Raw genomic sequence first — 144,179 nt, 5'->3', positions numbered from 1 at the left:
TTTGGAATACAGGCTGAAGAGCTCGGCACCGTGTTGTCCAGATTGGAACCTACTGTTTGTTGCTCTAAAACCTGTATATACCTTTCAAAATCGATGGTGCCAAATGTACAAGCTTTCAGTTCCACAGGCACTAATGCATCCTCACTAATGGTCCCTCTCTTCTTTAGTCTGAAGTTTTCCAAGAAGTATTTAAAATTTCGGTTATTTTGTCCACAGAACAGTTTTCGACTTTGTTCATTTTAAACTAACTTTGGCCCAGAGAAGATGGCACTGTTTCTAGATCACATGCACATATGGCTTCTTTGCATGATAAAGCTTTAACCTCCTTTTGAGGATGGCATGGTCAACTAACACAGGCAGTGATTTGTGGCTGTGTTCCTGAAACCATGCAATGATTTCCAAGGTAAAATCATACCTGTTTTTACTGAACTACCACCTGAAGGCCCAAAGATCACTGGCATCCAATACTAATTCTCTGAATCTTTTGATATTATGTAATACAGATGACGAGATATTCAGTCTTCATGGTTTTACATTGAGGAACATTATAATTTTTACCAATTAATGGCCCTCTGCCCATCTTTACTTCTTAGAAACTCTGCCTCGCTACGATGCTCTTTTTGTACTTGGTTATAACGCTGACTTCCTGCCAATTAACCTAATTAACAAGAGGTGAAGTGTTCCTTCAGGGCTTTGTTTTTGCTACTACTTTATTTTACAGTCTTTTTTGCCCTCCACCATCATTTTGAGACAAACTGCTGCCATCAAATGAAAAATGACTTAATATTTTTCATGAAAAAGTAAAATTTCACAATTTAAATATTTGACATGTTTTCTGTGTTTATGAGATTTGCAGATCATTACATTCAGTTTTAATTTACAGAACTTCTTTGGTCGTATACAAACACAGGGCTTCTGTTTAATGTGGTCTTCTATATGTTTCATTACTCCAGTTTGTAAATGATGTGACCTAATCCACTGTTCTTGTCAAGGTGACATATACAAAAAAATACCAATTTTCTTTTGTCCTTCCTAACTATGAAGGGTTTTGTATCAAAAAATTGTTGCTGTTAAAGTACAATTAAAGCTATTCTAAATTTGTATTTAATTTTTTTTCCATACAGAAATAACAAACAAACCTTACAGAGAGCTCCAGACGACCGCAGAGAAGAGACGTCTACCTGGTGGTAATCGTGAGCATAATACTACCGAGCATCCCAAAGGTCAGTTTGATTCTCTCAACTAACAGCCTGTCTGTTAACTCCCAGTGCTGTTATCAGCCAAGTGAGGTGCACTGCATACAGATGCTTCCATTGCCACAAATTAGCTTGCACACTTTATGAAGCTATGAAAGAAAGAAGTAGCAATAACAAAGAAAACTATTTTATGTTAAGTTTTACAATTGTGACATCTCTTATGGTTGTGGTCTTCAGTAGGGCTGAACTCAACTTACAGTAGATATAAAACACAATAGACCATAATTCACAATTATTGATGTGCCATTTGGGCTTGGTGACACCCTCAACAGTAATGCTGAATAAAAGTAATATAAAAGGCTATTGTTTTTTTTTTTTTAAACAGGAACAACACAGATTCTAATTACTTTTAATTACTTTTCCTCTTCCTATATGATATACAAAGAGAAGAGCAATCTTCCTTTTATTTTTAGATTAGCTCTTCTTGAGGTTTGTTTTTTTTTTTTTTTTGGAGAATTCTGTATTACATTGCAAATTTAATGTTAGAACAGTGTAATTAAAGAAGTGCACCAGGATGGTAAACTTCTTGTGCAGCTGAATGAAGACATCACTTGTGTTTCCCTGTATTTCACACAGAATGTCCCAGACAAAAAGCACTCTTGTCCACTGCAGAGGAGAGACATCTACCTCTGGTGTTAATCATAAGTATTTCCACCATCATCCTGCTGTTCATCATAATCTTAATCCTACTGATGATCCAGAAGGTGAGTTCAGTTCTTTCTACTTAAAGCTTTCTATGTAAGGTGCTGTTATGTAATCCAGCCCTGCAGCTATGGTGTGCAGCAGTGGTTATCTTGCGTCTGCAGACATGTAAATGTACACATTTATTAGCCTCACCGCAACCAAGTATGACTGCTGTAAACACTGTAAACGCTCTTGCGCTGACTTGCTGATAATATCAGAAACCACTGAATTATCTGTTTGGATCTTGAAGTGCAGCTGTGAAAGGGCTGCAGCTTCTTGGAAAGTGCATCACACTGTTCACGTCTTTTGCTCTGTTAGCTCAAGATGAAAATCATTTTTCTTTGTTACAAAACCCAACGTTAATGATACGCTAACACACCTGTCCTCTGTAAACTCCACTTCTTAAGAGCTCCACTTGGCTTTGTACCCACTGTGAGCACTGTTTTATTGTTTTACCATGTGTCAAATCATTTGTCAAACTGATTTGACACATGAAAAATGAAAACTTTTTTACTTACTTTTTTGAAATCTGCTTAAATCATCATACTATTTATACAGAAAACTGATACAATGGTATTTTACTATTGACAGGCGAGAAAAATGAAAAGCCACGAAAGAAAAGCAAGACCTTCCCTGCAAGGATCCAATGATTATGTGTATGAAGTTATGATGAAGACCAACGGGTGCCCAGCAGCAGCTCCAGAGCAGCCAGCACAAAACCCCTATGAGCTTGTTTAGATATGTAGTCGAATATTATTCACTTTTGAAGCTGTTGATGGGGTGTTTTTTCTTCTTCTTTTGTTTCACTGTTTTGGTTGATTTTTGTTTTTGAAGTGATTTAAATCACAATGATGCACTCAAAGTGACCATTCATAGTGTTGCATTGCCTCTGTTCCCTGATTATTCGAGAATTGAGCGGGCCTTTGAAAAAAGCATAAATACATATTGTGATATCATAGGGATAGGGTTTGGGTTGTTGCTTGTGAGGACCTAGACCTCAGACACCATAATAAACATCAGCAGCCTGATTATTCATCTGTTACTTTAGCACAAATGAACACAAGTGGTGAGTGTTTCTTGTTTCTTGTATTATAACTTGGAGAGTGCATGCGAGGACATTATGACCAAAAACCACCGAAGATGGGTGGGAGGGTGGGGAGGGGGATGAGTGGTTTATATTTCTACATGCAGATATCTCACATGGTTTATTAATGCTGATTTGATAACAGTCGCATATAAATAACGGACGTAATTAGAGTTCTGAAAGTGGAGATGAGACTGGATGATAATGGTTAGACTGTTTATTAGAATGGAAATGACACATGTTTTGAAACAGTTGTAGTTTTGTTTGTTTATTGGCTTGTATGCTTTATTATTGTTAATTCCAAACCTTTGTGCTCTGGAATATAACAACAGTAATCTGAGGTATATAATAAAAAAACATTCAATGAAAAATATTCAATGAAACACACTCACACACACACACACACACACACACACACAGTATAACTGGTTTAAGTAAATGCTGCAAGATCTTTATTGTTCAAAGGGGAGAGTGTACAGTATGTTCTGAATTAAACTCATTTGTCATTGCTGTCAATAAAAACTTGCATTATGTGGTGTTTGCATGTGCCATTCAAAACAACGGTCAGTGTACAAAGAGATGAAGAAAATAATGCAGGCAGGTTGGAGTGTGTGAAGACCAGTTTGAAGGGTGATTTGTGACAGAGGGATAGCAACAGGAGTAAATGTGAGACCTGCTATGGTTTGGTTTTACCAACACAAATTTGGCAAACAGTGTAATTTGTGAATGTACATTTTAATGGCAGTCCCAGAGTGAAAAAAGAATATGACCAATAAAGGCCACGATCTATTTGAACTCTTAGATTATTCATTCATTCATCAGTTAGTTTTGTTTTATTTATTTAGTCAGAGTAAAAGCCAGTGACATGGCTACTGATAGTCTCACTTTTAACCACAAGAGAGCAGCACTTGACAGTTTTTCCATTGTAAAACTCTTCCAGTAGGATCAGCAGGACCAGCACCACAAATGCAGGAAGCCTGGATCAGCTCTGTGGTTAAAAGGTTGCAATCTCTGATCCTATGGGTCTTACCCAGAAGGAAATGCACAATTCAGATGGAGCTGATGTGGGTGGGGGGACTTGCGCAGCTCTAACTACGCTGAAGTCGGCATGTCCTCCCTGCTTCCCCTGATAAGATAAGCAAAACCTGAGTAGCCTTGCAGGTCAAATCCTACCAGTCCCACCTGTTATGACAGCTCCCCTCTAGATTGGTGCACTTAGGGTCAATTTTAGGGGCCTGGACAGTATTTAAAGGGCTAGAGTAACCTGTAAAAGCTATTTGCACTAATAAGGATAAATACTCAGCTTTTTACCTGCACTGCTTAACAAAAGTTTAAAAAGTGAATGTCCACCATTTGGACCTATTACAGGATATTTTATTAAAGCAGTTTGGCAGGGGAAAAAAAGCTAAATCAAATGCAAATAAAACTAAATAATAATCAGTTAAATCACTTGAACTATGCTGATCCAATCAACCTACTCTGAGCTAATGCTGATTTTGTTTTGATCATTTGAAGGAGAAAGGCACATCCAGGCCTAGAGATCCACTTATTTCTGTGTTAACTGGGAATCCAAATGTTCTTGATTCTATAATCCAACATGACAAAAAATGAGTAGAGAGAAAGCCAAAAAAAACCATACAAAACCAATTTGCAGGTTCACCGGTTGGGTTGCAGTTGATCCCTCTGGCATCTCTGCTGGAATTTACGACTGTGGACACCTTAGGTCGAATCTGCAGAACTGCTCATGTTTTAGAATACAAAAGGGAAGAACCCCATATCTCTTCTTCACTTAACTGTAAAGATAAGCACATAAAGGCATTTTTAACTTTAACCTATTGGGGGCACCACAGAGCTCAAAGTTCAGATAGAAATTCTGCCAGGGCCTCCAGTTTGTGAACAAAATGTAAAAACTTTATACAGTTATTTTTTATTATCAGTTTTAACTGTGGTTTTTATGCTATTTCTAAGTAAAAGATCTGATGATGAACATTTGTTTGTACAATGTCAATATTAGATAGAAAGGAATAGATCTAAAAGCTTTGTTCAGAAGGGAGTATCTTCTCTTCTGCTACAATTTTCCAGCCTTCTCACTCAGTGATTCCTGGGTGCCGATGAGCCCATCATGAAGAAGCAGTCCTGAGTCTTCCTCTTGGAGGCAGCCGCGGCCTGTAGTGTTTCTTCGTCTAAGTACACAAATGATTTATTTTACAGCTTCTGGTTGGGATAAACCCAGATGCACTTGTTGACCGTGACAGGGTCCTTGACTTACTTAATGTACCCCAGGACATTTGTTTTGTCATCTTTCAGGTCATGTTGTTCAAAATATAAAAACTTAGTGTCTCAAAGCAGTCCTGCAGCTAATGAAATGCCCGTTTAGGCCATATTTTTATCTTTGATGTGGTAAGAGCACTTTTCCTTAGGAACTGCATGCTGGAATTAAGTGTAGGAACACGGCTGTGGTAATCTTACATATTATTGTGTGTTATAAAGTACAACCAAATACAATGAACATATTTTACTTTAAAACTATTGTTGGTCCGCTTTTCTTTTTAACATGTGACATATTTGAGTCTTCTCAGAGTTATTTACACTTTTGCACTGCCTTTTTTACGTCTTTACATTTCATTTTATAAGCCAATCCAAATCAGTAAAGATTGTTACAACACATGCAATGATAGGTCACAAGGAGCACATATCACCAATCCATATCAAACCATACAGAAAACAGTGCTTACCATCTCTCCTATCTGTGTGTACATACAGTGTTTGAAAAACTGTGATAAAAGTCCGTGTATGCTGTCATTTCTGCAGAGATGCTGCTGCTGTTTTGAACCATAGAGATGATTTTTTCTGTATTCCAGCTCAGGTATGTCCATTTAATTTAAAAAATATATATATTTTAATATGTTAATATTGTTTAAATTTGCCTGCATCGAGATCAACTGAGAGCAGATCATTTTCTTAGTTTCATTATCTACAGATACTGTACAGATACTGTGGATATGTGGCTCTCTGAGTGCTTCCAAAATAAATAAAAATGTTGTCACTGTTAATGCAAATGTATGTGTCTTATATTACACACACTCTTTTTTTTAACAGAGGGCACTATAATTGTCAAAGAGCCTGGTGAGAGCGTCACTTTAAAGTGTTCAACAGAATGAAGTCCCCTGAGCAATGATGGATATGCTGGGATGTATCTGTATCATAATTTTACTGAACAGAATGAGGTGTACTTCAATAACAAAATTGTGGAGTGACCAAGACTCAAAGTCAGAATTTGGGTAAATGAAGCTTTCATGAATTACAAGATCACCATCATTAATCTGACCGTGGATGATTCTGGTGTTTACACTTGTGTCTACAAAGAATTGCTTGACAGGAGCGTTGACTCCAACGTCTACAGAGTTTTTGTGAGAGGTGTGTGTTTTGTTCTTCTATTTGTTAAAAACTCCACAATCTTGTTGAGTAATTCACAATGCTTCTCAGTTGTCTAATTGCAGTGTACTGTATGCATGCATACAGTCCCATTTCCATCTTCAAGACATGATGCTTATCTTTTTCCTCAGCTAAGAAAGTGAAAAGTGCAGAAATGTCTAAGAATAGGAAGGAAACTTCCTTTACGCTTACCTACGCAGTGATGATATTACACCCGAATGTGGTCATTTGATCTACAAGAAAGTCATCTTCTCATAGCCCTAAACCTAAATCTCACAACATAGTCAATAATTATCCACCTTGGAGTGGGTTGAGGTCTATAAACCCCATTGCTGATTAAAAAGCATATAAAAAGTTACTGTAAGTTTGGCACACCTACCCCTGTAGGTGTAGGACTTTTCATGTTAACATAATCTTTTATTATTTTATTACTTTTTACAGTTTGTAAAATGATGTAAAAAGAGATTTTCACAGGTGGCATAGATAGAGGTTGATGATATACACCCTTCTAGCTATCTGTATGACACATACAACGACAATAGAAACCAAACAGCCTTTGGCTCTCGGAGGAGGCGGAAGCACTTTTTCTCTTCTCCTCCTCTCCCTTATCTTCCCTGCTTAGTTGTCCTTGTCTTGTCTCGTGTTTTTTTGTATTACTTTCCCTGGAACACTCTCTCACAGTCTTTTTTCTAAAAACTAAAGAGAATTGTGGATTTGATCAACTGGTCTCTGAATGCTAACTCACTGACGCATCACCCTCCCTACCCCGGATCCAACGCCACCTCCAACGCTTACCTCCCCTCTGATGTGGACATCGGGTCAGTTGGAGGCGCAGTCGAAGATTGCAGTGGTCCCAGATCAGATGTACACACTGGAACACTTTCCCATGTTGCTTGTCTGTGTTTATTGTGCTATGGTGTGTTGATATCTGTGCATTCTTGTATTATCCTTTTGTGTTACACATTTCAATGTTTTTTTCCTCGCTACCTAGCCTGACCTGTCTCCCCAATGTGATGTTTGTGTATTGTATGTACAGTCGGCAAAGTCTGTCATCTCGGTTGTGGGCAAAAGACCTGCAACTGACAAATAAAGGCTATCTCATCATCTCATCATCTCATATTTTTTTTAGCATGTCCTTTGTCGTCAGTTTTGTGTAGTCATGTTTGCGTTTCATTATATTTCCTGTTTTATTTTGAAGAGGTCCTGTGTTCAGTGTGTTTAGCTTTATGTTTCCCCTGTGATGTCGTTATTTTCATGTGTGTAAGCTGCTTCCCCATGTGTACCCACTTCCCTCATTAGCCTCCTGTGTGTATTTAGTCTGTGTTTTCTCATTCAGTCTTTGTCAGGTCATCTGTTGTTTTCCATGCTATCCTTGTAGGTTTGCATTTTCCACGTCTCAGGTATTCATGTCCAAGATTATCTGTGTTCATATTAGGGTCTTTCATGTTGTGCTTTATTTCACCCAGTTTAGGTTTAGGTTTCAGTTTTGCCCTTTTGTTTGTAGTTTTTTGCCAGCCCTCAATAAACAGCTCACTTCTATTACGTCAAGTTTTCTCTCTTTGCGTGTCTGCATGTGGGCCCACCTGATTAATCTTACAGTCTGTCACAGCGAGACTGTGACAATTTTCTTTGTCCCCTGATTGCCAAAACTTGATACAACATTTAAAAAAAACAACAAACAAACAAAAAACATTCTAATATTAGATGTTAGGGTCATTACTGATGATTTCATAGATCTCAGACCACAACAAACCTGAAGACTCAGATGTTTGGCTTATTAGAGTTTAATTAAATTTAATTAAATTTAAATTTTATTTATAAAGCACCAAATCACAACAACAAAACCCAACAATCATATGACCCCCTATGAGCAAGCACTTTGGCCACAGTGGGAAGGAAAAACTCCCTTTTAACAAGAAGAAACCTCCAGCAGAACCAGGCTCAGGGAGGGGCGGCCATCTGCTGCGACTGGTTGGGGTGAAGGACGACAGGATGAAAGACATGCTGTGGAAGAGAGCCAGAGATTAATAACAAGTGTGATTCAGCAGAGAGGTCTATTAACACATAGTGAGTGAGAAAGGTGACTGAAAAGTAAATACTCAATGCATCATGGGAATTCCCCAGCAGTCTACACTGCAGCATTACTAAGGGAGGATTCAGGGTCACCTGACCCAGCCCTAACTATATGGTTTGGCAAAAAGGAAAGTTGTATGCCTAATCTTAAAAGTAGAGATAGTGTCTGTCTCCCAAATCCAAACTGGAAGCTGGTTCCACAGAAGAGGGGCCTGACCTGAAAATGCATGTAAAACGATATCTTCACTTTTTTCTCCACTTTGCCCACAAGAGGGCAGAGTTGTCATGGCAGCAAATATACAACATCACAAGTACTCATATAAATGAGCGTAGAAACAGAGATAGTGATAGATAAATATGAACATAAATAGATAAATATAGAGATATAGGTATAAATATACATATAAATATAAAAGGTGCGTGTTTATGTTTCCTTTTTTCGTTTATGCCTGTTAAACATAAAAGAGAAATGTTCGCTTTTAAAATGTCTCTGTTTAGATTTGGTTTAACTCCATCTCAGATCAGCTCTGTGAGAAGGATGTTGCTGTTTTTCACTAATGTATCAATTAATGTACTTAATATACCAAATATTTGGCACTAGTATTAACCATGTGTTTCCTGCTTTTATAAGTCTTTAATCCAGGAATAAAATCCCAGGGATTCATGTGGCTAAAATGACCATTTAATCCACATGAATCATTCTGCTAGAGAGGCTTTCTCACTAGCAGACTATACTGGAAAGCAATATTTATGAGTTGGTGTTCGAGTTAGACAAGGAGGATGAATTCAGTACTTTGTATCAATCCTGGAACTAAACTTAAATGTATCTTCTGCCTCCATTATGGCAGAATTCATGGTTTATACATGAAAATAATTCCTACATGAATGAGTAACTATATGAATAGTTTTATTACTTTTTGGGATTCGTAGTAATAGCATGAATTAAAACTATTGTTGATGAACTGAGTTCCCCCTCTTTTGCTTTTTAATGCTTGGCACATTTATGTGTCTTATTTGTTTTATTGAGTTCTTTATACATTTGTAAACCTTTGTTCTATTCGTACACATTTTCAGAGTGTTACATAAAGCTACACGCTGTCTAAATGAGTGAATGTAATGAATGATTTAATCTCACAGGATGCACACATCATTGATCTACATCAAAAACCATACAGGAAACACTGCTTGTTGTCTGAACTGGTGCGTAAGTATGCGCATTGTGTGTGAAACAGAGACTTTATGCTGTTAGTGCTGCAGAGATGATACGACTCTGTTGGGCCATATTATTGATTTGTTATTATTGCTATTCAGGTATGTCCATTTACTTGTCTTATAATATTTTCTTGTGTTGGTATAGTTCAAGACTGCTTGGAACAATATTTACAAAATCATCAGACAAAGATATTTTTATCCATACTGATTTATTAATGTTGATGTTTATATATTATATTATATTATATTATATTATATTATATATTTTTGCACCAACTAATCAGATATTTTGTCTTTTTTTTAATAACAGAAGGCACTATAATCATCACAGAGCCTGGTGAGAGCATCACTTTGAAGTGTTCCTCAGAAGAATGCCCCCAAAACAATGGTCGATATACTGGGATGTATCTGTATCATAGGTTTACTGAACAGAATGAGGTGTATTTCTATAGCAATCATGTAAACAGCAAAGTTTCTGTGCGATCGAGATACAAAGGCAGGATTGAGTCAAACGGAGCTCCCATGAACCACAGCATCACCATGACTAATCTGAAAGTGGATGATTCTGGTGTCTACACTTGTGTCTACACAGAATCAGTAGACAAAAGTGCTGAGTGCAAAGTCTACACAGTTTTTGTAAGAGGTGAGTGTTTTCTTCTATTTAACGCCACAATCTTGTCCAGTAACTAAAAGACTGAAGAGGGGCTAATCACAGTGTACTGTAAATGTACAGTACACAGTTACATATTCAAGAGGTGATTTTTACATTAAGAAATAGCAACAGTATAGAAAGTTGGTTCATATTTACCTACACAGTGGTGACGTTACACATGGATGTGGTTATTTGGGCTCCAGACAAACCCTAAGTGATCAAAATACAAAGACAGAGTTAAGACAGAAGGAGATCCATTGAGCCACGACATCATCATGACCAACCTGACTGTGGATGTTTCTGGTGCCTACACTAGCGTCTACAAAAAATCAGTTGAAGAGAATGTCAAGTGCAAAGTCTACACAGTTTTTATAAGAGATGTGCTTTTTTTTACCCTTCTTCTTAAAAACTCTTTATTTTTATCCTGTAACTCGCATCTCTGTAGAGCTGGCCAAATGCAGGACATTGCATAGATTTGCATATTCAACAGACAATGTTTTGTAATCTTGAATTTTGTGAAGGTGAGAAATTGCAGAAATATCCAAGAAAAAGCAATATCATAACATGTGCAGTGGTGACATTACACTTGAATGTGATCTCAACTTCTTTACAACCAAAATTTAACTCCAATGGGCCAAATTATATAAATAAAAGACTCTTACTTTTATTATTGTCTTTCATATTGTTTTAATATTTCTTTCAGTTTTTAAAATGATGTGAAAAAGAAAATATCACCAGTCTAGCAGTATTTTTATAATTTTTAATGTTCTTCTCTTTCTGGTTTTTTTATGGTTTCTGAGAATTATTTAACAAGCAGAAAATTTATTGATGGAAAAGTACAAAAGATTGTCGTGTACAAAATTTTAGGGCAGCTGCAAGATTTGAGACATTTGGTGTAACCTGCATTTTTTTTTTCATTTTGCACAGGGGTACAAGTAGTGGAGAACTGTTCCTGTGAAAATACAACCACGATACCCACGAGTGAGTTCAGTACACCGTTATTGGTTTTAAATAGCCAAATTTCTATGATTTTTCGCAGTTGGCTGCAAAATAAACAGGAGTTGTGGTTCTAATTTGACATAAAATAGTCCACCCTTACTTTTATTTTACTGCTTGTCTATATGATACATACAGTTTAGTTTTAGATGACCTCTCTTCAGGGTTTCAGAGAATTCTGTATTGCATTGCAAAGAGTTAAAACAGTACATTTAAAGACGTGCGACCAGAAAAAAAAAATTACAGCAAATTTCTTGTGTAGCTGCACTAAAATACCACAGCTTGTATAAGCAAATAACCAATTTTCCTATATTTTTCACAGCACATCCTGGACAAGATGACCAGCACATCTTGGTGTTGATCATCAGCATTGGTGTCCTCGGCATGCTGTTAATCGTAGTCTTCATCCTATTGATCATTCAAAAGGTGAGTTCAGTTGTGTCTGCTTAAAGGTTTTAAAGTAAGGTCATGCTCTGCAAGCTATCATGTGCAGCAGTGGTTATTTTGTATATCTGCAGATACAGTAAGTTTTCACATTTATCAGAATCACCGCAAATGCGTAGAAGTGCTGTAATCATTATAAATCTTCTTGCCCTGAGTTCATGATAACATCTAAAACCGCTGACTGCTCTGTTTGCATCTTAAAGTGCAGCTGCAGATGTTTGCACACACACACACACACACACACACACACACACACACATATATATATATATATATATATATGTACGAATGTATATATACAAACTTTTCTGTGGTGTTTTACTACCAACAGGTGAAACAAAAGCGTAGCGTCAACATAAGACCAAGACGTTTGATGCAAGAATCCAATGACGTGTACGAAGTCATGACCAAGAGTGAACTCTCCCCTGTCTCAGAGCACTAATCAAACTCAAGTCCCTATGAGTTTGATTAGCAATGCAGTCAAATGTTATTGGCTCACTGAAGTCTCATGAAGTCATTTCAATCACAGGTCAAAATGTCAAACATTAATTTGTTTTTGGGTTGTTTTGTTTTTTGTTTTTTTTTACATTTTTTAAACACTGGTTAATTGAAACCACTTGAATTACTTCAAATCATTCTTAGTATTGATCAGCATTATTTTCACTGTCATATTTCATTGTATAGTATTGGTCTATATTTGAATAATGAAGCACAAGTACTGCAAATAGATAAAGGCGTTGGTACACACAATCTTTTTTCTTTTTCTTTTGCTTATTTAATGGAAAATAGACTATTGTACTCAAAACTATACACTGATTAGTGTGTAAATACATCTTCCGTCAAATTAATGGATTCTCATGATTAATTAGAATTAATCCATTAAAAAAAGATAGGAATGGGTATAGTTTTGCAGCTGAGATGGACATTGTTGCTCTGCTTTTATATATGTGGCCAAAGACCAACCATATACGTAGTACACCAAAACCAGAGGAGAAAGGGATGCGTAGACAGTTGCATGCCATGGAGGTAAGTTTTTAGTCTTGTCTGCACTTTCAGAAGATATACATAGGCTTGCAAAAGTATTCGGTCCCCTTGAACTTTTCCACATTTTGTCACATTACAGCCACAAACATGAATCAATTTTATTGGAATTCCACATGAAAGACAAATACAAAGTGGTGTACACGTGAGAAGTGGAGCAAAAATCATACATGATTCCAAACATTTTTTTACAAATAAATAACTGCAAGGTGGGGTGTGCGTAATTATTCAGCCCCCTTTGATCTGAGTGCAGTCAGTTGCCCATAGACATTGCCTGATGAGTGCTAATGACTAAATAGAGTGCACCTGTATGTAATCTAATGTCAGTACAAATACAGCTGCTCTGTGACGGCCTCAGAGGTTGTCTAACAGAATATTGGGAGCAACAACACCATGAAGTCCAAAGGACACACCAGACAGGTCAGGGATAAAGTTATTGAGAAATTTAAAGCAGAGATTTCCCAAGCCTTGAACATCCCACGGAGCACTGTTCAAGCGATCATTCAGAAATGGAAGGAGTATGGCACAACTGTAAACCTACCAAGACAAGGCCGCCCACCTAAACTCACAGGCTGAACAAGGAGAGCGCTGATCAGAAATGCAGCTGAGAGGCCCATGGTGACTCTGGACGAGCTGCAGAGATCTACAGCTCAGGTGGGGGAATCCGTCCATAGGACAACTATTAGTCGTGCACTGCACAAAGTTGGCCTTCATGGAAGAGTGGCAGGAAGAAAGCCATTGTTAACAGAAAACCATAAGAAGTCCCGTTTGCAGTTTGCCACAGGCCATGTGGGGGACACAGCAAACATGTGGAAGAAGGTGCTCTGGTCAGATGAGACCAAAATGGAACTTTTTGGCCAAAATGCAAAACGCAATGTGTGGCAGAAAACTAACACTGCACATCACTCTGAACACACCATCCCCACTGTCAAATATGGTGGTGGCAGCATCATGCTCTGGGGGTGCTTCTCTTCAGCAGGGACAGGGAAGCTGGTCAGAGTTGATGGGAAGATGGATGGAGCCAAATACAGGGCAATCTTGGAAGAAAACCTCTTGGGGTAGGTAAAAGACTTGAGACTGGGGCGGAGGTTCACCTTCCAGCAGGACAATGACCCTAAACATAAAGCCTGGGCAACAATGGAATGGTTTAAAACAAAACACATCCATGTGTTAGAATGGCTCAGTCAAAGTCCAGATCTAAATCCAATCGAGAATCTGTGGCAAGATCTGAAAACTGCTGTTCACAAACGCTGTCCATCTAATCTGACTGAGCTGGAGCTGTTTTGAACAGAAGAATGGGCAAGGATTTCAGTCTCTAGATGTGCAAAGCTGGTAGAGACATAACCTAAAAGACTGGCAGCTGTAATTGCAGCAAAAGGTGGTTCTACAAAGTATTGACTCAGGGGCTGAATAATTACGCACACCCCACTTTTCAGTTATTTATTTGTAAAAAAATGTTTGGAATCATGTATGATTTTCGTTCCACTTCTCACGTGTACACCACTTTGTATTGGTCTTTCACGTGAAATTCCAATAAAATTGATTCATGTTTGTGGCTGTAATGTGACAAAATGTGGAAAAAGTTCAAGGGGGCCAAATACTTTTGCAAGCCACTGTACCTATGTTTCACCATGAAAAGGCTAAGGAAAGACATAGCCAAAGTTAGCTTCACTGACTCCTCCAGAGAAAATAGATATAGATGTTTCTTACCTGGCATATTAACAGCTGAGGTGAAACGTGACTGACAGCCTACCCAGAGTGCAAAGGTCTTTGAGGAGACTCAAGAGTAAAAACATAAAATATTGCAAAATATTTAATTGACACATTTTTTTTTATTCTGAGTATTGATATTATTCAGAGTTAAAATATAGTTTGTGCTATTTGTTTTATTGATTTATTTTTTTGCAGACATTTTTACAGACCATTTTGGGGTACAGTCTATATTTACTCCCATCTAGCTTGGAAGCTTTTACACGCAGTGACTTTAAACCCTATAGAAAATACTATGCTACAGTATCTTCTACCTACACTGCTACAGCATCAAGGTTATCAAACTATTTGTAACTGATTATGAGGCAAATACTTCAGAAGGCTGTGTAATAAAGCATCATTCTGATTATTTCATCTGTACAATGTAACAAAGGAATGTAAATTCTATCTAATCTATTTCTTTCACATCTTTTCTAAAAGTGTTATTTAATTCAAATATTTCATATGCCACTTTTTTATCTCTATTTGTTGTCTTTGTTGCCACAAATAAATTAAATGTGTGATGCTCTTTCTAGTGTCCTTGAGCCTTCCTGTCCAACTTCAACGTGCATTCTTCTAACATGGGAGTTTCCTCAGTTAACATAGTTCACCTCAGCCTGTCAGGCTATGAAAACTCTGCTCATGCTGTCTTTTCTAGTTCTAGTTTTGATTAGCTGACAGCCTAAATACTTTTTACAGCATGCAACACTCACACGCACACTCTCTCTCACACATTCACACATTCCTGAGCTCCACACCGATTTATAATTTTGTGTTAACCTAGATTTGAATAAAGTACATTTGTTTTAGGGAAATTTCTTGCTAGATTCTTACAAGTTTCATGGTAGAACATTATACTGCAGGATTTTATATAAATAAAATGCTTTTATTACTTAAAATTGTATTCAGAATATTATTCAGGCCGCATTGCTTTTACTTGTAATAGACGCTTAATTATTTTTAGGCTTACTAGGTTTGACTATGTGGTTCAACCAAAACTCCCAATGTGGTCCTAACACCAGCTGTGACACAACCAACCACAAGAGAGCAGCATTTCACAGCACTTCAACATACTTCTCATATTCATGGCTGATGTTAATGTCTGTCGTGTCTTCCTGAGTGATCGTTTAAACACGACTGCATTTAGACTGGTTTAACTCTGCATAAAAATGAGAAAATGTGAGTTTTGGTATGTCAGAAAGATATGTGTTCATTTTCTTCTTTCTAATGGGAAGTATGTGGGAAATATTTCCTTAGCATCACATAAGCCTGTAACGGATACAGCCTACTAGCTTCCTTGGTGCTAAACTTCCACCCTGACAATAACCACTGAAGCAAAGCCGGTTGCGCTATTTGTTTTTTGCCAAAGAAAAATGGCTTCTGGATGAACTCCCTTATATCTCTGATGCGTTTGTCACATAGATTTTATATCAGTGTGACTAAGTAAACAAATTTCCCTTGGGGTAAGCTGCCCAACACTGGATAGATCCTGTTATCTCCTCTTTGGATACGTGCGTAAAAGCGCGTCAGTGGACCTCTCCACCCGCCCCCTCGTGCGCTCACATTTCTTTTAACATGGTCTTGCGGTCTCGAGATTCTCAACATCCCACTAAAGTGCACATCATTGAGGCATATCTGCATCAGCGCTGCCTGCAGTCACACAGTGTCGTCACGCACTCAGCTTTCTGCACAAGAACAAGTGCGGGGAAACTGAGGCAACAAAGTCAACTCCAGTTTCTTTGGTCGACGTGGTGAGAAGGACGACCGACAGTTGCAGCTTCTCTGCTTTTACTGACGAATACCTGAAGTGCACCAGCAGGAAACGCAGAGCATGAAGAAAGCTCAAAATTCGGGTACAGGTGAGTCACGAAAAAGCATCCTTTGAAATATCACGTGCACTAAACTCTTCAAAAAGTAATTACGAGAGTGATTTTTGTGTGTAATTAATGGCACAGACTAGGGGGAAAAAAAGATTTATTATATACTTTTAAAGTTTTGCATATTGTAATACTGCAGACAAGGACTTAAACGTACATTTCTGATATATCTTAGATAATTGTAGCTTTTTTTGTAGGTCTTACATCTTAAATTCTATAGATCCAGGTTATCTTTTTTATAGTTCTTCAACTTCTGAAACTCTGACTTGGGATTTACCACATCTGTTGTTCTGGGCCAATCTGTTTTGTGGCTGAGGTAGCAGCACTCAGGGGAGCACCTCAGGGTCTCCTGGCCTTTACAGTCTGATGTGCATCATCTGTCCTTCCCAGTCTGACCTTCTGAATGGATGGAATGGACCCTTCAGGCTGAGCTGCCTTCCTGGACTCGCTGCTGTCTGTGTGTCTGCGTCTGCGTTAACAATCATTTCTGACGTTTGCTTGCACATGATGTCAGACTACATGGTTTTGTGTAGCCTATATGTGGGACCCTGCCTTGTAAGTGCATGGCACAACATAGTCTGTGCGTGTTATACAACATGTCTCTGGCCTTGCTCAAGCCCCATCTGTGTGTTCATCCTCCTTTAACATTGGGAACTCAGGATGGGCTCTGGGGGGGAAAATAACATGCTCTAGATTAAACACGAAAATATGTGGCACAAGCTGATGCTGTTGGGGCTTGTGTTGAAAATAGGAGACAAGGTCCACACTGTAAGTGCTTGGATACTTAACGCTTCAGGCTCTGAAAATAAGCAAATTGAAATAAAACAATAGCCAGAACTTTATTTCTGTTTGATGTATTTACATTGATAAGGACAGAAATGCATTGAGGAGTCTTCCAACTTCATAGGGCTCAATAATAAATGGACACCTAACAGCTTTAATTATTTTTAAATTAGTGCTTGACTGTTTAGGGAATAAAGTTGTGGGAAAAGTGCATATGGATCTATTCATGGCTACACCTGCACTGACACAGTATTACTATACGATCACATTCAGCGATTACTGTGACTGTGTTATATTTAACAGCTTGTGGTTCCACTAGCTTAGTATATGGTGAGACTACTGAAGAGGCGGGCAGAAATAAACAGTATCCAGTGTTTTTTCAAACACTTACCAGAGAAAACAGCCCAGGATTATTACTGCTGAGTGAATAAAACAAACATTTTATCTCAAAGGTCTCCATACACTTTGATCAGTAGAGTGTCTAGTCTGCTCTCACTCCAGAAGAAAGAAAACCCATAAGACCTGGCAGCCACACTCACCCCTTTTTAGCTCAAAGCTTGTAACTCCAGCAGTTTTTTTTCACGCAGCATCATGACCTTAAGGTGTCAAATTTTCTCCCAGGCTAGAGCATTTCATGGCTGACCTGAGAGAGAACCCAATTAGTAGTATTGAAAATACATTTCCCCTAATAAATATGCTTTAACAGGAAGTTTTTTGGTCTTGCTCCTTTTGCATATCTTTTTTGCAAAGTTTTAGTTGAAGTGTAACCTTACTGGGCAGATGTGTGAAGTTGTGCGGATGTATTCGGGAGTGTAGCTATGATCCGGTGCACTAGTTCAAACAGCCTAAGATAACAGACCATTGATGTGTAAAATCTTTCATTTTTCGTAACTACTTTATACATACCTTCAAAGCTAAGGTTAAAAAGTCCCACTGAATATGCCTGAAAAATGCTAGTGCTTTCAGAAAAAGCAACTTTTGGGAAGTGTCGGAAGGTTCTTTAATTTTCCCGGTACCTGATGCTGAATTTTATACTCTTAAGTGGGACTGTTGTGTTGTTCCTGGTCAGGTCACATATAAGATTATGTTACGTTGTTCTGATTTATTAAAGTCCGGTAAGACTAACAGTCTGTTGGGCTTGTTAAACTGGATGTGCACATGTTGTTCTGTAGTTTCATGTAATGTAAACCTCAATGAACAGTGAGATCCAGCGGAGTCAAAGAAGCACTGTTGTCTTTTTTCTCTTGCTCTTCCTACGCATGAGAGATCCCAGTCAGCTGTGATATATATTGTCATGCTTTTTGAAAACAGCCTAAGCTTGAGTGGACTTTTTTTTTTTAATGGTGGATTTTTGCTGAGGGCTGGTTGTGTGTATTTGCTCGACTTAGAATAGAAGATTTCACAGAAAAATGCAATGAAGCAGGAGATGTCGACTTGTGGACGAAATACAGGACACTGAAAAATGTGCAGCTGATAATTAATTTCACATTGCACACATGTTTTTATAGAAATTTTGTTTTGTCTCTCAAAATCTCTGCTGCAGTGCTTTGAAGTTGATACATCAAAGGACACTGCAATGGGCACAGCTTTATTTTGAGTACACAGTCCTACCTTTTCTTATATTATAAGGAAATGGGAAATTATTAATGAGTCAACTTCTCTGCAGTGCACCAGCCCGATGATGGCCAGGATTTAGCCTGCTGGATTACATGTAGTGGGAGGCATGGCCCACTCACTACAATATACAGTAGAGTGAGCTGATTTTTGTTAGTACATGCTAGACTTCTCATGTGAGTATTTGTATACCAGCAGTCAGACTTTTAGCAAATGTTTATTAAATATAACTGTCATGTTAAAATGTTATTTTCCTTAAAAATTTTGTACATAATACAATTTAAGACAGAAGTACTGTCGTTGATCAGAATACCTTTCTGTAAATATAATTGTCCTCTATTAAGTCAGTACAGACAAACAGTTATTAATATAACATTTTGTTTTTTATTTGTCAGCAACCTAAAACTATTGATAAAGAATGGGGAACTTCCATCTATCCATGAGAACAGGTTGGATTTTGGACATTAAGACTGGATCTAAAGATTAATGAGCTTTAACAGCACCGTTAACATAAAAATAATAATGCGAAAGCATTTTAAACAGACATTATTAACACATTTACATTTAAATACACATTAACTGCGCAGCCTACTCGTTTCTGGCGATGAAGGACCCTGGAATGTACTTCTTACCTTTTTTGTTCACTAGCGATTTCTTGGTGTTAAATATATTATCTCTCCCTGCTGGTAATGCAGCTTCTGCATGTGTGTCCATTTCACGCTTTGGAAAAGCAAAGCGTGAAATGGACACGGTGGACCAGCATGTGTATTACATGGTTTCATGTCAGGTTGAAGAGGGAGCAAACAAACAATTTGGAGAGTCTCCAAACAATCGCAGTGGGACTCATAGTGGCAAAATTTTCAATGGCTGTCACCTAAACATGTCACTTGCGCATGGTAACAATAGATTTTCAACATCACGGTCTTTACCCACTGTTAGTGTGATTGTACCACTAGCTAGCTGCTCTCTCCCTTTAGCTTATTGATATTGCTCAGAAGAGAAAATAGCTCCTACGTTAACAGTGCTCTAAGGTTTGCAATTTTTTAAAAGTAACTGGGTAAAAAAAAGTAACAACAATAATAAATTGGATGGATGGACAGATGATTTTTGAAGGAATGCTTCTGCATCTTTCAGATGTTTTTATTTTTTGGCTTGAACAATGCATGACAAATGTCATCTGATTTCATATTATTAAAGGAAATACAGACACTTAATCTCTCCAAAACCTTGGATATTTGATCATAGGGTGATGCGGCCCTACTGATCTAACAGGGCACTGTAAAAATCAGCAAAGATGAATTTTGTGACGGTTGGCTGTAGCACTATTGAGTCTAACTGATTTCTTTAAAAATCCATCACACTTTAAATTCCACATCATGCAGCCTCCCACTAAACCACACCAGTAGGTCCCCTAGAGAAAGAGCAGATGAGGGAAGTCAATGCAGCTCTTTATTTCTTCCTAACAATGGCTCTTTAGTGACAGCTAAGCTAGATTCCCTTCAGTCTGAGTCACATATTGGCCTGAACCGCATTCACTACTTCTCCCTGTGATAATAAGGCCGCCTTTGGAGACTTTGGTATTCATCGGTATGCGTCTGTTTAATTCACTACCTTAGAGTCAGGCTGCCAAGTTTTCCAGTTCATATAATCCTTATCACTTTAAAACCCCTGCTTGAGCGTTTGACTGCTTTTATCAGTCTTCTTTCATGACTGCCATGTACAAAAGCTCAGTTTTATCCCATAGTGGCGCTCTGAGATAGAAGTTACTCAGCCAAGGCTTTACTCACTGAAAGGTCTGGACTTTTTCCTTCAGATATTAGCCTAAAGCGTTCCCACCTACTGCAGAAAGTGTCATTTGATTTTGCTCCGTCTCTTAAGGTTTTACATCTCACTTTGTCTCTCTTAATATCTGTAAGTCACATCTGAATAAAGTTAGCTCTCAGCTCAGGAAACCTGAGCCATTCCTAAACAATGCATAGCCTACGTGTTAAAAGCAGATCTCGCTCTTTGTTGCTGATGAATAACCTGATATAACCTTGCATATACCCTTGTGCTTAAGTGTACACGCATGGACACAGACGCACACATGCAAGTATGACATCATTTGCCACTGTGTCAGAGTTTAGCTATAAATAGAGAAGGCGGACGATGACGTTTCAGCTTAACAAAGCCCCCCGTGAATAACATAAGGATGAAAACAGGCCATGTCGCTGCTGCTTATCATGATGAGCAGCCAGCCAGTCGTGAAAAATGTTGCTGCATGTTCATTAAAGAAACACCTGATGTTACAAGCAGATGTCATTAGTTAAAGCATGGGATGATCATAATGAGGGCATCCACTGTCCTGTTACATGGTTATTATTCGAGTATTACAAGGACATTTTTTTACAGTGAGAAAATGTTTCCTCTGAGGTATCAGACAAAATTCCAATGATATAAGGTATCCATGTCAAAATATTAGCCTGACCTCTTTCACAAAGTAAAAAGACAGAAAGGCGTGAATGATGAGTTGTGGAGGATGATCAGTGACCACTTACAATCATCCATTTTTGGCCAGTATCTTTATTTACATCAAACGGAGATGCAGTTTCCATGAACATAAAGTTGAAATCATGTCAGCTCAGAATAACAGAATGCAGTTGCAGTTGGCCAACAAGCTGCTGCTCACAGTCCAGTCCGGTGCTGAGGGTGCTTTTATTTATTGTGGTCCTGGTCTTTGGAACAAGCTGCCTACAGACCTGAGATCGATTATAACTGTGGATATATATTTAAAAACAGACTCAAAACCTTTTTATTCACCCAGGCTTACACAATAGGTCCCATTCTTTTGTTTTATTTTGTTGCGTGTTTTTATGTTTTTAATCTTCTTGAGTTTATTTGATTTGAGGCTTTTCTGTGTGATGTTTGTATTTTCTTCGCTTCTCTGCATGGCTTCTATTGAGTTACTTCAGCTTCCTTCCATTGTCTAAATGCATCCATTGGATTAAACTAATTGGTGTGGCCGATTAATGGTATGCCATAGGTGTGAATGACTGTCTGCCTAATGTTGTATTGCCCTGCAACACGCTGACAACCTGTCCAGAGTGTACCCCACTTCTTTCCCTATGACAGCTACAATGGGCTCCAGCTAGCCTTTGACCCTCAATTGGGTAAGCTGAGGAAAATGGATGGACAATAAATTCTACCTTTATTATGTGAAAATGATAACTGTGGCGTGGGTGTGGTCTCTGGCCGGCTGCAGAGGAGGGGTGACACAGTGAGCTCCCGGGGCGGCGCAGGGGCGGAGTCGACAGGTGTGCTGGGTTCCGACAATGATTGTGTGTCTTCTTATGTTGACAGTGACAGTCGGAGGAGAGCGGACGTGACAGCTGCAGAGAGCGGGAGTGGCTGCGACTAAACCCACGTCTCTAAATAAAACGTTGTGCTGTCAGAATAATCGCCCCAGCGTGTATTTATCGGGTCAAACGCTACAATAACATAATAATTTTCTCATGAAGATCTTGTATCACTTCTTGCTACTGTAGCTGCCATTACTACAATTATAGGTATTAGTTGTGACTGTTGTGATTATGTACTTAAATAAAATGAAATTCCAGCACAGATTGTTAAATGTGTTTAAAAACAGCAACTCCATTACGTCTTTCTCCCACTGCAGACCACTTGTGAATTTTTTTTGGCCCACTCATATCTGGGTCACAGTAATTTAATAATAACTGAAGTCACTCTTATCCAAAAGTCATACTGTAACAGTACCTGCCTCTAAAATCCAGCATGACTTGGGGTCTGTTAAAAATCTCACTAACCTTTTTTTTTTTCTCATCTCTTTAGAAAAGTCAGAAAAATGTTAATGAATTCTCTTTAACCTCGGCTCTGTGCAACACACAGCTTATGTAATTGAAACTCTGTCTTCTTGCATTTATTTGGGACGTACTTCTTTGCCAATCTCCACATGAACACCGCAGAGCTCATGTGTCAGGCACTCGCTCTGTGTGCATCTGTGTGCATGTGCCTATGTGTATCTTTGCCTGTGTGTGATGAGTATGTGCGTGTGCTGTCTGGGTCCGAGTTGTGGATTTAGACATCAGGAGCTTGGCATGCTGATTACAGAGGTCTGAAGCCACAGGGAACCACAGGAACTCTCCTCTCTTTCTCCCTCCTTTTTCTTTCCAGCATTATCCCTCCATCAGTTCAGGCTAATTTGTAGAGATGGAGGTGAAAGCAGGAGGCCTGGGGCTTATGTGGCAGGATTCTGTGCCTTATGATAATCAGCCAAATCACATAGCTTTGCTCCTCTCATCCGTGCTGTCTAAGCTTACCTTAGTCATTTACCTAATGCGCAGTTAACCACTGTGGACTGTAAGTTTATAATGCACAATGAGGTATATTACACACTGTAGCAAATGTAGCATTGCTGACAGACTGTTATTGTTAGAGCCTAACAAATCTCATATGGATTTGGGACGTCAGTATTTCAGGCTGTTTTTATTCTGGCTTCTGTGATAATCAGAACTCAAAATGAGCTTTTTTAAAAAAAGAAGTCCTGCACGGTTAATAACGATGCACAGCGGCTTCGGCTACTGTCTGCAGCATCTACTTAGTGTCCAAATATTTATCAGTTGCTGCAACAGACGCCTTATTTCCTGCAAGGGATCAAGAACTTTTAGGATATCCCATTTTATGCAAACTGCTGCCAGCCCACTATCACATCTAATGATTACCTTATGGTGAATAGGAAATAGCCAGCAGTGTTACCACAACCATGCTGGGATGGACAGACATGCAGACTGCACTACTAGCACTTTTACAGCCTCCGACAGTCCAAATGACCTGAGAATGGGATTTAAATTGTCAGAGAACTGGGAGAGAGGAGCCTGTGTGAGTTATAGCTTAAAGGAATGGGCTTTCCTGTGAACTGGATTAGGCTGGATGGACTGTGTGAGCGTGTTTCGCTGTGCGTAAGTGTGTGTCATGGATTGGTTCACTTCATGACTTTTTCTGGTTCTCGCAGAGGATTGCTTGAGTACATCTCAACAAGGATGTACCAGCTGCTGAGTCAACATCAGTAATTACTTCAGCTATGCGTTTTGTACTGCTAATATTATGAGCTGTGAAACATCTTCTCAGGCGGAGCCTTAACTGTCTTGAGATATTGGATGGCTTGCTTCGAAATTATTTACAGACCTCGGAGATACTCAAGGGAGGAATCCCACTAAATCTTGGAACCCCCGTGAACTTGTATTTAGCGTCACCTCAAGTTCTGTTCAGGTCTGGTTCATAAACACACTAACATGCTTCAGTAAGCTGGTGATCATAGTAGACATTACACTTGCAGCACTGCTATATTTAATCACAGCCTCACCGTGCCGCTGGTGTGACTGCAAGCTGCTCTTACTTCCAGGCGGTGAGTGGTTTATGCCACGGCTGTTCCACTTTGTTGCCTTCAGTGGCCTCTAATGCATCTACAAACACTTTTCAGGTCAATCTGTTGCCTTTTCCTTCGTATAATCTCACCAATACAGAAGGTTGCGGTTTAAATAGCAGGAAATACTTAGCAATACGACATGATTAATAGCGACTTTGCTGACTTACGGCATCGTCATTAGATCGGGAACTGCTCCGTTTCTCTTCTGTTTGTTTTTGTGTTGTTTCTATAGTTTCCATTGCTGTTCATTCTGTGATTGTGTCGGTCGCACAATGAGCAGTGGGAGCTTTTTGAAAAAGCGGAACCATCTTAAACTCCCAATTTAACACACAGAGCTGTGCACACTCACAAGAGTGCAGGCCATGTAGCTAGCCATAGTGGTTCTCATATCAGTAACACATCTGAGATTTATTTGTTTTTATCACTTTAGGTCATATTTGTTGTGTTAAATTAATTTACATCCAAGTCAATTATGACCTGTTTATTCTTCTTGCATTTTTTTAATATGATGAAAACAGCAAGAAGCATGCATAAAAAATTGTAACGACTCCATCATGATTGGATTATTACCACAAAATAAACTCAAATTTTGTTTTGGTTTGAGACCTCTAGTTGCTGCTATATTTTTTCTCATGTTTTCAGTCTTTCGCACTAACATTTTGTAAATCTTTCTTTTGAACAACCCCAAATGTCAAAGTGGCTACATGGAAATCTCAAAGGGATTTGAGTGGACATGCAAATCCCCACAGAGATTTATAAGGTTCGTATAAATGAAATGTTTACAATACTTAGACAGTCGTTTATTCTTTTTATTGAATCCAGCCTGACTTGAGTCACTTAAGCCAACAGATCAGCAGTTCAAAATCTGCATGATGATGAATGGGTTGGCTGGGTTGTTCAGCTTCCATACATACCTGACATGTATTATTTCAAACATATCTGATGCATTGAATAGAAAAAAACTTCGCCCAGTAGATTGTCTGCAGGGCCGTGCAGCTGGGCCGAGAGTCTACGATCTAAAAACCTGGGATAAGATCTTCTCCCGTTCTTTCTTTTTCTAATTCCCAGATTGCTGTAACGATGAGCTCTCGCGGTCTAAAAGTGTCTGAATAGCTCCTGGGCTTTTTGTGATTTGGTGACTTGGAAGGTGGATTGTTATTTTTAGTTCGGTACTGTAGCGTCTGAGTTCTTTTCTGTTTACAAAAATGCATTTCCCGTGGTTTGTGTGAGCACATGGGCCCAGTTCTAAATTTGGCTTGTGTAGATGAGTGATGTGAAGTGTTGTGTCTTCCCTGTACATGCCCCAGGTTGTGTGTGTAGGCTGGAGCAGCAGAAGCAGCAGGGGACGTAAATGAGGAGGACAGTGCCTTTCTCTCTCTCTGTGTGTGTCTCACTGTGTGTGTGTGTGTGGTGGAGATGCAGCAGGGGGAAGATGAGTGCTGCGTGGCTCTGTGGTGAGGTCATCAGACTGTGGCTAACAGCACCACATCACTTTTTGTTATTATTGTTTTTTTTAGCTCTCCACCATCTCCTGAGTGCAGATGGGATTCTTGAATACTGAACATTTGGAGAAAAGAGAGGATTTGAGCGAGCTGTGCACGTGCGTGTGTGTATGTGCGTGCAGTTAGGCATGTCACTGTCTGTGTTATTACATATGAATATATGTGTTTGCACTGCAGCGTGAATGTGCAGCTTAAACTGCAATGTATTTCTGTATGTCTGCCTGTGTTATGACAGGTGCTTGTCTGTTTACTTGAAGCCAGATTTATTCTTACGTGTAAATGAGGTGTAACAGCAGAGATTTATTTCTTTAATCTGGAATCCATACTTATAAAGTTTGCTCTGGCTAAAGTGCACTTTCTCTTAAATGTAACAGAATTCATGGTCACAACGGCTACACGTGACGATCACAAACATGATGACTGGTTATTGTGGGCTGAGTTTGTTTTCTCCTACATGACTCTAAAGACACCAAACAAGTTCAAGACAGACTCAGTTACTCTTCGTCTGAAGCCAATCTCCCCTGGAAGGCTCGTCCGTGCGAACATCATCACTCTCACAAGTAAATTAACAATGTAAATAGGATAATTTGGCCTTTTAATAATCATCACATGTAAAGTAAATATGTGACATCTAAAGGTAATAATTCACTTTCGTTTGTAGCACAAGTGTTAGCAGGAACATTCATAATGGCTTTCTTGTTCTGTTCCTGTTAACCATGCCATTGTTACACTGACCAACCGCGCGCAATGCCAAGACCCCGAAACTCAAGCAGCCAAATTAAATCCAACCATCATTCATTTCAATTTAAACGGTTCTCCCCCATCTCCCAGTAAAAATATCTTCCCATGAAAGCACAATGTTTGTAGATTTTCTTTTTACAACTCTTGCATTGCAGTGGCTGTATAACTAGCTGAAAATAAACACTCAACTATAAATCAGTTTTAATTTGCCAAGTTTAGTTTTGTCTGTAGAGTGTGCAGTCTGAGTGTAGATCCATCTAAAAGGTGTTTTTCACTCCTGAAGACACAAGAAGCTTTCAAGCTCTCACCTTTTCGCCTCTCTTTCCCCTCAATTTGCCTCTTTCACCGCTTCCCCTGCTCGCTCCTCCTCTTCTCATTTCATCTTTTATCTTCTACTCACTGTTTCTTTCTCCTTCATTGTGCATCGCTGCCCTGCAGGCATCCCGTTAGTGTTGGCTTACATGCTGGTGAGCTTTTTTGCCCGACCGTTATATAACTAAATTTAGCATGTTTGAGTCACGTTTTGCCCATAGGTCGGGCTATGCAGTGACGGCTTACATTAATGTGCACCCCAAGGCTCTCCATCCACTCTTAGTCAATGTGTGATAACCTTGCGTTCATCTGGGCAGGGTGTGTGGGGGTTGAGCTTGTCGCACATGAGTGAACGAGCGCACGTGCCTTTCTGTGTCTCATGACCATCTGCCTTATTGGGTGAAATTGTAGGCTACATGCTGAATATAGTATTTGTGTATTTATGTCAATGAAATGACTTAAATTCATAACAGAGGCACATACAGATAATAGAGGCTGAGTGTGTGTGTGTGTGTGTGTGTGTGTGTGATAGGAGGGTATCTCTCCAGCAGGTGATGGAGAGGTGTTGAAAGGTATGAATGAGGGAGGCCTCTGTCTGTCTCTGTCTGTCCCCCAAAACTGTCTGATTTATGTCTTTTACAAGTTCAGAGAAACAAATTTCCCATAAACTACTCACAAATTTTGTTTTGCAGCACCCAAAATAAAGTCTTTTAGTCTGTCACATACATCTAAAATGTTTGGGTTTTGCTATACAAAAGAGATTCTTTCTAGGACCAAGGCCAGTTTACTATGTGTAGTTAAACAGAAGGCATATGCAAGAGAAACGAGGCCATAAATGTCATGTTTATTCACTGGGAACATGAATTCTCTCAAAACTAACACAGTTAAGCCTATTTTTATGAGCTGTTTGAAGCTAATAATGTCCCTCTTTTAACTTGTAATTTACATTCAAGCAGAAAAAGAACATTTAAATAAATAAAGCTGAAAGGTCAGTGTCACTTTAAATAAAGATCCAAAGCACTGCTGTGAGTAATCTTCCAGCAACACTTCCCCAAACTAGGTTATGTGAGATAATTAGGATAAGAAATGGTAATTAAACTCATAAATAAAATGATAAAATATCTGAAATGTTATTTTGGGGTTTTTTATCTTTGTTTTCACTTTCATATTAAATAAGTAAACTAAGTCATGCAATGTCAATTTATCCTTAAGTTATAATAATTTTATCTTTCCTAACCCTAGCTCCTGCATCCACATCATTGGCGCCATTTAAAGGATGTTTCCATGTAAATGTGCACATTACTGTGTACTAATAGATACCTGCACACACAAATCAGAGAAGAAGAGTGAGACATATACAACGAGGAGAGAGTGCAAGAGAGATGATTCTGGAGCATAACTTGTCTCCATCCAAAAACACAAGAAAACAAAAGTAGCTCTTAATGTCAAACGCGGCATTTTAACACATTTACAGCATCAAAAACTACATTTCTGTTGTGTTATATGTGAGTGAGTCAACAAATGCATAAGCACATGTTGTGTGTTTGGTGGTGGTGGTGGTGGGGGTGGTGGGGGGGGGGGGGGGTTCTGACCTTGTGATTAACTGCAGCTTTGTAAGTCTGGAAAATCATCGTGGGGCAGAAAGAGCCAGTGGCCAAAACAGACATATCTCTATTTTTAAACGCACGCTTTTGTCACAACATCGACTTCCTGCTTGCCATATGGATTCAACGCCAGGACGCTCACTCACAATTTGTCTGTGTTTTTATTCCGATTTGGGGTTTAAAAGGTCTCCTCCATGAGAATTTTATCATCATCCAAACTCACCAGACGGGTGGAATTCAGAGCTGCGGTAATTGTTCTCAGCCCTTGAAAAAATGATCTGAGGCTTTCCAAGGTAAAAACATTGCCATTTATAAATGCATATGGATGTTTAGAAATATAAATGGAAATCTTAATTACAACCAACTTATGAGACATAAGATTTTACCTGAATCTTTGGCCAGGTGTTTGTATTTAAAGCCCTTTGTGCGCTTAGGATATTTTGTGTAAACTTCTATAATCCATGTGTTTTTATTTTTAAAATAGTTATTTTGTTTTATTAACCTTGTTAATGATATATAAAATGATTGTTTTTATTTTAGGTATTATTAAAATTAATTATTGCAATTAGCCACAGAGCCTCCCTGGAGCTAAAGCTACTTAAATTCTCACATCGCACCTACACTTGAATATCCCTAATCTGTTTCTTCTGCTCTGCTTCTCCTCACTTCCCTTTTGCAGATGTCAAATGATGGCCCCCGGGGACTACAGAAGAGTGGAAGCTGTGTATTTTTTTGTATGTTAGTGGCGCTTCCTGTTTTAGTCAGGATGATCCACCCCTCTACCATTTGTGTGAAATAAAAAAAATGTGAAATAATGTGAATAATCTTTCCCTTACAAGCCCTGAAATTTGAAACACAGACAAAACAAAACAAACATTTGGTCACAAAAGACTGAAGATGAAAGTGCTCTGGTAAAAGTGCACTCCAAATAGAGAAAATCTTCTCATCATTACAGGAAATACAGTACTGTGCAACGGCGCCAGACAAATGGAGCCAGACCTGGCTGTAATTTTTTTTAAAGTTGTCTTCTGCAATAATTCTCAAGGTTTTATAAATGTTTTTCTTTGGACATTGGCTGCTTTTTCACTCACTTTCAGTCCATTCTTTGACCATTTTAATGTGTTTTGTTAGTTCAGCCACTTAACGCTCACCTAAAAATCATCTAAGCATAAAAAGGCATCTAACTCAAGAGATGAACCGGTGTTATATTTATTCATAACCCATTTTAATTACATCTTTAAGCACTTTCTTACTATACTGATTGTCACTGTACTTCTTTTGTTACTTGCTATATTGTTATTTGTTATATTTGTTGTAATGACCTGGCGGGACCTGAGAAATATATCTGACATATCAGAAATGAGGGTGACTGTCCCGAAGTAAACATGGTGAAGGCTCTGTCATGGTTTGGGTTCTGCGTTGAGATCTTGTCAAAATTGATGGACTGAAAACATTTTGATCTACCATGCAGTACCATCAGGAAAGCTTGGGACTGAAAGCAGCTTCATTTGTCAGCATTACAGTGATCCCAAACTCACTGCCAATGCAGTGAACACATACCTGGATAGAAAAACACACAATGGAACTCTTTCAGTCGTGAACTTGTGTTCCAAGAGCCAAGAGCTCAACATCGTTGCGGCAGTGTACGATCATCTTGACAAAGTACAGAGCAAAAGGCAGCCAACATCCAAAGAAGAGCTCCGAATGCCCTTCAAGAAGCCCGAAGAACTATTCCTGAAGACTGTTTAAAGAAATTACAACAAAGCCTGTCTAAGAGAGTTCAGGCTGTGTTTGAAGAATGGAGGTGGTCATACCAAATATTGAATTTCAAGCTCATTACAATTGTATAAACTCTCTCTTTGCCTTGCATACTTTCCATTATGTTTGCACATGTTTCAGTAAATCGCTGCACGTATTTCCCATTTTCCTAACAAAATATAAAGAGAAGAAGATTGGCTCAAGACTTTTGGACAGTAATCCTTACAGGTTATTTGACCACCTTGTCCAAGGTCTGAATAAAGAGAGATGTTGTCTATCCGCTTGTTTTCATGTATTTTTTTTGTGGGTGATACAAAGACTGTTTTAGGTTTATGCTTTCTGCTGACGTTAGCTTTGCAATTTAAAGAAGGGATGTTCCTTCTCAGAAAGAGGAAGTGAGTCGTTGCATGTTAGTCTATTACTCCTCATTCTTTCCCAGACACAAAAACAAAGATGGATGCGTATGAGTTTGTTTTGCCAAGAGAGCAGCTCCCTAAGTGGCCCTTGACCTTGTTGAGCAGCAAGCAGAGGGTCAGGCATGATGTGTGAAGTATGTGTGCATGCTGCTCTGGAGCACCAGTGATTTCTGCTGCTAAATCTGGTTTTGGTTTCACAGAACAATTATGCTTTCAGACTGTGAAAAATGTTGTCATTTCCTAAATGCTGAGCTAAAAGACAGACACAGAGGTCAACAAGCTTGTTGGTGGAGGTCTTGTAATGACGATTATTAGCAAGTTGCAAAGAAGCCTCATTGAGAGGCTCTTCATTCATGAGTGCCAGGACTGAAGTGTTTTTAGATTAGGTTGGATGAGAAATCTCTTTAATCCACTTAGAGACTCATCTGTGGTTTGAAATGTTGGCCTTGGTGAATGTAGGGTTTGTATATCCTGATAGCATAATTAGTATAGCAATGATGACATGGAAACATGTAGTGTGTGTTCTTGGAGTAGTTCAGGGAGTCCTTGTGGACTGTTAAGAGTATTTCTCTTGAAATAAGCGAGTTTATTTTCACATGAGGACCTATGGCCAAGTGGGCTGAAGTTCTATTTCAAAGAGATAATACAGCCTCAGTGTCACGGGAGCAGGCGAGATAAAGAGAAAGGAGGACTCGTTTCGGTATCGTGGGGATAATATAAAACACTGGAAAAAGAAAAGTGGAGGGAGAAAAAAGGCGACAGTGAAAAAGTGTCCGCTTATGATAAAAGTCTGTGAAATATGTGTGTAGGAGAGAAAATCAAGAGAGAGAGAGAAAGAAAAGAAAGCAGGAAAGAGGGACTCCATATGACTCGCACATGGCTGTGGTTGTCTGTTCTGTTCACTTGTTATTCTGACAGACTGAAGACATTAAAACTTGGAGGAAGTAAGAGCAAGGGAGACGGAGGGAGGAAGAGGAGGGAGGAGGAGAGGGAGGGTTGGAAGAGGGGGACAGGGTGACTAAGTCAGGAGAAAGGGGAAGTCTTCAAGCAGAAAAAAGAGAGGGAAGGAAAGAGAGGAGAGAAAAGCGAGAGGGTTGCATGTGGCTATCTGAGGTAGCCATTGAGTTATGGAGCGAGACAGAATAGCTGGTAAGTTCAAACATTTTGTTCAGCGTAGCTTCTTTTCTTTTTGTTAGACTTCAGATGGAAGCAGCTTCTTAGCAGTACGGCAGCATTCAGCTATAGCCACCCCACTTGCGTTTGCCTTGCTTGATCTGTTGCGGTGGGAGCCGCTGCTTAGAGACCTGTATCTGTGTGTGTTTGTGTGTGCGCGTCCGTCTACAGGTCAACTTTAACCTTCTGATCTATGTCTCATAGATGTTGCATGAGCTACAAACCTTCAACTTTTCTTCTTTGTTTATCATTGATTGAACGCACAGCCACAGGTACAGTAGGCTGTAAAGTGCTCAGACTATTTCTATCAGCTCTCACACACAAAGAGCCAGTGAGTAAACCTCATGTGATGAGCTGTCAAATATGACTTCCCAGAAAGAGAAATCTTCCAGTTGCTGCTGAACTGAAGCTACCAGCTTTGGGTATAGTTGATCACCATAAACAGTCCATCAGTAGATAGACAGAGCTGAGTCTTCTTGCTGTCATCACAGCATTTTAAGCTGCACAGCCTAGTTGTCAGATTAGTTCTAGCTGGCACATGCAGTTTATTTTAAGTTGAGGGGGATAGGAAGCAGAGCTAATATTCCTGCTAATATGATTTAGCTCTGGAAAGAAAACTCTTTAAACTTTCTTGCATCTGCTGCTACTTAGTTCTCTTCTATTCAGGAACTCTTTCCCAAAAATGATCAATTCCTAATAACTCTTTTTAAATGTATAGATTTGCTAAATCTCTAATCTGACTTATTGAGCTTTTTTTTAATAATTAAATCCTGGCATCAAGATGAGCAACAGTCTCTTTAATTCATTTTTTATTAAGATGTTTGAGCTCAGTGAGTCGCATTATGCATAGACACACATGGCATACCTATCTTTGTTTCCACTTGATGGCACTGTTGCAGTGTCATTTTATCTCCTGCACTGTAGTCACCATTTCTCTCAGTTTTGTGAAATTTCCCTTGTGGATGATTCATATTTTACAGATGAAGTGATTCTTATGGGAGGTTGATGAATTTAGTAAAGACTGTCACAATAACTGGGAGGCGGTCACGGGTGGTGTATTCGAGATATGAGGTGACAGAACATTGTTTTGCCAACAAGAAAGCATTGTAGTTAGATATGACTTCACCCTGGTCCATGCAAGACTTCCTCTTATTTAAGGAAGTCTTGCATGGCTGTTTCCTGTATGGTTTAGTTTGGACCTGTTGTCTTGACAGCTGCCTCAGCCCTTACACCACCCATCGCTGATCCTCTCAGCCTCTGTTTTGTAAATGGTAAGAGCTAAGACTGTGATTGCTTAAAAGTGCAAAAATAATTCTTGTGTGCATCTGTAACACAACCATCTTGTTCCTTTTCTTCATCTGTTTGGGATTGAAGTAATATGTTCAATATGAGATGTCATCTACCATGGCTGTCCTGCATGGTGAACACATTGACTTGTTAGAATTACTTTGAAAATACAACTAAAGGAAAGTAAAACAAAGCCTACGAGTTGCTTTATGTGTTAGCATTTAAACTGGAAGGAAATAGCCATCATGACTGTTGCGATTGCAGTATTGCAGTATTTTGTGGCCTGTTTAGAATCAAATGACAATAATTCAGTAGATGTAAAAAGGATATTAAATAGGACAGTTAAAGCCCTCTTTGATAGTTTTAAAAAGACAAGTTGATACACTTCCTTTGGGAAATAAGGCAAATAAACATCTCCTGACATTTGTTAAGATCAAGAAGTTTCATCAGGTTTTTGTCTCGACACGTCTTAGTGTGATGCATTATATAAACTCTAAACATAAAGTTAGTCTGGTCAGGTTTTGGTTCAGGTCTTTGTTAACACAGTGATGACCCAGCAAGTTCATCCAAAGCTCAGACTGTGCAATGCTCAGTAGAGTCCAAGCTGCATCTCAGACTGTGCAGGCCTCAGTTAGCATGTTAAATGTTAAAGTTCATGACAGTACAGTTAGAAAAAGACTGAACAAGTATGACTTGTTTGGAAGGGTTCCCAGGAGAAAGCCTATTCTCACTAAGAAGATCAGGAAAGCAAAGCTTAGGGTTTGGAAAGTTGCTACTGAACAAACCACACTACTTGTGTTCTTCTGAGAAGTGGAGATGTCTGGCCACAGTGCACAGCCCCATGTTTGGTAAAAACCAAACATAGCATATCAGCACAAACACCTCATACCAATTGTCAAGCACAGTGGTGGAAGAGCGATGATTTGAGCTTGTTTTGCAGTCACGGGATCAGGGTACCTTACAGTCAGTGAGTCGACCATTAGACCACATCAGTCCGACAGATAAAGCTTAGGTCATACAACAGGCCAATGATCCCAAGCACAAATCTACAACAGAATGGCTGAAAAAGTATTGAAAAATTGAGGTGTTGCTATGGCCCTGTCAAATTCCAGACATCAGCATGATAGAAATGCTGTGGTGGGACCTTAAGAGAGCTGTGCATAAATAAATACTTGAAACTTCAATGAACTGAAGGAACACTGTAAAGAAGAGCGGGCCAGAGTTCTTCCACAATGATGTAAGAGACTGATAAAGTTGTACAGAAAAGGATTACTTAACTTATATCAGCTAAACGAGCTTCTACAGGCTACTGAATCATGGGATGTGCTTTTGCCCTCTGTTTTCACAAGACTGTATCTATCATTAAAAATGCAGTCCACTTTGTTTGCAACCTTGTGGTTTGTGTGAATACGACGTTTGCTTTTCTCCTTGAAGTTATTATATTCTAAAAATGCGTCTTAGGTGTCTAATTATGTTTGTGGCTATTTCTATTCGTAAACATCAGCACGCAACATTTAGCATTATTTTTTAATTTTAGCCTTCAGGTGAATCTGAGCAAACAGTCTGCAACTTCTGTCTTTAATTAACTGTTCACTCTTTTAGCACATGAATATGGGGTTGTAGAAGTGCTGTTGTGGTGTATCCACTCTGAGCCCTGTGTACCCTCACCCTAAAAGACACGTGCACATAAACTCACCCACATCCACAAATACACATGAACCCAGAGTTGAAGGAAATCAAGGAAATCACTCAGCTCACCATGTTCCATAAAAAAGGTGTACAGGACATCCTCTATGAGTGAACGCCTCGCAGTTCTCCTCCCGCTGCTCTCCCAGTATCTCACCTCATATTGTTTCTTTTATTATTACTTGTTAATGATAAATGAGGGAGCCGTGAAAACAGTGCATAGAGTAAAGGAAACTGATAGGGAAGCCCCACCTTCACTCCTCCTGAGAGAGGATTTCTGACAGGTGATGTTATTCAACATGATGGAAACACGGGTTATTATAGGGGTGAGAAAACAGAGATAAACAAACTCCTGTGAAAAGTTCATTCGGGTGCGAACAACTGTACAATAGTGGTAAAGTGTCAAAATATGAACAAAGAGATAGCTGTAAATGGGGAACTTGTGGGAACATTTCATGGACAAAATACTCAGGCTTGCTTTTCATCCCTCATCATGTATGTCTCACCCAAAAACTGTGTATATGAACTCTTTAAAGAGACTTTTAAAGAAAGGAGAATAATATTTTTCCCAATTTTTATCCATTATTAATGTTGAAGTAGTTTGGTAACTTCCATGTGACTCTTTGGTCAGACTATATATCTGTGTCAAAATGCCATTCAGGCTTAGGAGGCCAATTACTTACACAGGGACTAGCATCCAAGTCTGCAGACCACGACAGCCTCCTGCCACTATAAATTGTCCACGCAAATTTTAAGCCAATTTATCTTACTACGATGGAGAGAACATGAATCATTTTATGTTCTCAATAGTTTTTCCAGTGAACAGTCATAGTTAAAGCAAGGCTTTATGTGCCAGTGCTACCCTAGGTGACTGCAAAATGTGTAACTTTGATCCAGGCCTAATGTCAAATCTATATAGAAAACAAAGTGATTAAATTACTTTTTTTTCCTAATTTTGCTATGTTAGAAATGCTCTACATCTCCAACACTTCAAAGTAAAAATTGTATTTGTATTCTTTGATGCATTGATTATAATATAAATGTGCAATTAAATGCAATGTCTCTGGAAAATCCCATCAAGGTGATCTCAGCGTGAATCATTAAATCCCATTCAAACCCCGCTCATGAAAACATTAAACTGCTCTGGGAATAACGCATTGCTTAATGGGTTAAACACTCGCGCACAGGTAAAAGACACAAAGCAAACAGTTCTGGTGTCTTTCACTGCCAAAGAGACAGGACGCTGAATGATTCGGGCTCGGTTTATTGCGGAGCTCTTTCAGGGGCACGGACCCACAGACACTCACAAACAAACCTGCGCCTGCAGTTACAGTCAGTTTACACAAAGGCACATTTTCATGTAATGTTACTCACAGATTTGTCACTCCAGATGTCACTCTGGATTTTTGAGCTCATGCTGTTGCCCTGCCTGGATTGTGTATCCGTGTTTGGATAAATACACACAAGCTTAAATGAGGTGTGTGTTTCACAAGCCGTGTGTCCTTTAGTGCAACTGCTACAGAATCATGTTGCATATGGTCCACAGTGCAGCACAAAATCTACAGTCAGCATACAGAGAGAGCCCACACACACACACTAATATACACTATAAAGACCTGAACACACAGCTTAATCATTACTTTGCTCTGTCCTTTATTAAGGTGGACTTAAAGCTCAACACGTGAAAATAAATGTTAATATTTTACTATTGGATTTGGAGTACACTGCATGTGCTGTGCTCTGTTTTTTGTCCTGAGACACCTTCACAGCAGTTGTATGAAGTAATGACACTGCACCACAAACACACAGTGTTATTCTGTGTTACTGTTGACCTCTCGGGTGTTAGGGTTAGGGGCCACTGGGTGGGCTTGGCACCCAGTGCACCTTAAAATGAAGCTTTTCATTCAGATAGGATTCTGCGAATGCTTCTTAAAAGCTGTAAATGTGCCACGCAACACTTAAGCCACTTTGTCCATTCTTGTGGTGAAAGACGCCATTTAATTTGTGATATCTAATGTGTGACACTGAAGTGGGAAATACCAGCTTCCTGTGGTTTATTCTCTAGTTTTGGGTTTCCTTTGAATGCCAGTTGGGAATCATCTGCTACATTAATGCTTATGACCTCTACCATTAGTGTGGAAACTGTAAAACTAACCCAGGATCAGAGTGTATTTGCCACAATTCTCATTTGCAGTCATTCCTGTCTCCAAACAGGAAGTTGTGATAAGCTGCTCACTCATGACCAATCATCAATTATCGTGATAGCATCACTGCTGCATTGACTCCGCAGTAGATTCCCGCATAAGAAATCCGGTAGGACGTCCCACAGGGAGACAGTGGAAGTGGTTAAGTAAACGCATGTCTAACTTTGATATTTCACCACTTTGGGTTGTTTTGTCAGCACCTTTTCAACAAGATTTCTCTATCGCTACAAAGATCAGTCACCAAATTGGTTAGAGCAGCCTCAAGGACGAGCAATGTAACCATATCTACCACATCAAAAAGCAGGCTTTTCATCAGTGTCACTGCCAGCAGAAGTGCAGTAGTGCTATATTACCTGTGTCCACGGAGCTTGAATTCCCATGTTTCTCCTGATAACACAGTCACACAAGGCGGGCTGGTGCACAAATCACTTGCTGATTGCCCAGAGGCGCCATTGTATATCCCTAATGTCAACTTTCTCCAGGAAGTCTCTCAGGTTTTCGTGTCACAGGAAAGCAGCTACTCCTGAAGTGACTGCACTCTAATTAACATGTCAGCCAGTTTTAGAGGTTGTTTACCCAAAACTGAAACCTCAAAGGCTCACTTTAACTGTAGTCCCGCTCTAGCTGTGCCAGAATGAAGGTATTCTTTATGAAGGCGATCATAACAGCCACAGTTGTAACAAAGATGTCTGATCTGAGTTTAATTTGGTTTTTGACATGCTGTCCACTTTGGCTCTCAGAGCTGTTCAGAGGCTGACTGAGGAAATCAGACCTCAGGTTGGTTGGTTGGAAAGGGTCTCAGAGTGTGACGTCTGTTGTCTACATGAGTGTGCATGTATGAGTGTGTGGGGGGCAGGGGAAACACACGTACACAGGACATTTGGGAGAAGGGTGGGTGTGTAACTACAGGGAGGAGGAGAAGGGAGGAGGCTTGCCTTTTCTCTCTCTCTCTGAAGTCTGAATGCAGCAACATAGAGAAGTTGGTGGGAAGTCAGAGAGAAACAGCTGATACTTTAAGAGAAACTCGTGGGCTCCGACTTGTTTCACACTGATTCTATTTTTGAGTTTGTTCAAAAGCAACAAACTTTCTTTAGAAGCTGAAAGAAAAGGTTTCTGCCTGAAAAAATGTCTGATTCTGGAGTCAACCCACACTTGGAGGGAATTATTTCAGATTTTGAAGGTTTGTTATGTATTTTTCTGCATTTCTTTCACTCCATCTGTAAGACATTTTCATTGGCTAAAGGCTAATATTGATCAATAGGTGGTGTTAATGTACATTGTGCTTTTCTTAGTTTCAAATATGTTTCTGTGGGCGGGGGCACTTGTGCATGTATTTAAAAAAAAACAAAACAAAAAAACATAGTGCTGGACGGATGCTAGCTTCCTGTACCTTTTGTCTGTTATTGATTATACTGAGGTTACGGCAATAACAGAAAGAAACGCAGTATTGAGACGACACAATACCATCACCGGAAAGCCTTCAACTGTAAACACTGAAAGGGAGACAGTGAAAACCTCAGCAGTAAGAACTAACATCTGTCTAACCCCTCATAAAAAAAACTCACAACTCTGTCTCTGTTTGTCAAGCCAGTGTGGAACTAGCACTGATTGCCTTTGTCCTCTTTTTCCTCTGCTATTCTGTCTTTCTTCCTTCCTCCTTGCTTGTTTCTTTCCTGTTGCTCCTCCTGTCAGTTCCTACAGCTGCTGTTTGGCCTGATGCTTACAGTCAGACGTCATGGGCTGATGCTGACTTCTGTATCCTTGAGATTGACCAGATTATTCAAATTACACTTGTGTTTGGATTGTTTAAGTAAAGCAACTTCTACCCAGTAATCTGGTTTACAGTGATTTGATACAGCTTTGCACGATTGTGTTCTAAAGCTGTAGACGAGGATAATATCCATAGATTCAAAAAATAAAAGGCGGTATAACTGTTTCATGCTTATTGTGTGTTGTGTCCCGGCACTCTTTCAGAGGTATTTACATATGAGCTTGTTTTGGTCACATTCAGCTAAAACACTTTTTCAATTATATAAGGAAAGTCTCATCCACTGAATTGAATTCACCGATGCAGAAATTAGACAGACATTGGCAGCAGATGCTTTGCATTGGGGCCTCTGTGGATTAGGCTTGTTAGGACGCATCCCATGGATGCTTGATCAGATTGGGAGCTGTGGAGTTTGGAGGATGGGTCAAGCCTGGGTGTTTCTCGTTTCCCTTCTTGAGCCTTTTTTGCTGTTTCACAAGCTGCATTATCTTGCTGATGGAGACCACTGCCTCTGGCGAGTGTCATTACCATGGCAGGGTGTGCTAGGTCTGCAACAGCTTTTAGATTGATGAAACGCCTCAAAGTAACATCCAGATGAATGCGTACTTTGCATTGGTGGTTTTAAGGTTGTGGCCATTCAATGTGTTATTACACTGACTACATTTTCCATTCAGGGTAGAGAAAGCTGCACAGCAAACACTTGACTGAGTAAATCCCCATTTTACCCCACATCATTATGCTTTCCAGTGCATTGCACTCCACTATATTTCACAGTGAGGAGGAAATGGGTACCGAAAGGAAAAGGCGATTTAATTGGTGAACACACTGAAGATGTAATAATTCCTCTTCGGATAGACCCAATAATTGAATATGGGTGATTGAAACCTCCATAGAAACTACACACTGAAATAATATTATGACTTTCTGAAAGGAAGAGAACGTATCTGTCTAACTTTAGGAACAAGTCCATATTTATATATTCACAGAGACGTTTGAACAGTGGGCCTCTCATGTTTCTTCCAGCCTAAACAGAGCCAAGACATTTAGGCACATTATCTGCTTACAGGTGCAACATTTTTGTCCCGCGTGACATGCATAGACAGAGAGGAAATTAACATTGAAATGAACAGAGTGTCTGTGTGTGGCACATTTTCCAAACTTGGCAGAGAGGCAAGTGTGTTATTAAGTTGGCATGAGTGGATTATGTGCATATATGCAACACATTCTTTACTGTTCTCTGTGGTCCTGTTCATTCTGAGGCAGACATATTACAGTGCAGGTGGTAAGTTATTGCTAATATGCCAGTTAGATAGAGCAGAGATTTCTTTAAGTATTGTATGCATGTATTCTCTGACCTGCAAGGAATTAGATTCCAGCCCCTTGTTAGTGAGTCTGTGTTTGCTGCTTGTGACATCATCACACCCAGAGGCTAGAGATACAGCTGACAGCGCTGGATCGTCACATCCTTTATCTGTTAGTTTACTGGCAGATTCAGTGCACCTCCTTCGTTTAAAGAATTCTTTTTTTTTTTTTGCTGAGGCATCTTGTAATGTGTGTTGTGTGATTCATCTTGCAAAAAGTTCTTCATTTGAACATCATCATTTCTACTTTGAGGTCACTAAGCTCCAGTGAATCACATGTTTAATCTGCTTTTTGTCAACCACTTTCTCTCCCCCTCACTCCCTTTATATCAGGACTTTAAGCCCAATCAGTTTGTTATCTGTCGGTAAGTGGAATGCAACAACTTTCTTTATACCTTCACTGATCACTGATGTCAATGTTTATTCATGTGGAATACAGTTAACCAGTGGATGATCAAAGTACAAGAATAAGCATTTATCTCTCAGGTTACAGCCTTAACAACCTAAAGCCAAGAACTGGGGTAGCCTTTCAACATCAGACTCCAATCAGTTTGGAAATTGCAGGTGAAATTGCCTCTTGGTTCTGATTAGAGCTCAGATCTTGGTTTTAAGCATCTGCTTCATCAACATTATGGCAAAAAATAAAAACTAAAAATGCAAATTTTGATCATTTCTCCACTCTCGCTTCTCCTCTCATGTCTTTCCACTTCACCACAACACCTATAACATTCCCAGAATTTCATTTTCCTCAGCCAGACCAGTGCAGACCAGTGCAGTAAATCTGACACACTGAGATGTACTGCTCCCGGGCACCATTAGCTAACCCAACACCATCAGTGGGCAGCTGAAGGAAGTGTGTGTTTGACAGTTTAGCATTAAGGTTTTGTCTTACCCAGCAGAATAGCATAGTGTGAAATTCTATCGTTTATTGTTTGGCCTTGTCCTGTCAGTTAAAGCCTTGGTCATGTTTTTCCTTTCCTGACCACATCGATTTATATTCAGTGGCTACTGACATCAGATAAACTGCACTGTGCATAAAATGGTCTTAAATAACCAGTGTGTGACAGACAGCAACTGTCTTAATCACTTGACGTATGACTCTGAGGCTAGAATTACTCGACCCAATTGTGAGTTCAAGGCTATGTAAAATGAAGTACGCCCTTTTATTAATCAAAATACTGATGTACTGTTTTGTTGCTGTTGTTGTTTGCACTGCAATATATGCAGTATATATGCAATATACTTTTATATACATTTACCATCTAAAAGGACGTTACCACAATACTCAAACGAATGAAATGTTTGCAAGTGTGCTGTAAAACTACGCCTTTTATCCGACAGTCCTTTATTTGTAATTTTCCCAGTTTTGTCATCTTAGTTTAAAAAAAAAACATAATTTTCTAATCTGCTCCTGTTTATGGTGTTAATTTGCTGTTAAAGCAGTTTGCTGTTAATGCAAACTAAGCGCTTTACCCATCTGTTCCACATTAAATGCCTTACAGCAGTTCAGATGCATAATCCCTTCCCTTTCCCAGCGGACTTTTATTGGGCTACATACATAACAAGTGGTGAAGTTCATTAACAGGAACTGAACATCAATCAATTTAAAAATAAAAAAATAAAAATCAGTGTTTTTAATCACTGAAATAAGAACCAGTCATCTCTAAAACTTGCCAGCACCATATGCAATATATTTCATGTTGTAAGATTTTTGTCAATTATATTATTATATTTCCAGTCTTACGACCTTTGCAATCTTATTGCAGCAATGTAATAATGTGTCAGTTCATCCCTTAACAAATGATGTGCACCTTTGACTTACCAAATCAGTGTGGAAAGCCCTCACTCCCAGCTCATGCCAGTAATAGAAGCGCTTACAGTTTTGTTTTGGCTTCTCCCACTTTGTAGTGTTCTGCCTTTCCCTCCTTTCTTTTGTGTTTGTTTTCCGCCCCCAAAGCCCTGACTATCTCTTATTAGTCCATCTGCACTGAGATGATACCGAATGTTTGTGTTCATTTGTCGGGATGTCCTTGAGAGTAAGTGATGACACTGATGATAAAGAGACAGTGTGGCTAGGCACCTGGGCTGCATATAAGATAAATGACTATGAACAGCTGCTTCTGTTTGTGTGTGTGTGTGTGTGTGTGTGTGTGTGTGTGTGTGTGTGTGTGTGTGTGTGTGTGTGTGTGTGTGTGTGTGTGTGTGTGTGTGTGTGTTTTGTTTTGGGGGTTTTTATAGTGGTAATCCTGAGATACATTGTCTGAGCTGCATTATCTTCCCACAGGAGATAGTGTGAGATACTGGAACACTGGGCAGTGATAGGTAGTGGAGGGACGTGGGGAGATGAGGCCTCTGGCTCCTGTTAATGAGTTTCCTCTGGGGTAGACTGGACCTCTCATTTCTTGCTCATAGTCTGGGAATGCTCTTTCATAGGGAACTATGCTCTTTCATCCATCTGTCAGTCTTGCAGAAATACTATTTCTATTGCTATATGATCCTGTACTTAGGATATTCTTTCTTCCTCTTTTTTCTTTGGCTAAACAAGAAAACAGAACAAGGTACGACAGACTTTATGAATAAGAATATAAGAGTTGACTGATGAGTGAATGAAAAATGCCCCCGAATGCCCTTTTCCACTCTCTTTATTCCTAGAAGAAGAAAAAAAGCACAGAAAGATTAAAATACACTTGTGCTCTTAAATTATGTACACTTGGCTGCACGGCCTCTAAATACAAACAACCTGAGAGCAAAGCACTCAAACCCTTTGCTCCAGTCACGTGCCTGAAGGCGTATAATCACAAAGCAGCCAAGACCAGAAATACTAATCTGCAATCACTTAACAGGTCACTGGAAAACATTTTGGTTCAGCTCTCTGATTTTGGTCAGACTTGTGAATATATCCCCCAGGTTTCGCTTCTCACACTTGCAACTTCTCCAAAGTTAAACAAAAGTCTACAGCAAGTGTCAAGAAAAGTTAAGCGTGTGCACGGGTGTCTGCAGTCCTGACTGCAGAGGAGGTTAAAAAGAATGCCTCACTGATTAGACTCATGCATGTATCACAGTCTTTTCACTTCCTGTGAAATGTGCAGATTGATTTTGGCACACCGACTCATTTTCTGGTCAGAGTTGAAAGTAGCCATAACCTTGGACTCCCTCTTAGGAATCATCGAAAACAAGACAGCAGGCGTAAGAAGGGCATAGTTCGGTTGCAGTGTGGGTTTGGACACCATTTACAGATTGCATATTCAAGTAATAGACTGTAAAGTTGGATACTGAACTTCAGGCAATAAGAAACAGAAATGTGAAAAATAATATTGTTAAAGTGTTTATTAGTAGTTGTTAATGATCTTTTGTCAACGTTTCAACTTTTCTTAGTAAAACAGATGTTTTCCACACATAGCACAGCTACATTACATGCAGTGACTTCAGGTTTTATCTGCCTAATGGCTAAGACAACATTTATAAAACCAGTCTTCTACACAGTAATAGTGCCAAGGATGAAAGGTAACTGTACCTCAAGGTCCAGATGAGTGGTGTACAGGGAGGTGCGGGGAGTTAAAGGGATTTGTAAGACAAATCACCACGAACTCCAAGATGTGAGATCAGATTTATTTATTCCCGCGGTGCATGGGAATTTCCTTGGTGTGTCCAACTAACACAAAAAGGAGAACAAGACATCGGCTTTGGCCTGAATTTTTCTTAGACAGCAAATTGTATCAAATGTCCACCATGCTGCTAGGAGGCATCTCATGGCAGTAAATCAGATTAGGGATGCCGGCTGATGTGCAGCTTTGATGTGATTGTGTTGAGTTCCACAGAGTTTTGAGAGCAGTGAAGCTGCAGCTCTGTGTCCTCCCTGTGTAGTTGCTTAAAAATAAACATGTATACATTCCCTCAACACATACTTACATGCCTTTACAAGCATTTTGAACAAAACTCCAAATAGTTGCATAAAGACATAGGCACACTTGGGAACACCGCAAGCCACAAACAGATCAAATAATCAGCACTGTGCTTTGGATTGTAAGAAACTAGAGATGCTCTTAAAGGGTGTGCGTGAGTGGACTAGTCTTACTAGTATATCATTATGATGCCAGCTCCTGGCCACTGGCTTGGCACAGCAACTCTGAGAGTCAAATTCAAGTTGACTCTCAGCCAGCACAGTCTTACCAGGGGGTGATTCCATCCTTCAGTGTCTTCTTGGACAGTGCTGTTATTTTCTCACATCACAACTAACCTTGGGGAACTATGTGCCTTTATCTGTGTGTTGACTTTGCTCAAAAACAGGGAGTCTTGGGACTTTTTTCGCCCAGATGCTTGGCAGTCGATGTTTGACTGATTGCGTGCGCTATAACATGCCGTGAAACGCTTCGAGTGACTCTGTGTGAAAGCCTAGAATTTTATATTGTAGCGTACCACACACGTAGCAAGCAAGGTCGTGACAAAGAAAGGCATGGACTGGCTTAAACATGTCAGTCCATACGGCAGCGAAAAACTTGCTGCTGGTGATTGAGAATGAAATTAGATACAGTATACGGCCTAATTACTGGCGCATGCTGTTTCTCTCGAGTTCCACCAAAACTGTTCCTACAGCTTCTCCACCCTCAAACCCCAGGCGCTTTACTACTTGGGTGCTGTTCATAATGCCTTTAGAAAAAACAGTTAACTCTTTATATTTCTCACTTAATTGGTTTGACCATTTTGATGACTTTTTTATGACTTTGTTCCTGCTACTTGTAAATGTCACCGTTTACAAGCGAAAGATGTACTTGATTTATTTAAGAAATTGTACCAGCAAATTAACGAGCTTTCAACCAGTTGTGTTCTGTTTTATGTGAAAAGTAACCAAGTAGGTTTAGTACAAGTTAGAGATACTGCTTGCATGCATTTGTGAAGCAGAAGAGTGCTTTTCCTCTTTTTTACTTCATTAACAATTCCACACTTGTTACAATGACCTGTGATATGAATATAAATATGATTTAAACTATTTTGATGCCAGACAGCAGTAAAAGAGCAAGCTGCTACTTGTGAATTGAAGCATTTCTATAGGAATAACAATAGCTTAGTTATGTTGTCCATACATTTCTGAAGATTGTTTTTGTACTTATAATAATAATAATAATAATAATAATAATAATAATAATAATAATAATAATAATAATAATAATAATGGATTGCATTTATATAGCGCTTTTCGGGGCCCTCAAAGCGCTTTACAATTCCACTATTCATTCACTCTCACATTCATACACTGGTGGAGGCAAGCAAATAGTAGTACTTATGTACTACTATTTGCTTACTTTAATTACATATGTAGTGGGTAACACTTTTACCAATATAGACCAATACTTTTGTGTTATTTAATCTGTTTTAACTAGATTTTGTGTTGTTATTATTCAGTGCTTTAATTTTCTATAATATTTCATTGTGAATCCACCAACTTTTTGCTTTTTTTCTAAATCACTTGTAAAGCCGTTTGTAACTGCTTGCATGCACTTGAATGACTGTATGAATAAAACGCTATCTTGGTCTCCTTCATGCAGCCCTGAAGAGGTCCTTTGAGGTAGAGGATGTTGACACTTCATCTCACTCTTCACCCGGCTCCCGCCGGACAACCAACTCACCTCTCCGTAACGCCATGTCTCCCACCAGCATCTACTATCGTGACCTCGGTTCTGCCACCCCGGCCACTAACAACAACAACCTCAACTATACCCAGCCCCGCTCTATCATGGGTGGAGGAGGTTCCAAGACTCCGGAGCCTGTGTCCCGCCGTTCTGAACTCTCCATCGATATCTCTTCCTCCAGCAAGCAGGTCGATAATGTCACCAGCCCTGCTTCCGCACGCTTTGTGAGCAACAGCGCCCTGAAACGCCCAGAAGTCCTGGGGCACTCCAAGACGCCCGAGACAAGCCACAAGAGGGAGGTGACTTTTGCCAAGACGCCAATTGACTCCCCGGTCACACGCCGCAATGAGAGCAGCATGAACAACAACGGGACCAGCCGAGCCCCTGAGCAAAATCACACCCGCAAGTTTGAGCCCCCTAGTCCAGGGGATATCCGTAAACCTGATATCAGCATCACTAAAGCACCTCCCGAGAACAATGGCCACCATCCAGCAGTGCACCACCCACACCACCCCAACCCTCACCACAACACCATCGTCACCACTTTCCGCTGCTCCTCGCCTAACCATGGACGCAAATCCCCCAACCCTGACAGTAAGTCTGCTTTCACCATATATCAGTCCAACCCACGCTTATTCCACTCATATTTTTCCTTCTAGTCGTGCCCTGAAATTATGTCTGCTGAACTCTTTTTGAAAAAACACGTCTGAAACACAGTAACTTTACGGTATCTCCATGAGATTTGTTAGGTTATTTGTTAGTCTCTCATCTGCTGCTTGTATCACACACCCTTAAGGCTGTTGTTTCAGATAGATGCTGTTGGTTGTTGTTGATTTGGAAAATTCTCTTTGACAAACTGCTCAGATGTGTTAACATGCTGTCTACTCATGCATTCTAACGTCTTTAGTAAAGTGGTGCTTTGGTGCATTGATATAGTTCACCAGCTTGTGTAATTGCTTTAGCATTGACTTACCATATTGATGTGGGAATATCATCAGTGGAAAAGAGATTAAAAGGATTATAAAAGACTGTCTTAAAGTCAAATAAAACCAATTACATTTTCTCATGTGATGAGAAAGCAGCAACTTTAAACTTCTGGCTGCAAGTTTACATTTGAAAATCCCCCGGTGAGAAATGTTGTCACATTTTCCAGATTGCATTTTATTTGATCTCTGGTGTTATTGGACTTCCATTTGGACTTTATTTTTTCCTGCTCCCTTCTGCACTCACACTGCACACTGCTCCATTCTGCACAAAGTGACCCAAGTATCAGATCTCTAACCAAGGAAAAAGCAGCAGTAAGAGCAGCTGGTTTGATTAATCTGATGTCTACGTATCTGTCAGCAATACAAGGAAACTTATCTTTAGAGGCCTGTTTCTGGGTAGAAACTGGGCTGTCTGTGTTTGTGGTTATCCATGTCTCTCCTGAATAGCGCATTAGAACCGGGGCAGTTTTGTGATATGATGAAAGCCTGACCTTTATAGTAATTATGGCAGCTAAATAGTATTTGTCTTAAATACAAGGTAAGAAAGATGAAGTAAGACCATGAAATGATTTTATCCCACAGGACTGTGTTGTATTTCGAGCCGCTTGAAGTTCAAATGACTGATCATGATACAGAATATAATTTTTGGTTATGTTTATGTTCAGGTAAATGTGGTATTTGACAAACTTCTTTATGTATTGGGTCTCTCTATGGTAGACCATCACTTCCTCTTCATGTTACAACTCGCAGTTGTGTTTTTTGCGAAGCCAATTTAATTAAAAACCTATAGATAGTGTCTCAAAACATTTATTCTGTTCATCTAGACATAGTGTCTTCTGAAAACTCTACATCCAGCTACATGCCTTGTGCTATGCTATGTGCCTTGCACCAACTCAGTGTAGAGCAGCTACCTGAACGCTGCTCCCACAGAGCTCGATTGTCTTTTTAATATTTTTACTTCTTCAATGAGTTGAATTCTAGATACAGTAGTTCCTCTGAAAAAGAAAGCCTTAAGTCATACTTCCCTGGTATAACTCTTAAATGCACACCTTAAAGCAGGTAACTCATAAACTGGAGAGGAAATGGTGCCTCGCTAATTTAAAAGATCATAATTTGGCTTGGAAAGCCCTCTTTAAAGCTAGAACATCTTCACTGATTGAAGGAAATACAAACAACCCTAGCTTTCTCTTCAGCACTGTAGCTGGGCTGGCAAAGGTCAGCTGGCAGTAGTTAAACCGTTACTAAAAAAGTCATCATTTGACCCAGCTGTCTTAGGTAATAATAGGCCAATCTCCAACATTCCTTTTATCTCAAAAATTCTTAAAAGAGTAGATATTAATCATCTGCGGAGGAACGGTTTTAATTGAAGAGTTTCCTTCAGGTTTCAGAGCATACATTTTATTGATATACAGATGACACCCAACTTTATCTTTCCATAAAGTAAGATAACACACACCAATTAGTAAAACTGGAGGAAGCTGTTAAAGACATAAAGACCTGGACAACCTCTAACTTTCTGCTTCTAAATTCAGATAAAAATGAGGTTTTTGTACTCATCCTTAAAAATCTTCTTAGTCTGGATGGCATTACACTGGACTCCAGTAACACTGTGAGGAACCTTGGAGTCATTTTTAACCAGGATGTGTCCTTCAATACACATATTAGACAAATATGTAAGACTGCTTTCTTCCATTTGCGCAATATCTCTAAAATTAGGAACATCCTGTCTCAGAGTGACACTGAAAAACTAGTTCATGCTTTTATTACTTCTAGGCTGGACTACAGTAATTCATTATTATCACGATCTCCTAAAAAACTTCCTGAAAAGCCTCAAGTTGATACAAAATGCTGCAGCAAGAGTACTGACAGGGACTAGAAAGAGAGAGCATATTTCTCCTGTATTGGCTTCCCTTCATTGGCTCTTTGTTAAATTCAGAATTGAATTCAAAATCCTGCTCCTCACATACAAGATCTTAAATAATCAGGCCCCATCTTATCTTAATGACCTTGTAGTACCATATCACCCTATTAGAGCACTTCACTCTCAGACTGCAGGCTTACTTCTTGTTCCTAAAGTATTTAAGAAGCAGAATGGTAGGCAGAGCCTTCAGCTTTCATGCCCCTCTTCTTTTGTACCAACTTCTAGTTTGGATTCGGGAGACAGACACTATCTCTACTTATAAGATTAGGCTTACAACAGTTTCTTCCTGTTAAAAGGGAGTTTTTCCTTCCCACTGTCACCAAAGTGCTTGCTCATAGGAGGTCATATGATTCTTGGGGTTTTCTCTTTTTTTCTTTGTATTATTGTAGGTTCATTTCCTTACTATATAAAGTGTTTTGAGGCAACTGTTGTTATGATTTGACTGAATTGAATTGAATTAAATACCTTTGAGCTCTTTCAGCATAAGTGGCAGAAGTAAACATAAAGAATAAACCTTGTCTTCTGTACCTACGAGTAACTGATGATACTAAATTGGGCATTAGTGTGAAGGTCTGTTTCTCTGTATTAACACTGGGAGAGCCCAGCAACCTGTTCAGTGATGGATAGAAATATGGATGAGGAATGTATGAATGGGTAGCTTTGTGTAGTTTTTGGTATAAAACTTAAACGTGACATTTTCTTTTTATTTCCTTGGAGTGTAGATTATTTGGATCTGCAAATTAATTTGCAAATGGCTTTTAAAGATCATCATTAGCATTAATTTGCAAAATGACTATAAATCTCTTTCACAGCTTCAGGTGATGATTAAGTATTTTAATCACTGGGAGTGACCACTGTCACGTCACACTGTTTTCACAGTGTCATTTATTAAATTGTTATTATAGAAAAATTGGATTATGGCCACAGACTCTACAGCCATCTGCTTTATTTGTTAAGTTTTTGGCTGCACCTTTAGCCACGAATGCCAATTAAATGGCCATTAGCTTCCATCATTCCAAAGCTAGTATAAAAATGCAAAACTATGCTGTACTGGATATATCAGCTTATCACTTTTATCAACATTGCCAAGTATTTTGCAATTATCACTTGATGAAACATAATGTGTGTGTTTTCCTGCTGATTTTAGACATTTAATTTTATATTTACCTGGTTTGAAATATTACACTCGTTTTACCATGAAAACTGCACTTTATCATCTGGCAGATTTTTTGTTGTTCAAAAGTGTCCCAGTGCGCCCGTACGCCTGTGCTGTAAGTATGTCACGTTGTACTTATAGTCTTTTTTTATTGCATATTACTATAAATCTCTTGACGGTGTGCTGAGAGTTTTAAACGGTTCTCTTCGAGATTATGTGAGTTGTAGCCACTTATTTGTCCACAGGGAGAGGCCCAAATAGGGGTCTTAATGAGGGGTGACCTGCCTGGAGGACCCTGTGGCTGTGAATGGGCCCGCCCTCTTCGGCAGAAACGCAAAAGAGAACTGTGGCAAAAACACATCTGCAAAGTTATGCTTATAAATGCACTACTGTCACAGATTTGAAATTTCTGAAGTTATTTGCAACACTACAACTAATGATTATGATTTGATTATTTTTTCCATATGACTTTTTTAAAGTGTTTTGCCCTGATTTCCGGCCTATTCAGTTTTTCCAGAAAAATGACATTACACATCATATGAGTGCACATGCACACACGCACATGCGCGCACACACGCACACACATAGTGTACGCTGTGCTTGCTTCCTTCCGTGTTCTCTCAGTGTGATTGTTTCCCCTGCAGCTGACCTCACAGCAGAGCGCTTCCTCTCACAGGGGTCATGTGATCTAAGTTAGTCAGCTTCCTCGACAATATCCCTCCGTACTTTGATGTGAGCATTAAGGGGAATGAAATACTCCAGGATGTTTAGGTAAAAGGTCAGCATGAAAAGAAATGTGCACGCACATCCACTGCTGTGTGACCTACAATCACTGGTAGATCAATGAATAGCACATACGTCATCTGAGGAGGGTTAAGTCAACAGAGGCCGCACAATTCTGTCAAATTTTATTATACTGCACCAAATCATAGCAACAGATGTCATCTCAGGCAACTGTACATACTAAGTTCATTATGGTGTTTTAGCTAGGGACGTGGACGGCTGTTCTACTCCCAACAGATGCACAAAGACTCAAATGCACATTTGGACTTGACATTAACACTTGTTGGAGTTTTCTTATATTTATCTGTAAGCCACTGTCTTCAGTTTATTCACCCTTTTAGTCTATTAGGTTATTGTTAAAAAAACTGTTTCATTACAGAATTCTAGTCAAAATTTTGCTGATAATAACCAAGGGGTTGAGCTGAACAGGGAGAGACGTGTTTAAATCTCAAACAAATTCAGAATTTTTTATCTTGTATAATGTGGTGAAATATTTAAAGACCTCAATATTGTGCTCGGTTCAGCTGTGATAGATGGCAGCTTAAGTACTTGAAGCAGAAAGAAGCAGCTTTTTTTAAGTAACAGCTTTAAACTGATCCAGCACATCTAAGAAATGTAACAACAAAGCTTCACTTCAGGCCAGAGGCATTCTGATGGGTATCTGGTCCACTCGTTATCTTGACAGTTAGGCCTGCTGTTCATCAGTTCATTGCAGAAGGAGCCGTAATATCTCTGGACAGAAATGCTTGAACCACCTGTAGTCAGAATTTTTTTTAGCACTTTTTTCTGATACATTTTTCAACTTTAATACAATTTCTTTAATACAAAGCCTTCATTTTAAGATCAAGCATGGACTTTTATAGTAACTCATTAGAGTGGCTGACCATAAATAGTGTCTTTATCTGTGGGATGATGGGACTGGTATAGGTTATCATTGGGAAAGGGTAACATCCAGTAACCTCATTTGCTCACTTCTTTAGTATTTTGTTGTGATAAGGGTGAAGAGGACATTCAGAACATCGGAAAGTGTAAACTGTAACACACTAAAAATACAATTGCAAAGGAAACCAAGGCTATGGCTTTGAGAGTAAATGTGTATTTAATGGGTGTTACTGAGGAGTCGCTTCATGTAGTGCCATTGTGTCCTGTCTTCCTGTTGTGATGGTATGGAACAAAAGAGATATCCTCATTTCGGCTGGACAGAATATGTCTGCCTATTGCCTTAATAGATTCCTATTATTATTGACATTTCTGTTCATAATTAAAATGTAGTCACTGTGAAAGAAAGACCAAGTGAGGCCATTTGTCTTTAGTTTGGACTGACCTTCTAAAAGTGAGGAGGAGGCGTCCACAGAGGGTGGAGGGCGATTTGTCTCTGCTTGTCCAAAGGTCAAAAAAGGCCACACACGCACATGCACACACAAACAAGCATGCTTTCTTAATCTCTCTTTTTGTCTGTATGCGTGTTTTTGTTGTCTCTCATCGACACACACACATGCAAACACGCAGCCTCCAGCAGAGGCACATGCGGGGTCAATCCTCTCCCAGTGTAATTACTCTGGACTGATCCCAGACCATTACTCAGTGTGACCCTTCGGCTAATTGCCAAGGAAAAAAAATGAGAGCGGGGGCAGGCTTTACCTATGCGCTTGTGAGGAGGAGCTGTTCCTTACTGGGAATAAAATCCTACTTAAGTTTGTTGTTCTTTCATTAACGCCGAGAATCATTTTGTTTGAATTGTTTTAAAATCTTCCCTTCTGTTTGATTATAATAATATGTTTTTAGATAGAAGTACATTTTTGCCAAATAATTCAAGATCCTTGATCATGATGATGAGAAATTTGTGGCTTAAAATGACGCTCTTGCGCTGAAGGGGAGACTTCATGTCTGTGTCTTTGGCTGTGCTGCAAATTAATGAGCACTTTTGCTCATGTGAAGTCAGCGAGCCTCGAGTTTACATCTATTTTTTCAGTTCAAAAATGCCCTGCAGTGACAGCAGTGACAAGCGTCAGTTCCTATTATCTTGCGCATGACTTTCACTGTTGCTGTGCTTCCCTAACAAGCCAGCAGGAGGCAGTGTGTGATTAGTAAATCTTGAGTCTGGGTGGCAGGTAAAATAAAGCTGTGTTTCATGCTTTTTCAGACAGTTTAATTTTGAACAAATGAAAAATGTTATCATACAACTGCGCTTTCTCTCATGGCTGGAGCTTAATGAAGAAAAAAGGGTCAGAAATTTGAACCATGCTGGTGCAGAAAAGAGATGTCAGGCTTTTCCATTCATATGTTATGAATGTTTTTAATACACCAATATATCAGTGGGATAGACGTTTTTTCAATAAACTGCTTTGCAGTTCTTTGAAGTGTGCAGACACTAAAAAGACTTGACATGAAATGTTTTCCTTATTTACAATGAACGTCTTACACTGGAAGGTGGAGCTGAATAATGGGAAAGGGACAGCCCTTCTGCCTCAGATAAATAGTCACACATACACACGCACACACACACAGACAGACACACACAGTTCCCCTCTCACCCAGAAAAGGCTTTCGGAAGTTAAAGTTTACACTGAGCATCTGGGGGAAGTCAAGGGTTAAAGAAGTTTCCCACCACTGCAGAAAGACCTCTGTCCTGTTAAGTCATTATGCCAAATCCCCAAACTGCTGTAAACACCCCCTTCTCCATCCAGTTACCCCTGCATGCTGTGAACCCGAACATGTTCACATAGTTCTCCTTCACTTATATTTTAAAGCATATGTATACCCAAGCATATACTACTTTGCATATACTAAACTCATCTGACTAGGAAATTAACTTTTGGCAAAACGTTAACAGCTCAGCTTTAGACTTTCATACACGCACACACATCACAAAGAAGCAGCGACCTTGCCGTAAGAGAAAAAGACAGATAGTAGGATATGGGCCATCAGAGCCTAATGAAGGAAGGCAAGATAGCATTTAGTCTGTTGACATTATCTTCATTTATCTGGCCTTCCGGCGTATGATTCTTCCTTGTTATTTATCTAGATGTGGGGCTAGTGATTCATTTGTCTCGGAAAAGCTGATGGGAAAATCATACCTCTTATCTTGGTCATGAAATTAAAGAGGAGGTTAAAATGGAATATGGCATGCTATTATCAGCCATTGTTTTGTTTTTTCAGTAAAACTTTGATAAATTTAAAGAACCCATCTTCAGATATGTTCAGATTGTGAAACTGAGCATTAAATCCATTATCATCATATCAAAAACATTTACAAACAAACCTAAAATGTGACCAGAATGACGATGAATTGCATAATTATGATTGTAAGCAGCATTACACGTACATAACTCCAATTCTAAAGTTGACAAAAACAGTTATTTCCCACTTTTAAATCTGGTGAGCTCGTTTGGTTAACGCCTCTTGCTCACTCAAGCCGTGTGTGAGTCGGGGTAAAATACATTTCAGATATTGATTGTTTAGAGTCGTTTCAGTGCAGGAGAAAAGTTCATGTGTTTGTCTCCACATTTTCTACTAATGATGTTTTATCCACTTGTTGGCTGATAGGGGGCTGTTTTGTGCATGGACAGACAGATGGCCTTTTGCATCACAGACTTACCATCTGCTGAAACGAGTAAAGCGGAGGGACTGGTCTGTTAGTATGTCTGAAGTAAATGTGCATGGAAAAGAACCCAAAAATAAAGATGAGATTGTGCAGTCTCGTCCCTCATTGTGCACCAACAACAGGTGATTATCTTAAACCACTTAAAGACAGCACAGTTATAAAAATGTGATCTTGCATTGCAAAGCACTTGGTACTAAAAGAAAGAAAAAATAATAAGTGTTTCCTCGCTACATCTGTGCACCACAATTTACTGTTTATCCATATAATCTCATAATTTCTCCATAAATAAGTATAAGTTCTGATATTACAGAGCCATTAGTTGTTGTGTCTGTGGGCCTGTAGACGATGCTGAACTGTGCAGACTCTGCACATGTAAAATTTAAAAGTATAAAATTTCAGTGTCAGTAAATGACATTTCATAACAGAGAATGAAGTTTAGAAAAAAAACTGAAGTGCTACATAACTTTTTATATTAATAATCTTCATCGCCTCTTTTGCGCTCTTACCTTCACCCTGCTGATTAATGTGTTAGATTAGCTTTGTAAGCCTGATTCGGACATGCTGCGCTGCTGACTGATTGGTTTCTCAGTTCAGAAAGGGCAAGCATCATTACTGATGCTCAAGTCTTTACTTTCCAATAATCAGCGCAGACTCTAAAAGCAGTGATCTGGATCTTTTGCTATAAATGGGATTTGCAATGATAGTTTAGGGATTTAGATAATATGCCTGCAGCTTTGTGGTTTTTAGTGCAATTACCTTGTTTGAAGAACCCCGTCATCTGTTGAGAAAAGAAATGTACCAATTGAGCTTGAAGGAACTTTGGGTGAACTTTCACGTCCAGCCTCGATGGTGTGAAGGATTTGCTAATGGTACACAGCCAACTGTAGTCATCAGCATCACTCAGCGGCAGAGCGGGCAGATGAGGGTGGAAAACACAACTGCACAGAGAAATGACAAGTTTCCTCAGATTCATTCATCTCTCATGCACCATCAAACTGAGGTTCAATGTTCAGTGGAAGCCTTATGTGGTATTTTTGTCCTGTCGACAAACGAATGCTGACACCAGTTACAGAAGAAGGATATTTATAATGTCAGAAGCTGAACTTCATTTTCCGTCTCTATCTGCTTCCATGTCTGTGCACATCCCAGGTTTCTGTTTAGATTTAATTAGCATCATAACATAGTTAGATGTTTCTCGAAGACATGCCGTGACCGCACAAACAGTTTAATCACAGAGCTCCTTCCGTCCTGTTTTCATTTTTAGAATTGAGTCATCCCCAATCCTGGCCCCCGCAGACCTAGTAGGGGGCTAGGGATTCCCCAGAAGGCCAGTTCTCTGTAGTTTTTCTGCTTAGTGGTCAGCAGGGAAGACTAGAGGACATTGTGAGAGATCACACACTGGCTTGTATGGACTAGAAGAGGCTGCTAGTTTGGTTAACTCCTGGTCTTTTACTTGTGGAAGTAAGAAAGAGGTGCAGAAGGAAAAGCGCTTTGAGGAGATATGACTTCTACTTGCAGTGAGATGTACAACAACCAGAAGACAGAACCCCTGTGTGAGTATCTGTTCAGTCATTGTCTTTTTTGTATCTGCGGGAGAGCTTGGCTGTTTTGGACTATCTCCTTACAGAGGCAGAATAACTGCCTGGTTTCCATTAGGGCCAATCACGGAAAAGGATGAACAATGAATCCTCCTCAGATGGGGATGCAAGGAAATAGGTGCAGGAAAAGAGTTTTTTTAAACATTTTTTCAATTCACATTTTTGCAAACATCAGTGTTTTAATGTCTTATGAGACACCATTCTGCCCTTCCTCTTACAATATTGGTTTCATTCCTATGAAATGGAAAAACATGTTGTTCTTACCAGAATGGTGATGTGGTTACATTTGAAAGGAAACATCTTTATAGAAGAATGAGTGGGATTTTTTTTAAAAAATATGGTAATTGAAAGTGGAAGAGGCTTCTACTTCTCTTTGTCTTTTTAACTCGTCTCTGTATTAAGCAGTCCAGCTGGGAATGCTTTAGTGGCTTTTTAAGAGAAACAGTAAACCACAAGCAGACACATCTCTTTAAACAACTGCTCAGACCACAAAATCACTTTATCTTCAATGGTTCATCATTGTTAAAAACAAAAAGAAAGAAAGAACGAACGAAGCACATTCTTTTCTAGTTTGGTACAGTGAAAAGCTAATAAAATACAAGCATGAGCATACGTCATAGTAGCCTTGAGATAAATTGTCCAAGCTGCAGGCTGAAGACAAAAACCTGGAGCAGTGAAATATTTTACTGTCAACATGTGAAGTAGCTGGAGATATATTTGCAGACTAATCCAGCAGAACTGTTAATGTATATTCGGCGATTTTAACCAGAAGTTGAGTCTTGCGAGAACACTTTTGGGTGTCCTCGCTCATCACACATGCTGTCTCCATTTGCACCACAGGAGAGCAGAGCAACCACAGCAAAAAAACACAACAGGAAGTCTCCAGCAGACCCAGCTATCTTCCCCATAGATATCTAGGCCAAGACAGATGTTCTTCTTCTTTCCCCTTCTCTGTCTTGTTCCTTACTTTCCCAACCACCCACACCCGCTACTTTTCCTGCTGCTATCTCTCTTCTCTGCCTCCTCTTTCCCTCCCGGCCTTCCTTCCCTTTGCTTTCTGCTTTCTCCTCAGCTCCCCAACCTCTCCTGGGGAGGATGTGTCACTGAATCCGCTGAGTCATGGAAGCGACTCTTTTAATCAGCTCAGTATGTGCTCTGCCCTGATTGGGTAGCCTTCAGAAATCAGCTTTGGCCTTAAGGCAAAGCTCGTATTCCCCTCAGCCATCCCTACATATTAGCATTCGGTTACCACAGGTTTTAATGGCTTGATGTATTTGAGCTGAAATTAAAGTGAAAGAGGAAACTCTTTATTTATTTAGATTTACAGTGAAGCAATGACACGTGGATCAGGCCACAGATAGCACTGTGTGACTGAAGTAGAGGTGATTGTTGGGTTATTTTGGCCGTCTGAATCACTTATTTGTTGTGCAGATATGAGTCATAGCATTTTAACATGGGATGCATACTACACTCTAAATATACACTGATAAGTAAAGAAATGTATCTATAATACACAAACACACATATTGCACCCCCGCCTGCTTTTTCTGAAATCCGTCTTTTAGGCTCTTTGCAGCACTAATAAAATGTCTCCTCTCCTTTGATGTTTGTTTCCTCCAAGAGGAAATGGGAACTTCAGATGCTGGTGTGTTGCAAGGTCCATACTGACAACATTGTTTATTGTCTGGTGACAACTGAAGGGAAAATATCTTCTTTGATAAAACAGAAATTTGTCAAAAAGTGTGTCATCCGAAAAGGCATGGGGGACAGTGAAAACATTTATCTTTTTGTTTTTTTCCCCTTATGTAGCAAAAGTTCATTAGATTTATATTCATAATTGAATCTGAAGACAGCTGTAATAAAAGCCCAGGACATAGCCTAAACTGAACCTTGGAACTGCTGCATATAGCTTAAAGTTGTTAGATGCTTTAGTCATATAGATCACAGGAGAATTAACCATAAATGATGTCTCACAAAGTTATGCATATATTAGTCATATAGGTCTGTTCTGGATACAGACATCAGATAACATGGTTGATCCGGTCTTGTGGTAAAGCTAATCTTTTATCATGGTCCGAGTGAAGGAAGTGAATGTAAACTTTCTGAGCAATTGCTTAGTATTAAATCGATTTGCTGTTTCTATGTTTGAGATTTCTTAATAGGTGTATCTTAAAAACTCGTAGCTTGTATATGCAAACTGATAACAGCAGTGAATATGTTTGGGTACCTGATACCCACAACACACCATATTGCACGTTTGCTTTGGTTTCATATTCACAACAAAACCGCTGCCAAGAGTCAGATTCAGCTCCATTTTTGACAGGAAGGAAGTATTTCTGCTGAATGTTATGAAAACCTCTGTCAGACCTTCAGCCTGCATGCTGATGGAAAAAAAAAAAGCAGAGCCAAGTCAACAAAGGAACAAATTAATCACGCTCTTCTTCCAGTAAGTTCAGATGAAATCCACTTTGTAGCAGAAATCTTTCTTTGTCTTTACTCATAAAAATCTGTTCTCAGAAAACAGCTCCTCGCACGCTGACTGCACTATTAGTATTTCTCAGTCGGAGGGATGGATTTGATCAATGTGAACCTCTGTGTTGTTGGAGAGGAGGGACACAGGAAGCAGGAGCACAAGGCCTACACATTTCCAAGGAACATTTGGGATTTGGAAATACTTTCTGCAGTTTCGCAGCCAATGCTTACTTCAGTGCAGCTTCACACAAGTACAGTCTAGTTCTTACATGACTATTTCATACACTGAGCGGTGCTGGGTTACCACAGCAAAATAAAAACAGCATGTGTAACAGGGGGAACATCCAGGACATACGTTTTCTGTTGGAAAAACAAGTAGTTTGGCATCACTGGAAATAACCGTATTGGGTTTTTGGTTGCAGGTTATAGCTGCAAAGACTTCTCTTACGTCTACCAATTAAGAGTGTACCTAAAGCCCATTGAGGCAAAGCTAAAGCCCAGCTGGCTAAGCATAACAAATGAAAAGAGAATGAAACAACCAAAGTTAATCATTTCTTGAGTCTTTATATCAACCGTCTTGGACCACAGGAAGTCACTATACCTGGTCAACACATAACCCATAACCCACATAAACAACACTCACTAATTGTTTGGTAAGCTTTACTGGGGGTGGGGGCGTTCTTACAAACTATGAGCTCATTTCCTTGTTTCCAGTTTTTAAAGGGAAACCGAAGCTGAAAAGGGAATGGTGCATAAAACAAGTAGATCCTTTTACAGCATTTTCACAAAATATTCCTTTATGTAGTTTTATTTTTATAAACTCTGAAATGTTCTGAATTAGTCATGGTTTTGGTCATGAGTCAGCTACAGCTGGAGGGAGAGGATGCATGCAATGCGTTGAGGACTGAAGGAAAGACCAAATGCTGTTAGTGTGCACACACAGATAATCTGTTACACTTCTTGCTGTGAAGCAAAGCAGTTGGGGGTGGTGGAGAGCATATGGGCACACATAAGGACAGGGAAGTAGGTATTGCCTGTTGTATTGTACAAACACACACTCTCCTTTTGTAATTTCCTTTTCTCATAAAGACATAAAACTTTATCTATAATAAATGTGGTTCAGGATAGCTCACTATATCCACAATATTCCTCATTCACTTTCTTTGAATGAGGGGTGTGACTGCCGAATGCCTTCTTAGCCACTTGGGATGGCAGTCACATGACCACGTGTGGGCGTGGCCGGGAGAAGAAGCGGCAGCCTGGCCTCTACAGCTGAATCTGTGATTGAGAGGAAGAAAGAGAGAAGGAGAGGAAAGGGTTGGGTGAGTTGTGGATTTTTATGTTTACCGTGTACTTTTCTGTTTCGCAGTAACAGTGGGGAATGGTTTTAGAAAAAGCATAAAAGGGGGCAGGCTGTAAGAGGGAGGGAGAGGGAAACAAAAGGGCGGTGGGGAGGGGGTAAATGTGTCCTCTGGGGCTGTTTGGTGTCAGAGTTAGTTTGCTAGGTGCTTCATGTGTGCTCAGCAGAAAGTAAAGTTTTGAAGCTGGGAGTAGATTAGATGTTTTTTTGCAGGAGATCTGTACAGCTAGCCAAATCTAGTGTGAATACCTTAATTTCTCTCCCTTTCCCACTCTTCTTTTTCTTTCCTATTGTTCAACCATCGGGAAGAGTTTGGGGGGTCAGCATTGCTACTCTTCCCCCTCCTTACTTTCCCCCTCCTCCCACCCTCTCCCTTTCTTTCTTGCTTTCCCTCCCCATTGTGTCCTCAACTCTGAAGCATGGATGGGTAGTCAGCCTCGCATAAAGAGGCAGAGTGATTGACCAATCAGGGTAGCCCGTGTTCCTCTTTAAGTTGCATGCCTCCAGGGTTCTCTGCAGTAAGGATCCCTTCTTTTAGCCTCAGCTCTCCTCACATCAGAGTTTCAAGGCTCTGTTTGATCCAGTGCAGTGGATTAGCCAAGGACCGATGGACCTAAGCTGTTGTGATGTGATTTAATTTTGTCAATCCCTTGTGTCTTCTCTCCAGAGAGTTTGTTGCCAAGTTCAGCTAAAGGTGAAGAGTCAAACAGGTCATGTTGTGAGTTTGAGATTTGCCTTGAGACTTTCTCAGGGAAGGACTTATCTCTTCCTCTAACTCCTGTCAGTTGCTTCAAGTTGGAAGAAAATTGTGCAAGGATGTGATTAGTCACTTTAGCTGTGATAGCTGTTGAAATCCGCACAATATCTCATACTTTTGGTGTCTCAGATGATCTTCTCTTACCCATTTTTTAGTACAGTAGCCGAACAGTTGCTTTGTTGGATACGATGCCCTTGAATCCCACTCATCTCATAGCTAATGTAGCACACACAAAAAAGACTGCAGATGGATCTTTCTGCTCCATTTGCTCTCTTGTTGTGTGTTATTGGAAATGTTCTCGTTAACCAACACGAACCAGCTGCATTTCATCTTAATGTCTGATAAGTAAAGAGATGCATTCATCCTTGCGTATTGCGTCTGCATGAATAAATGCATGCATTTTGTGTTGCTACCCTGAAGTCACTGTAGCACCACAATACCACCAGAACATTATTGAATTAGGAAATTAATTTAAATGTGTTTTTCCCACAGCAGTCGGGCTGCTGTCAGTACTACGGCTTATCACACAATACATTTGATATTACTTACTCCTAATGCCTCACGTCTGATTTACATGAAGCATTATTACAAAATCCTTTGGTTAAAGTCAGTCATCCATTGTTTACATGCTACTAATCAGATTACTGTAGCTGGATAATAATAAGTAATTCAATCACAACAGATAAACTCTTCATTAGGATTGTTTGGGGCTAGCAGCGCAAAATAAATGAAGGGGGTTACTTCCCCTTCTGTAATTAAGTCTTGCATTATCGTGAGCTTTGGCAGATGGATCATTTTCAGAGACTTATTGTTGTTTTGCGAGCGCATAAAGACTTCAAACCTGATCCTTTAAAGGTATAAATCCACCCCTGTGGACACATAACCCACCACTGGTGTCATTTTTGACATTCAACACACTTTTGGTGTTCTTGACCAAAGAATTTTCCCCGAAGGAAGAAGAGCTGAGTGGAGAGGAGTAGTGTGAACTTGTTTTACTATTAAGAAACAGGCTGACAATATGTTTTCACACATTAGCGTGCACACCTTTTACCCACATGTTAAAAGCTTGCTTGTCTTTCTTGTTCGCCATTGTGAAGTTTTTATTTATTCTTGTCTTTGTCAGTTGGTGGTAGGAAATAACCCTTTGTAAAATGCACGAGTCATAAATGTCACATTTTGTTTAAAAAATGGCTTGTTTATCTGCCCACAGCTGACATTTTCTGTCTGTACGTATGTCAGTGCCTGAAGGAAGTCAGACATGTCACGTCCTGTCAGAGGTGACAGTTTGAGGGCCTGCCGACACTGGGTGGGTGGAGGAGGGAGAGTGGATTATTATTTGCGGTGGTCTGCTCTACAGAACTGCACCAGTCTATAATATTATGCTCTGCTGTGGCATCTTGACTCTAAACTCATAATAGAAAATGATACGATTTGGTCTATGGCTTGCACACAGTTCTTTAAATTAGAATCAATTTTTAGCTTTGGCTCACTCTGAAGTCTTGACTTGTAGCTTGTCTATATAATTGCATTGAAAAGGGTCCGTTAATAGACCCGATTAGCTGGATGTTATTCTGAACAGATAAAGGGTACAACAAAACTGTCTTTAAGTGCAGAAGCCATTTGTGCACAGCGAGTTGCTTCTCATTTCCCCCAATTAAGTGCTGCCCATTGATATATGCAAACAAGCCAGCCCCTTTCCCACTTGATGCTTAGTGGTTGCTTGATTTATTCCTTTATGGTCTTTGTTTGTCCTTTGCCCTATCCTACTTCCCTTATTGCAGCTGTGGATGGTTCTGTGGTGAGACCCTCCTAGTTCCCCTTCCATGTTTCTCAGAAACGCCCGGGCTTCTGAGTTACAGCTGTGGTCTCTCAGTCTGCTGAGTGCTGCCCAGAACAGCGGGCTCTCACAGTGGTACACAGCACCACAGTGTCTGCCCTGCTGCGCTGGGCTTTGTATTCTCATATTGTTTTTCAGCTCGTCACTGATATTGTTTCATTTGGCTCATGTTTCTTTTCCTTTTTTCTTTTCTTGACTCGCCCTTCACCTAAAGGGTCCTGCATTTACAGCTTTCTCTGGTCATCCACTCTCACTCTTTCAATCTTTGTGAGGTATTCTGGTAAAGGTCCTTAACAGACGTTTACGAGTGACAAGCATATCAACACCATCTGCTTTTGCTCCACACCGGGACAGCGGCTGCGTTCTCAGTGGGCTGTCATGTTACAAGACTGAAAGATGAAGTGGGCCAGTAGCCTTTTCCAGACCTTCTCTTGAGTTCTTATTTCAGTTTGTGTCAGCTCTTTCCTTGACTGACCTCACAAAATCACGCCATTTTACGGAGAAAGGAGAACTTTAAAAGTGGATCTGTTAGGGTTTTTCCCCCCCCCCAATTTTTTCTACTCCGGGATCATTATTATGCCACTGAGACATTATACAGCAGCCTCTCAGACTTTCTTTTGAAACCTTCAGTTAATTAGAAGAAAGTGTAAGAAAGTGTAGGCAAAAGAGCTAAAACAGCTTGTTTCAGTGTGAACTGAGGGGCTGCAAAAAGGCCCAGCAGATAAATAAAGATTATTTTGAAATAAGAATCATACAAAGCTAGTCTACTAGAATTCAAGAATGAAAAGGATAATAGGTCCCTTTTTAATCATTCTGTTCCTGTAGTTTGAACTTACAGATTGGGGGGGATTATGTTTGAGGGATTTCCTCTGTCAGGGATACACATGAGAGCCCAGTGAGAGGCTCCACTACCCTTCCAACTTTGAGCTGTCAGCCTCGCTCTGTCACTGCCTTCTGTAAACATGTCATCATGTTATCTCCATCAAACAGAACACAGGGAAGGATTAAGCTAGGGGCCTGTGCTGCTAAAGGCACACATACGCTTGACATACAAGTCAGCTTCACCAGGCAAAACCTGTCATAGGCTTTCATAAGGATTTAAGAAGGACTTGTGGATTGAGCGTTTACAATATGGATAAGAAGATATAAACACCACTTGGAAATAGACCTTGAAGGAAAAATGAAATGTGAGCTAGTGCTGTGGAGAAGAATTTGTAGCATTCTCACACGATACGCAGTCGTGTTATTTAAACTAGTCGACTTTATAGCTTTTGTGTGTTTAAACTTCAGACCTGTGTTTGGCGTATGTTATCATTATGACTGGAGTCCTTCACAAGAATTCGTTCACGCTTGTGTGATTTAGGTGATTCAGTCTTATCACATTTCTTTGAAGACAATGTTGTACGCCCTTGTAGCAGGAGTTGATGCTAATATAGGCATATGTTTGAAGTGTAAATGCAATATTGTATGCTCTTTTTGTTTTGTTTTTTTAATTGTGTTATTTTGTATGTGTCACAGTTTCTATAGGCTACTTTTGTCTGATATTGCAACTAAAGTTATTGGTGAAAATGGTTAAAAAAAAACAGCAGCTTTGACTAGCACTGGGTTTTAATGCAATTTTGCCTGAAGATGAAAATCTTTTTAAATTCTTTAACTGATTTTTGGCATAGAAACATTCCGTTAAATTATTAGAGGATGCTAAATTGTGCATATTAACCCTGTATCCATGTAACACTTCTATTACTGTGTACTTTTGTGGCTTCCTTCTTCTCTCTGGTCTATCTATTGAACTCTAGACAGCAGCTGGCATAAAATTTAACGATCTCTTCCTCTCGAGAGTGAGACGCCACCTCTGGAAATGTCATTTCTGGTTTAAGAAGAGAGGAAGGGATGAGGACAGCAACAGAAAAACACAAACACATGGGAAAGGAAAGGATCAGGGGATTCGACTCATGGGAACCATGACTTTTAAAAACATAACAGAGCATTCAGAAAGCAGATGATGTTAAAAAGCTGTGTGAGTGCGACAACAAACCTGATCTTCCTTTTAACCAGGGTTCACCTCCCCTCAGGAGGAACTGAACAGCTTTTGAACACAGGAAGAAAAAGGAGAATCACAAACTGTAATGCACATTTACCCTCATTATTAAGATTAATTGAATGAAAGTGACCTTATCAGTGATTTAAGTATGAGAGCTAATCAAGATTTCCCAGAGAATCTTTCTTTTTCGTCAACAGACATTAAACGCTTCACTTAGAGTAAAGAATCTGACTCTTTAACAAGTAACTTTCAGGGAGGTAATCCAGATCTCAACATGTAAAGTTCAGTAGATTTTTAAAAACTCAAGTGAGTCCAAGACATAAACCAAGTCTTGTGTTTGTATTTTATTATAACAGAAATGCTGCTTATTAACATTGCTGCATGTAAACAAGAATTCAACCAATGCAATATATGTAGGACTTCTAGCCACGAGTAATTTGCAGACCATGTCCTTGGTTATTTTGGCATTCTGATGAGCCTCAGTGCAACAAAGTTAAATACTCTCTGACTGCTTCAGATGATACTAGCAAAACAGTTTTTCATAATTCTGTCTTTCCTTTCTGAGGCTAGAAACATTTGTAGCTTTGTAGTTGCATGCACTTTAAACCATTTATCTGATGAACTGTTTGAATCCAGAAAAAAAGAAAGTTATGGCCAGCTGTAAAATCCTCAGATACTGGGTTCAGCAGCATATGGCTTTTGCCGGGGCCCAGGTTTGAGTGAATCTTGACCATTTGCTGCTCTCTCCCCAACCCCCACTCTGTTTGTCTACTCTACTGTCATCTCAAAAATAAAGGCTAAAAAGCCTCACAGTACGTCTTTTGGGGGGGGTGCTGTAAAACCCTCAAAATGCACAATTTGCTTATGAGGAGTGTCAGTCATCGACCACAGCGTTTAAACAGTTTGGCTCATTTGCGCTAATTACATGCTGTACACGCACTGATTCATTTTACTCGTTTCTTCTATCTCTCCTTCACCTCCTGCTTCCTTTTCCCTCTGCAGCATTGTCAGGGTCTTGGCTGTAGTCGAACAATAACAGAGAAAAACTTTCATGTAATTTAAAGCAGGGCTGAAAAGTGGTGATGTGGCGTCCGCGGATCGATGGAAACTGAATTTCTTTGGTTTGAGGAGGCTTTTCGAGAAGACAATAAAGGCTTTGTTTCTTGGGAAGGCATGTTCAAGTTTCACTTGGTGAATATTAAATGTAGAGTTGGATATGATATGCCTGATGGGATTTTAATGAAGGGCTTGGGAGGGAGTGTTGAGTTATGTGTGAATGTGGAATGGGAAGGGGATTCTCTGTTACAGCCAAACAGAATATTATATCTGACTGAAGAGTAATACTGTGTGTTAGTTTTCCAGGAAGGTTATATTACAATGCAGTGGGTTTGGTGTCCAGGATAGCGCTTTTTGATCTGTCAGCTGTATGCAAGTTTTGAAATCTCAAAGTGGTCTATCTTTCTACTCTTACAATATAAGAATTGCTGCCTGAAAGCCGTTCTGTGTTTTTGTCTACAAAAAACTGCTGGTGTTGAAGATAAACGGCAATCATTTCTGTTCTGTAAGTCCTGGATGTTGAGCTCTCCTCACTTTCACTCCCTCCGCAGTCCTCTGAGGACATTACCTGATGGAGATTAAAATGTCTTGAATCTGCCCCCTGAGTGGTACGAAGTCTGAGTAATGCCCATATGGGGCCATGTAAGAATAGGGCAGATAACTTTCCAGTTAATTACCAGTGAGCGAGGGGTTGTCACGCGTCCTTGATAATGCACCTTCACCTAAACCACCCAGCTAAGGCAAACTATCAGCAGCCGTGTGCTACATGTGACAAAGGGCAACTGCATGAAATTCAACAACTTGGTTCTCCCAGAATAGTTCATATTTTTTGTATGAAATAAATTTAAGTCAGAGACAGTTTATTGCAGGCTTTGTGAAAGCTTTTTCATATAGTAGATGCAGATAATTATCTACTTTAAACTGAGATGTTCTGTAGGACTTTCACCTAAATCTAAGAGGTTTTCAGATTTCACTCTCCTGATCGCTACGGGCCTTTATGTACAAAGTTTGCAAGCTGTCTCTGTAATTGCATGGGCTTCCTCCATGTCCTCCAGTTTCCTGCACCAGCTCATAGACATGCACGTTAAGTCGGTCAGTGATTCTAACTTGGTTGTCGATTTAAGGCAAAAGAAGTCTATAGACCAAAGCACTTTAGGAATGTATGGTTAAATATGACTTGTCGCTTCAGGCTGGAAAAGCACGATCTACATATCAGTCCATTTCTATTACATTAGGTATCAAATGGGATAGCTATGGAAAATGATAAGAAATAATAGTTCATTAAACAATAGTCGATTTATTCAGTGGTACATTTCTATAAGATAAGGCTTAAATATCCTTTGCAGTATCTGCATGTACAAAACTCTCTGTAAGGCTTAAATATCGCCGATGACATGACTAACAACCTCGGGATTACTTTCACAGACTTGATAAGGTTAAATTCAGAGAAATGGAGGATACTGTACAAGTGCTAAGTGATATTTCTTGTGGCAAATTAATTGATCCTCGTGAGTACAGTTTGCTGGTGTATGCCTTTAAGCTGTACAGACTGTTTCAATGCGGATGTAAATGCTGTGGTTTGTCTGCTGCGAGGCCCTCTGTGACAAACAGGAAATCTTTTAGAAAACGTGCACAACTGAAACTCGTTTTAATAGAGCAATTATTTTGTAGCATGCAACTCTTATTAACTAAAGACACATTTCGCCATTAAGACAACATAAAATATGTTTGTGAGGAAAACTGTCGACTTCTAAAGAGCAAGAACAAAACAGCAAGATGGCATCTTGAGACGAGTACAAATGAACGTCAGCTTCCCATAAAGTGCCCTCATTTGAAAATAACTAACAAGAGATTGGAGTAATCTCTTTGATGGGATCTATCCATTCATGCAGGGAAAAGGCTTGAACTCCTCTCCATTCATTAAACAAAGCTCTGAAATCAGTTAATCCCAAAGTGCTGCTTTTTCATATTATGAGGCAAAACATCCTCTGTCTAGTTGGGTTTTTTTCTTTTGTCCTCTTCAAAGTGATCTTAAGACAGAATATTTTTGCAGATTAATAAAGCTGTTTTCATTTGAAGGAAGATTCAAGGGCGGTAAAATAAATGTAGTGTGCTTTATCAGTATAGGTGCTCGCTGAGGCTCCTTGATGCATCGTTGCAGTCCACTGCACTTTCCCATCAATTGCTTGCATCTCACAGTTTGATATGTTGTTCCATTATGATGACTCCGCTGAGTCTTTCTCATGTAGAAGCAGTCTTTATTCAACGGCTGCGGCAGCCAAATCATGATCTGAGTCACAGCCTTTGTTTCTGTTCATTTATGAATGAGGTTTGGCGATTAATATGTTTTGCCACTAGCAAGCGTTATTGGTGCTTTTCTTGTGGAACTTTACAACATTATAATCAAGATCTGATGAAGAAATGGTTTTGGCAGAATGGTCTCTTATGTACGTGAAGACCACAAATAATTCTTAGTAAAGTAGATGCCCGCTAGTGGTCAGTTAATGTATAGCTCAGCGATTAATTATATTAATCAATTAGCTGTGGGTTAGCTCAGAGATTAAAAATGAAAGTTCTTGGTTCTCCTTGGAAAAGGAGAAGTGACTTTAAAAACAGCAGGTTTCAGTATGCTTGACAGCAGAGAGCTTTCAGGCACTTTCCTGGTATTGATACTTGTTCTCCTTTTTCCCTACGTGTATCACACATTTGCCTGTTTTTACAGGATTTCAGTACCCTGGCTTGTTTGCCCCACCTAGCCGGTGGCTGTCCATTATTAGAAAGCAGACTTATAACGTAGTAGGTGGTCTGGGGCTGGCATGGTCAGGGTGACCAGAAGGCAGTTTGGCAAATGCTCTGGATATCATCATTAAAGGGATCTTTCATTCTGTCATTCAAGAAGCTACTGTTGCATTCACGTTTGATGCCATTGTGCATAGTTAGCCAAACAAGAATTTGTAAACCTGTACAAATATTCTGAAACACAGGCTAAAGAAATAGCAATCCAAAAACCTTATTGTATCATGTCCAACAGACAGCAGTTATGTGTTGGGTTTCCCGAGGACAGCTGTGCTGCTCGAAATGATCACACTGTGCAGTATTGCCAGGAGGCTTACATTACAGCATGGGTTAAACTCCTGAATTGTTGTGGTGGATGGATTTTCCCCCCATAGAATTGAAAATAAAATAAATAAAATAGCATTTTGACTTCATTTAAGTGATTTCTCAAGAGAAATGCATTGTTTAGTGATCACTTATTGCCTGATGATTGATTTGTTGAATTTTAGCCAAGCCACATGGGTAGTTCGTCCACTAAACATTTGGCCATCAGAGTCTGAAAGTCAGAGCTCTGATGGATACCACAGAGACTGCTGAAGGTGCAATAACCTTACTTGTGGTCCAAAATTGTGGCTCTGTCTCGCTCAGAGAAGAAGCGGCCATTGAGTTCAGACGTACTCAGTATTATGCAAGTGTGTAGAAGGTTGAAATTATATGTTAGTAGACATTCAGTTCAGGTTTATGTATATCGCACAAGCTCACACAAGCTTCTCAGAGTGCTTTTTATTATAAATTGAAGACCCCATCTTTGAGACAGAACCAGTAATGGTCAAATGCTCCCCACTGAGCAAGAACAGAACTTGGAGAAGGTGGGGTGGAAGAGGTCAGTTTTAACAGGAAGAAACCTGCAGCGGGCTCAGAAAGGGGCAGCCGTCTGCTACACCGGTTAGTTGGTTGCTAAGTATAAGAAGGTAGAAAAAAAGATGATATAGAGAGACCATGAACAGGAAACAACACAAACTATGGGGCAATGTAGACAGATGGTAATGACATGCATTAGTGACGCATGAATGCACGGGGAGTCGACAAAAGTGAGTGGAGAATGGGACGTCCCCCAGCAGCCTGAGCCTATAGCAGCATAACTAAGGTTATGGTGGTTAAGGGCCAACCCTAACTGTAAGGTTTAACCAAAAGGAAAGTTGTCAAGGTAGTCTGATAGCACTGCAGCCATTCCTGTTTGAAAACTCTTATTTACCTTCATACCTTCTCGTCATGCATGTAGTTTACCTACTTTTTGTGTTATATCTATTAAAATAACTGGGTATCGGTGAACATGTGTGCACTGTTTTTCTAATCTTGGCTAAGGGAAGCATGCATGAGTTGTAAATTAGAAAAGTCTGTGGTTTTCAGGCTTGTGCTGACTAATGGTGTCCACTTGAGAGTGGACACCCACAATCTTGTGAGTCTTTGACTTTCAGCCTCTGTGGGTAAATCTCTGTTTTCTGTGCCTGTAAACAACCAGCATTTTATCTGTATAAAAACAAAACGCACACAAAAAATGTTTTTGTCTTACCCATACCCAGGAAGAGAGAAACTCTGAGCAGGGAGCAGTATCAGAAAGTCGATTGTCATAACTGCTTCATTTATATTTATAGCGTTAAAAGGCGTGATGCTGCAGAAAGCACTTTATGGACAAGCTGTTGTTTTAGCGTGCCTCATATAAAGATAAATCCAGGATGGCTGTCTCAGATTCAGTTTCAGGTACACGTCTGTGGTTTGTAGTGTCTTTGACTGCAGACCTCACGCAGGCATCACCACACGCTGTCACAGTACAGGAAATGATGTCTCCTCCTACCATAGGATGAGTGAGTCTTGCTGTTGCTGCAAGCACATACTAGTACGGTTGGTAGGGTTGAACTGTTTTTTTATTTTGCCTGTTGCAGCAGTGCTTTGGCACACAGCCTTCGCCTTCAATTGATCCGCCTTTAAGTGAGGTAAGCTGTGATTTATGTTTGGTCGCTTCTTCCACCGAGGTCTGTTTCTTTTGTCTTCCTTATTAGTTTATCTTTACTGCAAAACACAGCTGCATTGTTTGACTGTGGCTGCAACTTCCACATCAATTTCTTTCTGAAAAAGTCAACAGCTTTTGTGCACTGGGTTGCTAGCGTGAGGTAGTTGCTGGAAAGTTTCTTGTTCTTCTATAATGTCTCATTTACACAGTAACTTGTAAAAGGGGGTTGGTGCTATGAATTTTGAGTCTGGTATCCTGTTTCACACAGGAAGTCAGCCTCTCAGATGAGTATCATGTATGATTTGCACTCCTAACTTGGTGTTCACTGCAGTTCATAAGGTTTCACTTGAATTTATGTTGCTTGTTCAAATGTACTAAATTTAAATGTTAACTTCATAAACTAATGTGCTCAAATATCAAGCTTTGGAGATAAACACCAACAAAATACACTAATTTCCCCCCCTCTTTGTGTCCCTTAGGGTCAGAGGTCAATCTGAGCCATAGCAACATGTCTGAAGCCACCAAGCCCCAACCTCAAGCTAAGGGGGAGAAGACCCCGATCAGCGACACCAGCTATGTGGGCATCGATGCCATCCTGGAGCAAATGAGGAGGAAGGCCATGAAACAAGGCTTTGAGTTCAATGTCATGGTTGTGGGTGAGTAAGACACACAACATTACCCAGTGAAAACCTGTGCTGTTGACTCTAACCTTGTCCTGTCAAATTAAACGGAGAAGTGGGGGATTCTAAAGATGCTAAATTATGGCATATAAAAAAGATAATTATAGTGAGTAAAGGTGGTCGCTTTCGTACAAATCTGTGGAATGATGTAAAGGCCTAATTCTAAATGTTTTCCTCCCATCTAGTCTGACCTCACACTTTAATGTTTATTATGGCTTCATGTTAGATTTGAATATAACTATGTAACCAGTTTAAACTAGCACAGATGTGTCCAAGAAGGCTTGAAGCTGTAATTGCTCCCAAATGTGGTGTGTTTGCAACAGATATTGTCCCAGTCCCGATTTCAGCAAAGCAAAAAAAGGGGGGGGAATCACATGGGAGTCATTTAAAACTTTTCAGTTTGTGCAGCAACAACTCAAAATGCAGAACAAAGCAACGAAATAAGAGCTGTGGTTCAAGTAACACATGAGTCAGCATTTAACTGAGACGCAACACACATCAGGAGCACACATATCGCCAGTTAAAAGAGGACATGCTTAGTTTGCTTGCTGTCGATTCAGAAAATCGCTTTTTATATCTATTACGAGGCTGCCGTAAAGAGCAAAGGCACGACGAACCGTGCGTGTTTGATAGTGTGGTTCTACTTCCCTTGTTCTGGTAACAGTCCGCTAACGTGGTGACTTCCTCAACAAGCTCTCTTTTTGAGTGTCCACAGTTTATCAGACAAACACTCTCACTTGAGAGGATAAACTTAGGCTGTCAGGCTGAGTAATTGCTATAATGATGGCGATTACTCTGACAAGCTGAAGCACACACTCCGTGTGAGACTTCACGTCCTCAGAAAGCAGCTACGCACCTCCAGTTAAGCCTCACCATCAAAGTGTCAGTACATCTATCCAATCCTGCACCTGTGTGCATGCAGGCATACAAGAGAAACAAACCTATGCTAATGTTGTTTATAAAGAAAGGAATGTTATCAAGCTACATAACAATCAGAGATTTTATCTGTTTTGTTTGTTGGTACTGGCCTGTTGGAAGTAACTGTAAAACTCTGATTTGAGGCCCTTCGGGGCTATGTTTAGTACACGCTGTAAGGTGGCATGTCAGTGCAGCTTCATGGAAATGGATCATAGCATGGCAAACGAGGGCTGCTGCATAGTTACTGTTTATTGCATTGAGTGTGAAGTGAGAGTGTCAGATTTATATTGAGAGCATGACGGTGGAACATGACTCACCGAACGTTTATTTTCAGAGTAAACACAAAAAGTTGCAGAGTGAAACAGCAGCGTGTTTCAATCTCTGTGAGATTTGCATCCCTGCTTACACATTTGTGTTGTTGCAGGAAAACTGCAGATTTCTACCCAACATTGACATGTATTTGCTTGCAGTGCCCCAAATGCATCAAGGATAAATGAAAATTAACTGATATAGTCTATCGCTGTTAAATAATGCTCACTGGGAAAAGAAAAGGCAAGTTTCAACCTGCAGGCGAGGCGTCTGATTGCCAAAGGGAGCTTTAAAGTACATCACTATAGCAACGTGTCAAGTTCCTCTAGCAATGTGTTAGCAAACACCTAGCACACGATTGGCATCTACTTCTTACTTTCCGATCAGTGCTGGCCTGCCGTTGGGTTCTGACTGTTTCGACAGCAGGGTGTGCATCATTTTGGTGATAATTGTGAGACTGTCTTCAGCTCTTGCTCAAGGCCATGAAACACAGTAGGAATCTGGCTACCATGTGTAGTCAGATTACTACTGTTTTTTTGTTGTTGTTGTTTGTTTTGTTTTTCTGTAGTTGTGATCGACTATGTTTGCCTGAACTTTGTTAGCTTCCTTTTAGTTAACGTTAAGAGATAATCTATTCCCATTCTAATAAAGTTCCTGCTGGCTAACAGATTTGCTATTTGAGTGGTTAGTTGAAATGTAAAAGGTTAACTGGTGTTGGTCTTGTCCCTTGTGGTCTTGTGGTATTCAGAGAATGCATTTGACCCTAATTTCTCCCCTCAGCTACCTAGTCCTGGCCAATGTGTCTAAGTGTGTATGTCAGTAGAAGAAGGAAAGAAAATGTGACCATGTGCTTGTGGGTGAATGCATACAGCAGGGTAGACTGCATGTGAAGTGTGTGCTAAAGAGGCAGTGTGTTTATGTAAGGTGAGAGAGAGGCGGTAAAGGCCACCAAGAGGGGTCACAGAGGGCCTGGCAGCTTGGCGACTCTCCATATGCCCTATCAGATACCCACAGAGTCCACATTTAGGACAGGAAATGTGGGACATGGCACAGAGTTGGTCTGTGTGCAGTGACCCGTTTATCCGTTTACTCCTAATGTTTCAAAATGCTAGTATCAAATCAAGATTTTCACTTCCACCTTGTATTATTTTCGTCCAGTCAAAGGAAACCAACTCGTTGTTGTTTCAGCACAAGCACGCATTTGTTTAGTCGATGTTTCCATTGGCTAAACAAGCAATGAATAGCATCACTGTATCGCTGTAAGTCACACTCTAAAATCAAAGTCACCTTTAACTTCATAGACTTGTCATGTTGGCATCCTCTGTCCACAAGATCGACATATTTAATATCTGACAATCGTGTGTGTCATGGTTTTAAATAATGAGGTCATCAGGCATACAGCTAATGCTTAAGCCAGTCAGAGTAAGGTTGAGCTACAGGAAAGGGAGCTACAGCAACTGTGAATTATGCAAATCTACCTCAGAGTCTTTAGAGTAAAAATGTAGAAGTGGAAATGAGCAGATTGACTTAACTTTAAATTAATTTGGAAGTCAAAAAAAGAAACGTAGCCGAACGACTCCGGATACCATACTATGCAGGTGCACATTTTTTTAGGCTATTAAATGTCGGAGTATAACTCTTGTACTGATTAATAAATACTAAATGTAATGTATTGACAAGTATGATAAGTATACACTGTGGAAATGGCACTAATATTTGAATTTAAAATGTGCATTTTTATTCATCGTGTCAACAGCAGTGGACCTTTTTTAAATTAAGTAAGAGAAATGACACTATAATATTGTATAATAAGTATATATGCACTTTCTACTTAGTTTCCAACCACCCTATCTCACTAAGACCATATTCAAAAGAATTATATAATACTGTAGACACAACGTAAGAGGATTCAGCCCCTAGTGGGTGATGTATCTTGTGTATGTCTGCTTCTCTGTGTGTGGTCAGTACAATACTGTGGTCCCATTAGCTTCCAAAGGTGGCTCTTCTGGGGGCTATAACGAGGCTCCCAATGCAACTACACACCCACCACACAACCCATGCAGAAGAGCGTAAGGTCCTGTTATAAGATGTAGTTTTCCCCACTCTGAGGTTTTAAAAAAGAGAAGCTGAATTGCGCTTTTGTCTTCAGAGGGATTTCCCTTGTGACTGCCTAAGCTGGATGTTTTCCTGCTCTTACTAAATGTTGCATGTTCGTCTATTTGTTTTTCGGATCAGGTCAAAGCGGCCTGGGAAAGTCCACTCTGATGAACACGCTGTTCAAATCCAAGGTGAGCCGTAAGTCTGTGCAGCCCAACGTGGAGGAGAGGATCCCCAAGACAGTCGAGATCAAGTCCGTCAGTCACGGTATGCCGTGTTTTGTAGCCTACCACCTGATGCTGCACATATTGCATTAATAATTTGAAATATGGGCTTTCCATCTAATCTGTCATTATAAATATATAAACAGTACATCTTTCTTGCAAAAGTAAAGTGTCCTAAATTACACTAATCAATTTTTCTTTATGTAGATGTTGAAGAGAAAGGCGTTAGGATGAAGCTAACAGTTATTGACACTCCTGGCTTTGGGGATCAAATCAACAATGAAAACTGGTGAGCTCAGACTTGATCTACTTGCCTACAATCGCTTCCTGTACTTATTCAATTTGTCTCAAAGCTGAAACTCAATTTCTTTCTGTTTTTTTAAAAACACTTTTTCCATTTTACTTTGTTTAATCAAGACGGTGGATTTCATGTTATTATTTTATAAGTTAAGTAAAGTGTTGAGGAAATGTGATTCCGTTTTTGTGTAAGTAAAATATGCATGATTTAATTAGAAGTTATAATGTCTTAAAAGTGTCTTTAGCGTTACAGGAACATTTGACTCCCTGGAGTTTTGTCTTTACAAATTTCTTTGGCGCTTATAAGTTAATGTTGCAGAACAAAAGGAGTCACTGTAGCAGAGTAACTGTTTACAAGAGGTTTTGAGGTAATAGTTTCTTTCCTTAATTTTCTTTGTTACAGCTGGCAACCCATCATGAAGTTCATCAATGACCAGTATGAATCCTACCTGCAAGAGGAAATCAACATTAACAGGAAGAAAAGGATCCCAGACTCCAGGGTGCACTGCTGCATATACTTCATACCTCCCACTGGCCACTGGTAAGAGCCTGTATTATATATCTCAGTTAAATGCTGACTCATGTGATACAAGCTCCTACTCCTTTTTTCTCACCACAACTACAGAGGGTCTTCAGGGGACCTTCCCCGACCTATTGTCTCTTTCTAGCTCTTTAACCACATCGCTTTCCTGGTCTTTTTCATCTCACTCTCTAATGACCACATGTGGAACTCGTTTTCTCCTCAAAGACACATAAGAGTCACTCGAAGGGTCACATTTCACAAAGAAACAGAACTCTGCAGCTTCCGCTGTATTCCTTTCATTCTGATCCGTCTCTCTCTTAAATATCTCTCGGCTTTATCATCTATGACTGAATAGAGAGATGTGATATCGAGCAGTTGGCAGAAACTTGATGATGAAATCCAGTGCGACAGTGGTCAGAGACGAGCGTGTTTCACTGAGCCGCCAAATGTGCAAAAGATGTGGTTGGAGGCTAAAGCAGAAACAAAATGGTGTGAATGATTCTAACATACCAAAGTGTGGACCAAAAGAGTGCAGGTGTCTCATTTAACAACTAATGCTGTGTCCTTGTGTTACCTCAGGAGCAAGAAAGATACTGTCTCTCTTGAGTGTGTGTGATTGATAAAGCCACCTTGGCTTTAAAATATTGTACATATGTGAATTAAAACACTCAAAGCTTTAATGCGCACCAACTGTAAACACCCATTAACTGGCTTTCTTACCGCAGATCCAACCCAGTCGCATATTTCTGTGCACCAATAACTCAACAGTTGTCCACTTAAATGTTTTTCAAGGATCGAGGGATGACATGTGCGAGCCCCACAGTTTGACAGACCCCCTCATCATCTGCTCATGTCACCACAGCTGTTGCTTCAGCGAGTGTGTGTTCGTGTGTACCCTTGTTCATGTAAAGCAGGGCGCAGGGAGTGGACTCAAGTGGGCAGTGGGCATGCTGAAACTTGCACGGGTGCGCATATGTGGATACCCTGAATGTGTTTGTGGATAATTATGCTTACAGCTGCAGAGTTCAGTCCACCCTCTTCTATTGTGACTGTGCATTGCTTCTCTTAGTGCCTAAATCCTCCAGCGTCATCTTTATAATCATAGTATTGCTGCAGGTCAGATACTGCTTATAAGCAGAGGTGCCCGCTTTGCAAAAATTCACACCTTTTTTCTTAATCAAAAGTTATAAACACCTGTCAGGAAGTAATCTTCCTTACAGCTACCCAGAGAGTTGTATGCAAGAATAAAGGAGACATCTGCTGGGGCTACCGTTGGGGTATGGCACGTGGTAAAGAGTTCCTGTTTGGTAGTTTCATACGTACATATAAGGATACTTACAAACCTACAGCAGATCTTTGCAGTTGTTTTTTTTAGTAGAAGTGATTCACAAATAAAATAAGAACATAAGTCCCTGAAAGAATCACAAAACTCTTACCCTATTATGCTCTGTTTGCTTATTCTCACAGTAATGTTAGCTAAAGGTTTTTTAAATGAGGCCTGTTACCAATTACCCAGACACAATGCCAAAGGCTTCTGGATGCCTGCGCCATGTGACCAAGAATGACAGGAAGCAAAATGATGACAGATTGAGCTTTCATAAGCCTCTATCGTTGGAGATGTGCATTTCGGTTGCTACTGTGGTTTCGGATCGAAGAGTGCTCAGTGAAGCAAGACACAGCCTTGGCATCAAAGAAGCCATTTCTGATAATGGCAGCATCAGCCACATTATTTTCCCTCCGGGCTGTATTGTTGTTACTTCGCTTAACATGTTGTCACGAGAAAACAAAGACTCCACTTTGGCTCTCGTCAACTCAGAACTGGTTTTCTGACCCGTTGCTGAAATGGTGGGAGGGGAGTGCTGCTCGCAGTGTGGTTGGTTGTTTTCTCCTCATTTCATTTGACCACCGAGCTAACCATTCTCAGTTCATTTAAACGTCACTGCTATGTTCTTCGACCAGCTAGACAGAAGGATTTATTCATGCATGCACAGACATACAGTTGTACATCTGTGCATGCATCCATGTTTAATTTATAAAGACTGTCCATGCTGCATATGTTGCGGTAAGAGTGCATGTGTACATCTGAAAGTGTGCATGTATGCTCCGTCATGCATGTGATGCTGCACACATGTACCTATAGCCCCAGTTTATTTATGCACTGACACACATGGATCGTGAGACACAGTTTTTCTTTTTTTGGAGGGGGGGATATCCTTCCTGTCTGCGTATTTATTTCACGTGACATTTTGCCCCCTGAGCGTTTGATGCCTCGCTTATTCTGCATCGCTCCTCTCTCTTTACCTCTGCTGCTCTGTTTCTCTTGTCCTGTCTCTGTGCTCTGTGTAGCACAAGCTCATCCCATTTTGATGGTGACATGTCTGTCAGTTGCTCTGGAGAACTTGCCTGGCATCCTTCCTCCCTCCAGCTGCCTCTGGGTCTTTGAACCAGGCTGGCTGAGGTTAATTGGAGGGCAGAGCAGACAGCATGAAAGGAAACTGTGTGCAAGAGCAACTGGAGGCAACATGGAACAACAGTGTGCACACTGACGGTCCTAATCATTGCGACGCTAGGCACGATTACAGGCTGCTAAAGGAGAAACGTAAACAACTTTAATCGAACACACTGTTAAGATGTGAAAGATTCACAAAGCCAGTGGGGAGGAATGCTTTTATCTAAACTGGCTTTGAGTTAGGCGAAAGCAGGATATTAAGGACAAATGGGGAAAATGGTGAACCTGTCAAAATGAGCAAGCCCCCTGTGTGTTACAGTGACATGGTTTCAAGGAGAACAGAAAGACTGCAGTGGACCATGACTGCTCTCTAGTGGTTGTTCTCTTTCCTTACAGTCATGTCACTTCTTAAATATAACTTCCTGTTGTCTGTTTGGAGCAGTGAAGTACATGTAATTAACCAAGTTTGCTATTTTTGGTGCAGTCAACTACTGAAAAGAAACAGTTCTTCTCTTTTACTGCAAGCTAGGCATTGCTCAGTGCTCACACTGGAGAACATCATCAGGCGCAAGCTCCTGGAATTATTGATTATTTCATATTATTACTAAACATTCGGAATATTTTAGAAGGTACCTGCCTAACTGATTAATCCTGTATGTGGCGATTCCTGTATACAATTTCTAAAACCTAAACTGACGTTCCTGCACTTTTAATTAAATTATTATTACTATTCACTCAAAAATGAAACAAGGTTTACATCTTGGTGTCTTTTTATCTGTAGTATAAATTGCTTTGTCCTTCCATAGTGTAAGATGTCTTAATTTAGAACCTCCTTGCGCATTTATGTGTAAAATATGAATTATTTTACTTAAAGTAAAGTTGAATTTTGTTGTCTTTTTTATCTTCCAGTCTTAGGCCTCTGGATGTGGAGTTTATGAGGCATCTCAGTAAGGTGGTCAACATCGTTCCTGTCATTGCCAAGGCCGACACGCTCACCCTGGAGGAGAGGGACTCCTTTAAAAAGACGGTGAGAGAAGTGTGTTGGCATGCATTGCTGGGTCTTGGTAACTGCATCGTGTTAGCTGTGTGCGAGACCTGGCCTGCAGTAGCCTGTAGGAGCGTTTCAGAGTGTGCTTAAGATAAATAAATGCAGTGCGTTGGTAGATCGGACGACAGAGTTTCATCATGAACACAGGTGTGTTCAGTAACCAGTAATAATCATTAATCACTGGTGTATAGAAGCTGCCGGGCTTAACCACAAACTGAAGCCATCTGTGCAAACTCACACTCCATTCATCCTGGGAAATACTCTATTATCTCTGTGAACTGTGAACATTTTAAGCTCTTATTAATTACAGATATTTAAGAACTGTTTATCTAAGCAACAATCCAAGAGATTTAAGCCCACTTTCCAGCTAAGCAGACAGGTTCTTCGTTTGGCTACCACTGAATTATGGGGTGAGCATACAATACAGCCAAGCTCAAAGAGGTCTCCACTGTGCAATAAAACATGACTAGAATTAAATGAGTTCAAAATTAGCATTTTAGCAAACCCTGAATATTCATCAGTTTCTCTAAATAATTTGAGATAATTTGCCCGTTTTTGATACGTGAGTTTATCAAAACCCTAACCCTTAATGCCACAGAGCTATGTCTAAATACTAAAACACTAAAAGTATATCTTTAAAATTTTATACATACAGTTACGGTTCCCAAACTAAACAGCATAATGAATTTTATGATCTCCTGGCTTTTCCTCTATTTCAGCAACATGATGGGCATTTTTCATTTTTGGCAAATCTTTATTGTCACTGAAGTTTTTTAAGCACGTTTTAGCAAATGCATCCAGGCTAACCACTGTAAATCTGTGCAGGCTTTCATCCATGGAGTTTAATTTGGGGGTATATTTGGCTTTACAGTCAACACTTTGACTTGTAAACCTGACAATCTGTAGCCTCACGCCGCTCACCTTCTTATCATGGATTTCCCTGCTAAACAGATTCTTGCTTCACCTGGGTTGAGTCCCTACGTGATGCTGAATCTCTTCCTCGCTGCGTTTCTCTGCCGGATTATTTTCACTCCACAGGAGGCAGACAGCCACCTGCCTTCCTCCATCTTTTTCTCTGTGTCGCATCCCTTCTTTTAAGAATGCAGACTTCCCAACAGCTTTATTCATTTTAGAGAGGTGGAAGCACAATGGGTCTTGGCTACCAGTCTCCCCTCTATCCCAGTAACGCGGTCCAATAAGTACAAAGCAGAGTCTGCTTTCTGGTTTCTGTGCCAGGCCCTGGCAGAGAGTAGAAGCCTCGGGGCTTGTAGCTGGATTGTTTTGGTTGGCTGCACATGCTCTGTTTGACCCTGAAGATTATTGACTAAAAGCTTCTCGTGCCAGTTTTTTTTCCCTCCCATTATCCCCGCAGCAACTTAACATGCAACCAGAACAAGTTGATTTTTTTGTTTTGTTTTTTATTAAATGTTGGGTCTCAGTGTGTTCAGCTATGAATGTGTGTTCACATAACCACCGCTGATGTGGCTTTTTTGTAGAATTTCACTTGGTTCGCATCCTTTAATGTAACCCTGAGAAAGCTTCTAAGGATACACAATAAAAATGTTTGATCAAGGACCAAGTGGAAATTGTCAGAGTAGTAATTGTGGGAGTGAACAGTCATTCATTAAAAGGACATTTCTCTCAGAAACTTTCCTGCGCCCGTGCCCGAGTTTTAGTCGTTTTAAAAGCATGCTGAAAGTGAGGGGTGGAGATTTTATGAGCTGTACCTCTGTCTGGATGTCAGACTTCTCAAGAGTTGTTAACCAGCGTGTCCCCGCCCCTTTCTGTCACGGGTATCAACAGCTAGCTTATATTCTGTTATACTGGTTTGAGAAAATGCTCTAGGACACAGTCAAGTGAGTTTGTGCACAACTGCCACAGTCTCACTCTCCGTTTGTACATTTTTATCTGCGTAGACTGAAGCATCTTCATTTATATATTATTTTATGTGCCGGTAGGACTTTTTAAAAACTTTTTGTCATCTTAACTTCATTGTTTTTGTGTGTCATTCTGTACTTGTGTATAGATTAGGGAAGAGCTGCGAGCCAATGGGATCGATGTTTATCCTCAGAAAGAGTTTGATGAGGATGCAGAGGACAGGATGATCAATGACAAAATCAGGGTGAGTTGATACTGCTGTGTTCATTCACTTCGAATTTTAACAGCAAACCTAAAGAATAGCATCCTGTAGCTACAGCGTGGATGTAATGTAAGCCTTTGTTAGATGCAACCTTTTTTATCACCTCTTTGTGTACCAGTATGTGTTTCTTTGGAAAATCCATGATAACTGGGGGGATAACTGCAACAAGTCAAACATGAAAATGAATCAATGCAAACACTTCAGCGTTTTCTCTTCATGTTTGCATGTGTGCACTCAACAGGAGATGACCCCTTTTGCTGTGGTGGGCAGCGACCAGGAGTACCAGGTGAACGGAAAGAGGATTTTGGGAAGGAAAACAAAGTGGGGCACCATAGAGGGTAATACACATGAACTGTAATACACACTTGCAAATAAAACACCACAGCTGGTTAGTTTCCCTGCCAGATAATAGAAAATGAATAACAAGGTAGAACAATGTAATCATTTATTTACTGTCTCAATGTAGATCGGCCATGTCGACATGTAGCTGTCACTGCCAGTGCCACTAATTGCTCCAGCAAAGCAGTTAAAAAAATACTTGGCTTGGCCTAATAATGTTATAATGTCCATCTGGTCAAACGTTAAAACGGCCCATTTCCTGTACTCATGACTGGGTCGCACCTGTCCAGATGACAGTGCCAAAGCCATCTGACTTCACCCAATAAATAATACAGCAGCATGCATGCTACAGTTACTAACTACAGTTGAGTTGTCTCACCTTGCTCGTGCTGGTATTTGTGGTAGCAAAATGACCAGCAAAACCAGCAGACTGATTTTGGTGAACTCTTAGCATGTGGAAAGTTAGAGACTGCTACTTGAAAACGTGGCCAGCTAGTTTAACCATCTGCTGTTTGAATACCAGGTGCTTGTTTACATACGTTTCTCTGAGTCTGTAACTTGGGAGACGTAGGAGACAGGAGGAGAAGATTTGCAGACACTTTCTATGTCCTTTGAGATTACAGGAAGAAACATAAAACACACGCACACTGTCTCACAGACACACTTGCATGCAATAACTTCTGTGATGTGGTTTACATTTGTTGGCCTGTGCTGCACGCTCACAGTGCCAAAGAGGTTCTTAGCAAGTAACTGTACTTGCATTACTCACAATTGTGCAAGTGTGTGTGTGTAGAGACGGAGAAAGAGAGAGGACATCTCTCTGGACACGTAGCGAAAAGACAAAAAGCCAACTGAAGGATAGCTCAGCAGGGACCTATCACTGTTTAATAGTGTCTCCTGCTAAGGACACCCTTCAGCACAGTCCTTGCAGAGCATCTAGTTCATTTGCTGTCCTATAAATGCATTGTAATGTATAAATCATTCACCAAAAAACCCCTCAAGCTATTTAATATCATGTAAATGATAAATGTAAATGACTCAGACTATGTTTGTTTTGTGATTCAGTGTAGCTGGGGAAACGCCCAGTGTCCACTATGAAATATGACCTTGAAATACTGTGTCTGAAACACAACAAATGTTCTCATAAACAAGAGCATTTCAATCATACAAGTATCTAAACAGTATGGTAGCATGCAAGACTTGGCGTGACGCTTCAAGCAAAAAACACTGGGATAAAAATAAAAAATGATTTCAAAGATAAGGATTCAAATGCAAATAAACAATGCAGTTATTTGTAAACCTGTATTTTATTCAATAGCACATAGAAAACATATCAAAAGTTTAAACTGAGAGACTGGACCATGCTCATTTTGAATGTGATGGTAGCAACGGAGCAACAAAAGGCTGGAAAAGTAAGTTGTACTAAGAGGAAACAGCTGGAGGAACATTTTAGATTAACTGAGATCAACTGGCATCGGGTCAGTAACGTGACTGGGTATAAAAAATGGATGAATGGGTTCAACCTGCAAAAAGCTGTCTATACATTGTAGAATCATTTCAGAACAGTGGATATAAATTATTAATGAATAATAATTGCAATGACTTTGAATATTTAAAATCACTTAAAATGGACTGAGGCAAAGTGGGAAACCGTTCGGTGGTCAGACGGATCAAAAGTTGAAATTATTTTTTGAAAACACCATGTGCTCCGGACTAAAAGAGAGGGCCCATCTGGCTTGTGCATCAGCTCTCAGTTCAAAAGCCTGCATCTCTGATGGTGTCAGGGTGCATTAGTGGCTGTGGAATTGGCAGCTTGCACATCATGAATGGCATCATCAGTGCTGCAAAGTAAATACAGGCTCTAGAGCAACATACACTTCACTGAGATGACCTCTTTTCCAGGGAAGACCTTGGATATTTCAGCAAGACAATGCTAAACCACATACTGGATCTATTGTAAGCACTGGTTCTGTAGTAGAAGAGTCTGGGTGCTGAACTAGCCTGCCTGCAATCCAGACCTTTCACCAAAACATCATAAAGCAAAAATATGACAAAGACAACCCAAGACTGTTGAGCAGCTATAATCATTTATTAGACTAAAATGGGACAACATTCCTCCCCCAAAAGTCCAGCAGCTGCTCTTCTCAGCTCCCAGATGTTTACAGCTGTAAACGCGGCACTTCCTCATCTTTTAGGAAACATGTTGCCATCAAATTCAAACTGAGCTGAGTTTGGACCTTAGTGGTACATTTTCTTAGTTTAAACATTAAATGTTTTATGATAAATACAATATAGGTTTATGAAATTGCAATCATTGCATTCTATTTTTAATGTACATGTCGCACGGTATCCCAATATTTTTAGGTTTTTGAGTTTGTACTTCTAGTGTATAAACCTGCTTTATATTCAGAGGTGCATGCAGACTTTTCTTCCTCCTCAAAACATGGTACTTTGTACTTTTAACCTTTCAATTTTACATTCTGAAGATGTCCAGTCTACTCATACGAAAGCTTACAAATGAATTCTGTAGAACCGCAGGGTGAGGGAGATAGAGTACAAGAATTTCAGGACAAATGCATTCTTGTCTGGCTAAGAGAACAGTGGCTCAGTTCTGGTTAAGCCAAGTAGTAAGAGAGCGGGAACAGGGAAAAGAAAGGGAGAGAAAGCTCCCGGACATGCCGGCACCATCATCGTAAATTAGGCCTCAGAGGAGGACTAAGTCTCTAAACTATCACAAGCACCGAAAATACTGTTTCTTTGCAAGGGCTGTGTTGGTAACGGGTATATTAGACATGCATATCGATTGATATAACAGCTCCTCACTGCTAGTTGAGGAGTAGAGCGTCTAGACACCAGCAGTTCAGCTCGTTACAAGTTGGTATCTTGTTCCCTTGATGCCGTTAATCAGCGCTCACAGGCCCAGCAGTTATTCCACTCTCCCACTTTCAAAGAGAATTAAATTTCCTGCCCTGGATTTCAAAGCTTTACTTAAGTAGTAGCCTCCTTTACTTCATTTTCACTAGACATAATCTATAATTCAAACATGTTAGGCCTACCAAAAGGCACCACAAGCTTGTCATAGGGAATTTGTTAAAACGTCTTACTTAAAGTTCTCCAATACAGTGAAGAGCTCTGATGTGTTAAATTGCAGGAAAGTGGAGGAGGGAGTTATCATGGCTTAAGAAAATTGCTGTAGATGTCATGTTAGAGGACGCCCTTCAACTGGATTGTGAACAACACTGCCATCTTGTGACCTTTTTAAGGAATTGCAAGAAAGCAGGATTGGAAGGGATTTGGGATTGTTTTGTGAATTTAGTCTCAGCGATTTGCTCTTTCTCTCTTTGCAGTTGAGAACATTGCACACTGTGAGTTTGCTTATCTCCGAGATCTCCTAATCAGGTGAGCATCCATCACACTTCTACATTTATTTTAATGTTTTTGTTTTTTAGGGGTACAGTGTGATTTGAATAAAAACCCAGCTACAGGTTCACCATTTTGCTAAATCAGAGCTCACTCTGTCTTTTAGATGTGCTGAAATGAATTGGAGACAGGAGTGATTCTATAAAGCTTCAATTTCCGACTGAAATCAATACCAATGAAATTCCTTTTGATGTTTTGAGTGCTTCCCTAGACAGCGGTAGAGCAGGCATTTCTACTCAGGTTCTTCCAATGAATCTGTGCATTTAAGCTTGTTAGTGTAGGACTGACTCCTCGCACACAGTATGCAAATACATGCGATTGTTTCCACAACACATGACCATAAATATAGAGTGATACCTGTTGTAGGCATTTGCTGTCAAGCTTTCTTTGCGGTACTTTCTCATTAGATGTAATACTCTCTTCTTCGTCTTGTTTTCAGGACACATATGCAGAACATCAAAGACATCACATGCAGCATCCACTATGAGACGTATCGTGTTCGCCGGTTAAATGAATCCAACATCCTTTTCACCTCTAACCCGCCTGACCATCCTGCTGTTCAGCCAAAGGCCAATGGCCAGCCCGAGGAGCAGCCCGCCACCCCGCAGCCAAACGGAGTCGCTGCTCAGCACGAAGTCTTGTCCCACGAGATGTAGAGGGTCTAATGTGGAGCCAAATTGCCAATTTATGATATCAGGACACAGCTTGGCACAAAGCGTACACACTCTCTTGCATATATTCTGTTTACAAAAACAAGCCCAGATGTACACAAACACACACGCACACACGCATTCATGCTGTGAAGATCATTTTTATTACCAAGAAGGACTACATCTTTTAATTTATCAGGAAGTTACAAGAAACAGAGCGGAGAGTAAATTCCTACATTTTTCCATCCATGGAGCCGTTTTCTCATCTTTTTACATCATTACAGTTGAAAGCAAAATCACATCCTCGCTGTGGGCCACAATATCATACAGTGATCTATTTCTTTCTTACTTTCTTTTAGTTTGTTTTCCCGTCATGATAACAGTCAAGTCCAATCTACATTCAGGATTGTTTACAGAAATCCACAGAAGTCATCAACACACACAGATAATCGAAATTATGGGTCGACAGAAGTGTTGGCGAGCCAAGGCTGCACGGATGAGGAGAAATGTCATGTTGCAGAGTACAGTAGAGCTTTTGAGATGACAGTAGATTAGCTCTAAACTACACCTAACTTAGTGCCACTGACCCAGTAAGACTTGTCTTGTGGTGTATAGTATTGTATAGTCGCTAGGGTTAAGTAGGGATATGTAGATTAGGCTTGTAGTGTTACAGAGAAAGTAAAGATATTGTTGACACCTCCGCATTGTAGAATTAAACAGACAAGCAGTAGCAGTGTGGAGTAGCTTTTGGAAACAACAAGTCTTGTAATTTTCCAGTGTTTTTAGGATGTTTTTTAAAACCCTCCCCCTTTTTTTGCCAAACAATATTGTCTCTTTCCATATAATGCCAATGTTGTGTAATACAGTCATTTTGCATTGCTCTTTTACTGTTGTATTTTAATTGCTAATGTTCTAATTTTATTGTGTAAGATGGGGGTGCAACTGTTATCCCATGCAGCCGTTTTGTCCTTTTTTTTTCTGACCAAATAAAAGTCCATTTTCTTTTCTAAAGAGAAGCACATACAGTATACAGTATAGATCTGATTTTATCAATAGGTATTTATGTGTGTGTTTAATGTAATCACTTTAATTCATCGTTGATTCCAGCTGTTGGCTTCCAGGTTTGTTGCAGGTCTTAACCAGTGATGATAATTTAGATTTAGAATATGTTTGTTTGTTTTTTTTGTATCATGCAGTATTTTGTACGCTGTTTGTGAGACTTTACCGTACCTGGCAACCAGTAACTTTCCAAGAATTGATCATTTTGTAAATTGAATTTTATTATTTACAATCAGTCATGCCAACAAATAATGGGAAGACGGTGACTTTTACATTGCAAGCTTACATAATTTCATCAGAGGCAGATGTTCTGCCACAACTGCGAGGGACAATTTGTACCTAAAAGCCCGAAATGATACCTCTAAATGTTGCCTGTTATATCATATGATATACATCACGTGATTATATTCTTTGGGGGGGAAAAAAGTATTTTTAAAAGCTCATGGGATATTTTATAGAGACTACATCTAAATATACCATTCTAATTTCCAAAAGAGTCAACAGTATAATTGAAGTCAAAGATATTTTCATTACTTAAGAGTAAAGAGAAGAAAAACAAAACTATTGTTTATCAAGAGAAAGTTATTGGGTTACACTGTTTACCGTTGTATAGTTCTTGTGTAATTTGTCATGGTATTATAGATCAAGGTTTATCTTTGATATGCTATCTCAAAGAATAAAGATTGATATTTTTATTGTTTAATAGTTGAGTTCCTTGATTTATTTTTTTTCTCCAAAATGTACAAATGAAGAAGGGTAGAGGTCATTTTTTACTTTGCTTTTCAAAAATGAAATGAATGGACCAGTCGTCACAGTGTTTACACTCCTCACAGCATGTTAGTATCTCATCACTTACTGCCTACGGTTAAAATCATTTCAAAAATTCTAATTTCAGTTTACTCCTTTTTTCATATTTAAGACTACACCTCATATACCTGGTTATTGAAGGCAGATCTTTTTCCCCCCATTCAGTTAAATGAAAGTCAAACGTTAATCGAGCAAAACTTATTTTGGGTACAGCCGTTTAATTCAGTTCAGTTTTATTTATTTATATGGTGCATAATCACCATTCATAATTATAGAAAGAAATCCCACCAATCAGGTGATCCCGTATGAGCAAGAACTTGGTGACAGTGGGAAGGAAAAACTCCCATTTAGGAAGGCGGGAACAGACCTCCAGAGTCAGGGTGGGGAAGCAATCTGAAGCGATCGTTGAGTGAAGATGAAACACTCAGGGCATCATGAGAAGCCCCCAGCAGCCAAGGCCTAATAGTATGTAACGAAGTGAGGACTCGGGGTAATCCGATCGAGCCATAACTTTAAGCTTTATCAGAATTGAAAGTTTTGAGCCTAATCTTAAAAGCAGAGAGGGTGTCTGTCTCCTGAATCCAAACTGGGAACTGGTTCCACAGAACAGGAGCCTGAAAGCTGCTTCTCATTTTACTTTTAAATACCCCAGGAAGCACAAGTAAGCCAGCAGTCTGAGAGCGAAGTGCTCTATTGGGGTGATACGGTACGATGAGATTTTTAGGATAAGATGGGGCCTCATAAGTCAAGTCCTAATATGTGAGCAGAAGGATTTTGAATTCAATTCTGAATTTAACAGGGAGCCAAGAGAAGAAGAGGAGAGAAGCCAGTATAGGAGAAATATGCACTTTCTTTGTAATCCCTATCAATAATACCTTGTTAACTCAAGATCAACCAGGCTACTTTGAGCTGATAGAACCAAGGCAAGCAGTAGAGCATCTCTAAACCTTTGAAGCAGATGGGCTTCAGTAGCAGACCACCCTGGGTAACATTTCTGTCAGCTAAGAACTGGAAACTAAAGCTGCATTTCACATGGGCTCATCAAAATTGGACATAAGGAGATGGAAAAAGTTTGCTTGGACTCATGAGTCTTGATTTCTGCTACGACACTGATGGTAGAGTCAGAATTTGACATAAGCAACATGAAAGCTCTTTTCCTTTCCAGTCACCTTTCTCGCTCACTATGTATTAACAGACCTCTCTGCATTGAATCATATCTGTTATTAACCTCTGTCTCTCTTCCACAGCATGTCTTTTATCCTGTCTTCCTTCTCTCACCCCAACCGGTCGCAGCAGATGGCCACCCCTCCCTGAGCCTGGTTCTGCTGGAGGTTTCTTCCTGTTAAAAGGGAGTTTTTCCTTCCCACTGTCGCCAAAGTGCTTGCTCATAGGGGGTCATATGATTGTTGGGTTTTTCTCTGTATCTATGAAGCGCCTTGAGGCGACTTTTGTTGTGATTTGGCGCTATATAAATAAAATTGAATTGAATTGAATTGAATTGAATTGAAAGCATGAATCCAGCCTATCTTGTATCAGTGGTTCAGGGTTGTGGTGGTGTAATGGTGTGGGGGGTATTTTCTTAGTACACTTTAGACCTTTAGGGCAAAATGATGAGCATTGTCTAAAGCCACGGCCTGAGTGTTGTTGCTAATCATCCCTTTGCAACCACAGTGTATCCATCTTTTGATGGCTGCTTCCAGCAGGATAACACACCACATCACAAAGCTCAAGCCATCTTAAACTGGTTTTGAACATGATAACGAGTTCACTGTACTCAAACGGCTTCCACAGTCACCAGACCTCAATCCAGCTTTGGGATGTATTGGGACAAGAGATTTATATCGTGGATGTGCAGCCAAATCTGCAGTAACCATGAGGTGATGTCACGTGACTATGAATCAAAATCTCTGAAGAATATTTCTGGCACCTTGTTGACCCTGCGCCACAAGGATTTTAGGTAGTTCTGAAGTCAGATTTAAATATATCACTAACTATATCGTTATATTGTTGTACTGTTGTTACTGTTTTTCACTTATCAAATTGTGCAAAGCAAGAATAAAAAATTTAAATTGAAGAAATGACACTGAGTGTTGTTAATGAAGTAATCTCTAAATGACTAACTTTTTTCTGGTGGAGATAAAGCACACCAGGTCGCACATATGCTTTCTGAGCCGAGTCAGTCATTGTGATGTTATGATAGAGGTACATTACTGACAAAAAGAAATAATTTCCTTTTCTGAGTGCAGTTCCTAATAGCCTTCAATCATGTAATATACTGACCATCAAGCACCGCATTCACAAAACAAATCCAACTGAGAGGAAATATGTCTTTGCAGTGGCATCACACCATGCCCACATAGCACCGGTTTAATAGGGCTTTTCATTTACACCTCCTTTCACACTTTCTCAACTATTCTGTCGATTGTAATGTGTTGACACCGTCGCTTGTCGAAGGTCATTGTCATCCTTTCACACGTTGCAGCTCCTGCTGGGGCTTTTGCAGCCGTCTCTTGTGTTAGATTCAGTCCTCGGTTTGAACGTCGTCTTTGCCGAGGACGACACCGCTCTGGTGACAAATGACAAATGTGAAGGTGAGAGACAATGAAATTTGCAGAAAGATCAGTATCTACTGAAAACTCGCGTAACTTTGACACCTCCGTCTAAACAGTTTCCCTGGCAGCCACCCAGAGCCATGAAGGTGAGTGATAATGACATCTCTGACACTGCTATGACAGTGCCAGATTCACTGGCTAGCAGAGGCAGACCAATTTATTGGTGCATATAAACTGACATCTGTACTTTCTCACTGCTGCCGTTCGTCTCCTACAGTTAGCCGTTCCAATGGAAAATCGTACATCAGAGCAATAAAGTGGGCAATAGGTGGCCTTTCACAGACTGCCTAAAACTAAACTTTCAGAATCACTAGGCAGCAGTTACTAAGCAAGTGTAAAGCAGAGTGTTTACATTTAATGACACCAGAGCAGATTTGCTGTGAAGCCAAGCTGATTATTTTATGTCACAGAAATAGACTGTCTAAGCCAAAGATATAAACAACTTGGCAATGCCAAGTGCCTTGCTAGAAGCATCTGCACTTTAACAAGCTGATATGTTTCACCACATGGCCTTCATCAGCATTAAGAAACCAGCATGAAAACATAACACACAGAGCAATATATGTTAGTGGAAAGGAATAACTTAATTTCACTGTGCTGATGATACTTTAGGATATATACATTCAATTTTGGGATATCTTTATGAGATATATGTTACATGTTCTGTGTGCCTATAATAAATATTATGAAATCAAAGTAGGTTTTTATCACTGTTTTGTGTTTTGATCTCAAATTCACCAGCATAAACAAGCAAAAGAAGGCCTGTCTCTGCTCTTTTGGGGGTGGAAATCCACAGTCTGATCTTTATTAATATCCAATGAGGTCCATGATACATATATTATATTGTATAGTGCAAACACATTACCAAAGTGCTGCTGCTGCACACAGCTGTTTTTCTCCTTTGTGGCTATTGATAGGTGCAGTCCTCCAGCAATGTTTTTATGACAGCCTTGGAGACAGGAGGACAGCTGCCCTCCTCTCTCACTGCATTACTGCAGGAGTGCCGCTAGCTGGCAAACCCAACGTTAGCACGGTTAGCTGTTGGCGCTAATGAGAAGAGAAACTGAATGTTGCTAATGCAGTTTGGTGCAGGTGGATTAAAACGTTTGCCAACTTCTTTTCAAAATATGAGTAAGATGACGAAAACATGGTGTTAATAATGACCGAAACACTGTTGTGGCCTGGTTGGTTTGGAGGTTGAGAGGAAGAGTGGCAGGATGTGGGAGGAGAGGGAGGAATTTCATCTGAAGTCTTGTTACTGAAAAAAAGAAAAAAGTGAGTTTCTGCATCAGGTATGTTTTTATTTATTTCTCTTTTCCATCTTAAGTTTTGCCAAACATCTAATTTATACATTTGTGCCATTGTATGTGCAACAGACATAAATAAAAGTAGAGACTTCTGCTGTACTGTTTGTGATTAGACATTTCATACACTGATATAAGGATCATTTGAAACAAAATACATAAGCTTTCTACAAAACAGAAATATATATATATTTATCTGTGCCATTTTAATTATGCTAACTGGCTGCACTAGGGTTATCCAGCGACCTAGCTTTGTTAAATGCTGTGCCTGCGTAAGGTCTGAAATTAGGTAGTAGCAAATGTTGTTGTTATGAGAGTCACTTTTCTTATGCATGGTTTTGGTAAAATAAAGAATAAAACTAAACTGAGAGATTAGTGTAAGTCAACTCACTTTTACACATCCAGTTTACAAGGTTGTTTTATTTTTGTTTCTGTATCCGTGGGGAATTTATAAAACCTGACTTTGCTCTACTTATTTGTATTGTATTGTACTATTATATAAAATGCTTAGCTGAGGATATCCTTATTGCTCACTGTTAGTTGCTGGTCGGCATTTCTCATTTAATGTGATGTCTGTCTTAGTAGAAATGTATATTATGATTTTGAATAAGTATTGGTAAATGGACTGATTCTTATATAGCACTTTTCTACTCTCCTGGAGTATTCAAAGTGCTCTATACAACATGCCACATTCATCCAATCACACAAGTACTGTTTCTACCTAACATGTAGACTGGAGCCAGGGATCGAACCACTAACCTTACGATCAGTAGATGACCCACTCTACCTCCTGAGCTACAGCCACCCCATAACTGCAATATACTAACCATATTTACTGAATCTATACTGAAATGTATAGATTCTGGACTGCCCTCGTGCCTTCATCTGTTCGTTTGGTATCTGGTGTCTGGAGCTTACCACAGTCTTTACTGAATGGCAGCTGAGGATGTTTCTGATCATCTGAACAAACAAAGCTCATTGCTGGCACTGATTGCTGAAAACGTCCTGCTCAGCACTTCAGAAAGACTTCTGACTCATCATCATCATCACCGCCATCGCTCATCACAGGCTTTGTTTCCTAACAAATAAGTCACAAGAACAGCAGAGACTGCCCCCGGGGGTGCTTTATGTTTCTGAGTATTTTCCGCGGATAGCTGATGCAACACATATTGAGTTACATTGTGTTTTTGCAGACAACCAATGCTCAGTTCAGGCAATGAGCCAACGTGTAGTGTCACATTGTAAAGCTGTGGGAGGCCTGAATTAATTAGGCTTTCGACAACACTAGCTACACGGCATCGTTTGAAGCTATGTAAGATCAACCAAAGCAGATCTGATGTGTGTTTAAATTTGACAGCAAGTGATGGTGAAATATGTTTTCCTGCTTTCTCTCAGACAGCGAGCGGCCCATCTGCAGGTGGCCGGCTGGGCTTGTGCCTGACTGATGAAGTGTTGGCTGGATTGACGGCGGTGATGGGGCAGCTGGAGTTTGACAAGGTATGAATGTGTGCCTTTTTTTCAGTGAGGCTGGATAATAATTGAGAGCTCTTTCAGAGGGATGAAAAAAAATAAAAGGCTTCACTGTAACTCTGAACTGATTAATTCTGATAAAGCAAATGGCAGCCAGACTCCCCTCCATCACAGTGCTTTAGAAATATAGAAACTCCCACCAACTCTAAGAGCAGGTACATAATGTGTCTCAGCTGGATCATATCACCTAATATATCACTGCACTTCATCCACAGCCATACTGCTCTAATGCGGCACATCACTAGTGCCTATTGGCAGGAACACAGACAGGTGGGTTACGTTGCATGTTGATCATTTAACAACAAATGTAAAACACCATTCTGCCTTTTCCACACGACAGGATGTACTTTTGTGTGTAAACAAATACTAAATAACAAAGAAGAGTCAAAGCCAGATTTAGAGAAGGAACAGAGAGAAGAAAAGCAGGGCTCAAAAACACAGGCTTCCTTGTTCCTTCACTGGCTCCGTCGTTACCAGGCAGAGTTCTTCCAGCCAGACAACCAATGAGCCACCAGTCTAGCCAGACAACCAGCACGCCAACCACATAGACTTCCACTCAGCCAGTTTACCATCTGCCTGGTAAGTTTGTCATTGAGCGAGCCAACGCCCGTCTGCACTGGTGAGGCACTAGTGGCTACTTTGCTTGCCATTCTCAGTCCCAAAATCACACACACACACACACACACACATACACACACAAGTACATCTTTCCTCAGCCACAGTCTCCTTCACAGCTACTTATACACACACACATGCACACACACAACAGGAGAGAACTCTCTTATTTCTGCTTGTTCCTCAGTCCTCAGCCGCAAAACACCCAAAACAAAAGGCTGCTACCCGTTGCCCAGCTCCCACATCCCCTGCTTCGCTCCGCAGCGCCTTCAGAGTAATCGATGCAAGGTAATTTGCCGGTAATTAATTTGCCGTTCGTTTGCATTTATTAAAGCTGTGCATGCTGACTGTTGTTTTGCGTGGCATCCAGCTCACCCCGGGCTAATCAGCACCTTTAGATTCGGCAAACTTATTTACACCAAAACAAATACGTGTACACAGACCAGCGCTCTCTGTAATCCTCTGCCCGGTTTACCCTTGAGCCCTGCTGGACATGAAGCATAGTGCCCCTGTTTATTGTTGATGTATGCAAATGTGCCACATCCATCTGTTTGTTTAATTTAGATTTTGCTTGTTTCCAGCCATGTTCCCGTCCCTCCTACTCCACCTCTCCCTCCCCTCACCCCCCATCCACACCTTCTATGTCTCCTGCTCCTCCTCCTCCAACCCCTCCTCGCTGTCTCCTTCATACTGCTCAGACATCAGAGTGCTCATCTGCTTAGATCGCAGCCAGCTCTGACGTGGTCAGAACGGGGGGGAGTGTCCACTGTCCCGTCCCGGTCCGTATGCAAATTGTTTGTGTTTTGATTTAAAGATAGCTGCATATTTCATTAAAGTCACCAGTGTAGATGAGACAAGAAAAAGCATACCTCTCCAGGGATGCAAAGGTTGTTTAGCTGGAGTCAGTGTTGTGGGAGCTGCTGTTTAGTGCTGCAGTGGGGAACAAATAGAGGAGACGAAAGGGCTGCCCAGGGACTGCTTTGGGGTTTAATGGGGCTGACTGACTGGCACATAATTTAAAGCTCACACTGATGCAGAATGTGAATGAATGCACACTGCATGATAACCAAAGCAATTGACAATGAAATATAGACCAGCCTTCAAGGTACTTTGGCATGCCAAGTCAGTTGTATTTCCACCAACCGCTGCCAGGCTGCTGCGAGAAAACAGTAAACCCGGTGTCTGTGTAATAAAATGGCTTGTCGTGTGGCCATCCCTCCACTCTGTGGCAGATAGACTGTTCCCTGTGGACTGGGTGACAGACAAAACGTTGCTTCCCCAGAACATTTTCAGCTGTTGTTGCTGTGACAGAAGTCACCTAGACCTACAGTTATAGTTCTTCAGTTTGGTTTTACGAGTGCAACAAACCTACAGTTGCATGAATAATTACCTGAATCCTTGTTACTGTTAGTCTGAATTAATAAATTCCTAAACGGCATCTTTCCCCTGCTTTATTCTCCTTTTGCTATTACTAGTTGAGGGTGATAGTTGTCCAAGAGATGAAAGAGGGGTGATGTATAGGCAGGTGGGCATGTTGTAGGGTTAAACAGTGCAAGCAGGAACGCTGGGGGAGGATCTGCTGGCATCGAGCCAGCTCTGGCTGAATTCAAAGACGTGGGGAGGAATTGAGAGGAGAAAGCGTTGGTTGCTCTGCATAAACCATCAGAAACAATAGAGGAAGAGAGCAAGTGGTTCTGGTTTTCTTGACAGGGCTGATTATATTTATGCAGGAATGGAAGTGCGGTTACGGGGGAAAGGCATTAAAAGGGGTAGTAAGATGTGGGCAGGTGCATGGAGCGCTATTATAGGTGGCCCCACTGCAAAGCCAAGGACATATACCCAAGAGGAGCTGATTGAATGCCATGCCAATAAAAGGAGGCAGTTTCATGCACCATTGACCGAGTTGGCATCCACGCAGTCTCACTGTAATGAAACCCCCTTCGAGGTCAAGATAATATGAATCACATTGTGTTGGTCTGTAGCTCGTACTGCTCAGAGAGAAAATGAAAGCCCAAACCTGTTTTTTTTCTTCTTCTTCTTGTGTTGCTCTTAGTTGCATACGTCTAATGTTTTCATTTTATGTCAAAATAAGAAGAAAATCAGATTGTTTGTTTGACAGAAATGAAAAGATCAAATTTTGAGTCACAATAGGTGGGGAAGATAATCAGATTTGAGCCCACGGTGCGCCTACAGCCAGAGAGATTGTCCTTTCATTTTCTCTGTAGGCAGAGCAGCGTGTCCCCGAGCAGACTAATAGAATGCTTGTCTTGTGTCTTCTCAGCCATGAACTTTTCTCTGTCACAATTACATTCAGTCTGGAAGCATGTGTGCCTTGCAGCCAAATACAGTATATTAACTAAAATGAAGCAGTCAGATGCTTTTGTTGATCTCAATGAGAAGTCATTGGAGAATTCTGGTTCTCAGCAAAAAAAACAAACAAAACAATTTGTTTAGATATAGTTTAAGGACAAGAAAGACAAAACTTTAAAAGATAAGAAAAAATATTTATATGTAGTTGTACATAAATATAGTGAGCTGATAAAACAGTGAAGTGATTTAGCCATGGTTAAGAGAATACTTATAGTGCTTTTCTAGTGTAAGGGAAAGAGACTGGAGCCAGCTACCATAGGGCGAGAGGCTGCTTGCACCCTGGGCAGGTCACACCCAGACAACCACTCATGCTCACATTTACATCTACAGGCAATTTAGAATCACCAATCAAGCTAATCCCCCTAGCTGCATGTCTTTGGGAGGTTCATACCCAGGACCTTCTTGCTATAAGGTATCAGTGCTAACCACTGTGCTACCGTGTTTTCCCTTTTTCTAGTATATTGAAAGCATATTGGTTTCAGTAGCTACAGTAATCTACATCAATAGGTCAATTTACAGCATGGACACCTGGAGTTGTAGATGCACAGGAAAAGACTGAGAGAGGAAAACATGGAGGAGCCAACATACTGTCCCAGAAGACATTGTGGGTAAAGGGCTGTTGCACTGTGCAGCACCAAAAAAAACCCCAAACTAAACAAAAACTGAATTAGTAATGTTTAAAGCAAAGATTGTATATAACAGATGGATATAACCAACAGGATGTCATCCTGGTTTATGAAGCCTGGTTTTAAAGCTGTCACTTTGGCAGTGTGCCATTGCCCAGAAGGTGGAGTTGGTGACACACACACACCCCACCGGTCCCTAGCAAAAAGCGGTTAGTGAGTGGTTGTTACTTGTCTGCCTGTGAAATTAACTGCTTTAGTAATTTGTATGCAACATAAACACTACAACAAAGGAGGACATCGAGGCGAACCCTGGTCAAGTAGGTGCTAAAAAAATACCTGGTACTAGTTACTACCACCTATTGGAAAACCCTAAAGGGGGCTATAAAGGTTCACTTCAGTGACTCAAATTAGTTGTGTTGTAGCCTAGCAGAAAGCTAACTGCTACAGCCACCCTTGTCACCATCTATCTGCCAGTCATTGTAGTTTATGGTTGATTGTTTTCATTTTTAGAGACCGATGCGTTTTACTCAGTTGGTTATAGACAATATTTGACCTCACTGTAAGTTTCAATTAGAAGTTATGCAAAGAAACAAAGCTTTGTGATTTAACACAAGCCAAGAACCATTTTGAATGCAATGATGTATAGTAGTTATTTATTTGCTGCACAGTGTAGGGCTATATAGTATTTAGTGTTATTTGTAACAGTACATTTAATGTTTCAGAATAAGTACTTGACCAATTAAAGAATAAATGATAATGCAACATTAAAAAAAACTGCCTATCAGAGTAAAACATTCAGAAGGCACATGGTTGTGCTCCTGATGTTGCACCATTGCCTCCTGCTGTTTGTCCACAGCTGTAGCATTTGAGGCCAAAAACCCCTCCAAAACTAATTCCCTACTGTTGGTCCCCAGTATTAATACATATACTGATCCACAGGCACCTTGGAACCTTCTCCACTCCATCCACCTCTCCTCTGCCTGCTGCTCACTCATGTTATCAATTCACAGTTTTTCTCAAGGAAAATATAAGTTAAGCTCACCTTATTTACATTTATATGATCAGATTTTCTTGCTTATGGAGGGTATGCAAATTTGCCCTTTTCTCGAGTCTTCGAGCCACATGGTGCGTAGATTTGTTGCGAGGAATGAAGTAAAAAATAATAACATTGCCCTCCAGGAGGAAAGAGGCCCAAGTTAGGATTTCTGGACCTCATGAATTTTGTAACGATCAATTTTGTTTACCGTACCTCCTCCAAGACTTATCGGGATATATGAGAGCTTGATTTACACCCGAAATGTCTATCTGTTTTAGTCTATATACTGTTGGCTGCTGCCACTGCAGTGTTCTGTGTATCATTTTTCATTTTCTCCATGTGATGACCTCTAAATTCCACTATCAGTTAGTGTTTGTGCAACATGGGGAGGTGCCAGAGTGCACCGAGTTACTGGTCATGTCTTAAATCCTCTGTAAAGGCAAATTTGAGGGCTGGATGGATGGAACTTATTTTACTGAAAAAAATAAAAATAAAATAAAAACGTATTTGTATTTGTGTATGTGTACAAGTGAGGGCCAGAAAATGTGTATGATGGTGAGTGCTTTACCCGACTGAAACTCGGCTAGGCTTTGCACTTAGTGTGCACATGCAGGGGTGTGTGTGTCCGGTGGAGGGAATAGCTTTCGAGCAAATTGCTTTCTGCCAGCATATTGCCACCGCCAGTCTTTATTCCCCAGGACGAGAAGGCATCTCTCAGACGATTACAGCCCCAAACTCAGGCTCGTGCTGCTGGCCTGCCCCGCTCGGCCCATAGCCCTTCTTTACAATACAGTCCTCTATACCATGCTATACCCAGCATGAATGCTGATATAGAATATTTAACATACACTCCAAGCGAAACCCAATAATATAATCAGGTAATAAGAAATTAATTTTCCCCCTGGCTGCGCTTTGACTGGGGTGTTGATACAGGGAAGAGAAATCAGGAGGCAAACGTCGGTGAGGGAATGCAGTAGGTAGCTTGGCCTCTCTCTCGCCCTCCCTCGCTCTCGTTTTCTCTCTGTGTGTGCATCAACATTTCTCATGACACACTTCGGTGATTTGATAGCCAACCCCACGCATCCATTCACACGCCCCATGCTCCCGTGCACATACAAATTTGAAGAAACCCTCAAAATAACAAGGAAGCCTCGGTCTCTACTCCACTGAACTGATGACCAAAGCAAGAAAGCCACTCGTGATAGCCACACAACAATACATGCATATGCATATTAACACATAGCGACGACAGTCTCTTACACGTGGTGAGTGGCAGTGGCGTGCTGGCCTGCACCACATACAGATGTTGGTGTGGCAGATGCTTCATGCTAGTAAGAAAGTAGCATCTTTCTGGTTTTGTGACCCACTACGTGTTTGATTTGTCCTTTCTTTTCTCACTTTTCATTCCAACCCTCTGCATGCATTTTTCTTCTTTCTCTCTTTGAATATCTGAGCGTGTCCTTTATGTGGTTAATTAGGAGGCAGGAGTCCATTGGTGTCATTTCTCTGGTGTTTTATTGTCTTCCCCTTCTTGTCTCCCCCCCCAGTCCCCAACTGGGAGACATCAATAACCCTGTCCCCCAACACACATTTCATGCCAGAGTATCCACGGCCCTGGCTGCTCTCGCCTGGCATAGCCATCCATCTCTGTGCACTCCCTCTTCTTATATCACCCACCACCCACCCGCTTCTCTCTACTTCTCTCTTCCAACACCCCCCTCCCCATGCTGCTTCTCCATCCCGTGCCATCGCCTCTCTACCTGGAAGCATTTGTCATCCTCGCTTACTGCGAGCTGCGGCCGACACAGTGAGAAAAAAAAAAAAAAACAGGAAAAAACCCTCAGTGGCAATATGCAAAAATGCAAAAAGGTAGATGCGGGTTGCCCTGGCAACGGCTCTGAGGTTATTTCCAAGCACTGATGGAAATCAATGTCATGTGCCAGGCAGGCAGGCACCTCCGTCCTCAGGAAAATTAGAAAAAAGGGGGGAGGAGGGAAAGAGGAGAAGGGAGGGCTAGAAGGACAAAGAAAAATGCAGAGGAACAGAAATCAGGTTTTTCTCCTTTCTGAACCTTAAGGGTTCCTGACCTTTCTTCAAAGAAACTCCAGGCATGCTGGCATGTTATTCAGTTCTGCTGCGGGTTACTTTGGTCTTTGTTTTTGCCTTTGCATTCACCATAAATTGTGTCCTTTTTCTGTTAGTTACTGCCTGCAATTACTGCCACGAGCCCTTCATCTTTTAATGTGCAAAGCGGAAAAAATAATTTTTCTGGTTGAAAGTGCACCAAATTAACAAGATAAATAAATACATGTAGGAAACATGCAGGAGCATACAAACATACAAGAAGAAGAGGATTTTGAAAAAGGCATATCAGTATAATTATGTTTTTTGTGGCTTTTTTTGTTATTTACTTCTGATTTTTCTTTGAAACCTGACAACTGAATTTGATTTTGGAGCAGTTTCCCTCAAGCATATTGAGTGAATATCTTTTTGGACGTAAGTGGGCCAAAGCTCCACTGCTAAACTCCTCCAACGCTAAAAGAATGACTAGCTTGGTCTTGAACTTGTCATATATTAGATAATGTTAAATACCTGCTTATAAATTATCCAGTCCGTTTGTAAAAAAGCAGCATGTGCTCAAAATATTTTCTTAAAAGAAAATCAATTCATGCAGCGCAGTATATCCAGAGGATAGTGTAGAAGCAGTGTCAGTGCCATACGCTGTCTATAACAGATGGATACGTGTTTGAAAAGAGAAGCCACCGAGGACGTGCCTAAAAACTTCATTCTTTCTATTGGTCATCAGCAAGGCAACGGTTGACTGCAAAAATAAGTCGCTTTGTATATAAGTCAATAGGAAAGTGATCCTCAGTGCTTTCTAGTTCTGTTTATGGTGTCAGTTAGTTTTAAGTATACAGCACAATGTTTATTTTATTAATTATGATTCTTAATTAATTTAAAAAAGACCACAAAGACGGCATGCTTTTGAGCGGGGCTGCTAAGGTTAAAAGCAGGTTGGTTCAAAAGTGTCAGGGGATGACAGTAAAGTCACCACACAGAGACAGAAGTGCAAGAAAAGCAGCATTAAAGGCACAGACAGTGGCTGCACTCGACACTTTGTACAGTGTTTCACTTCAGCGCTTCGTGTGTTATCACTTAGCTCTTCTCCCACAAACTGGTTGTTCTAAAAATTTTGACACTGCCCCCTGGTGACAATAAACAGCTACAACATATAGAAAACTGTCTGCAAAGCTGTGCAGCAATGCTGGTCCCCTCAGCCTCGCAGCCAGATCCCTCTGTACTCATCCATGTTTGTTTCTATGTTTGTTTTCATCAGTAGTTGTAGTTTATTGAGATACAGCCACATCTGAACTGAGATGCAGTATTATGCAGTCGGCTAATGAGCACCCTAAGCTTTGTTTATCTTTGCCCTGTATGGTGCCTGCGTTAATAAAAATCCCCTTTGGAGGTGGAGGAACAGTAAAGTATATATTGGAAAAGAAGGGCATTTTTATTATCATTTAGTTTACAGCAAGTGATATATTGAATTGATTTTCCTAGGGTGGAATCAATAACCCATAAACTCGAATTTATAGTGTAAACTGCTGGAACCACCACAGGCCATCTCTGACAAGTCTTGTATCAGTGTGGCTGGCGGCTGCGGAATAGATGGGCCATGCATGCCAAGTCAATAGGTTTTCCTCCTCATTTGCATACCTAACATGGCGTTCACACTCCAGTTGACACATTTGCAACCCGCCACTTATCCCATTACCGGCTGTCCCTGGTCACAGCATTGTTTGCTGTGTCGGCACTCTTTCTTGTTGCCTCGCTGCCTGGCTCATTCCCTCCTCTGTTTTGTGTCGATGCACTCGCGTGTTTGCTTGGATGCTGGTGAACTTGATGCAACTGGGCACACGATCAGACACGCATGCCAGCACACATCCTCGCATACATCCTCGCATACATACATAATACTACTCTCAATAGTGCATTCCAGTTATAGCATGAGATATATGTAGGATTACCAAAACAAAGCAAATGAAAAGAAAACTAAAACTAAATATTTCTGCATCAAATCCCAGCTACAGTGTTTTAAACTGACATTTTCACGTTTTTCATTTTGCTCCATTTGGTTTTGAGACTCATTTAAGACAAGCTGCATAAGCAAAGTAATACAAATTGTATTTTTTTCTGTCAAATTTTCATCTTTCATATGGTCATAACGGTCTTTGACATCATCTCAGCGCCAACACAAAAGACCACAAGTAAATATCCTCCTTACACACACGCACGCACACTGAACCTCTGAACCCCCCTCTCCCTCTGTTTTGTGAGTTGCTAATATAGGGGTAATAATTTGTCATTAAGGTTTAATTTTTGTTGGCGCCTTTGCTCTGGATGTTTAATTTGAGTCTTAAATAAACTCCCCATAACCTGCAGCCATTTTTGCCTCCTCCCTCTCTTGCTCCCTCACTGCCTGGCTGCTGCCTCCCTCCCTCCCTCCCTCCCTCCAACATTCTCATTCCCTCTTTTCAGAGGGCGGCATTACAACCTAAGTAAAACCGATTCCCACTGGCAACAAAAAGAAACAAGGATGAGCTACCTTGTTCACCTTCAGTTTCGCTGCAGGATATAGTCCGTTACTGTCTCACAGAGCCACAGTGGCATTTGCTTCTTCCCTAAATGGGCGAGTTAGAGTATGCTGCTCTGCAGTGAGTCTTTTGGAGTTTCATGTTTTACAGCAGGGGGTCTTGATATCTCTCACACAAGACTTACATGACATTTCTGTTGAGCTCTGTTATCAAATGGCTGTGTAAACCGGCTTACACCAACACTCTGAACTCAATGAACTTAAAATCACTGAGCAGATTCTCCATGGTGGAGGACTGCAGCCGAACGTTGTATGTCACCCGTGGATTTTCCGATAAGATCGTTTTCCACCCTGCACATCTATTTTTGATGTGCTGTGTTGGTGGCGTACGGAATAAATGAATATTCATGACTGTTCGGAAAGCCTATATGTATCATAGTGATTTCCACCCATGTCATCAAGCTATGCAAATTACATCCTCACATCTCCATACGACCGTACAGCCCCCGCTTTCTCTTTAATTAATGGTGCTGAGAAAATGTTTTTTCTTCCAAGGAAAAATTAGCTCCTTCAAGATGGAATTGGTGCAGATATTAATGAGAAGTGATAATTCAGGAACTGTTTTTGCTTTGATCACTGAAGAAACCGCACGTTCCCTAAATGGCCACACATCTTTATGTTGCTGTCCTGAAGCTGAAGTTCTTGAACCCTATATGGGATGAATATTCATGGTGACGTCTGATTGGACGGTCTTTTTAAATATTTGTAGTCCTTATCTATAATCTTGTATTAATTAACTGACAAATCAAATATGCACATTGATATGACGTAGAGCTCATTTGCAGTAGCAAATCCATTTTCTAACAATACATGAAAGTACCTGCCAGGTTGCAAAATGTTCATATAGAACATACCATATAGAAATTCGTCAGTAACAGCATCTTTTGTTCCCTTCCCCTTACAATACTTAATGTTTTAAATTAAATAAAGTAAGATAACAGCAGAGAGATGTTATGGTCAGCATTTACTATAAATGATCTCACAAAGATACAAACTTTAAAGGTACTTTTTGTAATTACCCTCTACAGAATTTGAAACAAACACCTCCAGGGGGCAGCATTTTACCAGTGGGCATGCTGAAATATTTCTGAACACTGTGAATAAGAATGTGCTCAGAATGCCTTTCTTCATGACTATTTATGATTATTTGGTGCTTTAACTTTGCATTTTTGTCTCGATAACACCATGTTTTTTTCTATTTATGCAATAATGCAATTATTATGACAAAACAAAAATTCAAGTTATTTGCATGTGTTCATTACCAACAAAATGAAAGAATGTAGAGTATTTTAAGTCCTATCTATGTTTGTGGCTCCAAAAATAAAACATAAAGCAGCCTAACAGTGAAAGAAATTGCTTAACTTCAGTTGATATCTTCTTAACACAGCACATTGACATTGTTGTTTCTTTACAATCTGTTGGTAGTTAAATAATTGGTAGGTAAATAATTATGGAACGTTTTAAATGACAATTTCCCCCAAATTTGCCGTGCTGTGTAAATGTAAACAAAAACAGAATTCACCGATTTCCAAATTTCATAAACTCATTTTTTAATCACAATAAAACAAACGTGAGACATTTTACCATTTCATGAAAAATGTTAGTTGATTTTTTTAATTTCATGGCAGCAACACATCAAAACAAAAAAACTGGGAAAGGGAGAACAAAAGGCTCTAGTGGTACTATTACCACTAAAAAAAGTGGTACTAAAAAGAAACAGCTGTTTTGTAGCTAATTAGGTTAATTGGCAACAGGTCGGTGACATGATTGGCTATAAAATTTCCATCTTAGAGAGACCAAGATTCTTAGAAGTAAAGCCAGGCAGAGGTTCACCAGTCTACAAAAAACTGCGTCTACAAATTGTGGAACAATTTCGGCAGTGTAAAATCATCTTCACATCATCATAAGAATCTGAAAGTCAGGAGAAATCTCTGTGTACAAGGTGTAAGGCCAAATATAAGTAAGTATTTGGGGGTTGTTCTTGATAAGACCCTGTCCTTTGTGTCACATCTTGCTGCTACAGTGAAAAAGGTTCAACAAAGACTATACTTTTTAAGGAGGTTGAGAGGTTTTAATGTTTCATCTGAAATGATGACTCTTTTTTTTTTATAAAAGTTTTATTGAATCTGTTTTAACTTTCTGTATCATTGCTTGGTACGGTAATATGTCCCTGAATAATAAGACCAGACTTAACAACCTGGTTAAATTGGCTGGTAAGATTTCAGGGAGGTCTCAGGTCCAGCTTGTGGACTTTTATAACAGACAGGGAAGGCAACCTCTGTCCTTTTGTGCTCAGATCATCCTCTCTTTAATGATTTTCAACTGCTTCCATCAGGTCGTCGTTATAAAGTGCCTGCAGTGAAGACAAAGAGACATAGATTGTCTTTTGTACCTACTGCTATTATCATAGTTAATAACACTAAACCATGAGTGTTGTTGCCATTGCACATTGCACTTTTTTGATGAAAAATCTAGGTTGTTTTCTCAGGCTTATATTATATTATATTATTTTGGAGTGTGTATGTGATGTGTTGGTTGTCTGTTTGTTTGTTTGTACGGACATACTGCAAATCAATTTCCCGTTAGGGACAATAAAGTTACCAATAACCAATATAAGGCCAAATATAAAATGTGTCACCAAGTAATATCGATATTGAATGATCTTTAGAGTTCGCTGCATGAGCTCAAAAACACTAAAAGAAATTGTGATCTGCGAACAAAGTTCACCATGCCATCCACGCAAAGAAGAAGCCATATATGTACATTATCCAGAAAAGCCGTTTTCTTTTGACCAAAGCTCATTTAACATGTAGTAAAACAAAGTAAAAACCTGTTCTGTGGTCAAATGAATCAAAATTTGAAATTCTTTTTTGGAAAACATGGACGTTGCGTCTTCTGGACTAAAGAGGAGATAGGCCATCCAGCTTTTTATCAGCTCTCAGTTCAAAAGTCTGCTTCTCTGATGGTATGTGGGTGCATTAGTGTCGATGCAATTGGCAGCTTAAATATCCAGAATATCCAGATGACACTGATTGGCTGTAGGGATGGGTATCGAAAACCAGTTCTTGTTGAGAACCGGTTCCCAGTGTTTCAATTCCTTGGAATTGTTTGCCATTTTTGCAAACGATTCCCTTATCGATTCCAGTCGCCCCGAATGACGTCACCACGTTGCGGAGCGTCATTTACCTGGCAGGAAACACGGCGCCTAAGCGGCTCAAACGCTCAAAAGTTTGGTTTTGCTTTACGAGAATGGATGACAACAGGGCAACTTGCAATACTTGCAAAGTAGATATTTCATTTAAGGGAGGAAACACTACAAATATACAAAAGCATTTGCTCACAAAACACACGATGACCTTAAACGAATGTCGTGTTTTTAATTGCGCTCCGGACTCGTGAATCTCAACCCAGCAGCAGCGGTAACGTTTGCACGTCCTCTCCCGTTAATGCGGCAGGTAAATAATCAACTAACAGTGCATATTATGTTAGCACGATCTGCCTCATTACAAAACCTGCCATTACTGTGCATTTAGATGACCATGATGAGAGAGACAGACAGAGTCTGGCTCAGATGCTGGCAGTTCTCACTGCAGTCTACCGTTAGCGTCTCCTTTCAGGCTAGGATAGACAAATGTCACCGAGCAGTGACTAAGTTTGTGGTCAAAGGTTTGCACCCATTTGCCACAGCAGATGATTTTCGGTAAGTGAATGTGTTTAATTGTAGGCAGGGACATTACTGGATATTCTTGTGTAATTGCTACAGAATAATTGATGTTATACTTTGTTATTGCTACAGAAGAATATTTATTTTATTATTTTACATTTACAATTTTTTTCCTGGGGACCCTGTGACACCCCATTGAAGAGCCGTAGGCTGTGGATCTCTTAAGATCTCACTGTTGGGTTTGTAAGGCCATGTTACTCCTAAATTTCTATCTTGTTCAAAGAGAAGATATAAAACAAAGTTCTAAGCTATTAGACCTTAGTGTTCTCCTTTTTTAAAAAGAATCGATAAGAGAATCGATAAAGAATCGAATCGTTAAACAGAATCGAAAATGGAATCGGAATCGTGAAAATCTTATCAATACCCATCCCTAATTGGCTGTCATTCAAACCTCAAATACCTGTATTTTAACTTGCTGTGTGTTCGATGTCCTTCAGGAACATCAGCCATGCTGCGCTTTCTACAAACTTCTCAAAGCTTCTCATAACATATTATGAGTCATTCTGTTTTATCCTACTGAACTAACAGGCAATGCGTTTCATAAATACCTTGCAAACTTATGTTTTGCTTACACTGGAAGGGCAGAGGGATGACTGTTGCTGCCATTACGGCTCAGAGGCCTTTATACTTATGTTCAATAAGTTGCAACATGAAATAAGACAGGAATTTAATTTATATGTAGATGTACATTTTAATAGAATAAAAGTGTTTAATGCATTTTAAAAGATGTAATTCTTTGTATATTCAGTGGATGTCTTGTGGCTGGCTGAGCACAACTTAATAAAATTGTTGTATTAAAAAATACAAAACCTACCATTTGCGTTTTTGGCAATAATATAATGAATAGTTTCTGCTTTGTACGAGAGGATCTGGCTGAACTTCTATTGGACCTCTGGCTATCCTGATCATAACCACATTCCTTTTTTTTGGCATTGAACCACAAAGATTTTGGATGAAAGCTAAGACGTCTGATTTCAAGCTGGGTATGTTTCCTGTTTACTCTAAATGCATTTTTATCATTTTTAGGAGACACACTTGAACTTAAATGCTCCCCTGCTGTTAATCCAAATGCTAGCTCAGTTCGCACATGAAGCTTTGGTGTAATTTGGTTTTAAAAGGAAGAATGGAAATGTTCTTTATATGCTGCCAGTACTTTTAATTTAGCTGATAAATAATATTGTTGGTGTAATATTCATATAGATTTAAAAATATATATTTTCTGCTTCATTCCATTATAAAACTACAGACTTACGCCTAAATGTGACAAGCATTTTAAATGATGAAGGTTTTTTTCTTACACATACCTGCACACCTATACTTTTCTTGTATGATATTGCTTAAGTGGCATTTTACGGTCTCCCACAACACATCTAAAGCCCACAAAGACCCCCCAATCTCCTCTATTATAAGATAAAACACACCTGAGGGTGGGCAGATTTGCTGAATTACAAGTCGTGCATACATATCATCATCAATGGCAAATGTGGGCGACACAAATCTGGTCTTCATCTTGAAAGATGAAAAAGATGATTGTTTGAGGAATGGAGGTGGACTCATGACGAAGAGAAGGGCAGAAGTGAGGATAAGCGGTAAAGCTGACATTAGGGTCAAGTGCTGATCTCGTGTTCACATTTCCCTTTTAAATCCATCTATATGCATATTCTCACATACACACATAGGAGCCTTTAGCTAGCTGTGTGTGGCTGCACGCCCACATGCTCTGCTGGGAACAACCAGCCAGACACACATGGAGTCACTCTGAGACAAAAAGCAGATGGATGAAATCAAATGAGTAAAGGAGAATATTGCATTTTATTTAACTGTGCTTGTGTGTGCACGTGCCACAGTGAGAATATATAGGAGAGGAGAGAAAGGGAGAATCTATTCAGGATAGAGGTAGTAGATCACTGACAGCCTGCACTGCCATGCTCAGCCAGTTCATTGCTGTCATTCCTTACTTCTTTTGACATTTTCAATTATGTCTTTCACACATGGCTGGGCACTTGTTTTTTTTTTTTTCTATGCTCCTCTTATCGTCCTCGTCTGCTTTCCTCTCTCGCTCTCCCTCACTAACACCTTCCTATTCTATTCCCCCACCTTATTCATTCCATTTCCTCTTTAAGTGGCCGCTCCCTCTTTGCTTTGTATGTCAGCGCCTTTCATATATAGGGGTCAGTTAGCCCACAGATCCCATTACTTCCCAGCTCTGCGGTGGATGGAGCGAGTGGGGGACAGTGGAGTGAGTTAGGATAGGGCAACCAAGGAGTGAAAGGGACCCTGTCAAATATGTCAGGGAGCCCTGTTAAATCTATCAGGTTATCCTGAGGGGGACCTGACAGGGCGAGAGGTAGAATACAGGAATACCTGTTTTAATACATAATTATCCCTTTTTTCTTTTTTTTTAAACCTATCATTCACCCGATAAAAATGGAAAACAGATTAACACTTGTCAGTAGTGTAGACTGAGAAGGCTTCTAGACCAGCGGTCCCCAACCCCCGGGCCTCAGACCGGTACCGGTCCGTGAGTCGTTTGGTACTGGGCCGCGAGAGTTGAGGCTCAGGTGTGAAATGTATAGTTTTCAGGGTTTTATCAGTTTTCAGCGTTATTTTGTTATCGTTTTTATCGTTTACTCGGTTTTCCTGAGTCTTTTCACGTGTGTTATGAATAAATCTTCTTTTTTTCGGAACCGGTACTAGTTTTATTTTGTTGGATTTATCCGCGACACCTTAAAGGCCGGTCCGTGAAAATATTGTCGGGCATAAACCGCTCCGTGGCGCAAAAAAGGTTGGGGACCGCTGCTCTAGACTGTAACGTGTATAAAGTTTTCTAGTATGTTATGGTCACCTCTGTGTAAAATGGTAAATGGTCTGTATTTGTATAGCACTTTACTTGGTCCTAAAGACCCCAAAGCACTTTACACAATCATCCACACACTGGTGATGACAAGCTACAGTGTAGCCACAGCCGCCCTGGGGCGCACTGACAGAGGCGAGGCTGCTGGACACTGGCGCCACCGGGCCCTCTGACCACCACCAGTAGGCAACAGGTGAAGTGTCTTGCCCAAGGATACAACGACCGAGACTGTCGGAGCCGGGGCTCGAACCAGCAACCTTCTGATTACAAGACAAACGCCCAACTCTTGAGCCACAATTGCCTTAACTTCAGCTGTGAGAGTGAAAGTTACTGTAATCAGCATTCTCCAATCATGCATTAAGGAAAATAGCCCCTGATACAGGGGTTGCCTGCTTAAGACAGCTATAGGGGTTTGCACTGTAATCAGTATAGTCTTATGCATGGATTTTCAGGATTTAGGATTTTTACCCAGGAAACTGGGGTTCTTGTTCCATTTTACTTCATTATTTCAAATTATTATTTTAGATTTTCTTTAGTTATTAGTTACTGTTGTTTCATTCTTACTTGTTTTATGTTTTTAAGTTTAGACCAAATAAAATATGTAGCTAGCAAAAGTTTGCCAGTTTTTACTTGTGACTCAGAAGAGCTATTTTTAAGGAATTTTTGACCAAAGAAATCTGTGTGAAGTTGTAAATAACAACATTACTAATAGGTTAAAATAATTCAAATCTTTACCACATGTGACTACTCTGCAGGCTATGATTATCTGAAACTCCTCCTTTGTACTTTTATTGCAATTTTTTTGTAATATTTTTCAAATTACAGAACTAAAATATTAACATGTTTTTACACCTTTTTAAGTAGAAAAATGGTGACTTCTTTAGGGAAACTACCCATGCTTGTGAAAATGACTCAAAAATAAAATTAACAGAAAAAGGAAAAACAGCCATTTTCTTATGCAACCTTTTTTCTTTCTGTGTTGACTCCATAGCTAGCGACAGATTCTGTTGCAAAATCTGCAAACAAACAATGCACTATTTTGGCCCGAATCCTTGTCTAGGAAAACTCTCAGCTATTAGGGAAAACCCCTCGCTCAGTGTAGCCACACACACCCAGAGGTACGACCTGGCCAGTCATTCAGCAAAATTTGCCCTCTTTGTGATGCTGGTGACTTTTCTGTGTGGCCGCAGAATTTTTAATCATAGTAATCCAAAGAACAGACACAGTTTGACATCTTCATGTCAAACATCCATAGAAAAAAAGAAAATAAGTAAAAAAAAAATTTTTTCATGTTCATTTCAGGAAACAAGTTTAGCACGTCAGCTTGGTTTTCACATTCTGCACCATAATTAGTCCAAATCCAATTTCAACGTGACTAAAATGGTAATTTATCCAATAAAACAATAAATCACTAATGTAATGCACTTTCAGTAAACTTTTTGCGGGACTTTTACATATCATGGTTGTGATTGTGATGATTATGACAAAGCTTTATTATTACAACAGTGATGTTAATACTTCTTCCATCACACACAAACAAAAGAGGTAACAAAACCCGAGACTGAAAATGAGTATCACCATCCCAATAACAGTAAACACAAAGGCTGTCTTTCATATAGGAAACATTTAAATACTGATTGATGGATTGGCTCTCTGAATGATTATCTGACTAACTAATTGATTGAACCATAATGAGGACATGATGTTTTTCTCCACTAAGAACATCAGAGGAGACACAACATCCATAATGCATGTTTCATATTAGGGAAGGAAGGGATCATTCAAGACTAACTGATGGATTTACTGATTGATTGGCTGACTGAATGACTAATTGATTGGTTTTGCAATGAGGGTAAAACACATTTTTCTCCATTAAGGTGAACCAGAGGGGATTCCCCTTGCTGGCAGCCATGATGTAATGTGTAGGTTCTAATGACCTCAGCATAATCACCACCATTATGAAACAGGCACTCTGCTCTCTAAACCACTTCATCATCAGTGTTGCTTACTCATCCCGACAGCCATCGCTCATTCACTTTTTGCTCCTCTTTAACTAAGTGAGCCAAACAGATTACCAGCAGTGCTGCCAGAATTGCAGCCAAATTGAAGCAGAAATTTAGCTGGCTGCCAGCAAAGCTTTGTTTGTCTGAGTTTGGATGAAAAAGAGAGAAAGTGAGTGGCTGTGTGTAAATGTGAGGTGGTAGACTGCTGGCATTGCAAAAAACGATGGCCCTGGATGTACTCACTTTCACCAGGAGGCAGACAAGTAGGCAGAAGGCCAGATTGCTATTTTTTCAGACTAATCATGAAAAGAGGCTTGCCAGGTATTCTCCCCTCTAATCTTCCCCCCTCCCTTCTCCTGCTGACTCTTAACCCTGACCCTTCAGTGGGAGATCCCTCTCTTGGCAAGAGGGATGTAAAAAGGCAAGACAAAAAATGGGGGAAGTCAGTGGCACGGGCTGAACAAGAGGAATGGGGAGTCATGGTCAAGGGCTGATTAATGAGCCTTTAATTTAATCAGCAATTCCCATCTCGCCAGGGCCTCTCCACGTGGCTCTGTAGCAGCTTATTAGTTTTAACAAGTCTGTGATCTCCCCCTTTTCCCTGTCTCCCCCCCCCCCCCCCCCTCTTTCTGTTTTATCCAGTTCCTCTTTCATGCAAAGCCCTTATCTGTGTGAGAGTCAGGCATATGAATAGGAGGGAAATGATTAATGGATATTTAAGAACTATGAAGGACGCCTAACTGACTTGTCATTCCACACAGAGTCACATTTGTGTCACAAAAAAATTGGCTAAAATGACTGCGCTTGGTCTAATAATGTGGAACATGTTATCTTATCATCTTATCCACCAAATAGTCTTTTATTTGGTTAGTATTCATTATTTAACAACAGTATTTCAGTATTAGGGTTAGTTTCTCTTCTGTGATTTTTGTTTTGGATCTGTTGCCTTAACACAAGACACACATTATGTGACATAAAAAAGAATTCAGGAAACACTAAAGCCGTTCAGATTTTTTAACATCTCATTATGGCGTTGCTGTCAAATTTTAAATAGTCTTCTGTTGCTGTCAGCTGTCATTTCAATCTCTGATCAAGCTTCATTAAAAACAAACATGTACCAGAGACATCTTAGGTCATGTGTCAGCTCTTTAGTGGACTTTTTAACTGTTTCAACTCTCATGTGCTGCAGTTTTTTTAAGGCCTGACGCTTCTTCTTCTGTCCTCCCATTTTTTAGGGACGCTCTGCACACCTGGAAATGCCAAATTTGTTGGTTCCGAAATACCACTTTTTGCCATTCGCACTGTTTTTTGGCATATTTTGTAGATTCAAACAAAGAAATGTGAGCAAATTGTGTTTTTTAATTTGCACTGAATTCTTTGCTAAAGATAAATCAACAAGGTGGTTCATAGGTCAGTGTTAAATGGCCTGACAAAATGGAAAAAATTAAAAAGTTCCTCTGAAAATCATAGCTACAAATCATAGGTACGAAGAAAAACTTTGAAAGACCTTATGAAAGCCTGGAGAACTATTCCTCAAGGCCACTTTAAAAATTATAAGCTGGCTCTTTTGGAAGCAAAACGTAAAGAAATCAGGGGTGGCTTGAAAACTTTAGCACATTACAGTAAACACTGGAGTTATGCAGTGATTTCTTTTAGTTCATAATTGCAGATATTAAGAAATACGTGGCTAAAAATGGTCTAAATATGAGATGTCACGCAATCAACAAACAACAAGAATGGTGGAATTAGCAACTTATTTTCTTTAAAGGTTAATATTAATCATGTTTGTACACAATGACAGCATTCTGTCCTCTGAAAACAACTTCACCAGACTCTCCAGACCTCTGTTCCCACTTCACACACAGCCGCTCTGCCTACTCTGCCTTCGCTCTCATTTCGACTGGATAAAAACAGCACACACAGCATCTTTTTTTCTAATGCAGAAGCAATGCATTTATTTCTAGATAATTAGAAATGATGGCAGGTAAAAAAAAAAGAGAGAGAGAGCGTAAGAAGTGATGGAATAAGAAAAGCTTTGTAGTGAGTCAGAATGGAGATGAGAGAAGCTCTTTAATTCTTCCTGTGATTACTAAGTGGCTCCGTCCATTATCTTTACACAGTGAATAGCAGAACACCATAAAAGTAAAATGTGACTCATCCATCCCCACTGGTTATCGCACTCAGTTGCTTATGGAAGTCAACCCCACCCCCCCCACCCCATCCATCCGCACACAGATTGACAGTGCCCACTTAACATAGACCTTCAAAAAGTGCTTTTAGATGGTGTGTACTTGTGTGTTTGTACATCGAGGTCCAGACATTGTTCGTGTATGAATGTTTGTGTGTGCATGAAAACGTGCATATGTGCCCTAGTGAGTGTGTTCGCGTCTCATGTTATTTATTCTCATATTCTGAATCAAGAGTAGAGTACGTAGGTCCTCTCTTCTCTTCTGCTGAGGTTTTCTGAGAGGTATTGCCTCTCTTATGGCTGTTGAAAAGTCCCATCAGTGCCAGGCATGCTGATTTATGTCCCTGATCCCCTCCACCTCTAGCTCCTTTCCATTAGGCTTTACAATATTCCCCCATTGTTCAGCTCCCTGCGTTATCGGTCCTGCCCAGGCCTGTCAGCAAGACCTGCCTCATACACAATCGCACCGAGAGTAGTAAAAGAAGGGGGGCGGGGGCTGATGGGATGGAGCGAGAGATCGACGAGGTGGGGTAGACACAGAAACAGAAAGACGACGAAGGGGAGGGAAAGCACGGGCGCTGGGATGAAGAGGGACATGGAAAAGTGGCAGGCAGGGATGGGTGGGGGGAGGAGAGGGGAAGGACAGAGAGGATTGGATGAAGAGGAAGACGAGGTGGAGGGCAGCATGTAGAGGGAAGAAAAGAAATGGGAGATGTCCATCTAAGCCTCGGGTTTATTGTTTCTAAAAAGGGTGGGGGTGGTGATTTGAGGGGGAGTGGTGGGGTTGCTGAGCATAAGTTAGACAAAATGTGAGAGGTTGACTGTAATGATGGGGGTGGCAGTGCCATTTGGATGCATTACTGTGGGACATTCTCTTGGAGTACGTCCATTAAGATATAGATTTTATTGTCTCAGAATGGGCTGGGCTTGCTGTTGCTGTGTATTGGATGTTGACAAAATAGGGTGTTGGAGATTGAGCTGGCTGGTAAAGCTTCTGATATGGACCCCACTCGGCCAATTTCAGCCAGTTTTACTGCCTTGAAGAAAGGTACGATGAACCAGGAGCGATGCATTTGGTTAAATGTAGGTGCCTTTCAGGCTGAGGTTTACAGATGCACCGGAGTTAAGTGCGGTACAATGACTGCTTGAAAGGCAGCCTTGAGAAAGGTCGAGAGGGCCACGTGTGCAGAATGTGAATGAGGGACGACTATTAAAGAGATTCAGGATCAATGCTTGTCTTGATGATGTGAAAGCAAAGACGCAGCACATAAAGGTTGCTTGTGAGGGTAAAACACTGAAAAAATGGGCTGGTTTACAAGCACTTCAAGGCGACTTTACTTTGCTTCACTATTTAAAGCGTTATCTCTTCAACTGCCAGTAATTTGACGACAATTAAGCCCCATGTCATCACAAATCTAAAATGTATTCTATCCCCCACCTTTTGAATTATTACCAAAGTCTAAAAAATGTGTGTGTGTGTGTGTGTGTGTGTGTGTGTGGAGGGGGTGGAGGGGAATCCTATTTGTTTCAGTTCTGCAATTGCCTGCCCAGATAATGGGATGGTAAATTTAAAAGGGAACTCAAATCGCCCCCATTTTTATATGCAGGGGGCTTCTCATCCTTTGAAGAGCTGGATCCTTCCTCTGAAAGATATTTCTGACATATACCTTTAAGAGGAGGAAGATGAGAAAACGTGGATGAAAAGAAGAAGAGGCAAGGGAGGAAGGGGATGAGGAGGGGTGGCTGATAAGCTTGCTTGCTTTCAACTCTGTGGAGGATAAGGGAGAAGAAGTTTTAATATCTCTAAATCAGCTGCTCGATATTGAAAGTGTCATCTAATTGAAAATGATTTAGGACACCGGGCTCGCCTGGCAATCATATATAAATTCACTCCTGACACCAGCTCCAAAGTCTCTCTATTTCTACTTTATGAGTCATTTGCATGGTGGGGGCCTTGGAGAGTATAAACCATGCAAATGATATGGAGCGCTGCACAAGGTGATGTATCCCCGCTCCCTCCCCTCCCCTCCTCCATCTCTCCATCTCTCTCTCTCATTGCCCCTCTTAGCCTCAGGAGAAATGCTTTCTGCTTTGCCGCTGCCTTTGTCCAGAAAGTCATTTATTTCTCTTGTTGTTTGCTCGCTTGCTATTTTACTGCTTGCCACATAGGTTCGGGGGAAAAAAACAGCTGCCTCCCCATTCAGCTGAATGACTGTCATCTTCTATTTGCAAGCCCGTGTTGTGCGTGGAAGTTATTTCCTTATTTTGTGAAAAGACAGATCGACAAACCCACAATAGAAGCTGTGGTGTATATCCACACTGGTAGACATTGCAATAAACATACCTGTGCTTTAATGAGGCCTCGGAGTGCATCTGTGCACTTCAAACTCTAATGCGGACTAATAGTGTCTGCGGCTTGAAGCTGAATGAAAAGTTTTCATTTTTCACTGAGCTTTTTTTTCTGCCTTTCCTCAGCAATGTGGTCATTAGTGTGAACATAGACTCAGACCACAAAAACACACACATCGGTGAGTAGAATTAACCTGAATCACATGGCAAAATCAGAAGAGGTGAAATAAAACAGGACAATACCCGAAATTCAAAATAAGTTAATGTTAGACTTGGTTCTTTAGCTGACTGAACACCTCTCCTCTCAGGTGGATATAAAGAGCGCCAGTGAGAGTTCAGAAGGGCCGACTGTACATGTTCACCCTTTACAACTCCCATAAAACTTTTATGACTTGAAAATCCTCTGTTTCGCTCTCTGGAGAGAAAGGCAGAGATTAAGGGATGAGAGGATGAGGGAGTAATGGAGACAGATGGAAAGCAAGCAGAGAGGGGAGCGCGCTCCCTTTCGCCTCTGTTCTCCCGTAAGTGGGCTGAAATTTGAAAGCAAAATCCTTGTGGTCTTTATGGCTACTTGCACCGCCAAAGCTGCTGTTAATTAAGTTTAAGTAAACTGGCATAAGGGCATATCCATGTTCACATTATCATCTAACACTCTGTGGCTTTCTGTTGTAGAAACAGGACTAAGTGATTCCACAGGGTGTAATTTGTGCGTAAACATGTGTGGCCTCTTTTTCCCCCCCGGATCTGTGGTTTTGGTCCATTTACCAAGAAGCACAGTGGTATAAACCTCTTTATGTGTGTATGCGTACATGTGGTTTATGATTTGTGTGTCAGATTTTGCTATTTGTGTGTGTGTTTCTAGGTTTATTTCTATTTTTTTTATTCTCTTTTTTATGCTTTTTTTGATTTGTGCCTATATGCACTGATAAATATATGCAAATATAGTGTTAGCATATATGCGTGCATGTTCAGGAGACGGTGAGTGAATGACTGCGGCGGTTTCGAGTGTTGCCCAGGGAGCTCCTGTGTGCTGTGGCGGTCTTGTTTGTCTTCCAGCTGCTCAAACAATGGCTCCCCATGGGCCCGCTCGCTGCCTAATTGAGAGACTACAGAGAGAAGAAAGAAGTGATAGGGCCGCACTTACACTGGCTCGCTTACACACACACACATATATCCACAAACACACCCAAACACCTCCACGCATTCACAAGTAAACACAAACACAGACATGTAGCAGCATAAAGCATTACAAATGGAGCAAATAGTGCTCATAGAGCCACTCTTCATCCCTTTTATGTGTAACAACAACACACACACACACCGTTCACCTCAGCTGCACTTAATCCAACAGCACCGAGGAGCCTCACAAAGCAAAACCACATTGTCGATACAATATTTTGTTGTATCTGGTTCTCTTTTTCACCAAGACGCAAGTCCTCCCTCATACAACTGTAATGCGAGCCGTGGCTGGTTACAAGCTCTTAATTGTACGGATTATAACTGTATGTCGTATGTAAGTGTATGTAGACTGTACAAAATGGCATATGTGGAGATGCCCCTTGTTTGACGAAATTAAAATGTGATGTGTTATATGACCTCAGATTTGCCATGGGCTACAAACAAACGCTTATTAGTTCAATAATCTTCACCATATGGTTGCCCCAATACATTTTTTTCAAAGCTGTATATTGAAGAAACCCTGCAGAGGACAACATCATGTATGGGAGTCATTATATGGGAGTGTATATGGCTGTGGCTGTATGACTTTTAGCTAGTCTTATTCAGTATTTTTAGTGTCCATATTAAACTGAACCGTTTGAGTAAACACAATATAGCTTTTAGCATGCATGCCACCTATGACTGTGAAAAAACAATATTTGGCTATTAAGGGGCATAACAGCTCTCCAAAAGCACAGTTATGTTACCTTGATTCTTTAAAGGAATGCTACCAATTAATCAAAAGGAAAAAAAAAACAGGGAAACAATCTTTTTATCATAGACTTGATTGCCTGATTACTTGGCTGCATCATGAACAAAAATAAACTCCATTATTCTGATGTATTTCCAGTCTGCAAAGATTACTCATTAACAGCTCCATGTGGGTACTTCACGGTACAGGAAGATGAAACTGTGACACAATACTGCAGACGTTTCAGAATTGTTACAAGCCAACAGCATATGCAGCTAACAACTGTTACTACAAAATGTTTTTTAATCTTCAAAGGCAAAGGGAACTTGAATGCCAAAGATGTAACAAATAATTTGATCTGATTTGGTTTTCTGAAGCAGATGAAACTCATGAGTTTTAGGAGAATTATATTCAATGCTGTACAATGCTGTATAACACATACTTAAACTATGGCTATAGGAAGTAAATGTAAATGTGCTTTCATACAGCTGTGGTTGGTACACCTAACATGTGAAGGGTCCTGAATTTGAAACCCATACTCCTGTTTTTTGTGGGTTTTTTTATATAGAAATGCATGCCACTGAAGCAAGACTTTTATTGTGAAAATTGTTGTCAGTTGTCAGAATCCTTTTTTACTTCCTTTGCCCACACTCCACCTTTCCACCATGTTTCCTGCAGCATTTGTGTAATACTGCTGGCAGACAGACAGGTATCCTGATCAACAACAATGAAAATGGTTTACAAGGAATACATCTTGTTATGTAGTTGAGATGGTGTTCCCACCCTCGTCAGAGGCCACAAGCTGTGGGTAGCAACTGAAAGAATGAGGTCGTGGATACAAGCGATGGAAATGATTTTCCGCCAAATAATGTCAGTGGTCTGTCTTGGCAATATGGTAAGGAGCTTGGTTATTCAGGAAGAAGAATAAAGCCAGAGTAAAGACACTAGTCCTTCACATTGAAAGGAGCTGTTAGAGTGGTTTGGGAGTCTGACCAGGAAGCTTCCGAGGTGAGATGTGTAGGGCATATCCTACTAGGAGGATCCCCCTTGTAGTCCAAGGACACTCTGAAGAGAATGTGTCAGTGGAGCTGGGGGAGGTGGCGAGAGAGGAGGACACTGCTGCCCCCGTGACCTATAGACCTGGATAAGTGGCAGAAAATGTAAAAACTATACTGGATTTGTTCTTCAAAAAAGAACAAAAAAACATTAGGTTCTATAATTCTCTCTCTCTCTCTCTCTCTCTCTCTCTCTCTCTCTCTCTCTCTCTCTCTCTCTCTGACACACACACACACACACACATAGCTTGACAGCAATGGCCCAACATTTCTCTTCTTTCACTCTCAGCACTCCAAGACCATTATAGGAGGAGAAGGAGAGAGAATGTGTTTGTGTCTTTGTGTGTGTGTGTGTGTGTGTGTGTGTGTGTGTGTGTGTGTGTGTGTGTGTGTGTGTGTGTGTGTGTGTGTGTGTGTGTGTGTGTGTGTGTGTGTGTGTGTGTGTGTGTGTGTGCTAAGCTCTCTGGGCCCATTAAAGTGATAGTACAGGGCGACTACCAAGAGAATAGACTGCAGAAACAAGTGGATTAGGAGTTTCTAATAAGGACAGGCAATACCTCTTGATGGATGACAGCCTTCATACTGTACTGCCGCGCTTCTAGGTTGCGTGTGCTGAAGGGGTTTACTGTATGTGCACATGTTAGTGTGTGATTAAGTCTGTGTATGTGTGTGTGCTGTGTGTTCTGGTTTGAATGTGGATGTCTGCATGTCATTACCTTCTGTATCAGTGTTTGTGTAGCCCTCCCTTTCAGAAGGAAACAGCTAAAATTATATCACAAACTTCACATCCCCATAATACGTTTTCTCCTTTTTTTCTTTCTTTTTTTTTGGTGTCGTTTTTCCCCAAGTATCATAAAAGACCATCGCACAGATATCAATATAAATATGCACCGTGCACTAATGCTACAAACCTATTGAAGAAAAAACCCACAAGATATTGTTAAAGAGTGCGCTGTGTTCAGCCAGTATCATTGACACATTCAGTTGGAAGTACAATAGAGGCCAGAACGAAGAGGCATGGAAGTGTTGGCTGCTTGTGTAGTCAATGGGACCCTTTTGCAAGCTATTTAAGGGGATATAAAGCATGTCCTTTTCAGCATGACACTGGTGTCAGTGTGTTTCAAAGGTGCTCCAGGGCCAGTGACAGCGCCGCCTGCTTTGATTAAAGCGCCACAGTGCAGAAAAGAGAGAGGCAACACTCTGTTAAGTGAATATGTAAATGACCTTCGCCATCCTCTTTTGCTCCCACGCCAACCTTTCTAAATGCACAGAGCAGTGTGATACAAATGAGTATGTCCTGTTTCTCTGTAAGCGACAAGGCATTAAAAGAGGAGTGTGTGTGAGTTTGTGGAGGAAAGAAAAGAATCAGGAAAGAAAGAGAAAGAACATGGAGACATTTGGTTGATATCTGAAGACAGACTCCCCATGGTTTTAACAAAAAGGCTAGCTTTATTTGAATGAGAGAATAAGAAGTTCAGTAACTTGTGGAATCACCTTTATCAGCCGTAACTTGAAGTATAAAATGATCACATCATGGAGTTTTGACCCACTCTTCTCTACAATTACGTTCATTGAGGTTTGTGGCCATTTGTTGATGCAAAGCGCTCTTTAGTTCATGCATTGAAGGAGAAACACCTTGATTCTTTTTTAGCCATTCGGTCGTAGATTTGTTGTTGTGTTTGGAGTATTCATAGTGTTCACAGCTCAGAGTGGAGTGACTGCAAAGTGCCCAAGTCCCAGGCAAAGCTGGCCCAAATCATGAGCCCTCTACTACCATGAGGCATTGTGCTGATGTGATAAATTATTCTTCTCCTGATGTGGTTCTGTTCACTATGATCTAACATCTTCAGTTTGTCCTTTAGACAGATGAGATCAATGTTCCAGAAGTCTTGTGATTTCTTCAGATCTGTACCGACATGTTTTTGGTTTTTTTTAGAGAGAAGAGGTTTTCTCGTGGTAACCTTTCCAAACAAGCCATACTTGTGCAGTGCACTTTTTCTAATTGTACTGGCATCATCTTTAACATGTAACATGCCAACACGATTTCAAACCCTGTGTTTTGTTTATTGTTATCAAAGTGGACTGTTTTAATTCGATTCATTTGCACAGGCACAGGTTTGACTCTGCATAGCTTTAAAGCAGCTTTATTTCAAATAGATACTATTAGAGGTTTTTTTCTTCAACTTCCAAACTGTTTGGTTTTGTTGGTAATAAAACATAAGAAAATAGTAAGAAAAAACTTGTAATTATTTTAGTTCTGCTAACAAAACATGCTATTATTGTGCTGAAAATGACAAGTTAAAGTAACAGTCAGAAGTAGCCTACCACAGAGCTGTTACATGTTAAAGGGTGATAATTAGGGCGATTGTGGCTCAAGAGTTGGGACTTTGCCTTGTAATCGGAAGGTTGCCGGTTTGAGCCCCGGCTTGGACAGTCTCGGTCGTTGTGTCCTTGGGCAAGACACTTCACCCGTTGCCTACTGGTGATGGTCAGAGGGCCCGGTGGCGCCAGTGTCCGGCAGCCTCGCCTCTGTCAGTGCGCCCCAGGTGTGTGAATGACTGGATGTGTAAAGCGCTTTGGGGTCCTTAGGGACTAGTAAAGCGCTATACAAATACAGGCCATTTACCATTTAAAAATTTTTTTTGTTTTGTTTTACACCTCTTAATAATATTAATAATAACTTAATAGTAATTGATGGGCCTCCTCTCATGTCTTTCTAATCAAACTAACAGCACGCCAAAGACTCATAACTTTTATGTATATAACACACACACACACACACACACACACACACACACACACACACACACACACACACACACACACACACACACACACACACACACACACACACACACACACACACACTCTGTGCCTCTCTTTTCCTCTCTATAAATATTTAGTTCGGGGTAATATATTCACATTTAGACAGGTTGGGTGAGATATACAAATTCCACCCCAGCCTAAACAGCTATGAAATACTGATAAATTACAATGAAACAAATAATTCCTTCATCTATCTCTGGAAAGATGCAAAAGAAAATGCATATACAGCTCAATACGGATCCTTATTCATAACAGATCACATGGTCGGGCATAGCTGTGTCCTGTAGGTGAGCTCATTTGCATGTGCGCTCTGTTACATGCCATTGGCCCTCAAATGGATGTGTCTCACCATGGAAGATTCAAGTAATTAACCCAGCACAACATAGTTGTCATCCAGTAATTGACCTAATTGTTTGGCTTGTCAGCTCCCGTTCTACGTATTAGGCATTAAATATGTTGGGCGTCATTAATCAAAGGATTATCATGTATTCAGGGGAAGGGAATGCACTGCATCTTGCTCTTATTTAGCAGTGTGAGGTGTTTTGGTGTCAACAAGGTGTTGTATAACTCTGTGCTTCTTTATGTATTTTAATCACCATAACATATTTACAGGCTCTAAGCCTTTAATAGCTATTGAAAGTACTTATTTTACAACCCAACAACACTCCATCAAATTATGCACAGGCTTTACTGTGTGTCGTCTCTTCCAGGCAAAGTGGGGGGCTCTTTGAAAAGTGGGTAAAATTGAATTTTGTTTAGCCTGGGTAAATCGCAAATCAAAATCTGTTTTTCCAAACACCATCATCCCATTACTGTAAAGCTCCTCCACTCTAGCCTTAATGTACTGACTGTGAGTGCCGACATCAGCTTACCAGCCCTGATACTTTTCTGTAGGCCCTCATGGAGGTACTTGTGTGCGTGTTTGTGTATCTGACTGCGTGCACACCTGTGTGCGCGTATATGTGTGAGCAGGAAGATGGCTCAGGTCCAATTCACAGCTGATTCACGGCTGAGGCTTATGTATTTAGAAGCAGATTGCCTCCAGGTTGCAATAAAAGGTGTTGAGCTGCCACTTTTATTGGATTTTTAAAGTGAGGCGATTACATTCCGAATATGTCTAATAGTTCCCTACATACTGCTTATTCAGTTTCAGCTCTCTCCTCTGGTCAGGTTTTTGTACTGGCTACACCAAACGAGGACGTGTAGCCAGTACAAAAACCCAATGCACACACCCAGTGCATTAATAACAATAACAATAAAAAGGTAATCAAATCTGTAAAAACAATATGTACTTAATGTTGGCCCAGGATCCGCTGCTAAAAGCCCACCTCATCAAACTGCAAATTAGTCTCGGCCGTAACTTTATTACAGCCTGGCCCGGAGACGGGCAGCCATAAATAATTCAGCTGCACCATCTCTGGAAGTGGTGAGATTTAATTCTGCAGACTGGAAAGTGTGTGCACTTGCTTAGATGCATGCATGCCTGCGAGGTTTTGTTTGAGCTAGTATGTGAATGTGGTTCTGAAATTAGACAATACCTCCCTCCACACATGAATAGTCATATAAACGCACACACCGCTAACACCGCCCTCCTCTTTCTCTCCGAGTTGTCATTGGCAGACTGCTAGCCTCCTGTTGCAGGAACATTCCCCGCCAGGTAGCACCATGGCAACACGCTCCACCGCATCCGTCAGTCAGCTACTACCTCAGCCCTCCCAGCTTCAACCACCTAGTGAGAGACACACATAGGGAGAGTGGAAAGAATAAGGGCTGGGGTGCATCAGTGGAGAGGGTAGAGGATGAAACTCCTCAAAGAAAGACAATAACGATTTCCATAACAAACACATTTTGTCGCAGTTGGCTTCCCATTCATGTTGTAATAATATAACCCGTTCCCATTCCCAGGGCATTAACCACTGTTGTTTTGTTAAAGCCGCTGGCGTCTCACAGATGCAAGCTTTCCTTTGGCGTCTGTGGCATGGTGCAGCGGGTCATGGCAATAGTGAGATGGGTCTCTCGCTATTGGCCTGTCACATTCGGATGCTTCAAAAGGACCTTTCTGCATTTAAAAGCACTGAGTATGCATAGTTTTTCAATGTGAAGGATTAATATGGTTCAATGGCATTCTGTGACACAAACAAACATTAGTATTTTCCTAAACTTCATCTGGTACTTTTTGGCACTTAAACCTAACTACAGAATTAAAATATAAAGGGAGTGCAAATTAAACTAATCATAAAGGGAACACAAGCCAAACAAAATCCAAGCAGATCACAGATCATGGTCTTCTGGTTGGCAAATATTCAGAAAATCAAGTCTTGTATACTTTATCTGAAAAACATTATATTTACCGGCCTTTGTTGACAGTCATCTAATGGCTAATGGGTTTTTATCAAAATAGTAAGTTTACGTAACAGTGTTGGTACTTGTATACACCTGGGAATGGTTTCCCTGTATCGTTAAGTTTTCCACTCCACTGTTTTGCTTATCTGACTCTTAACCATCCCATAATATATAACTATATATAACTTTTCATTTATGCAAAAAAGCTAGAAAAGTCTTGCCTAAGTTTTACTAAAGCTGTCCATTTTAGCTATCATACAGATGTGCTCAGCAGCTACATTTCCTGCAGCATTATTTTTTTCAAACGTGATTTGACTGATTTGTATTAAAGTGACTTAAAAAAAACCCTTAACTTCAGTGTATCAATGTAGTGTTTCTAGTTCTAAGCAATTATTGTGGTGAAAACTGTGCTTTTGAAAACAAGCTAATGTATTTTCATCCCATGGTGTCAGATACGCAGAGAGAGAGGTAAAAGGCATCTTTTAAGGACTAACGACACAAATTTAGAGGTTGGCATTGAAGAAAGTCAAGATACCTCAAAACATTAATACAGAAAAATGATGTTTAAAGGTGGTGCAAAGGGGTTTTCTGTGGATAAACTTTAGCCAACTTTTGCATAACAACCGATCTGTAATTTTTCAATGTCAATGAAAACAATAGCTTAAATCGGCATGGCAGAATCTGGATTGAGTTTTCTATCTGACAGGACCGAGAGCTCATTTCCCTAAACTCTTCACTGTATTTTTTTTCCCTCATTGTGTGTGAAACGATGGACTTTCCAAATCACGGAGCAGACAGCCATCGTATGAAATGATGCCTCGGGACAGATGGAGGATGTCTGCTGCCTATGAAATTGTCATCACTGTACCTGTGCCATATATCTTCATTAACACAGCACAGATAGGCATCATGGGAATATGTCCCCAGTTTGCCTGGGAATGCTTAAGTGCAGCACGTTAAGCTTGGTGTGGTGTACAGCAGGCAATTTGAATTCATTGTGTGTGTAGAATCAGCCTATTAGTGGCATTTAGTGTTCAGCACTGCAAAGTTTCCTCAGTATGTTTGTGTTAACCTGTCTGCATGTGTAAGGGTGACAGCAAGAGTGTGATGTATGGTGTGGTATAGCATCGGAGCATATTACCAGTCTACTGTAAACTCTGACAGGTGTCACTTAGAGAGAGGCACCTTTTATCCACAGGGTGACGGTGAGTGGGTTAGGAGAGGGGGGCGGCACGAGTGGAGCTCCAGGTCTTATAATTTAGGAGTGGAATGAGAAAATGTGTAAAAGTAAAAATGGTCAAAGAGGGACAGCTGTGGGCGAAATGTGAAATGGTTTTTTGCCTTGTGGCTAGAGCAGAGGTTGTGGCTTCCTTGAGATTACTGGATGGTGTGTGATAGCAGTGGGGAATGCAATGTGTGCGTGCGTGGGTGTGTCTTGAATGATGTAACACTGAGGCAATATCAGCGGGAATATTGGTGGTCTACGAAGGGCTCGAGTGAGCAGGACCTGGGGGAGTTTGTTTCTCTCTTACTCTCCCTTTGTGTGTGCAGCCATATTTCTGGAGTTTTGAGGACATAAATCAGTTTGTGGTTAGAACAGATTTCGGGTAAGGAAAGACTAGACAGGAGTTCATTACATTGCATTTACTTATTTAGATAAGTCTCCAGGAAATAAATATATGTACTGTGAGTCACTGCTGTCCACTGCAGTCATGGAAGCAAGGCTGTTTGTGTGTATTTTTGAGTGTATGCGCTTATACCTAATAGAGCAACAGCTCTGTGACTGCAAAGCACAATCAGTTCCACCAAGCTGACATTCCACCAGAACCTGCCTCTCCTCTCCTCACCCCCACACCATCCGCACCCCCGTGGCTCGCCGAGTCTCGGCATAGATGCAGTGGCGCGAGCGATAAGGCCAATATTACTCGGGGATAAAAGCAGAATTAGCTACCTGCTGTGAAAAACGGGCACTGTGAGCCGTGATGGGAAGCCAGGGGGTTTCAGAAGGGAGGGTTCCACAGCTTTACACTGTGTGTGTGTGTGTGTGTATATTGATGTGGTGGTTGTTCTGATAATATTGGATTCCTGTGAGAAAAATGGCCTTACAACACCCCTTAGGTTGTGCTTCAGTAGGCTCACAGATACTGACCCTCACTGCTGCACACTGATTCAATTTCATATCCCCTTATTTTTATGTTTTGACTTCTTTATCTGTCGCTGTAGATGCCTAAGCTCCTCTTATTATATTTTAGTTCCATTTCAATAAATGGCCCAAAACGAGCAAGTCAAGTGGTGTCTTCACAAAGAGTAGCAGCACACGATGTAACTGTTAGGTAAATAGTTTTCCAGAAAATACTCTGTGTCAGCTTCTTTCAATCACGAATGTTCCCCCCCTAAAATCTTTACTGTTAAAAATGATAGTGAAGTTCCCAAAACCTTTTCAGTAATCATTTTAAGCCTAACCATAATGCTTCCCGAGACTTCTTTTGGCCATTTTAGCACTTCTCCTGAATTTCATCATTTCCATCTTAGGTCCTGAAACCGAAAACCTTCACGAAAGCATATTTCTGCCTCCACTGATTTTGGAGGGCGCAGGCTGACAGTGACTTCCTGCACGCTGGAACAACATATAAAAACACTTCAGTGTGCATGAATAAAGGGGAATTCCATTTTTGGGATAATCTGCTACTTGTTGTAGCAGATCATCTCACCCATCATCTCTGGCATCCTCTTCTGTCAACAGCGCTGAAGGCAGTCATTGTTAACCAAGTCTGCAAGTGATCCGGTAAGGAAATTTCATTCTTTGTGATCTGAGTGTTTGATTTAGGCAAAATTTTATGTCAGACGCACTTCCTTTACATGGAAGTGACCTGAACTCAACCCAAAGTTGTCATGCAATGGAAGTCTATGACTTGGAAGAAGAACAATAAGAGGAGATGAGAAAAAGACTAATAAGAAGAAGAAGAAGCAGATTTGTAAAACAAGCCAGGCTGATAAAAATCCAAAAACAACAGCCTGCGGGGGTCTTTTTGTGTCTTACCAGCAAAATCCCCAGAGATAGACGCTTACTGGAAATACTGAAACCTGCCACTGAATTCATACTCTGTATGAAACATTGTCACCTACCTCTGCCAAAACAAATAAGACACATACTTCAATGAAACCTCATTTGTGTCCATTTGCTCTTGTTTTAATTCAGGCTTAACTGCTCATTTCCCAACACAACCCTGCCTGAGGGTAGGAAAAGTTGAGGTGTGATGTGGGCTATCGTCGTCCAGATAAAAGGAAATACAGTATAAAGAAAGAGCCCTGAAATATTGATGAGGGCCCGACATGGAGCTTACAGCTCTGTAGCTCAGCTACCAGCAAGTGCTTTATCATTCTCAGCTGTAATTGAGCAGTAGGTGAGAAGCCCTCAGGGCAGCTTGCAAGACCCAACAGCTATTGGGCTGCTCCAGCCACGGACCTCCCGTGATGCCTCCCAGACTGAAACAGAGAATTGTGGGGAAAAGACTTTTGTATCTCATATTAATTGGACATCATTTATCTTCCAAATGCTGCTAAGTCCATCTCTGCAGGGACTGACTGGAGCCTGTGCCATAAAGACTTTCTTTATATACATAAATAGATCCTTTCCTGGCAAAACCTAGCTAGTCAGTGGGGTAGAGAAAAACTCTGCTTCATGTTGTCTAAATACTTGGCAACCAAAATAAATTCATTCAGAACAATGAAGAAATTGCCTGCTTTAAAACTGCTGGAAGCGGGACTATCTCTGAAACAAAAATGGTTGCTCAGATTTAGTCACATTTCATTTTATGGAAATGAGATTTCATTTCTGCTGTTACGCATTATCCTGTGGCTCTTGGCTCAGTTTGATACTGAGATGTACCACAGTCTCTTCAAATTGTAATTTTTGCACTCTGAAAAAACTTAGAGACACTGCCAGCAGCTCTTTTTGTGAGTCTCCCTGTTCATCCTTGGTGTATGGCACTTTCAACATTGCTCTCATTTACATATTTTGAGGAACTCCTCCCCGCGGAGCTGCCCATGATAATGACCATGTTTTGCCCTTTCCAGCAAGCCATGTGGGCACAGGGGCACAGTGACTTGCCAGTTGGCAGGATGAAAAGGCTGCCTGGGGTTGATAACTGTAATCAAACAAGTGAGCGGGTCTGTTGGAGGACAGACAAGAAAAAAGCAAAAAGGGATGGAGCGAAGAAAGAGTAGAGGAAAAAAGAGATGGTGACAAAAATACGCCCCAATAAGGGAGCTGGTGGAGGGTTTTCATGAAAGGCAGGCAGTTGAGGGACTAGAACCTGCACCCCGTGTCACTTCGATACTCCCATTTAAATCAGTTAATTAGTGTGAGGCTACATAGAGGGAGATTGACGAGTGTGTTGCCATGAGACGACTTGCTTGCTAATTAAGACGAGCTCTGGGAGGGCATGGGATGACTGCGTGCGAGGGAGCGAGCACACTCGCATGAATAACCTTTTGCATAAATCTGCGTGCGTGGTTTTTTTGTTTTTTTTTGTGCTTGTGTATCTGCGTGTATACTCGCATGTTGTGCAAGCATACGTGTGAGTGTGTGTGTGTTTATGGAGTGCGGGTGGGGTGGCACAGGAGGGGAGGGGATGATAGGGGCTGTTGTAATCTGTGGGGGTACCCGTGTGAAACAAGCGTGGAAGGTAGAGAGGGAGAATCTGTTATTTTCTGTAATTACCTCATAATTGTGTCTCTTACTATCAGTGATTGCTTTGTTTATTAGAGGGAGAAGGGTAAATGAACTCCGGGTGGTTTCACTCATACAGTCTCCGCTATTTCTACTGTCTATATTTGTCATTAAGAAAGTGTGCCATGGGGTCTTGTTTGTTAAGGTACAGTAGGCAATTGGTGTATTAGTGGTTAAAAAATGTAACTCCAACCAGCATGATAGTGGCGAAAGAGGTAGACGTGTCATTGTGCCGTATCAAGTCCGTACAGCTGTGTTGAACTGAGAAGATTCATAACACTATAGTGGCCTCAAATAACATCCAGCAGGTCTTCAGTCGGACTTAAAATTTAGAAATCTTGCTGGTTCACTACAAATTATTTAAGCAGCACATACTTTATTCAGATCTCATGGGAAAACATAAAGTAATCACAAAATTACCTATTTGTTAGCATGCATCGATGCATTTTATGTTTATTTTTATTTCAGCCTGAAGTCTAATTAGTTCATTCACTTAAATTCTACTCCTTTGTATTTATAAAGCACCAAATCACAACAATATTTGTCTTAAGGACAATTTATATTAAAAAGTAAAGACCCGCCAATAGTACAGATAAAACCTCCACAATCAAATGATCCCTTATGAGCAAGCGCTTGGTGACAGTGGGAAGGAAAAACTCCCTATTAAGAGGATAAACCCTCAGGCACAACAAAGCGCACAGTGAGGGGCGGGCATCTGCCGTGATTTGTTGTGGGTGAAGGGGAAAAGACAGCAAAAAAATTACACTGTGGAAGAGTGCCTGAAATTCATAATACTGCAAAGTAGAAGGTGAACAAGAATGAGTGATGGTGAAACACTCAGTGCATCATGGGAAGTGCTCAGTAGCCTCTGCCTGTTACTGCACAATTAAGGGAGGATTCAGCCCTAACTATGTTTTATCAAAAAGGAAGGTTTTAAGTCTAATTTTAAAAGTAGAGACGGTGGCTGTTTCCCTCATCCAACTTGGAGCTGGTTCCACAGAAGAGGGGCCTGAGAGCTGAATGCTTACTTTTAAATATCCTAGTGACCACAAGTAAGGCCGCAGTCTGAAAGTGAAGTGCTCTATTGGGGTGATGCGGTGCTCTGGGGTCTTTAAGATAAGATGAGATCAATAAAAAAAAGGGAATCAAAAAAGTTGAAAAACCTTGAATCAGTTTGTAAATTTTAACCCAAATCATGATCCAAACCAAGCATGTTTAATCCCTAATGTAACCAACTAGCAACTAAAAATCAGATTGTACAGTAAAAACGATTGAAGGCCAATGAAAACAGAATCTGAAACACTGATTCTGTATGTAAATCCAAAGAGTTCTGGGAGGCTAAGCCAAGGTGAATATTTCCATGTAACTGATTCTTGGCTGAGGACATTCGCAAGAGTTTCTTAATTTCTAGAGTTTCACCTTCTGGTAATTCCTCTGGGCTGTGAAAACAGAGAGTAGAAGTTTCTGGCACAAATGCACCACAAAGAGCATGAAGTCTCCAGAAACACGTGTAGTATATAGATAAACTGTATTGTTTGACGAATGCGTTTTGGCTCGTGGGCTTCTGGACTATCCTGACGGAGGCTATGAGCTGAAATTCCTGAGAAACTCGTAGGGCCAACGCATTCTTTCGGCCAGAATTCAGTTAGATGGAAGTACTTAGCTTGCCCGCAGTCTGCATGGCGAGCTTTTTTCTTGTTCTGTTGTACACAAAAAAGAGGGAAAACTTTGTGCCAGTGAAAACGAAAGAATAGATTCGGTTTTTGTGAAGGTAATCCCGTTAATTTGCACATGTGGCTGTTGTCTACATCAAAACAATGTACTGTTCTCCTTCCTACCATGGCTAAAGGGGGGAAAACACATTGCAGCACTTGCTGTGATATATGGTGCAGCATTTGCATATGCTTTTATCGTCCCACATATTTAGATTTGTAATTTTCTCTGCCCACAGTTTGTTATAGGTTTGAGGAATTTCGAGGGATTATTCATTCTATCCCTGCGGCAATGAGTTGTGAGAGATTACAAGGTTGCATAGAAAGAAATCTTTATATATGTTGCAGCTCTGTTGTCTATTGCTACAACAATGGCGTTATAATGTGCTGCTCGGGCAATTTAACAAAGTATATCACAAGAAGATGTGCGTTTTTAGTATGAATGGCAAATGACGGCGGGACTTAGGCTATAGTATGCATACAGAGCTCTTAAAGGGCTTGGCTCATTAGAGAGATGAGTTTATGATTGCACACAGTGGGCTGGAACTTCAGCATGTGCCATCTACTTTTGAGGTGTACAAAAACAGTTAGTTTCAAAAGGGAAAGGAAAATCACAGGCTTTTCATGTAGTTCCTCTAAAAGAAATGGTCTAAAAGAACAGCATAAGCAGAGTTTTGCCTTAAATTATCCAATCCACGCGGAAGATGTTTGCTTCATTCGTCATCCGCCTTTTTTATTTTTCTGCCTTTTCCTTTCCCCACATTCAGATACAGAGGCTCAAAATGAAAGTACCAAATGACCTTCAGCTGTCTCTCTTCTTCATTGTGCTTCTCCACTTTCTGTTGTCTTCTAAAAATAGAGCTCCCCAATCATCAGCGGAGTTCTGCAACCGGCCCTGTGGGCACAGGCTTCAGCAAGAGGGTGCCAGAGATGAGCCTAATTAACTCATTGAGAAGGAGAGAGCGAGAGATGTTGTGGGGGGTGAGGAAAAGAAAGAGAGAGCGTAACAGAGGTAGGGGGTGGGTGAATAATGACAGAGATGGAGAGGGTAAAGGATGGAGTGGTGCAAAGAGGAAACGATGAGGAAGAAGGGAGAGAGGAGTAGATAATGAGAATGAAGGGTCAGAGACAGAGAAAGAAGAGGCGAGGCAAGGTCTCTGGGGCAAGGATGTAGTCGTGAACAAGGCAGAAGAAGAGTGATGGAGAGGAGCACTAATTAGACATAGGACCAAAGCCCCTTCTCACTTTACATGGGGGGAGAGAAGGAATGGAAGAGAGAAGGAATGGAGATAGATGGGTCGGGCGGCTGCAGCACCAAGATATGAAAAAAGGAAATATGTAATCTCCAATATGGAGAGAGCAAACCGAGCGACGGCAATCTAGCCAACTCAATTAGCCCACGTCTATAAAACAAACTGCTCTTAATCGCCTCTGTCAGGCACTCATAGGCAAATGAACTGGCTGCTTCCTGCAGGAGCGGGAAAGAGCCAGAGATAACGGCAAAGATGACGACACCCCGGCACCGCTCCACCCCTCCTAGCGCTTATCTGACGTCCACTCAGTGTGCTTTAAAATTGTGTGGGTTTTTTTTACTTTTCATTTACCTTCTCTTGCACCCTGCTCATTTTTTACCACACAAATTATCTCTATCTTTTTCCCCTTTGTCACCTCATTTATTGCCCTTTCTGCCTTCTTCACAATAAAAAAAAAAGCTGTTTGTTTTCGCTATGGCTCTATGTATAATGATTTTTTTCTATTTTGAAGAACTTTTTAAAGTATGTTCAAGTCAGAGTTAAATTTAAGGTAATTTCTGATAAACTTTCTGACTTTTAACAGCAATGACTCAAATATGAGCCTAATGATGGTTTCTAAGTATATGCCACGAATTTGCTTTAAATAACTACACTCATGCGTAACAGATGTGTATAATCACAGGTGTTCGCCAACGAGACTTAATTAGCAACTGCTCTCCTTCTCTGCCATTCTGCTGACTGAGGTCCAAGGAGCATCGGAGCCGGGAGGTTTGATCTGCAAACAGGTGATGTACATCCATTTGTGGCTTTCTCCTGGATAACTTTGTAAATCTGACAAAAGAACACTTTTGCATATTTCATTTTTTTTTTTTTTTTTTGCATATATCGAGTTGTGGCTATGAATCTATGCAAAGTTTCATGAATTTGACCTCAGATCTCCTGGTTTCCATTCATTTCCATAAGAAATATAAAAACCATCACGTTGGCAATCAAATCTGCATACATTATTGTCATAGTTGTTCTTGTGGTGTAATGCAGACATGCGGACGTTTAAAATGAATCTATGCCAAAACTGCATTATCACTCCGTGATATTGTATCGGTTACATGAATTTATGCAGACTTTATGGAGGCCAATATGTTTTGTTTTGTTTTTCTTATATACAGATAAGTACCATAACTTATATGACTTCTACAGGTGGTTCTACAGATTTGGAGCCTTTCTAAAAAAAAAAGATGGCACTACTTTCAGTGAAGTCTCTCTTAAATAAGAGGAAATAAAGGAACAAGAACTGATCATTTGCATCTGATATCAACCAACATTTAAAAATGTCCCTGTGATCCTTTATGTTAAACTAACAAACTAATTTTGTAAGATCTATATTTTATGATCTTTAGTGTTGGCCATTTGTAACACTCTTCAATCTTTGGTGAATCAATGCAGCAGATACCATCTCAGTCATATGTCTCCTTACTCGGCCTTGTCTGCCCGACTGTCTTGCATTCAGTGGCCCCTGATGAGTGGCCTGGCCCAGACTGACTGTAATTACCTAACAGGAGGAGCAAGTAGTCTAATTAACACATTAACAAGCAGCAGCCAGCCGACAAGGGTCTACAGCACCACCGAGCAAGGGTCTGACAACTTCATCCCCCATCTGTCACCATGCGTGTGCAAAGACATGCACAGTGTGCGCATTTGGTGCATTTGTGTGTATGCTGCTTGGCATAAGAGAGGGTCCACCCCCTTTTGCACAGAGGAGGTTAACAGAGATGGAGAGGCACGATGTTAAGCGCCTGTTCTTCATGAGACCCTCCTGATGCTCTTGTGTCACTGTGCAGGGGGTCCCTGCCAAGGTAGAACTATACATCACAATTGGCATCAGCCAGGTGGTCTGGCTCTCTGTGCCAGGCCCAGCCACGCTGTGCCATGCTGTGCCATGCCACATTGAGGAAAGGCGGAGCAGAAGTCTTCAAGCTGTTTGTATGTAGTTGTGATTTCACCACCATGTTTTATAAAATTATAATTTAGAATGAATATCATTCAGATCAAAATAAGCTACAGAGTCTAGATAATCCAACCTTTAAAGGTAACAGCTTAAAAAAATAATTAGCTTTATGAAGCTATTGTTGTACTGTACCATTTGTAGATGACCTAACTTATTTGTGAATATTACACTGGTTTGTTATAATAAGGATTCATATTATTTTTACTGCTCCATTGGCCAGCTATCTTATTTTGAAAAGGAGGCATACCATGAAGTCTATTAGTGAAAATTAGATATTTAAACTCTAAAAGTGAAGTTGTCTTTAAATGGATTGTTCGCTTGGTTGCTCATGTCTGATTGTGTTATCAGATGCTCAGTCACCACTTTGCAAATGAATAATTAGTTAGGAGATTAGTAGCAAGGCACTACTTTGCTCTTTTTTGGGACAGCTCAGCTGTTTTGGGGGGATACTGAACCTGAGCATGTCCAAGTTAGACATGTCTGAGAACACCTGTTCTTCAGAGAGCTGCACAGGAGCACATTTGCGTAGGTTGAAAATCCCTCCCGATAGCCTGGATACAACTGGACACAACTGTGGTACCATACAAGACCCTCCTGGGTGATCGAGTCCTATCTCTCAGACTGAGCCCAGACACAATTTGAGAAAACTCATTTCCAAAGCTTGTATGTGGGATTTTATTATTTTGGTTACTGTCATCACCTTGTGATCATAGATAGGAACACAAATCGACCAGTAAATCGACAGTTTTGCTTTGCTTTAATGCTCAGCTCACGCTTCACCACCGGTGTACTGGACACCATCTGCATCACTAAAAACACTCCATCGATCAATCTCACGCTCGCTTCTTCCCTAACTCGTGAACAAGACCCTGAGATACTTGAGCCTCTCCACTCGAGAAGATACAGACAGCTTAAGTGTTATTTCTGGTGTAGTATTATGCAGAGATGAATGCATCTAGACATGTTCAATAGCACACACGTACATCGGTGTGCTGCACAGTAACACTCAGAGCAGAAACATAATAGTTACTCATTTTGAAGCTCACATTTGGATTTCTTATTTTGGACTGCAGCTCAGACTAATGTCAGGGTTCATGTTGGGTAGGATGATGATCAGGATGTTACAGCAATCAAGGATAATGGGCAACTTTTCAGTGCATTGCTGGTAGCTCATTAAGCATTCTTAGAATGGCAGTTGGGGTGAAATCAGTGGAGATAACATAATGGGCTGAATGAACAGTTTTTGATTAAAATAGCCAGTCTCCATTATTTCATATTGTCAGTGGATCCTGACAGATAGAGGCATCTATTCTGCAAAGGTTGGATGCTGTAGCATAGACTTTTTTTCTTTTTTTTAATGGTTCATGTGTGTTAGCGGGGGTTTAGGAATGCTTTTTCTGTCCATCCCTCCTCATGTCTCGATCTCCATCCACTCTCAGGGTGCTGCTCTTCTTCTGTTGTCAAGACAACCGCACACAGCGGCTCTGCCTGTGTGTCCATTTGTCTGTCTGCCCGCGCCCGCCTGTCTATTTTTATTAGTGTGGTACTTTTCAGACATCCAAGTACTTTGCAAACTGAGAGCAGTGTTTGGTTGCAGTTTCCAGCAGCAGCGTGACCGATCACAGAAAGGCTGCGTCTGACCGATAAACTACGAAACTAGGAGTTTTCTGCTGGCGCTTATATCAGTAAGATAAAGGAGCTTCTCTTTTTTTGTAAGTTGCAAATCTAAACTAAAAAGAGCATTTTTCCATGACCCTGTTGTTGTTGTCTAATCAGCTTCTTATTGTGTTTGCGCCTGAGGTCTTCGGTATCACACTGTCTCAGCAAACAACACGCTTTCCCCAGCGGCACGGCGATGCTTCATATCCAATTGGTTTGATTTCCTCTCTGAAAGAATAGAAGGCGCATCACCCCCCTCCCCAACTCCAGCCTTGTGAAGTGTAGCGGATAGTCTTTTCACGCAGTGTAGACCCAGCACTGTTCTCATTCATCAGCTTGTGTATTTGCATTTTCAATTAATTGCCAGCGTCACGCGCGGCGACTCCGAAAGCAGCCCCAGCATTGTGTGTGACCCTTAATTGCAATCATTACGCAACGCAAGGAACCCGCCTTTGAGTGTTCAATTGTACACTGGGTTTAATTATGGGAACGGAGTTAAAAGCATTACTCAACAGTCTAATAGACCAGATAGCTGTTGTTTTTTTTTTAACCGAATGAACTGATGGTGGAATGCTGAACTGGTAATTGTTACAGATTTGCATAGCTGCATGGTTTCAAAGAGGATGTAAGCATATTTGAAAACACAGACGGCACTAATGCAGCTTAAAGGAAAAGTGTCACATTCAAGCAAAGCAGCTTATTATGTCTCACTGAGAGTTAGTTGAGATTAATATCCATTTCAACACTGTGTGCAATGTAAAGATGGAGGTAACTCTGTGAGATAGGTAAGCTGGTTCCCATCCACTTACCGTCTTTCTGCTAAGCCATTCAAAATGTTTTGCATATTTACACAAAAGATCAAATTAATATTTATCTCCACATCTAATTCTGGCTGAGACAGCAAATAAGACTGAAAAGTATGAATATTTTTTTAAACACTAACACAGACTGAGTCTCATATTCATTCAGATGCACATACTCGCAGGCAGCCAGACTCACTCTTATTTATTCATCTGCATGCTGGCACGTTCTCACTCACAAATAGATTTTTTCTTTTTGCGTGTGAGCGGTTAGGAACAAAGAGACGGCGTGATGCAGAGGGATGAAAAAAAGCAATTATTCTGTGCAGAGCTCTGTACCTGGGGTTAGAGCCTCGCCTCTGGAGTAAATAAGTCACTGTGAGCGTGTGTGCTCACGTTGCAGATCTAAGGAAGCCACATACACACACACACACACACACACGTATATATGCATGCTTCCTAGCGCAGGCACACAAATTCAATCCTGCATCTCGCTACAAATGTAGATCGCACACATATACGCTCCTTCACAGACACGCACGCTCCCCATCCTTCTTTCTGTTGCACAGATAGTCGTCGCGCTCCAGTAATGAAGCCCGGTGTGTTGCATTCACACTTGGCCACTGAGCCAATAACAGAAAGACTGCAGCAGAGAGCTCCCCTCTGCTCTCCAACTCCATTTTTTTCCCTCTCTCCCCTTCACCCTTTCCATTTTTGCTTCACGTTTTTTGCTCCCCACTCCCTCACTCCTACACTTTCTAGAGCCCTGATGACAAATCATCCTCTCAGTGCCATGAAAGAAGCAAGGACAATTTGACTTGAGCGAGAGAGCAGGAGAGAGCAAGAGAAGAAGATGGAATCGGTGTGCTCGTGAAAAAGAGTGACAGGTAGAAGAAGGAGCAATTGTGTACTTGTCAGTGTACTACTGGAGTCTGATATAAATCTTAATACCCTATTTAAGGCTTTTCTTCATCATGAGCCCTGATTTATTAGTGGGTCTTCCCCTTCAATTTATCAAAATAAACTATGAGCTCACAGTCGCGGCCAGCAGGGCAAATTAAAGCAAACAGCCAAGTGAGAGGGGGAAGGGGTGAGGAGACTTACACACACATATACTTAGATATGTCTTTTTGTCTTCCTTTCTTTACCTCCTTCCATCTCCATCAGTGGCTCAATGAGGTCAACTAGTGTAAATGGTTGAGCTTCCCAATAGCCAGACAGAGAGAGAGAGAGAGAGAGAGAGAAAGAGAGAGAGGGGGGAGAAGAGCGGGAGAGCCGGGTGGGGCATGGATCTAAGACGCCGGGGAGAGATTTGTGTAAAAGCTGGATAAATTTGTTTAGGGATCTCCAGTGTATCAGTTGTGAGGAAGTGAAATCTGAAATCCACTCAATTAGTTCTGTGTGCATTGCTTTGGAGTGTGTGTGTGTGTGTGTGTGTGTGTGTGTGTGTGTGTGTGTGTGTGTGTGTGTGTGTGTGTGTGTGTGTGTGTGTGTGTGTGTGTGTGTGTGTCAGTGGGTGGGTGGGTGTGAAGGAGAGGCATATTCTTGTGTGTAGATAAAGGGTTTATTGTATTTGGTTACTGTGTATGAATGCAGATCTATGCATAGCAGATTTTGCAAGAAGTTCTTGTCATTATTTGTTTGACAATAGAAGATGGAGATGTTCAAAAGTGGTTTTTTTCTTGCAAATACACAAAATATTTGCACTAGTAGGTAATATGCAGAAGGATGATATGATATTGTACTGATTCATTACAAAGAGAGAGCATTACATTTACTACATATGTTGAATTTTGGAGCCCAACAAAAGTATATCCAGTTTGGTCTTAAAACAGGAACAGGTGGTCACAATGGCGTCAGATGGTGGAACAATGATGGAGATGGTGGCATTGACAAGAAGACAGAAGACCGACCTGCAGGATTAGAAACCAGAGGTGCAGCTTTGGAGACAAAGTTAGAGAAGCAATGCTGAGATGGGTTGGACATGTACAGAGGAATGATAGTGGATATACAGGACAAAGGATGCTGAATATGGAGCTGGAGGAGATTCATGGATGTAGTGAGGACATGAAGGGCGACAGTGTTACAGAGGAACATGGGGCTCTAGAGAGAAAGATGTTAAAGCAAAACCTTCATTTGACCTTTAACAACTGCTAACTGACTCTAACGTAGCTATAAAAATGTTTAATAATGCTATAGTTACCCTAAAATCCCCATATTACAATGTTGAATATAGTGGCCATCGACCAGTAAACTGATTTTAAACATTTCCCCATTATAGAGAATATAAACCGGTTGGCATTTCTTATTTAACGTATATTTTATTTTTGTTTTCTGTATATACTCTATATCCCTGACCAATATGAATTTCACTGTATGTTCAGTAACTTGCCACCCATGAGTTACTCTCATATGGACAGTATAAAAAAACAATAGACATGGCTTCCATGTCTGAAAAGTGAAGCTAACTCAGAAGTGCCTTAACTTGCACTCATCTTAATGGCCTCCAGGGGGCAGCCCAAGTGGGAGAAAAAAGACTTTTAGTTGTATGGAAAGTTGTATCCCCACAGCTTTGTGACATCAGTAAACACTTTACTGTTAAATTTATGGGCTCAGTTACCATTTTTGGGGTCATATTGAAAAAAACATTAAGTCCATTTTGTAAATTATGGTCCAAGAGTCCGAAAGGAGGATCATCCAGGATGTCATCACCGGAAAGCTTGTGGGTTTGCTGTCAGATGTACCTCTTACTCGTCAGGCTTTAAAACTCTAAGCCAAGGATGGCAGGCTTCGTAATGGGACATCTCAACCCACTGGGTGGTATGATGGGAGGCTACACCAATCTTTGATATTGTACCATTAGACTAAATCTGAAATGAACAACAATTTGAAAGCACTCTAGACACCGATGGCATCGCACCAACTTAGTAAACACCATTCTTGGACCACTCATCTTTGATTGTATTTTATGTTTAATTAGGGCTGGGCAATTAATTGAAAATGAATACAAAATTGACATTCAGAACCTGAATGCTGGGAGCCTAGCCCAGCTGTCATTGGGCAAGAGGCGGGGTACACCCTGAATACGAGGAGAACATGCAGAAAGATCGTATCTGAAAATTAGAAGTTATAAAATCATGAAATTATATTGTTAATGCTAAAATAATTATTGTTGTTATCCATAAATTTTCACATTTACTTTGTTCAAAAAAGCAGAAATGTTTTTAAAGCACATCATAATTTTTTGATTAAAAAGCCAAATTATTTACTTGCATTACTGAACAGAAGAGTTTGTTTTTGTGGTTGAATGTTATGCTTTGTTAATTTCTGACTTCTCGGAGAAGTTCATGTGTGTCACCTCAAATTTGGGTATAAATGTGTTTATAAATGTGAATTCAGTTGATTTGCCTAATAAATCATTTTAAAAGATTTAAAAAGCTTTGAAATATTTGGGTTTTCTAGTTTTTATGACAGATGGTCTAAAAAAAATTGTTAATGCTCTTTCTCTATCTGTCTGTCTGTCCGTCTGTGAGTGGCTGTATTTAATTGTTACTTGTTCATTATTCAGAACTGAGATAAAAATTTTATTTGAGGTCATATCACAACCTGTGTCAGATTGGCGACCTGCCCAGGGTGTTCCCCCGACACCTGCCCTATTGTAGCTGGGCCAATCCCCCCCTAACTCTGAATTAGAAGTGAAACAGAATGGATGGATGGATTTACATTAAATTTAGAGCATTCTTGCAGCTCTATATTGGTAAATGGTAAATGGCCTGTATTTGTATAGCGCTTTTACTAGTCCCGCCTAGGGACCCCAAAGCGCTTTACATGTCCAGTCATCCACCCATTCACTCTCACATTCACACACTGGTGGAGGCAAGCTACACCAGTGTAGCCACAGCTGCCCTGGGGCAGACTGACAGAAGCGAGGCTGCCATATCGCGCCATCGGCCCTTCTGGCCAACACCAGTAGGCGGTAGGTGAAGTGTCTTGCCCAAGGACACAACGACCGAGACTGTCCGAGCCGGGGCTCGAACCAGCAACCTTCCGATTACAAGGCGAACTCCCAACTCTTGAGCCCACGATCGCCCCCATATTACACTTGTTTTGTGCAAGAACTCCTTATATTTCTTCTTCTTGTATTTCTTTATTTTACAATGCAGCAGATTTTATTGTTAAACTATTGAAAAGTCACTTTTGTGGGGGAGAAGCTAGAGCTCCAAGAAACTCTACGTCGCTCACATCTATGATGAAAACCCAAACAACCTACAATTCAAAGCCAGTCGATACACTGTACAGACAGGGAGGTTCTCTGGGGATCCCAGCCTGTGTGTGTGTGTGTGTGTGTGTGTGTGTGTGTGTGTGTGTGTGTGTGTGTGTGTGTGTGTGCGTGCATAGCAGCCATAATGCACATACAAGACACAGAGCGGGTTGGTATGGGTACAGACATGAGCAGACTGTTGGATGAGGGAGGGCTGCAGGGAACTTACACATAAAGGAGGACAGAGATTTAAATGATGCGCACTGACAAGGGAAAGATGGAAGCAAGAGATTCAGAAATGGATCAAGTTTTGAGGTGAACAAAGAAAGCTAGCAAGAGATCATGCTCTTATTAAAAAAAAAACATTTTTTATATAAATAAATGTTTTCCATTTATTATTTCAAATACTATTTAGGAAGTATTTTTGCCCTGATGCTAATGCTGTTCTTGTAGGATTTTCTTCCTGTGGGGCAGCTGGGATTTCATCAGACATGATTTCCCCGCAGGCAAGACGTAGCAATGATTTAACCCACCGGTCAATCAGCTGTGGGGTGACTGATCGCCAGCCATGAGTGAAAAGGCTAGATGAGGTCACCAACCTTGTCACCTTGCGACCTTGCTCTCGTGACCTCTGGCTCTGTTGTGGTGGGAGTCTGGCGTGGGGATGCTGGGTTAATCAATAGCAGGGGCAGCATGTAATAAAACAAGGGCTCCCCAGAGAGGATCCCAAACAAGCTATCAGTGTCCTGAGTGACCAGACTGTCTGTCAGACAACTGCTTTATCTCATTTACAGCATCATGCTTTTTTGTAGGCTTGTTTGTGTTAACAGTAGCAGCAGGAGGGGTGTATATATACACAGAGGGGAACACTCCTCTGTCAAGAACAATTTTCGGAAACTCTTTTGCTTTGTTTTATTGCCATTAAGGCTGCAGCAGGCAGTATAGGCACAAACAAAAATGTAAAATATATGGCTCTCCTGCTGTGGCTTTTCTCTCCCTCTGCTTCAATCTTTCCCGCCAGGAAGGATTCACAGTCATGGTCACATCTTACTTCCTCTATGAACTGTTTTTTTTTCTGCTGTTTCATAGGGCTCACCTGATCTGGTCTTGGAAGGCACGGCCAAAGATTCTTGACATTTTTCTAAATCTTGAAAATATGCTCAATTTTTACATCTTCAAATAGTTCCAGATGATTTATAAATTGTCAGATTATTCTGTTTGAGGTATAATTTTATGCTAACTGAGGTGTGCATTTGTTAAACAAAACAAAAAAAGATTCCTGAATGTAGTTTCTTATTTATTGGTAAATCTAATGCATCAATTTATCTATGATGTTACTGTAAACCCCCCTGAACCCTACACCGTAATCTACAATATAAGGTACCTGCACCTCACGAGAACTGTAACTGGACGTCAGGTTGAAGGAGCCTGTATCCTGTACATTTCTGAGACTTTTTCACTGTAGTTTTCTAGTTTATCAGTGAGAGAATAACAATCATCACCTCAGTATAAGGAATCATCATCATAGCATCAATATAGGGGTTCACAAATCTCAGCAAATTCCTGGAGGGAGATTGCTGAAAATATCACAACAGTTGTGATAATATTTTGTACAAAGAACTGGAAAAACTGGAGGGGGAAAGAAATGACCACGACAAAGAGTGGAGACCCTGGAGGGGAAAAAAGTCCTGGCATTTAAAGAAATAAAATAAAAAATTGTCGGCTGGCACCGAATATAAAACACCGGGACACGACCGGAAGGTAATTTAAATGTAACGCAGCAGGACAAACATAAATGTCGGCAGCAACTTTGGCCACTTACAAAGATTTCCTGCTGAAGTCCAAACTGCTGAGAGTGAAAGCCAGAGAGGGAGTCTGAGAAAACAAAAATGTCTCTTAAAGAATGTGTTAGATGAAGAAAAGAGGGGAAGAAATGCCTTTTTGCACATTTGGTAAATGGAGTGATTTTGTATGGTGCTTTTCTACTGTACTTGAGCACTCAAAGCACTTTATGCAACTCATTCATGTCTCATTCCAACGAACTTTTCTCTACGCTTTTACAGATGTGGGCATGATTCTGGGTTTATATCGGATTGTCTGTTTAGTGATGCACTAACTGAACTCACTGGGTTTGTATGCTTGGCTTACGGTGACAAATCACACAAGACTTTTATTTATTTATTTTTTTTCTCTGTGCACTCTACTCCTACCAAAATACTGTTTCTAGGCAGATTTATTTTCACACACCCTCCTGCTCCTCCCTGTTTCCCCATTGTGTTTCCATCAGAGAAAACAGTCTAGCCGTTTGGCTTGGCTTCTCTTCTCCTGATCAAAACCTGGGGTCCCACCTTCCATCTCATCCTGCTCTTTCTGTCCGACCATCTCTCCGTTCATCTTTCTTTTATCTTTGTCTCATCAAGGTCTCCAGTGGGTGTGGAGAGGTGACAGGCGTGTGTCTGCTTGGCCCTGCTGTCTGCTTTTCTAATGAGCCTGAAACACAGGGGGTCAGCCTATTATGGAGATGAGGAGATGCGGGCAGGCCAAAAGGTGACGGACCTTGCTAATAAGGGCCCTCTCCATTGCTCCACCCTCCTACCCCTCCTCTTCTTTCCTCTTTTCTTCTTCAAGTTCCTCATTCCCTCCATCTATTTATAAGTCTTTTAGTCAGCCCTGCAAGGTCTAATGAAGACACTGGTATGCTAAACAGGAGCTACAGCCTCCTGCTTGCACTCCTCTTCCTCCCCATCCTTCTTTCCTTATCCCTTTATCTTTTCTTCCTGGAGGTTGTTTGAAATTTCTCTCCCTCATCAGTTCAATCATTTCTCTCGGCCCAAGGCCACCTCTGTTTGTCTGCTCGGCCTCAGTGGGGTCTCTTTGTAGCCTCGTGCTGGAGCCTACCACTGCTTCCTTCAGTAGAGAAGTGCGTGCTTGGGTGTATGCATGTGTGTGCGAGCTCACCATATTTCTTCAGACTTTCTTCAGTCATACGCGGCCCTCCCTTTGCCTTCTGGCCAGGCCGCCATCCGTCAGGTTGGCTTTGAAATGAAGCCAAGACTTAGCTATGCAGGGATGACAAAAGACGGGAAAGCTGTTTTATCATCTTTTACATTTTTTTTGTTTGTTTGAAGGAGGAGGTGGCAAACACATATACACAGAGACTGGCACATGCAGAGATGAGCGATCTGTTTTTTATCAGATGTGAAATACCTGATACCCACTCACCCTCCCCCCGCTTTTTTTTGTTTTATTTTTATTATGCAATTTAGTTTATTTCTCATGGGGGCCAGACAGTGAATTTACCCTGGGTAAATATATACCTGTGACTGTTTAATATTGAATTGTAGCCTTGATGAATCCATGGAGGTGCATTCAATAACCTTGGTGCAGTGTGAAGCAGCAGGGTCACCCACATTGGGTAGTGGCTCATTAAAAAATGAAAAAAGGCTCAGAAATCTGCCTCATTAGCTCTTTCTTCAATATTTGATCTTCGGCGGTCCCAGGGATGTATTCTATTTTACTCATCGGCAGTCAAAAGCTCACCAGGTGCTTTTGGTTGCCAGGTCAAATGGAATGATTAAACAGGAAGCAATTCATTGGTCAGATCAGGTGATATGCAGATTAGAGCTACCGTGCTGTTCCATTGCCTGGCAAAGAGGAAAAAAAAAACACATACTCTGAAATGGTTGTTGCTAGGGGAACTTTTGGGGGTTGGGGGAGCTGTGACTTGTAATGAATTCACCTGCATCATTTTTAGCAGGCTTTGTGCATCATTTGATATTTTCCCATTTTTGAAAGCTGTGATATTTATGAAGGCGTCCTTCCTTTTTTTAGTTTAAAAAGAGCACATTAAAAAGACTGAGTTAGAAAGGTTAATATAAGGCTTGAAAATTAACAGCGACAAAAGGGGTGTTAGCACTTCTGAGGCCATTCGCGTGTCAAATCAAATCACACATACACACACCGCGGCTAGTTCAAATATTTGAGACGATTTATTGAAATTTTATTAATATAATGCTCCAGGCTCTCGTAATTATCTGATTGCCTGCGCCTGAGGTTCCTGCCTCTGAGGGATATTTAGTGTCATAGCTGAACTCACAGTGAGAGGTTGTCTCGATGATTAGCTCCTGTTAGCGTCAGGTCTCATCCACGTCTCTGTGTTATCCCTTAGCATTAGTCTAATGGCCCAGGAAACGCAGATAATGACTTTCCGTACAGATTAGCATCTGTCGCCACCTCTGCTGCTGCTGCTAGACGCACACTCACATATTATACAGTGAAATTTGTCCCGGGAAGGTCAAATATTTCCAAGATGCAACATTAAAGGAAACACAAAAACACAGACCTGAAAGTCTGAACTGAAACTGACTATCGCACCAGTCAGTGATTAACACTGATTCTCTTTTTACAGGTAAATGTTCAGCTGGAAAAACCACTTTCTTGTCTGTCTAAATCATCTAGTAATTGCTTCTAGCCTGTCCAGAAACGCTGCTGTGAGGCTTTTGATCCACTCAAATAAATCTTCTCATATCGCTCCATTTTTAAAGCTTTTGCACTGGCTACCTGCCAGGCTTCCATATCAGTTTAATTCTCGGTTCTTACTTTAATGGTCTTATGGAGGGATGTGGTCCTCTTGTGATTCCGCACGCTAACGTCTGAAAGCTAACACATTGTGCATTTGAAA

At 40.5% G+C, this 144,179-nt stretch overlaps 3 protein-coding genes across 6 annotated transcripts in view; all 3 read left to right on the top strand.

The window, feature by feature from the left end:
* The window catches only part of LOC102788605 (uncharacterized), a 12,190-nt gene extending 9,060 nt beyond the window's left edge, over positions 1 to 3,130 (top strand). For both annotated transcript variants that reach the window (XM_087841848.1, XM_087841849.1), the window contains exons 4-6: positions 1,125 to 1,223; positions 1,833 to 1,960; positions 2,532 to 3,130. In XM_087841848.1, the coding sequence (XP_087697974.1) occupies positions 1,125 to 1,223; positions 1,833 to 1,960; positions 2,532 to 2,678 (374 nt within the window). In that variant the 3' untranslated portion in view covers positions 2,679 to 3,130. The remainder of the gene's footprint in view (positions 1 to 1,124; positions 1,224 to 1,832; positions 1,961 to 2,531) is intronic.
* A 6,661-nt stretch (positions 3,131 to 9,791) lies between these two features.
* LOC148102537 (uncharacterized) lies at positions 9,792 to 12,278 on the top strand. The gene is made up of 5 exons (XM_087842548.1): positions 9,792 to 9,843; positions 10,055 to 10,387; positions 11,324 to 11,377; positions 11,715 to 11,818; positions 12,168 to 12,278. The coding sequence occupies exons 1-5, from the start codon at positions 9,792 to 9,794 to the stop codon at positions 12,276 to 12,278; spliced, it is 654 nt and encodes a 217-aa protein (XP_087698674.1).
* A 19,413-nt stretch (positions 12,279 to 31,691) lies between these two features.
* Positions 31,692 to 86,974, top strand: septin9b (septin 9b). 3 transcript variants are annotated; one of them, XM_006787449.3, is made up of 11 exons: positions 31,692 to 31,804; positions 45,678 to 46,355; positions 70,598 to 70,774; positions 74,261 to 74,389; positions 74,554 to 74,635; positions 75,047 to 75,184; positions 78,525 to 78,642; positions 80,690 to 80,785; positions 81,045 to 81,141; positions 84,490 to 84,541; positions 85,002 to 86,974. In XM_006787449.3, the coding sequence occupies exons 1-11, from the start codon at positions 31,783 to 31,785 to the stop codon at positions 85,216 to 85,218; spliced, it is 1,806 nt and encodes a 601-aa protein (XP_006787512.1). In that variant the 5' UTR covers positions 31,692 to 31,782; the 3' UTR covers positions 85,219 to 86,974. The 3 variants fall into 3 exon arrangements, with proteins under 3 accessions (XP_006787512.1, XP_006787510.1, XP_035762182.1); XM_006787447.2 differs by lacking the exon at positions 31,692 to 31,804 and adding an exon at positions 37,931 to 38,185; XM_035906289.1 differs by lacking the exon at positions 31,692 to 31,804 and adding an exon at positions 37,931 to 38,185 and having other exon boundaries at positions 81,045 to 81,089; positions 85,002 to 85,136.
* The last annotated feature ends 57,205 nt before the right edge of the window (positions 86,975 to 144,179 follow it).

The sequence above is a fragment of the Neolamprologus brichardi genome, chromosome 6 (assembly GCF_056152115.1).
Source record: "Neolamprologus brichardi isolate AB-2024 chromosome 6, ASM5615211v1, whole genome shotgun sequence".
NCBI lineage: Eukaryota > Metazoa > Chordata > Actinopteri > Cichliformes > Cichlidae > Neolamprologus > Neolamprologus brichardi.
The sequence above is the reverse complement of the archived record's forward strand: the minus strand, read 5'-3'. Positions and strand labels throughout refer to the sequence as shown.

Excerpts from the sequence above, each read along its gene's own strand:
- LOC148102537 (XM_087842548.1), top strand. The coding sequence starts at position 9,792 with ATGATACGACTCTGTTGGGCCATATTATTGATTTGTTATTATTGCTAT. Across the intron at positions 9,844-10,054 it reads TTGTTATTATTGCTATTCAG|AAGGCACTATAATCATCACA; the intron begins GTATGTCCATTT and ends TTTTAATAACAG. Across the intron at positions 10,388-11,323 it reads CTACACAGTTTTTGTAAGAG|GGGTACAAGTAGTGGAGAAC; the intron begins GTGAGTGTTTTC and ends CATTTTGCACAG.
- septin9b (XM_006787447.2), top strand. The coding sequence starts at position 38,131 with ATGTCTGATTCTGGAGTCAACCCACACTTGGAGGGAATTATTTCAGAT. Across the intron at positions 38,186-45,677 it reads AATTATTTCAGATTTTGAAG|CCCTGAAGAGGTCCTTTGAG; the intron begins GTTTGTTATGTA and ends TCCTTCATGCAG. Across the intron at positions 84,542-85,001 it reads CTCCGAGATCTCCTAATCAG|GACACATATGCAGAACATCA; the intron begins GTGAGCATCCAT and ends TCTTGTTTTCAG.